Here is a 144,179-nt window from a genome sequence, read left to right on the forward strand (position 1 = left end):
GGTCGTCTCAACATGGTAAAACTGTGCGTCTTTACACGCACTAAAGTAACGTGACGAAAACTGACGCCTTAACACGACCAGAATGAGCGTGTCTACACGTTCAAAAGAAACACGTAAAAAATTGCCGCGTTAACGCGAACAAACAGCGCGTGTTGACGCGGTCAAATTTCACGCGTTTCGTAAATAGACTATTGGCCCCGTTCGCGTTCCATAAGCTTTCGCCGTGTAAACCCCCTCGAAACCTCCCACCTCCCCGGCACGCTTGCCTGTTTCCCCCGAGCTCGGGATTAGTGCGGTCCGTTTAACGGACTACCGTCCGGTCCCTCGAGCTCCCCGGCATTGGATGATGACATCACCGCTGCATCGGAGAGCGTAAAAGCGGCGTCGGATGCGGATAATTCGCCTGGGTCGCCACCTTCGGGTCTCCGCCCAGTAAGAGCCTGACGCACGGAGGTCCGCTATGCTTCCACGGGCTTAATTGGTTCCGCGGGCATGTGCGCTGCTCACAGAACGGTCCCAGACCGCTCCCCCCTGCACGCCATGGCCCCCTCCTGCAAGTCCACCGGGCCAAGGCATTCCAAAATCTGCACTTGGGTAGTCCTGTTCTTGACGTGCTGCAGGAACTGCACTCAAATAGGTGATGGCCACCCCGTGGTCCAGAAACGCATCGCATGGACAGGACCTGGTAGCAATACAGAAGGCAGACAAAGCACGCTTTCTCAAAACGCCCCCGTCTCCCAGCTCCGTCCATTCGGCGACACCACTTGACGACTCCAAAACAGCAGTCCTCAGTGGTGAAGAAACAGACGGAGACTATTTCACACATCTTGCCCTGCCGCAAACCTGCCACCGGGGCCACGCCCTGTCTGCTCACCGAGGGCGTCCTCCTGCGGCTTTCAAGAAAGAAAGAAAGTGGTGCTCTGCCTCAACTAACGAAGAGAGTGGGCCCAGCTCTCAGCCCCAGCGTCGAGCTCCCTGCAGAAGTTGGACGCCCCTCGTCTCACGGACCCCCTCGAGGACCCGGAAGGCTCCCAGGCGCTCCTGAGATGACCAACCCAGAGACCGAGACGGTAGCTCCGGAGCTGGTAAGACCACACCGTTCCCCGGTGGAGGGCCGGGAGGAGAATTTTTTTCATTCTATGGAGCTATTTCCTTTTTGTCTCTGGGTCACCTGGCCCACAAATGCTGTTCTCACGGCACTCTGCTTTCAGGCCTCAACAGTCCCGGTTTCCTGGACGCGGTCGTCCCCCCCGGCCGGCCGGTTCAGACGAGCTCAGAGGACGCCAACAACAGGGTTTCCTCCTCAGTCACGAACCCGTCCCCTGTCGGGTGCGCGGAGCAAGGTAAATGCTTTGAGTCTATTCTCAGTACCAGAGCCTCGGGCCGCTTCACTGCCTCCCGACGCAGCATTACCTGTTCCGCACTGCTGTGAAGCCCCGCCGGGTACGTCCAAAATACTCGTCCCCTTGGTGCCCCTAGCACGGAGTTTAGAGGCGTGGCTTTCACTGCCCAGCCCGTCACGCTGGCTGTACCGGACCATTCGACTTGGTTACGCAATTCAGATTGCCAGGTCTCCGCCCCCCTTCGTGGGCCTTAATTTTTCCGCAGCACACGGCGAACATGCCCAGTCCCTGCGCGAAGAAATCGCCTCCCTTCTAATCAAGGATGCGATAGAGCCTGTCCCTCCAACCAAAAAGAAGAAGGGTTTCTACAGCCCTTACTTCATTGTACCCAAGAAAGGCGGCGGCTTACCGATCTTGGACCTGCGAGTTTTCAATCGGACCCTGTCCAAACTCTCGTCCAAATGCCTCACCCAGAAACAAGAGAGTTTACAACGAGTTACTATGCGCGCACAGAGACCGGGTGCTCAGGTACCTCAGCCGTTGGGGCTTCAGGTCAACTGGGAAAAGAGCAAGCTCACCCCGGTTCAGAGCATCTCTTTTCTCGGTTTGGAGTTAGACTCAGTCTCTATGACAGCACGTTAACGAGCGTGCTCAGTCAGTGCTGAAATGCCTCGCTTCCTTCAAGCCAGGTACGGTGGTCCCTCTAAAATGATTCCAACAGCTCCTGGGGCATATGGCATCCTCCGCGGCGGCCGCGCCGCTGGGGTTGATGCACACGAGACCACTTCAGCACTGGCTCCAGAGTCGAGTCCCGAGACGAGCATGGCGTCGCGGCACGCACAATGTGCAAGTTACCACCGCCTGCCAAACCCTGGAGAGACCTCTGCTTTTTACGGGCAGGGTTACCCTTGCAGCAGGTGTCAAGATGCGTTCTGGTCACAACCGACGCCTCCAAATTGGGTTGGGGCACCGTGTGCAACGGGCACGCAGCCGCAGGCCGTTGGAACCGGGCCCTGCTGCGTTGGCACATCAACTGCCTAGAGCTGCTGACTGTTTTCTTTGCCCTGAGGAAGTTTCTCCCGTTAATTTGAGTATGCTCCCACCACGTCACAGCTCGCCCGTCGTCTCCTCCTTTGGGGCCAGCAGCGACTCAACTCACTGCGCACCACTCACATCCCCGGCAACCTCAATGTGATAGCGGACGCGCTGTCAAGACAAAGCTTGCCCGGCGGAGAGTAGAGGCTCCACCCCAGTCGGTCCAGCTGATCTGGGACCGGTTCGGCAAGGCCCAGGTAGACCTGTTTTCCTCCCACGAAACCTCCCACTGCCCACTCTGGTATGCCTGGACAGAGGCTCCCCTCGGGACAGATGCTTTGGCACACATCTGGCCCGCGGGGCTGCGCAAGTACGCATTTCCCCCAGTGAGCCTTCTTGCACAGGTGCTGTGCAAGGTCAGGGAGGACGAAGAGCAAGTCACTCTGGTGGCCCCCTACTGGCCCACCCGGACTTGGTTCTCGCACCTCACCCTCCTCACGACAGCCCCTCCCTGGCAAATTCCCCTGAGGTAGGACCTTCTTTCTCTGGCACCCGCACCCAGACCTCTGGAACCCCCACGTCTGGCCCCTGGATGGGATGCGGAAGATCTAGCCGGCCTACCACCGACCGTCTTAGATACTATCAACCAAGCCAGAGCCCCCTCGACCATCTTTACGCCCTAAAATTATTATTTTTTTTTCTTAAATAGGTAAAAAAAAAAAAAATCAAAAAAAAAATTTAGGTTTCTGGTTCGGTTTTCGGCCAAGTGCATCCTGGATTTTCGGTTTCGGCCCAGAATTATAATTTCGGTGCATCCCTAATGTTAAGATGAGCGGAAGAAGAAATAGTTCTATCAAGTTCTCAATTCTAGTCCTATCGCAGACTTGAGTGAAATTTAAGATGACATTTATTTGATGAATCTTTGATGAAACGCTCTTTGGCGTAAGCCCCATCTGGCGGTCCGAAGAATTTGTACTCGGAACCGCCATATCCTGCCGGAGATAGGAGACAGGGGCAAGGAGCGTATGGAGTAATTGGACTTCTAATAACAGGAGCAACATGAGATGACAAACATTAAACAAAGTTTAATATAATGGTCTGTATGTGTCCATCAAACAAAATAGATGTTGTCAAGGCATTACAAATTTAGGAAGAATCTTGAGAATGATGGACCCCACACCATTATAGAATATTCACATCAGGTTAGTGCAATCTTGTAGATTCTGTTTATGTTGGTGAATAAAACAATATAGCTGTGTATTCATTAGTTATTGTCATGTCTCACACATGACAAAAAATATCTTAACTTGACATAACCATAAAGCTCTACTGTATAATTTCACATGTTGTCAGAGATCTGTCATATTGATTAATCAGAAATGTTGCCTGTGCAAAACATTGGAAGTCCAGATCTGGGCCACTAGAGGGCCGTAATTCACTGCTGTATGTGGGCTGAGGGAAAACAGTTTATGTGGAACGGAGCTGGGCCAGACAATAATTGCTATGTGGGCACTGAACACAGCCCTTTTACAGTTTACAAACGTCTTATAAAATGACTGCATCTTGAGACTTTTGTAGTTCATCAACATCTGTAAATCTGCTCCGTTTGTTCATATGTATGAAGCAGTCACAAAAGACCTTCAACACATCTACTTTCCAATATAGTATGCCAGTATTTTAATATGGATTAAAGTTATAATCAATTAACGTGCCAAATTTGTGGCAGTAAACTTGCACAAATAACAACTTCCCAGATGATACAACACACGTCTGCAACAAGGAGATATATCCAATAAAGCTGTATGTAAAAGTTTAAATGATCAATGTGCTGCAATTATAAAAGTGAGAATTGAATGCTTCTCGACTCCTTATCAACATTTTTACAGCGTTTTAAAACTGATATATATAGATTCCCAAATTTCTGGAATCGAACAGCCCTAGTAATTGGGAAAGAAACAAACTACAACTAATAACATTAACAATATGTGGATTAGGGGTATGAAACAAATTTTAGTCAGATCATTATTATTTTGTTAAACCTTGTGTACCCATAGAGAGTGCATGCAGAGTAAAGTACATAAGTCCTAAATCAACTTATTGCTTTAATAACCACTATTGGGGTAAAATCAGTGGCATAGCCAGGTCACTGGCCCCATCTGAAAGTTTATTGGCCCCTGGTGTGCAACCCCCACTCCCACGCCCCTCGCCTGTCTCTCACCAATTTAAAACATGTGCAGTTTATTGCCATTTGATTATTTTCATAACATTTCCCTGGAAATTCATAAGAACTGGGGTGGAGAGTATTACAAATCAAACTCAATTTACCTTTTTACTTTTGCAAACTGGACTTTCATGCAGTGCAAAAAAATAATTTGGTAGGTAAGTTTGTCTGTTATCTATTATGTTTTTTATTGTTAGTTGACAAGTTGTTGCTAGACTTTGGTATACTGTCTTTCAATCTGTGGCTAGCAGTTAGATGGTGATGTTATTGGAGGCCGCAGAAGCAAATTTTGGGCTGCCGAATCAAATTGAATGATATTTATCTCATGTTTGGTACTGTATAATTACTAAATATTCCTCTGGTCTTAAATGCAAATCTGCATGGTGTGATTTAAACCTAGTTTCAAATAAATTTTCGCACTGCTCAATCCAATCCCTGGAAACACAAATGAGTGTCAACCAGGCTTCCCGCGATATGAATACAACAGAGCATAAAATAAATGATCCCATGTTAATTCTACTGCCAATTTTATTCTTTAAAGTGCTAGGAAGTTAATCAAACATCTCAAACAGCATTGACATACTGAACAGCCCTGATGAGGGAAAGAGGAAAAAGTACTACTCTGCAAGGCACAAACATCAATTACATGCCTTTTAAAATTACACATCACCACCCTTAATAAAATGTATCATGGTAAATTATTGCCAAAATGTTATAGTTTCATATTAAATAATCTCTCAGGGAGAATGTGTTAGACTTTATTTTACTCATTACCATGTTAATGAGGAGCCATCCATGGCCTTGTCAAAGCACTAGATTGTGTAAACAGTAAACAAAAATGTGGTCGCGGTCCACTGACAGAAGACTTTGACATACTTTCTACCTGTGAATAATTTTGCCTGTCAATCATTTTTCCTGTATAGTATATTTTAAATACCGAATATAGAAATAAAGGTACTAAAATAGATAAAGCATGAGCATTATGTAAGCTAGAAACCTGTACTATGAGAAGTGCATATATGCTGTCACACAACCATATATAGAGTGGAAACAGACATTCATAAGGCAGAATATAGCCTTTAGGCAGGATGTCCACTATGTTAACCCAATAAACAAGATGCTAATCATATTAATCTAGTTACTTAGGATGTATACTTCCTAAAAAGATGGGATCAAAATGTTCTTTTTAAATGGGTTTCTAGGTTTTCACCATTAGAAAGAAGTCAGATGGCCTAAGGAAATAATGATGACAAGCTGAGACAGATGGGGAAGCAAGCCCATTGGTTAGAGATAATGGGAAATGAACAATTTATGGCTCTAGATGAGATAACAGTAGTGTATAAAGACCAGAAGTCTGAGACTGAGAAGGCAGAACAAACAGCTGGCCTTCTAAGGTTTATTGGTTTGCTCAATAAACTTTTACCTTTGACATCTTGAACCCCTGACTTTGAGAGATTTCTTGCAAAGAGGGAACAAATCATCTACATTTTCCACAACACATATTCTTGGCGAGACCAGGAGGGGGAAATCACAGCTGGTTCGTCAGCACATACAGCACAAAATCACTGGCACCAAATCTGAGGTAAGCTATTTGCCTAAAAATAGTGTTTTTGTGTGGTCTTAGGTATGACCTAAGTTGTGGTGAATCTAAGGCCTCACCAGTCCAAATCTAATTTAACTGATAATTGGCTAAAATAGAAAATTGTGTTCCAGATTTCAGGGACTGCGCATGCAAATAAAAATCCTGCAGATACCGCTCTCAGTGGTTCCCCAGTGATGAAGAGGGAGCCTGCACTAAGACAGTGGCGTTGAGCTGGCTGAGAGACAGTGAGCCCACATTTAGAGGGTTGGCACTGCATTTCAAATTTTCACTCCTGAGGGGTCTGGTGTTGGCAGGTCATGCTAGAGGTAGCATGTTCCCCTAGAAGTAGGGTTCAATAAATCATGCTATTGGTAGCATGTTCCCCCTAGAGCAGAGTTGGGCAACTATTTTGGTAAAGGGGCCACATCGGGCTTTAAGTAGTGCATGGGGAGCCACCTTTTATTCCTTTTGAGATCAAGTGTATGTTTGGTTGGTCATATCCCTCTGTTGGTCTGGAGTCAGACCATCTTCCTGTAGGGCCAGTGCTGGATGTGATTCAGTTGCGTCCGTATCCCCCACCGTCCCAATGTGTCTCACCTCTACCTCCACCACATCTGCTGCCACACTGTTGAGGACAAGCTCTTGTTCCCCTTGAATATCAGTCATAGCTACTTCAGTCACTTGAGCCAATGGCTGTCGCTGGGGGACCTCCACAGGGTACGGGTTAGGGTTGCACAGCCGCAATGGGACTCTTCCATCTAGCAGTACTGCCAGTGTGCGGCCCACACACCACTCTGGGTCACTATCAGGGAGGGGTTCTATGATCACATTACATGCCTGTTTAGGGGCACCTTCAGATACCTGTGTCCACACCAGCATCTCTGTCTGGGGTGGAATAACCACTGGTTGCTGGCGTGGTAATTTGGCCATGCCTTGATAGGGGGGAGCGACCCTCTAGTAGAGATGTGATGACACTCTGTAAACGCTCAAACCCAAGCCTGGCCTTGGACCAGTGGTATGGTCGTCTTAAAAGCAGCCAATCCTAGGTGGTTCCCTTGAGTAAGAGCAAGCCAGACAGAATTAATAATATTCATACCAAGTATGCCCTTATCTGGCCCCAAGCATTCATCTTTCACAATTATTACCCCCTTTGCAAGCACATGGATGCTTCCTACTCTGCAGTCAACCAGCGCATAGCCAACATATGGGATCTTCAAACCATTGGCTGCACGTAGGGTCAAGCAGGGGGTCTCCTCAATATTGGTCAAACAGGTACTTCCTAGGTATTTTTTAAACAAACTTTGGCTCAGAAGGGTAACCTGTGACCACGTATCCAGCACAAATAGCACCGAAATTTCATTCATCTTTATAACAACATCAGGACACTCACCAATCAAAGCAGATCTCTTTTGCGACATGGGCCCATCATCCTGGCCAACAGCCCCCACTACTTGGCCCTCAGCTGTAGGGGGAATCAAATATCCCGCTGCCTAGATGGTCTATGCGGGCACCGATGCTTTACATGTCCAGCTTCTCCACAGCCTAAGCAAATGGGCCGGCCCTCTGCATCCCACTGGTAAGCGGACATGGGCGCTTGTCGTCGCCTGAGGCACATGTGTTCGGGCTGGCAGAGCTTCTCTCATTGCTAGTTGCGCCCTGACCTCTTCCATTAAGCTGGCCGAAAGGGTCTTCATCTGCTCTCGCATCTCCCCCATTAGGCCCAGCTGCAGTTCCTCTCTTAACTGGCTTTTCAGTTGTTCTAGATGGGCTTTATCATTTCCTGGTGGTGGGGCTGCGACCCTCTGGGAGATGGCCACCTCCTCCCCCTCCTGTAGCTCCTGCTCCAAAGCCTGCACTTCTTTGCAGGCTGCGCTGAAATGGGCCCTGCGCATAGGCCAACCATTAGTTGGTCCAGCAGTAGGTCCTCTCCCTCCTCAGTTCCACCTGCATCTCGCTCCTGCCATCTGGAAAAGAATTCTCTCAGCCTTAGTATATAAGCACTCACAGCTTCTCCTACACGCTGTCTACAATTGAAAAAACTTGCTCTCAAACGTGCCTTAGTAGTTGGTTTAGCATACAGTGTTTGTAACTGTGGCAATACTTTTGCTCCGGTGTTCTTGCTTGCAGGTTGTACGAGATACAGCTCACGCTTGGCATCGCCTTCCAGAGCCCCCAGCAAAAAATCTGCTTGCTGTTATTCGTTCAGTCCCTGGGCCCTCAGCATGGCCTCCACCTGAACCCTCCATTCTCCAAATTTAGCTCTATTGCCATCAAATTTCGGGATCCATGCAGCCCCCATGAACCATGGCATAACAAACTGAGCCATAATGGCTGGATTATTGCTACCCCCTACTGAAGAATTTCCACTATTGCCTGAAGTCGAGTTCATTACCTATCAGTGGAGTTGGTACCCTGACGGACTACGCCAAATAATGTCACACCGGAATGTGAGGTTCTTAATTATACCAGCATTTAATTTATCCACTGACAGGAAAAGGACAACGACCACTTCTAGAATTTATCCAATTTATTTAATAACAATTTGCTCACAATGGTAAAATTTGCAACATGATAAAAAGAAAGGCAACTCACTGGTCAGTTAATGCAACAGCCCAATTCATCAGCTTAGATTCAAAATCCAAATCCTATCCTATACCAGCATATAAAATCAACCAAGCATAAAAATCAAATGCACTGACAGAAAAGTTCGGCAGTCTTAAGTCACATAACAAACCAGATTCTAGGTCCATTGACCTTATATGGAAGTCCGGTAGGCAAGCGGGCCACGGAAGGGGATGCCGGTTCAGATGAGGCAGCCTTGGTAGTTCGGCCCTTCACGCAGCTCCGTGATCCAATATCTACAGCGGCAGCACTGAGAAGGAGTACAAGAAAACCTTAGTCTCACGCAAAACACTAGCCCAGCTCTCACGCACACACATAAGTTGATAGGCAGGACAACTTTCCTTTACTTAGCTCAAATCAGGTGTTGAATCCACTGCACGAACATCTACGTTCCTCTTCTGTTCCGCTTGACTTATCTCCATTGATGGATTATAATCAGATCCGTGCCCACTGCTCGTCCGGCTGTAGCTTTCTATCATCAAGTTTACACAGCGATCAATGTTCCTGTCCGTAAAGGTTCGGTTCGCGGTGTGCGCGCGTTCCCCTGCACACCTTCCTTCCTCACACTCGCGCTTGTCGCTTCTTATCAAGCAACTACCGCACCTGTCCTTAATCAACCATCCATTAGTTCAAACAGCGCTACCAATGTCAGAGAGGGAGGGTGGGGTCTGTCAATCTGTGGTATTTTGTCAAGTATTTAGACACGAGCCGAGAGACATGTAATTCACTACATTAAACTTTATTCTTCTTCTTCTCACTCGCCGCCTCTCTCCTCACTAGCGCCCTCAGTGTTCACAAACAGTTATTAACAGGACACAACATTTCCCCTTTTCTTAAAGGAATTAGTCACTTAAACAGGGTACCCGCAACCGCTGTAAAATAACCCTTACATTAAGGATCGTACCCGAAAACCTAAATTTAAATTTACCAGGAATTAAGGTTATTCTGCTATTAGCTATATAACTCAGACCTCAAAACAGTATGACATTTTCGCACATAACAGAACAGTATGAGTAAAACAATCTGATTATATATATATTTTTTTTCCAATTTGCACAGTATTCATCTCTCAAAGTCTTTTAACCACCGAGGTGGGTTACGGACTCTGGGAGTGCGTCTAGAACCTGGTTCTTGCCCAACATGCACATTCTCTGTCACGGTGAGACCATCCAGTGTAGTCTCATTGTTCTCATTGGTGCAAGCTAAAGCCTCCTTTGAGAAACGCGCCAGTTTTGAGGCATTCCATTTCCGACCATCGCTGAGAAGATAAGTACCTGGTCCGACCTTCTTTATGACTGTCAGAGTCTCTGTGTATTTGGAAGACCCCTTGTAAACGTGTTCCGGTCTCCTTACTCGCACAACATCATTCACTTGGAAGGTGGGTACTTTTGCTCCTCGCTTTCTGTCTGTATACTCCTTACTGTTTCGTTGATTTTGTTTTACAGTTTCTTTGACTTGCTTGTGTGATGTAATTTTGTGTGAGACAGGAAAGATATTCAGTTTAGTGCGCATCTTCCTATTTCTCAGCAACTCAAATGGAGTCACTCCTGTAGTAGCGTGCGGTGTAGCTCGGTAAATCTGTAAGAATTCTGTCACTGTTTGTTTCCACGGCTTGTGTGCTCTTTCTGCCGTCTGGAGACACTCTTTTAATACCCTATTAAATCTCTCAATCGCCCCATTGGCTCTTGGGTAGTAGACGCTGGAGCGCAGATGCTTTATCTCTCTCCCTCTCAGAAAGTTTGCAAATTCATGGGAAGTGAATTGACATCCATTGTCAGATACTAGGTAGGTCGGATTTCCCTCACGACTGAACACTGTAGCTAAAAAACGGGTAATCACCTCTGTTGTGACCGTAGAGGAGAATGCCACTTCTGGCCATTTGCTGTAGTAGTCTGTGAGAGTGATAGCATAACGACAATCCCAAGTAGCGCGTTCAAAAGGACCGGTTATGTCAATGGCCACCTTTTCCCATGGTCCATCTGGCAATTTGACGGGTGTAAGTGGTGCAGGTGCAGTCTTCACTGTTTTGTCATTGTATTGGCATGACACACATGAAGCTATCTTACTCTGTACATATTTGTCCATTTGTGGCCACCAATACAGTTCTCGTAGTCTCTGTTTAGTGCGTACCACTCCCTGGTGCCCCTCATGTGCCAAGTCTACCACTTTGGATCGCAGTGATGTGGGCACGATCAACCGGTCAGTACCTCTCATGACAAGTACTTTGTCTACAGCCAGTTCGTCTCGTACATTGAAGTATGAAATCAGCTCGTTTCGTACGTTCTTTCTGCATTTTGGCCAGCCTTTCTGTATTTGCTGTCGCAATTGAGTCAGTTCAGGACAAGTGTCACATGCGGCGGTGAACTCCGACACGGATATGGCATGCAAAGACTCCATGAAAACGGTCGCTACTATGTCCGGTTCCACTTCATCTTCTCCTGTGGTGGCCAGTGGAAGCCTGGACAGGCAGTCGGCAGTTACATTCAGTTTCCCAGGGCGGTAAGCAACTTCGTATGTAAAGCAAAGTAGTCTTGCAGACCACCTTGCAATTCGCAATCCAGCACGGCCAGTACCCCTGGATGTGAGCAGGGTAGTAAGTGCTTGATGGTCTGTGCGTAACACAAAGTGATGTCCCCATAGATATGTTCTCCACCTTTCTACTGCCCAAACGCATGCCAGTGCTTCACGTTCCACAGTGGAATATTTTCTTTCCGCCGGAGAAAGTGTTCTGGATGCAAACGCCACGACTCTCTCTGTGTTATCTGAATGAAATTGGCTAAGTACACCCCCTAACCCGTAATCAGAGGCATCTGTAGTTACATATGTAGGCAGTTCAGGGTCATATAGTGCTAGGGCAGGGCTACCAACAATCAGTCTCTTAATGTCTGTGAAACTATGCTCTGCCTCAGCAGTCCAGTTGAACTGCCGTTCTGTTGACTCCCTGAGTGTTTGACGAAGCGGTTCAACAACGGTAGAAAAATCAGGAATAAATTTACTGTACCATGATGCCAGGCCCAGGAATGATCGCAGCGAGGATGTGTCATGTGGGGCAGGTGCATTGGCCACAGCTTTGATCTGATCTTGATCTGGGTGGAGCCCTTCTTTGGATATGGTGTGGCCTAGGAACCGTAAAGAAGTCTGGTTGAGTTTGCACTTCTGCATGTTAAGCTTAAGTCCTGCCTCATTCAAGGCATGCAGCACCCTCTGTAGGTTGGCATCATGCTGCTGTTGAGTGTTTCCGTAGCAAATCACATCATCCAGGTATGCCTGTACTCCTGGTATGCCTGCTAGTATGGTCGTCATCATCTTCTGGAAGGCTGATGGAGCTGAAGCAAGGCCAAATGGGACCCGACAGAAACGGAAAAGACCATCATGTGTGATAAATGCAGTCATATCACGGCTGTCTGGGTGCAGTAACAATTGGTGGTAGGCGGAGGCCAGGTCAATAGTAGAAAAGACTGTGGCTCCTCTAAGTTCAGAGAATAGCTCGTCCATGTGTGGTAACGGGTAACAGTCACTTACAATGGCTTTGTTAGGTTCCCTGAGGTCAACACACATGCGCAGTTTTCCTCCATCTTTTTTCCGCGTCACCACTATTGGAGAGACCCATGGAGATGCATCAATGCGTTCTATGACGCCCTTTTCCTGTAGGTCTTTGAGCTCATCACTCACGGCCTGCCTCACTGCGAAGGGAAGTCTTCTGAGTTTTTGTTGTATTGGCACAGCCTCTGATTTGGGTTGAATTTTGTGCACAAATCCCTTTGCACAGCCGATTTCCTGTACCTGGATCTCAGGTGCCCTCTGTGGTATTGTGATTGGTACAGTAGGTGCCCTCTGTGCAATAGGACCCTCCGCGCTGTCAGCTGTAACAACTTTTGTGCCCTCAATACGCATGTGCAATGCCACAACTAGATCTAGCCCTAATAGAGCAGTGCCTGACTTTACCACTATGAATGAGCCTATAGTAGAATGCCCATCATGATTAACTGTGGCAGTCATACACCCTTTAACGGGTATTTTCTCTTTTGAGTATGTGAACAGATTCACTGTAGGCTCAGAAAGTTCACATGTAGGAAAAAGGGTCTGATGAGTGCTCTCTGGAATAATAGAGACTGATGAACCTGTGTCTACTATTAGCTCAACGTCATGACAATGACCATTTGCATTCACTTGCACAGTACAGAGAATTTTATCTTGCACGGTATCAGTCATATAAAGCACTGTCAGTTCGTTTATCACTATTTCACGCACCTCCTTTTGTCCGAACGACACATTTTGGAAAAATGTCCCAGTTTTCCACACGAATTGCACGTCACTTTAACAGCAGGGCATGAAGGTTTATTTGCTAGGTGGCTGGTAGATCCACAACGGTAGCATGAGCGGCGACTAGTGGTAGGCGCCATTGATGAAGGAGGTGTCTTTTGTTCTTTTGGCGGGCCTTCCTATGCTGTTTATGTACGGCCCTCACCAACGCAGTAGTAACCGCCGTTGAGGTCGCGGCATTAGTAGTACTGTCGGAGAGAACGCCCGCGTTACGTAACCCCGCCTCAATCTGCAGAGCCAGCGAAGTAGCTTTAGCCAGCGTCAGATCCGCTTCTAACAAAAGCCTGTCTCGTACGCGTGTATTGGCAACACGCTCTATCAGTTGATCTCGAAGCATTTGCTCCTCCATATCACCAAACTCACACAGTGCAGCCAGTTCTCGCAATGCGGCTAGATACTGATTTATCGACTCATCTGGTCGCTGTGCCCTCTGACGAAATTTGTGACGTTCCGCAATCACATTTACTTTAGGAACAAAGTGATTTCTAAGTCCCTCCACTGCAGTAGCATATGTGGTACCTGTATCTGGTAGTGCGTAAAACAGTCGTTGTCCCTCGGTGCCAAGTGCATGGAGAAGAACAGCACGCTTTCTTGCCTCTGGCCACTTTTCCCCATTGGCATCGATTACTAACATATAGTTCTCGAACATTTTCAGCCATGTAGGGAAGGGAATAGCAGGTTCGCCTGGGCAAGGCATGAACGGTGTAGGTAAAGGCACATTAATAGCCATCCTCGTCGCCAAAGATGTGGTATTTTGTCAAGTATTTAGACACGAGCCGAGAGACATGTAATTCACTACATTAAACTTTATTCTTCTTCTTCTCACTCGCCGCCTCTCTCCTCACTAGCGCCCTCAGTGTTCACAAACAGTTATTAACAGGACACAACACAATCATAACTGTTCGTGAGTATTTAAGCCCACAATTAAGAAACCAGTGAAACAGCAATCAGTGATCAAATACACAAAGCACAAATCAAAAATAATAAAGTATGTGGGTGAAATAAATAACACACAGGGGGTTCAATACTACAGACAGATATTCCACATTTGACATGTATCTGTGACTAATGGGACTATTCTGCTTTGCCTAAAGTACTGTATTGCTCTACAAAGGCAGATACTTTTCTATCAGGCGTTAAAAAGCCGAATAAAGGCTGAGCTTATACATTTATTTTACCATCTCTACTTCCAAGTTAATGTATTATTCAATTTAACAATCTCTACATTATGGGATGATTTTAATCTCATTATGATTAATGAATGCACACACAATTATGCATGTACTAGATAAATGTTGTATTTTACTAACCACAAACAAATGTCATTTGATTTGAATCTGAGGAATTCGGGATTGAATGATTGTGCAGAAATTTGTACAAATACAGACATATTTGCAAATAAACATGTTCTGTTCTACATTAATAAATCAAAAATTGCTCATGCAAAAATTAATCCGTGCATTTGTGGATCAGAAGACACGCATACATTTATTGATTCCTTGTTCGAGTCGATCCTGTTTGGTTCATTTGGATTTTGAGACTTCCCGCAGTTTACAGCACACACACACACACACACACACACACACACACACACACACACACACACACACACACACACACACACACACACACAACCGGTGTCTGTAGAATTAAGCAGCAATTTGTACAAATAAAGTCATGTTTGTGAGTATAAATGTTCTGCTTTGTATTAAAGTGTGACAATTTCCACGTGCAAAAAGGAATCCGTGCATTTCTGGATCAGGCGACACGCACGCATTTATTGAATCCTTGTTAGAGGTAAACCTTGAGATATTGGGACTTGCTTTCCGCATTTTCAGCATTGAAGATCCACACGCAACTGAAAGGCAAGGCAGGCAGCTACCACTAGATGGCAGTCGCAGAATTACAGAGTTGGCCTGCCCTGGTTTGAGAACGTCTCAGGTTACGAATGTAACCCTAGTTCCCTGAGAAGGGAACGAGACGATGCGTCGATGACGCTTTGGGAACGCCTTTGCGTGATTACTTCTGAAGCACGTATGTCAACTAGTCAATGGAATGAATGAACGCCACAGGCGGGTGACGTCATGACCAGGAAAGGATATAAGCACATCCGGTGCGTTACTTGCATTAGCTTTTAGAGCCGAAGCAAAGTCGATCGCAGGGATGCAGGAAGTATGGCAGGGCGACGCATCGTCTCGTTCCTTCTCAGGGAACTAGGGTTACAGTCGTAACCTGAGACGTTCCCTTACGAGGGAACTCGCGATGCGTCGATGACGCTTTGGGAACGATAATACCCAATCCGCCATAATTACAAAATGCCAGATAATAAAAAACTGTCGGCAAATTAAGTAAAAAGCACCTGGGATCCTGGGGCAGCTTCCAGGTCCAGGCTATAAAACCTCACAAAAGTCAGCGGCGAGGACCAACCTGCCGCACCACAAACCTCCTGGAGGGAAACTCCTGATAAGAGGGCTTTAGAGGCCGCCTTACTTCGAGTAGAGTGAGCTCTGACCACCAAAGGGCATGGCTGGCCAGAGGACTCATATGCAAGAGAAATAGCCTCAACTATCCACTTACTGATTGTCTGTTTAGAAGCAGGAAGACCTTTCTTAGGTGAACCAAAACAGACAAACAACTGATCAGATCTTCTCCACGGGGCAGCCCTGTGGACATAAGTGTCCAGTGCTCGCTTAGGGTATAAGAAAGCCTTAACCATACCCGGTGCAAATTCCAAACAGGTGGGAGACACCGAAAGAGCCTGAAGGTCTCCGACTCTTTTTAGGGATGAAATGGCTAACAGAAATATAGTCTTGAACGTCAGAAATTTTTCTGAAACTAACTCTAGGGGCTCGAAGGGAGCCCCAGACAAGCCTTCCAAAACTATCGCCGAATCCCATGCCGGCACCAGAGTTCGAACCGCAGGCCTCAGCCTCAGGGTGCCACGAAGGAAATGAATAATCAGGGGGTCTCAACCCAAAGATGTACTACCCACAGGGGCGTGGAAAGCCGCAATGGCCGCCACGTAAACCTTTAAGGTAGAAGGACATGAACCTGATGTAAAACGATACTAGAGAAACTCAAGTACTGTGTTGACTGAACAGTTAACTGGATCTCGCTGATGCTGGTGACACCAAGACGTGAGAACTTTCCAATTAAGTGTATATAATTTCCTCGTGGCTGGAGCTCTGGAGCTAAGAATGGTCTCAACGACCTCAGTCGAGAGACCACTCTCTAAAAGTTGGGCCCCCTCAGAGGCCAAACCCATAGGTTCCAAATCTCCGGTTGGGGGTGAAATATTGTGCCCCCTGCCTGAGACAGAAGGTCTCTCCTGACAGGTACCTCGAAAGGAGATGTATTAGGTCCGCAAACCAAATTCGACTCGGCCAGCGTGGAGCTACTAATAATAGACTTACTCCGTCCCGGCGGACTCTCTCCAGAACTCCTGGGAGCAGAGCAACAGGGGGAAATGCGTACAGACGTAGCCTCGGCCACGTGTACCATAGAGTCCAACCCCAAGGGGGCTGGTTGCGTGAGGGAGAACCAAAGTGGACAGTGCGTCGTAAGCTGAGACGCAAACAGATCCACTTCTGCTTGGCCGTAAAATTCCCAAATGAGCTCCACCGCCTCGGGGTGGAGTCTCCATTCCCCTGGCCTCAGCACGTGCCTCGACAGGGTGTCTACTCCTATATTCTGGTACCCTGGGATATACACTGCCCTCAGGGAGAGTATTTTCCCCAGGGACCACAAGAGGATCTGGTGCGCCAGTTTGCAGAGTGGACGCGAGCGCAGACCCCCCTGTTGATTTAAATAAGAGACCACCAATGTGTTGTCTGTACAGACAAGCACATGATGGCCCCTCAGATCTGGGAGGAAATGTCTCAACGCATTGAAGACGCCATCATCTCCAGGCAATTTATGTGCCAAGAGAGATGATGGTTCCTCCACAGACCCTGAGCTGAGCGGCCTTCCATTACCGCTCCCCAGCCGGTGAGAGAAGCGTCTGTCGAGATAGCAACTCGATGGCAAAGAGCTCCCAACACCGGACCCTGGGACAGGAACCAATGTTTCCTCCATATAATCAAGGCGCGGATGCACCGCCGCGTGATCTTGATCATACGAAGTGGGTTCCCCCTCGGGGAGAACCCTCTGGTCCTGAGCCACCACTGCAAAGGTCTCATGTACAGCAGGCCAAAGGGGATCACATTGGATGCTGCTGCCATGAGGCCTAACAGTCTCTCGAACTGTTTCACAGTGCGTGACTGGCCTAGCTTCAACTCTTTTGTGGCTGTGATGATAGCAGCTACACGAACGGGCGATACTATGGCCCGCATCGTGACTGAATCCCATACCACACCAAGTAAAGTGGTTCTCTGTAATGGAGATGGTGTGGTGTTCTTGGCATTGAGTCTCAACCCCAATTTCTTCATATGAGCGAGAACGACATCTCGATGCCGACCCGCTGACTGCTCTGATTCCGCCAGAATCAGCCAGTCATCGATGTAGTTCAGAATGAGTATGCCCTGCAGCCTGAGCGGGGCCAGAGCTGCATCTACGCACTTCGTGAATGTGCGGGGTGAGAGAGCTAGACTGAATGGAAGCACCCGATATTGGTATTCTTTGCCCCCAAAAGAAAACCTCAGGAAATTCCTGTGTTGAGGGAGGATGGAGACATGGAAGTAAGCATCAATATCAAATCTATCGTGACAAACCAGTCCTTGGATCTGATTTGAGTCACTATCTGTTTGAGTGTGAGTATCTTGAATTTCAATTTCATGACTGCACGATTCAGCAAACGGAGATCTAAAATTGGACGCAACCCCCCATCCTTTTTTGGAACAATGAAGTATCGGCTGTAAAACCCCGATTCTCTGTCGGGGGAGTACACCTGTTCTATAGCTCCCTTTGCTGAGAGACTCTACTTCTTGCTCCATTACCAGAGCCTGCTCGGGATGTACTACCGTGAGTAACACCCCGTTGTAACAAGGCGGAGGAGAACCGAATTGGATTCTGTAACCTTTCTCTATTATCTGCAGGACCCAAGGAGATATATTTGTCAGATTCTTCCACTCTGTCAGAAAATCTACTAAGGGTACCAGTCTCTCGAGACTGGCCTCTGGTGTTAAAGGAACAGCCACTTCGGCGACCTGAAGCATATTGGCAGGAAACAACCGAACTGACTGTTTTTGAACCCCCCTCAGAGGGCTCACGTCCGACGCAACGTCGAGTCGACATTGCGCCGAACTTTTGCTGGATACCACTGCGCCCCGAAGCACCAAGGGTGGCGGGGTTGGCAGACCGGTCCCATGAGGACCCCGAAGTGGAGCGGGCACCGTATTCTGAGGTGTACAACGCTCCACCCCCGTTGGGGCTGTCCTCGATGGTCTGACGTGCATAGCGTCAGGACCTTTTCTGAGCCGAAGCCTTCTTAGCCGTAAGTACGGTCCTCAGATCCGGCTTAGACTTGGCCGACATTGGCTGAGAGCGTTGGCTCGGTCCCCAAGATTTATTCGGGGGAGCACGAGACGCAACACTTATTTTCTGTTGCACACGGTGCGAGGAACTTGGCTGGGGATGCTCACGCCCAGCATCCCCAGGGGGATGGACTCGGCGAGGAAGGAATTTTTTAAAAGCCTCAGATTGTTTTTTATTTTCTTGAAACCTTTCAACAACCATATTCACCGAGTCACCGAAAAGACCAGAGGGAGACATAGGGGCATCTAAAAGAAAAGCCCGCTCTTAATCTTTAATCTCTGCAAGATTTAACCAAAGATGTCTCTCAGTAGCTATGAGGGCTGCCATAGACCGCCAAATAGCACGGGCGGTCTCCTTCGTAGCTCTGAGAGAAAGATCTGTAGCCCGACGAAGTTCTCGAATTTCGCTGGGACTAACTCCCTCACTCCTATCGATATCCCCCAGCAGATCTGGCTGATAGGCTTGGAGCACTGCCATCGTGTGCAGCCATCGTGTGACCTGCTGCCGTATAAGCCTTACCCACTAAATTGGAAGTGGTTTTTAGTGGTTCATTCGGCAACACGGGATCCTTCAGGGACGATGCTGACCCAGGAGACAGATAGCTCGCGAGCGTCTGTTCCGCTGGGGGCATCGACCCATAACCAAAATCTTTCAGCCTCTTTATATTTGAATATGTGTGAACATGGGGACTAAAAAGACGTGACGAATATGGTTTATTCCATGATCTACATAGCTCACTATGTAGATCAGGAAAAAATGGAAGGGCCCGTGGTTGAGATGAAACATTAGATGTGAGAAAACGCTCATCTAATTTGCTTTTAGGACGAGTATCTCTTTTTTCTGCTGGCCAGTCAATATTTAATTTATTAACAGCACGAGTTATCACCTCAATAAGCTCCTCATATGCTGGGGAGAGGGATGGCGAATCCTCTCCCCTTATTGTGTTAGTGTTTGTGTCACTCTCATGAATGCTCAGTGACTCTACCTCCTCAGAGCTAGAGCACCGAAGTGTCGGGCTCTCTTCCCGGGCGGAAGAAGCCGCAGCGCGGGCTTCCGACACCGGCAAGAGAGCAATGGATCCCTCGGGTAAAGGAGGAGATAAGGCAGAGCCCGTCTCCAACCCCACCGAGAGATCCATTTGCGAACCCCAAGTGAGCCTTCTCCGAGCTGCCTCGGCAGCCACGGGTCCAGAACCCTGAGGTTCGCGAGCCTGTCCATCATCCTCAAATGCGGACAGACGGGAGCGGAGCATGCGGAGCGGCAGACGCTCACAATGCTGACAGTCAGTCTCCTCGAAGGCTGACATTGCATGCTCCACTCCCAAACAAACTACACAAAGCTCATGTGTATCTCCACCCGTGATATAACGAGGGCAAGGAGAAGCACAGGCTTTAAATAGTTGTTTTGCCATAATATCCAATAAAATGAGAGAAAGACAACAATAAATATGACAGACAGTTTTGACACAGAGCGCTTTGCTGAGGCACAAAAGCTAACGCGAGTAACACACCGGATGTGCTTATATCCTTTCCTGGTCATGACGTCACCCGCCCGTGGCGTTCATTCAATCCATTGACTAGTTGACATACGTGCTTCAGAGGTAATCACGCAAAGGCGTTCCCAAAGCGTCATCGACGCATCGCCAGTTCCCTCGTAAGAGAACAGGTGATAATAGTCATTGTTCGCATTCTCCCGAAGAACCTTTAAAACATGGATAATACCATTTTAAACCAACAAGCTGGTTGGGTAAGTAAAACTAATCTTTTTTTCTTTTTTTGTTTTATTGCATACTGAAAAAAAAAAAAAGTAACATCCTATAGACTAGCAAGTTAAAAACAATGTACTTTTTATATATTTGACATATTAATTACATTTTATAAATATTCATTTGATGAGATATTAACAAAAAAATGTTGGCTCTTCATTATGTATGTTATATTATTGTTTAGAGTGCGAGCTGATCAGTGAGAAGAGAATGTTGGCATGGCTCATCTGATGTTTTCTGTACGTGGGCCAGACAGTAACTGCTTTATAGCAGGATTGTTTAAATGTCTTTAACTACTACTTGAAAGACTTGTAATGTAATTATTTTTGTAATTTGTCTTTTTTAAATGAAGAGTAGAGAGACACTGGCGTGATCTCTGGATGGGAGTCACCAGCGTGTTCTACCAAATCTTGCACACACTAGAGGAACAGGACATGCTGGATTTGAGCAGCACTCTTCACCTGTTATGCTGCCATTATGTATTTTTGCCCCGACTGCAAGCAAACCTCAATGTGTTCCGTGAGGGAACCCATCCAGAGAAAGTAGAAGTATTATATCCAGTGTGACTTGCCACATGCTGTTGGCTGCTATTCTTGAAAATCCTGGTTTGGGAAACTGTTTGTTTGCTGCCCAAATGTAAGTGATGTTATTTCATGTTTTGATTTTTGAATATTTTTGATTTAGTTGACCAGTTTTTTTGTAAATATATTGTTTGTTTATGGATGAGAAGGTGATTTGTTGTATTTCTTTTTCTTGTAGAGGATTTTTTGTGCTGTTATTGTGCTCTTGGATTACTTACCAGAGGACTTATTTCCTTGATTCCCTTTGGAGGCAGTAATGCCATTAGCCAAGGAATGAAAAAAACTTTTCTGTCAGAAGGATATCTATAGGATCTCTTAAGAACTATTGACAAGTCTGGTCTCATCCTGAGGAAATTTACTTTTGACGTCTCGTGTACCTACCATAACTCATTCTCCAGAATCCTCTTACGATCGCCTACGGTTGCTATTTGGGATTGTTTGCTTGGCTGGTGTTATTGTTTGACGTGTTTATGTAAATATTGTCTATATACCAATATATGTGTGGAAAGAGTTTCTGATCTTTTGGCTGTTTTTTTTTCCATTTTTCTTGGTGTGATTCTTGAACTACATTATATCCTTCCCTGGGTATTCTGCAAATATGATCCCCCCTTTATTTTCTGTAACTCATCAGTTCTAAGCAGCTGGGACAGTTATAGAGTGGCACCCAAACAGGGACTTTTTGCAAGTTAAGCATTTCAAGAACATTTTGTACATTTTGTTTGGAAATTATGCAGTAAAATGTCAGTCTCTTCAGATGTTATTGGGGATGAGTGTGAGCCCAATCCGGATTTCACTTCTGGACCGTTTATCACACGAAGAGATCCACAGCCTGTATGAGAGCTCATTACTACTTTTAGTGAACAGTACATCAACTCCGAAGAGGATAATGATTCTGAGGCCCCTCTGGACATTCCACTTCTTGTACTTGATCCTCAATTCTCAGCTCAGTCAATGAATGAGATAACCCGCCGCATTACAACCCTGGAAGAAAGCCTTCACGACTGTGTACAAAAGTGAGTTTATTGGAGGAGAGATTAAACTATAAAATAGAATGAGAGTGTGAGCGAGTCAAAAACATTCTTGAGTTGAGTATTCAAGATTTGGGCATGTCAGTAGTGGATTGTTTGAAGAGGAGAGATATGCAAATTGATGCCAGATTAAAATCTCAAGCTCCCTTCATATCTACTCCAATTGCGCCTCCAATGTTTACTCCTACCTTATCACACCACAAACCTTTCAATGCTCAAACTCAGCCTCCTGTACCTGTCAACCCAGATAGTGGTCATGTTTCTCAATATCGTCCACCTGTTAGAGTTGAATTCCCACAGTTTGAAGAAAATTACCCCATTTAATTTATTGAACATTGTGAAGATTATCTTGCTCTTAGACCTCTTACTGATTCTGAGATTTTAGCTTCTCTCACCTCAGTTTTGAAGGGAACAGCTAAGGATTGGTGGCTAGCAGAACGACGATTCATCTTCACATGGAGCCAGTTCAAGCAAACTTTTCTTCAAGCTTTCTTAAACGACGACTATGAAACAGAAGCTTCTAAACGGTTGTTGGAGAGGAAGCAAGGTCCCAAAGAGTCTATTCGTGATTTTGCCTACATTACAGAGCCCTGTGTCTACGATGGAAAAAGGAGATGACAGAGAAAGAGATTGTCCAGTCCATTTTAAGAAATTGCAACCCTTGCCTCGCCAGTCTCCTGAGAGGAACTGTTGAGGAGGTAGGTGAGTTGGTGAGGATTGGAACTCAAATTGAAAGAGATCTGGAAGAAGCCAAGAAATATTGGAGTCAGGCCAACGCAGATATACAGAAACGGAAAACCCAAACTGACAGAGACATTTACACAAAGTCAAATCCCTCAAACACACGTGTTGTTCAACCTGTTCACAACCCTGATCAGATCAACTTGAAGATGGTGACCCTACCGTGATCCGTGGAAGATATTTCCAGGCCATAATCGACACAGGGAGTTCACTGACTCTAATGCAAGAATCTTGTTGGAATCAATTGAAGTACAGAGAACAGTTGGATTCTAGTTGTGGACAGACATTCCAACAGGTCAATGGACATGTTTTAAGTGCCTTGGGTTTGTGGAGATGTGATTGTGAGTTACAGCAGAGAACGTTTGCGCTGTCCTTGTATATAATGAGGGATGTTGATCTCAGTGTGCCTATAATCTTAGGGATGGATTTTCTTATGTCATCTGGAATTTGTCTGGATTTTCATAAAGTCCAACTGCCTGCCACAAATGGATGCCAAGAAGAAGTATTTTCATTCACCCTTGCCCATTCTTCTAATGCTTTGTTGTCGTTCTATCTAGCCTTACCCATTCCAGAAGAGTCATGTGAAACCCACTCACTTATCCATCAACTAGTGAACAGTGCAGACACATCTTCAGGATTGAAGTTACGACTTGAGCAGCTTATGAAAGACACAGTGTGCACCAATGAAATAGGGCACACCAATATAGTAAAACATTGTATCATAACCACTAATGAAGTACCCATCCGCCGGAAAGCCTATAGAGTATCTCCTGAAAAACAGCTTTTCATCGATCAAGAGATAAATGGGATGCTTGATAAGAAAATTATTTGGCCCTCGACATCTCCCTGGGCTGCTCCAATTGTCCTTGTACCTAAGAAAGGAGGAGGACAAAGATTCTGTGTTGACTTTAGAGGATTGATCTCAAAGACTTTCCTAGATGCATATCCTATGCCACAAATACAGGATATTCTTGAGTCACTCCATGGAGCAGGACCCTAGATCTAAAAAGTGGGTATTGGCAGGTGGAAATGGAACCTGAAAGCATCTCCAAGACTGCTTTCGTCACATCATCAGGCTTATTTGAATTTCTCCATTTACCTTTTGTGCTCAAAAATGCTGCTGCTTCATTTCAACGATTGATGGAGTTAGTGCTTAAGGATTTTCGAGGGAAGAGTTGTTTTGTGTACATCGATGATATTGTGGTGTACTCCAAGATGGAAGAAGAGCATTTGAGCAAAGACTTATTAATAGATTTTCCGAGAAGGCTGCACCACTGCATGCTTTAAAAAGAAAAGGAGCAACATGGTCTTGGACTGAGGAATGTCAGAAATCTTTTGAATTGATCAAACAGGCTCTGACCAATGCCCCTGTCTTGATTGCCCTGGATTTGACAAAGCCTTTCAAAGTGCAGACTGATGCTAGCAACGTGGGTTTAGTAGCCATTCTCACGCAAGAGTTAGAAGGAGCAGAACATGTAATAGCCTACGCGTCACGTCTGCTACAAGGAGCTGAGAAGTCCTATTCAGTTTCAGAGAAGGAGTGTTGTGCCGTCATATGGGCCGTTGAGAAATGGAGGCCCTACCTTGAAGGCAGACCTTTTGAAATAATCACTGATCATGCGGCTCTCACATGGGTGTTCAATCACCCAAAGCCATCTACTAGATTGACCCGATGGACCATCCGACTACAAGAATTTGTCTCTTCACTTCCTCTGTTAGCCCATGTCAAATCACAGGACTCATCTACCATTTTTTCCAGTTTTCCAATAGAATGTCTGACATTGCCAAATCCCAAAATGATGATCCAGAAATTCAAGAACTCACCAACAAAGCCAGGTCACTCACAGATCCTGACCCATTACGTATACATTACCTGTTAAAGAATGGCTTTCTTTTTTGCAGCATGCCAGATGGACAGAAAGGGCCCAAGTTACAGCAAGTCATTCCTGCTTGCCTATGAAAAGACTTCCTCAAATATGCTCACGACAACCCATTAAGTGGCCACCTTGATAAATTTAAGACTCTTCTGAGGTTAGTAGATATCTGTTATTGGCCTACATTATGCTCAGACGTCTGGAAGTATTGTAAAGAATGTCAGGTTTGTCAACAATACAAACCCTCCATTTACAAGTTAGCCGGTCATATGCAGTCGACTCCTGTGGTGGAACCTGGACATATGTTAGGGATCAACCTCATGGGACCGTTTCCTAGGAGTTCTAAACTAAATGAGCATCTCCTTGTGGTAGTAGACTACTGTTCGAAATGGGTAGAGTTGTTCCCTCTGCGTGTGGCCAAAACACCTCAAATCGCTCGTATCTTGGTAGAAAAAATCTTCACCAGGTGGGGGACTCCAATGTACTTGGTATCCGACCGAGGAACCCAGTTCACTTCCCAACTCCTCAGGCTAGTTTGCAAGCAATGGAGTGTCGTTCAAAAATTGACTACCACAGCACATCCTCAAACTAACCTCACTGAAAGAGTCAATCGTACTATCAAGACCATGAGGAACATAGGAACATCCTATGTTTAAGATCACCACCGGCATTGGGACAGATGGTTGGCGGAGTTCCGTTTTGCCATAAACACGGCTTGGCAGGAAGGCACGGGATTTACTCCAGCTGAAGTCGCACTCGGCAGGAAATTGAAAGGACCTCTAGAAAGAGCCACTGAAAGTCCACCAGATCCGGACAGTCCTGCATACCCAGTGTTAGAAAGACAGAAAGACCTGATAAAAACTGTGCAAAGGAACGTGGAGCGAGCTCAGGCAAAACAGAGACGGTATTTCAACCGCCGGAGAAGACCTGTGCATTACCAGGTTCGGGATTTGGTTTGGGTTCGCACTCATCCTTTGTCACGTGCTAGTGATAGCTTTATGGCTAAACTTGCTGTGAAGTGGAAAGGTCCTGCTAGGATTGAGAAACGTCATGGTCCTGTTAATTGTTCTGTGTCATTTTTAGATGATCCCAATCATGTTCATGTACAAAATTTGAAGCCTTTCTATGGGACTGTTGATAATCTTTCTAATTGAGGGAGGGAAGTATGTAACGGTTACAGCCTGTTACAAGGCATACTGTCTTTTCTGGGGGCCTATGTTCATAGCCACTAGGGGTCATGAGTAGCACTCAATGTTTAGTATAAAAAGGGAAAGTAGTAGAAGAATTATTATATCCAGTGTGACTTGCCACATGCTGTTGGCTGCTATTCTTGAAAATCCTGGTTTGGGAAACTGTTTGTTTGCTGCCCAAATGTAAGTGATGTTATTTCATGTTTTGAATTTTTGAATATTTTTGATTTAGTTGACCAGTTTTTTTGTAAATATATTGTTTGTTTATGGATGAGAAGGTGATTTGTTGTATTTCTTTTTCTTGTAGAGGATTTTTTGTGCTGTTATGATTCTCTTGGATTACGTACCAGAGGACTTATTTCCTTGATTCCCTTTGGAGGCAGTAATGCCATTAGCCAAGGAATGAAAAAACCTTTTCTGTCAGAAAGACATCTATAGGATCTCTTAAGAACTATTGACAAGTCTGGTCTCATCCTGAGGAAATGTACTTTTGACGTCTCGTGTACCTACCATAACTCATTCTCCAGAATCCTATTACGATCGCCTACGGTTGCTATTTGGGATTGTTTGCTTGGCTGGTGTTATTGTTTGACATGTGTTTATGTAAATATTGTCTATATACCAATATATGTGTGGAAAGAGTTTCTGATCTTTTGGCTGTTTTTTTTTTCCATTTTTCTTGGTGTGATTCTTGAACTACATTATATCCTTCCCTGAGTATTCTGCAAATATGATCCTCCCTTTATTTTCTGTAACTCATCAGTTCTAAGCAGCTGGGACAGTTATAATATAGTGATGAAAGCCTGGGCTGAGTAGAGTGTAGAAGTCTATGTGTGCTGGGTGTGTTGCGTTATGTTTGAAATTGATTGTATTGTCTGTTTGTATGTGATGTTGGCTTTAACTGTGCTGTGTTTATGTTGGCTGGGTTGTATGCTTTTGCTGATTGTGCTATATTGTGCTGTATATGTAAGCGTACAGTTGAGTGTGCTGTAATATAAAGAAACAGGTGTATTAGGTTCTGTGTTTGATAAATGAAAAATTAATAATGGAAAAATTGTAGTAGAATTTAGAAAAAGCAGTCCAAGAACTAAGAATGTTCCAAGATATTGGCTTTGTTGACTATTTGGGCATCTTAAAAATTGCAGCCGATGTGATCCCAATAAAGAAACACATTTATTAATAAAGAAATAAAAAGCACATGTATCTCTTTCTCTCGCTCAGGCTGAATGTATTGTATGTTGTGACTGAGAGTGGGAGTGAGGGGAGGGGTTAAACAAACAGAGAAATTAATAGTGTGTGTGTGTGTGTGTGTGTGTCTGAGGGGATAATTATGGTTAATTAGATATAGTACAGACAAGAATCTTTTCTCTACAGTGTTTCTCATCTAAGGACAAATGCAGAGACTAACAAAATTTGAGAGAGAAGTAGTTCCCCAAAGACAAGATGAAGCAGAAGGAAAATTAGAAAGAACATTAATAGAAACAAGAGGGATTAGCAATCATTTCTCGAAATAATTTGAATGTGTAGATTGTACAGGAGAAAGAAAGGAATTAACAGAACACAGAGTTATTAAGAAAACTGACTAAGATCATAAACCTGAGGGAAATAGAATTTGAATGGCCTTGGGTGGACTGGCAGGCTCAACTGTAAGATGTCTGTAAGCAGACATCTTACAGTTGAGCCATTGGTAAAGCAGTTGGAGGAGCTTTACATACTGAGCCCTACCCAATTTGGTCAGTTGAGAGTACCCATCAAAAAACAAAAATACCAAACAACTTGGTATATATTCCTTATCTCAAATGTGAAATTACCTATTTCAGAATCTACCCAACAGAGAGACAAGGGAGGAGCAACTGTCTTAAAGAACGTTTTCCTTAATGTCAGTTCAGACATACGACCAGTGCAGTGGGAAAGTAGGGTGTTGTTCAGCAAAAACTGCAATGGAAAAATAGTGCCAGTCTACAAAACACATGGAACAATAGGCAGAGAAACCCAGAACACATATGACATATGTGGGTGGAAATATATGGAGGAAAGTAGAAATAAACAAAATAACATACTTAGCAATCCTCCCTTGTAAATAATAAATGACAATTAGAAATCAACTGCTGTAAATAATGAGTGATTTATGCAAAAACGGAAGAGGTAGGAAGCGAGAAAAAACGGGGAGGCGTATTTTACACAAAGAAGAAAGGGGAGTTCTAATTAACTTCCCTGAGAAACAAATGCCTCATAAAAGTGGGAGTAGATAGAATAAGTGAGATGGAAATAGGGGATGATACACAAGTAAGAAGCAATAAAGAAAGAATGCGGGAGGCCTCAGTCAATGAAAATAGAGGGGAGATAGAAGTAAAAGAACGAAGATGTGAGTGTGCAAAAAAATTGTACACACATCAGGAACAGTTTCAACAGTTAAATGGTGTCAAGACAGATCCTAAAGGGTGCGGTAGAAAGACAAAAAGAAGAATGTGAAGATGTGTCAAGACAGGAAGTTATAAATGAGAGGGATCTGGGAGAAGTGATGCAAGAACTCAAACAGAAAATAGTAGAGGCTGGGGAGCAACTATCAAGAGAAAGAGATGTAGCAATAAGAAAGCTACCATAATTGGAATCTGGAAAAAAAAAACAAGACGTTCAAAAACAAGAACCCACTCAAACAGACCGAAGAGAGAATTTAAACATGTTTCTGGCAAGCTACTTCTTGAAGATGTGCCAGAAGAAAAACTACAATATGACAAGTACTAAAGATAGTATGTACCCAACTAATGAGTGTTCAAGTGATGAATGTTCATCTGAGGAAGAAGATGAAGAACAGGGCTACATGGATCAACCCACAGAAGATCTACCTCTATCTCAAGACATCCAAAACAACTTCCTATCTTAATAAAAGAGATACATGAACAGTATGTGTCATGGGCCAATCAGGACCTCGACGGACTGATATCTTGCCTTCCAGACATACATGAGGGGGCAGGGAAATTTATACGAATGGTGGAGGAAGAAACGATGGGAAAACTCCTAGCTATTGGAGACATCATATCTCTGCTAGCTAAATGTGTGGGGGGAGCTAAGATGAAGGAGATCTTTAGTGCAGTAGGCAGCTCTCCTCTCTAGTAATTTGGGTGCTATTCTTAATAATGATAGTATTTGACTAACTGGGGCCCAGGTCAGGAAGCAGCTAGCTGCCTTGAGATGTCACACAGGTCACATAAACTACAACACATAGAGACAGTATCTCCTAGATATCTCATAGAGACTGTGTCTGTTCCCCGAACTACCAAACACAAAACCCTCACTAAATCATTTAGAAGAAAAATTTATTAAGGTCAAACTTGAACAAAAACAAAAACAAATTAAAGATACACATCATATAAAAAAGGGCTACTTGATTTGATCTCTTTCTACCAAAGCACTAATTGTTAATGAAATGATTACAGATCATAGATTGGATACACTCTGTTTGACTGAAACCTGGCTTAAACCGGATGAATATATTAGTTTAAATGAATCTACTCCCCCAGGTTATTGTTATAAACATGAGACTCGTCTGAAGGGTCGAGGAGGAGGTGTTGCTACAATTTACAGTGAAGTTTTTGGTGTTATTCAGAGGACAGGATATAAATGTAAGTCTTTTGAACTAATCATGCTTAATGTGACACCGTCAGACATAAATAAAAAATCTCTGTCGTCTTTTGTCCTTGCTACAATAGATCACCTTATTCTGATTTCCATGGTGAATTTGCTCATTTTTTATCAGATCTTGTAGTTACTGTAGATAGAGCTTCAACTGTTGGTGACTTCAACATTCACATAGATAACGAAAATAATACATTGCGATTAGCATTTATCGATATTCTCAACTCTCTTGGAGTAAGACAAAAGGTAACAGGACCAACTCATTGCCATAATCATACGCTAGATTTAATTCTGTCATATGGAGTTAATGTTGATAATATAGAAATTCTGCAGCTGAGCGATGACATCTCGGATCATTACCTCGTCACTTGTATGCTGCAATCAGCTAATGTTACTCAATCTACACCACGCCATCGTTCAGCTAGAACTATTCTTTCGACCACTAAAGATAGCTTCACTAATAATCTTACAGATCTATTTCATACACTCAATAAACCCAAAGCCCAGAAGAACTTTATGAAATAACAAAAAATATAAATGCAGTCTTCTCTAGCACTCTTGAAATTTGTCGCCCCACTTCGATTAAAGAAAATTAAAGAAATAAGCACTGCAGCATGGTACAATGATCACACTCAAGAGAGCAGTTCAGAAAATGGAGCGGATGTGTAAAAATACAAAATTAGAAGTATTTCGTGGTGCATGGAAGGATAGTGTCTGTAGCTACAGACAGGCACTAAAAGTTGCCAGGTCAGCATATTTTAGTAAACTCATGGATAATAATCACAATCCTTGGTGTTTATTCAGTACTGTGGCTAAATTGGTTAGGAATAAAGCATCAACAGAACCAGATATTACATTGAAGCACTAGAGTAATGATTTCATTAATTTCTTTACAGATAAAATTGAAATAATCAGAAATATAATTGGAATTATGCAATCATCTGTCATAGCACCTCAGAAAACAGTGTTTAATAATTTTCCTCATGTGCAACTTAATTTGTAAAAACATCAAAAGCCACAACATGTTTGTTAGATCCTACACCAACTAAGCTCTTAAAAGAGGTATCTCCTGTAGTTTCAGAACCTCATCTTAATATTATAAACTCCTCACTATGCTTAGGACATGTTCCAAGAAACTTTAAAATGGCAGTTATCAAATCGCTTATTAAGAAGCCACAACTTGATCCTGGTGAACTGGCTAATTACAGACCGATTTCAAATCTCCCGTTTATGTCAAAAATACTAGAAAAGGTAGTATCCTCACAAATATGTTCATTTCTACAGAGAAATAGTATATACGAAGAATTTCAGTCAGGATTTAAGCCTCATCACAGTACAGAGACTGCACTTATCAGAGTTACAAATGACTTGCTCTTCCGATCGAGGCTGCATTTCTCTTCTAGTGCTTTTAGATCTTAGTGCTGCATTCGACACGATAGATCCCGACATTCTCTTGAATAGGCTAGAGAATTATGTTGGCATTTGTGGAGTTGCATAAGCATGGTTTAAGATCATATTTAGCAGACTGCTACCACTTTGTCTATGTAAATGAGGAATTGTCAAACGAAACAAAAGTAAAATATGGAGTGTCACAGGTATCAGTTTTAGGGGCTCTGCTTTTCTCCATGTATATGCTTCCCCTGGGAGATATTATCAGGAATCGTGGAATAAGTTTCCACTGCAATGCCGAAGATACTCAATTTATATTTCTTCAAAACCTGATGAGATTTCACAATTCTCCAAATTAGCAGTGTGTATCAATGAAATTGATGCTTGCTTCTACCAGATATTTCCTTCAACTCAATCTTATTATCATCTATATCATCTTCAACAGGAAGAACTTAGGTGTTATATTTGATACCAATCTGTCCTTTGAAAATCAAATTACAAATGTTTGTAGAACAGCATTTTTTCACCAAGAAATATTGCTCAATTACGACACATGCTCTCTGTTGCTGATGCCGAAAAACGAATTCATGCATTCATGACCTCAAGATTAGATTATTGTAATGCATTACTGGGAGGATGTCCATCAAGTTCAATAAATAAACTTCAATTGGTTCGAAATGCAGCAGCCAGAATTCTGACGAGAACCAAGAAATATATTAGCCCCATTTTATCATCATTACATTGGCTACCTGTTAAATTTCATATTAATTTTTAAATTCTGTTAACTATGTACAAAGCTTTGAATGGTCTAGCTCCACAGTACTTAAGTGACCTTCTGACATGCTATATTTCATCATGTTCATTACGATCGCATAATTCTAGCCTTTTAATAGTTTATTAGTTAATAGTAATATCAAAATCCACAAAAGGAGGTAGATTCTTTTTATATTTGACACCTAAACTATGGAATAGTCTCCCTAACACTATTTGAGATGCAGACACACTCACTCAGTTTAAGTCTAGAAAAAAGTCTCACCTATTTAGCCAGGTATACACCTCATTTATCCTTCAACTCACAATTAGGCTACTTTACTTAGGTCCGCCGGAACCAAAAACAGTGATCATGATCTATAACTCTGCAATAAATTGAATGGCATCTATGCTAATATTATTTTATTTGTTTCCCTGTCTCAACCTCGGGACTCTATACTGAGGTCAACAGAACTGGCTGGATCCAGCTCTATTCCTGCTTTGTGTTGGACTCCATTGCTATGTGTCAATGTGTGAAAGCAGGGCAGTCTTAAGAGAGAGGGCCCTGAGTCCAACTGATTCTAGCGGCTCAAAGGGAGGTCTCTGGAGGCCCGCGAGGACTACCGAGAGGTCCCAGGAGGGGAACAGGCTTGGCCGGGAGGGATTTAACCTCCGGGCACCTCTTAGGAACCTGATGATTAAGTCGTGCTTACCAAGGGACTTGCTGTCTACTGCGTCATGGTGGGCAGCGATAGCAGCAACATACACCTTCAAGGTGGACGGGGACAGCCTCCCCTCCAACCTCTCCTGCAGAAATAGGAGCACTGACCTAACTGCGCACCTCTGTGGGGACAGTCGTGGGGCTGAAGGCGGACCTGTGAGAACGGCATTTGCGGGCCAGATGACCCAGAGGCAAAGTAAATATTTTATTGAGAATTTGGGTACCGCTGCCCAGGGGAGCAGCAAATGAAATATATTCAAAAGAAAATTCTCCTCCCAGCCCTCCACCGGGGGACGGAGCGGCTTTACCATCTCCGGAGCTAATGTCTTGGGCTCTGGGTCGTCCATCTCAGGAGCGCCTGGGAGCCTTCTGGGTCCTCGAGCGGGTCCGTGAGACGAGTGGGCTGAGAGCTGGGCCCAGGTTGAGGCGGAGCAGCGGAGCAGTTTCCTCGCAGGGGGACGCCTTCGGCGAGCAGACGGGGCATGGCTTGAGGCGGCAGGTTTTTTGTGGCGGGGCAGGATGTGAGAGATCACCTCCGTCTGTTTCTTCACCGCGGAGAACTGCTGGGTAATGTCCTCGACGGTGACGAGAGGTGAAAGGCGCTCTCCACAGCGACGTCAGCTCATCATTCACCTCCGGGAAAAACGGGACTGGGGGGGCCATGGACGTGAGCGGTGCCCAGGCCCGGGAATGCATGTCGGACATCTGAGTGTCAGCCTCAGCCTGGCCGTGCTGGCCCGAAGGCGGCAGCCCAGGGGAGTCATCCGCGTCAGACGCCGCGCTCTCCAAAGCAGCGGCGAGCTCATCTGCTTCGAGCTCTAGAGGATAGGCAGGCTGGCTGTGAGGCGAGCCGCTGTTTTCTCGAGCATGGACAGGAGTCAACGAGCGTGCCGGGGAACGGGTGGTCCGCGGGTCTCTGGTACCTGATGGAGCCGCACCCGCTGCCATCCCCAGATCGCTTCCAGCGCCACTCGCACCCCCGTCCTCAATCCCGTTGGAAGAAGGAGCAATGCGAGGGGCGGCTGGAGTGGCTCGTTCTCGGTTGAAAACGAGCCGCGACCGCAACGTTGTCATGGTCATGTTCTCGCAGTGAGAACATGAGCCATCCACAAACGCAGCCTCGGTGTGATCGCTACCCAGACAGGAACTACACAGCGGCGGAACGGCATCTTTATAAAGACAAGTCCTTAAAAGGACGTTCAACGCTCGCTGTGTATGCTCTTTTAGAGGAAATCACTCTTTTAATAACTTTCTTAAGAGTTTGTTTTCTGTGCTGTCTAAGCACCCAGGGGCAATTGCACTGCTGTGCAGGAAGGAGAAATCACCGCTGTACTGCGCCGTCAATCCAACAGTATGCAGAGTGTCACAGGAATACGGGAACTGGTGTGATCTTCACACGAACAGCATGCACAACCATCGGTTCCGAAGCAAATTTCTGAATGAACTCTAGTATTTGCTTCGCCTTTATACCCATACGTCCGGGGGCGGGGTATGCAAATACTAGCTGCCAACTTCTCATTGGCCTTTTTTCATAGATCAGAGGTATATTCGGTGCTCAAGAGAGACCCCTAGTGTCGCTTCTCTGACACAATGTGGAGAGAGCGATAGAAGGAGAGCCACATACTGTAGCTCTAACATATAGATTTTCTCATTGATTGTTTTGTAGACTCAGCTTGGAATGTCTCTTTGGCACTGTTGAGATGAGTCAGCAGAGTGGTATAGTGGTTAATGCATTGGGATATGGTTCAAAAGTTTATTAAGTTTAAGTTAAGAACAGTTGCTTTCTATTGTTCTTGAGATTTTTATATTGTTCTCAATGAACAGTTGAAGGACTTTTCCCCAATAAAATTTTGATTTTATCTTTTTTTTTTATTACATGAATAAGATTGGTATGTCCCTTTTGTGACTGCCAATGTTGTGGCTATGTGGTGCAGTGGTCTGTGCCCTGTGGAACAGAAAGGTGTATTTTTGAATCCATCCTGAGGTGACTTGTAATGTTGTGTTTTTGAGGTGTATGGCATATGCACTCGATGACACTCTATTTCGATGCTTGCCCTGTAATTGCTGCTTTCAGCTATATTTATTATTATTATTCTGGCTGGGAGTCTATGGGAGCCCTATGAACCATACATAGGAAAATGATCATATCTGGCACAATGAAAGGGGTGGGCATGAATAGCACCCAGACAAAATTTGGGGTCACTAGGACACACAATATAGTGCCACCTTCAGTTCAAAAATTCCCTTTTGATCTTTTGAACCATTTGTCCTAGAAACAAAATTATTTTTGCATCTGATTACTCTTCTCCTGATGATGGACACCTTATATAAAAACTCCACCATTGCAGGGATAAGGTATACTAACTGTTGCAGTGTATGGTGCAAAACTGATTTTCTAACTGTTTTTGTCTATTTATATACTTTACAGAATTCGTTAATACAGAAAATGACTGTAAATGTGAAATGGCCACAATGTTTTGGCACAAACTTGCTTTATGATGTACATTTGAATATCTCTTATGCTCTTTACTGTCAGTTGTTGATAAAAAAAGAAACATTAATATCAATAACATATTGTAAATTGCAGAACCGGCAAAGAAACACACCCTGCAGTCGACCTTTATACCTCGGAGGCTTGATTAGTCTAATACGGGACCAGGTGTGTATGATCACGACCCGGCCCTGCCCTCCGCCCTGCCACACTCGTCTATGGCTTCACATTTCTAAAACTGTCCCTTTCCTTGCTCACTTTCCATAGCATCCTGTCAGCTCCCTCCCAGGATACAAGGAAAAGATGCAAGGAAAGGAAATGATGATGGAGAAATCCAAGTAAAATGTATTTGTTACATTAAATGTCCCACTTATTCAAGCATCATTTCGCCTTTGTGCAGCTGCATTATCTCTGAACGCTTGCTATTATTTTGTTCAAATTTCATTAATTGACATACACAGATGAGACAAGACATTATGATTCAACATTCAAAATTCCACATTTAATGATATTTTGAACATTATAATATGCTGTTGGTCCTCTGCTTGCCGCCGAAACAGCTCCCACCTGCCGAGGCACAGCTCCCACCTACCGAGGCATGGACATTAGCAGCAGATCCTTCAAGTTCTCTTGTTGGTTCAGCACATCCCACACATTCTCAATCAGACTGAGATCTGGGGTATTTGGAGGCCAGGGCAACACCTTGGACTCTGCACTCTTGCACTCTGACTGGTCTGCAGATATGCAGCCCTATTTCCAGCATGGTACGATGCACTGTGTGTTGTGACACATTCCTACCATAACCATCATTACAATTTTCTGTGACTTGTGCCTCAGTAGACCTTCTGTCGGTTTGGACCAGACGGGATATCCTCCGTTACCTTCACGCATCGATGAGCCTTGGGTGCCCAACACCCTGTCGCCGGTTTGTGGTTTGTCCTTCCTCTGACAACTGTCGGTAGGTACTCACCACTGCTGACCAGGAGCACCCCACAAGACTTGCCATTTCAGAGATACTCTGACCCAGTCATCTGGCCATAACAATTTGGCCCTTGTCAAAGTCTTACTCCTGCCCATTTCTCCTGCACTTAACACATTGACTACGACAGGGGTCACCAACACGGTGCCCGCGGGCACCAGGTCGCCCCCAAAGACCACATGAGTCGCCCGCAGGCCTGTTCTAAAAATAGCACAACTCAGCTGCATATAAAATTATATTTTATTCTGTTGCTATTCATTTTTGTTTTAATCACACTTGCATTTATATAGATTTAAAAAATGAAAATATCTTAAAAATATGTTTCTTATACATGAAGTTTAGATAAGTTTAGGTGAACTCTGACGTACTCCAGTTCGGTCAGTATTGTGCGTGTGACAAAACAGTGCTCGTGGAGAGTAGGCTAAGCTAGAGGGTGCAGCGAAGATTGGCGCTGAACGTAGATTCTTACCCCAAAAACATGGCAGAAAAAAGAAAGAAAACGTATCACTTTCACAATGAATGGGAGTCGGGAGTTCTTTTTTACGACTGTGAAAGAAACCTGCGTGTGTCTTATATGCGGAGCGACTGTGGCAACGGCAAAGCGGCACAATGTGGAGAGACACTTTACTACGAATCACAAAAACTACCCACCGGGAAGCGCACTACGGGTAGAAAAAGCCCTTGAGCTAAAGACAGCTTTGGGTAAGCAACAAGCTTTTTTCACAAGGCCGGCGAAAAAGTCACAAAAAGCAACCGAAGCCTCTTTTAGAGCTACGCATTTCCTGATCAAAAAGAAGAAGGCATTTTCAGACGTTGAAGTTGTCAAAGAAGCAATGATGATAATTGCTAACACTGTACTTAAAGACGAGAAATATGGAAGCGATGTAATCGCCACTCTCTCCGACGTCCAACTGGGGGCATCTACGATGGCTAGACGAGTGTCAGCTTTGTCCAGTAACTTGGTCGATCAGCTGGACCGGGATCTGGCGAGGTGCAGGTGGTTTAGCATCCAGTGCGACGAGTCCGTGGACAGCACAGCGCAGCTGATGGTTTTTATCGGGATGGTGTTTGAAGATTTCTCCACAAGAGAAGAACTCCTAACACTACTGCCCATAAAGACAACTACGAGGGGAGTTGACATTTATAACACAGTGAAGGAGTTTTTCGTGCAGAAAAAGGTACCATTGGAAAAGCTGGTAGCGGTGACCACAGATGGGGCTCCTGCTATGATTGGCCGACATGCAGGTTTCATTGCTCACTGTAAAGGTGACCCAGACTTCCCAAAATTTCTGCATTACCACTGCATCATTCACCAGCAGGCATTGTGTGCCAAAGTGATCGGCTCTGGGCACGTGATGACTCCCGTTGTGAAAATCATAAACAATATCCGCTCCAAAGCGCAGGATTTTCAAAGTGCTATTGGAGGAGATGGCAGCTGAATATGGTGACCTGCTACTACACACAGAAATCAGATGGCTCAGCAGAGGACGAGTTTTACTTCGTTTTTTGTCACTTTTGGATGAAATCAAAGAGTTTATGCAGTCCAAAGGCAAAGACGTCTCACTGCTAGAGGACACAGAGTGGACACTTGACATTGCATTTTTGACGGACATAAATGGGAAACTAAACCAATTAAACTGCGAGCTGCAAGGTAAAGGCAAGACTGTTGTTAATATGATAAGTGCTTTAAATGCATTTAAAGCCAAAATGAACATTTTCTCTGTGGATCTACAGAGAAAAAGGTGCTGCACTTTCCCTCTGTGCAGTCAGTGCTGAAAGACAATGCTTCTGCATCTGATACATTTGACAAAGTTGCAGACAAGTACTATGAAGTCATAAACAGACTTGGGCAAGAGTTTGAGAATAGGTTTTGTGACCTAGATCAGCTTGAGCCATGTGTATAATTCATTTCCAATCCTTTCATGAATGTGGACACAACAAGCTTTGCTGAGCAACTAAGTACAACGTTCAACTTGGATGCTGGACAGGTGGAGATTGAAATCATAACATTGCAAAATGACCTCCACCTCAAAGCCTACCAGGCTGCACCAAACTTTTGGTGCCTAGTTGACACAGTGGTGTGTGTGTGTACAGCAGCTATGAAGGTTGCCAGCCTGTTTGGTTCTACCTATCTATGTGAATCAGCATTTTCTGACATGAACTTCATCAAGAACAAACACAGAACACGCCTCACTGATGCACATCAAAAGAGTTACTCACAGATGCAGTGTCAAGTTACACACCAGATTACAATACAATGGTAAACAGCATGCAATGCCAGTCTTCCCACTAACAAAGAAAATTATACCAGATGTCAGTGGCAACATGTCAGTGCTATGGCAAAGTTTAATTAAAATATTGAAGAATTGTTCAATTTAAAATGTGTGTTCATGACATGTAACAGTTATTATTTTATTAAAAATACAGCAGATTTGGTCATTAGTTCAAAATGTGACAAGATTTATTTAAAAATATTTAAGATTTTTCACTACATTACAGACATTACAATGTACATAATTGATAACTTTTTGAAACATGGTTCATGATTTGTTTAAAAGGTTTGTCAGTGGCTAGTGAAAATGGGACATTTTTCCTAAGAAATGTAATGTAAGTGATCATCTGAACATTTTACAATTACTGAGATAAATAGAAATAAAGTGCTGAATATTGATATCTGTTATGATACTCTGATAACGTGATCAGAGTCTTTACATTATTAATAATGTATAAGGCAAACTAAGCAAATTTGTTATTTCAGAAGAGTGTATCAAACTGGTAGCCCTTCGTATGACTCAGTACCCATGAAGTAGCTCTCAGTATCAAAAAGGTTGGTGACCCCTGGGCTACGAGAACTTATTGTTCATTTCCAACCCAGACCTTGACATGTGTCCTTGTTAGGAGATGATCAACGATATTCGCTTCACCTGTGATTGGTCATAATGTTTCATCAGTGTATTAAGAATAAATACTAATAATTCAAGATGCACTGTTGAAGTATGTGACAATTACAATTCATTAAAACAGCAGTGAAACATGATTTAGAACTAATGTGAAGGGGGAGGAGAATTTATGCGTGCGTCAGGTGCTTTGACAAAAATTCTAATCCACCTGTGCATCCTCTCTCTCAAGCCTCCTCATAAAGCTTCCTCTGTCCTAGTTTCAATTGATTTTCATATAAACATGTGCTAGATTAATGTCTTTTTGCAGCGTTTGCTCTGTTTTTAGATGCTGTAAAAGAACTTCAACTGTAAAAAATGCATCTCGAGACTCCTGAGTTCTACCTCATTCACTGCACTGCATCTAGCTTTTTTTAAGTGCAAGAACACATTTGGTCTGAACCAAGGTAAGAAATGAACAAGGACTCAGGGCAAAAATGCCACTGATGGTGACAAAAATTACCCCGAAATTGAAAACATGAGGGCTGAGAATAAAAAGAATAAAAGTGTTATTTTTATTTGTAAAATGTAAAATGCCCCTAAAAAACTCCAGAGGGGCAACTAAGTTACTAAAACTTCATTTCTTAAACTAGACTAAAAAGCTTCTTTTAGATATTCTTTAGCCAATAGTTACATAAATGCTGTACATACTCAAAATAATAATAATAATAATAAAACAATGCTACTCTAAAAGTCATCAGAATTGAATGCTTAAGGTTTATTTATTTTCTTTGCAACAAAAGCCTCCGATACCCTACGATAAGGGTACACTTAATTGCTTTGTCAGATTTCTGTGAGTGGCCTGAGATGAAATCCTACAGGCACCTATGGATGGGGCTATGCCATAATTATGCCAGATTATTATGGAACACATTTTGGTAAAGGAAAATGGGAAATATATATTTTTTAAATATAATAAAATAACAATTAATAAAATATGTTGATTTATGCATGTTAAAAAGCACAAAAATTACATTTGCAATATTTTACGTTACTTTTCACACTTTAAGAAGCCTCCTGTATTATGGAAATAAGCTGCAAAAGCTTGACTGCCCATATTATAAGAGACTTATTGAAAGAACAAGCACAATGTCACTCAAATGTATCTGTTAAACCCAAAGGAGAAATTGAGGGTAAGCTTGTTTTAAAAAGATGCTTTCTCTGCAGGGAACCGTGGTGTGCAACTGATTCTCTGATAAGCCTCTACCAATTAGTTACTGTTCCTAATGTTTTTGAGTACTTGTTATGTTGCCGACAAACATTGAGAGAGAAGCGCTTGGATTAAATAAATTACTTTAAGATCTGAATTAACCATTCAATTATATGTCGTAAAACAGCTGTGGTAACTCCATTATTTAAAGCAGGTGATAGATTACAAGTATGTAATTATAGACCTATCAGTATTCTTCCAATAATTTCAAAAGTATTGGAAAAATGGATTGTTGGGCAACTTGTAGAGCATCTAAAAAAATGCTAATTTATCACATCCAATGCAATTTGGTTTTTGAATGAATTATTCTACAGAAACTGCTTGTACCTTATAGAAAATATTAAGACTAATTTAGATAAAGGCGGGACAGTGGGAGCAGTGTTTTTAGATCTGCGTAAGGCCTTTGATACAGTTAACCATGCCATACTTCTTACTAAATTGTTTAATTATGGATTATCTTCTAGTGTGTTAAATCGTATCTGATGGAACGTACTCAGTGTGTTAAGGTTAACAATACATTATCTCAATTTAAATCATGTAATCTGGGAGTCCCTCAAGGATCAATAATACTGGGGCCATTGTTATTTAGTCTGTATATAAATGATCTTCCATCTGTGTGTGATGATGATGTAGGTATTTTGATGTATGCAGATGATACTGTCATATATGCACATGGTAGTAATGCTGATCAAGTAGCAGCAAAGCTCTCATGTATCATGCAAAAAGTTTTAATTTGGCTTAAATCTTCAGATCTTACATTAAATACTCAAAAAACTGTAACCATATATTTTAATAAGACGAGTAAACCTAGAGCTTTTCTGTATGTTTATGTTGATGGCCAGAAGTTAAACAATGTACAAGAAGTTAAATATTTAGGGGTTATTCTGGATTCAACTCTTTCTTTTAAAAAACATGTAAAAAAAATTACTAATACATTGAAATATAATATAGCGATGTTTAGACACATTAGAAATTCTCTTAATTACGAGGCATCATGGGTTTATTTGAATGCAATTATATTTTCTCATATTAAATACTGTATTTCTTGTTGGTCGCAAGCCAACTATAAAGCCAATTATATCACTTTATAAACAGGCCATAAAAGTATTAGATAGGAGATCTTTGCAGTATCATCATTGCGGTATATTGAATAAATACAGGTTATTAAGCTTTGAAAATGTAATTATTTTTTCAAATATAAGGTTTGTTTTTATAATAGTTAATAACATTGCTCCTCCCCCCCTTTAAAAAGATTTGTACATCTTTGTTCAGAACAGATGACAAGGGTTTCTAGATCTACTGCACGGAGAGATTGCAGAATTCCTAAAAGAATATAATGAGCATTTGCACAATCTGCCTTTTCATACAAGGCAATTAAAAATGGAATAAACTACCTGATGATCTTAAAATTTCTTTAGATTTTTATACATTCTCCAGAAATGTTAAAAATTGGCTTTTGGGAATTCAAACCTGTCATCATTAATTTTGTACAATGTTAGAATTTTATTGTTGATATATACGTATGTGTGTGTTTATGTGCATATTTTTGTTGTGTTTTATGTTTATATTCTTTTATCTACCTGCCCAGGGACTGCAGATGGAAATTAGCTAGTAGCTACATCTGGTGCAAAGCATCTCTTCTCTTGTGAGACAATTTTTTGTGGGCAACCGGAATTGGTGTGTAATAACAACTATTACACAATTACTGTGATAAACCGTTTGGTCCCTGGTTTCAATAAACATTTTTTTAAATAATAACAAATTATTATTACCGGTCACCAGCAAATAAAAATATTGTTTTCACTCCAGAACACTTGAAAGAGCCATTCCATTTTTGTTTCGCTCTGCAAAAAAAATCCTTCTTTTTTTTCATTTTTTCATTCCTTCCTTGAACCGTTTCTAATTCCTTGGTGGAAATAATTATATTCATTTAGAGGAAAGTTTAGTAGAGAATTGTGTTTTATGGAAGTTTAATTTCTGAAAGTCAAAAAAGGTTTACAAAGCCATAAGTGCCAATAACTACAACACCACAAACTTGTCTTAATTAATACAAACCTCTTAATTTCAGACATGTAATCAGTTTTGTTTCATTAAATTTTCTTTCAGTATATTGTTATACTGTATGATGTTTATGTTGTGTATATTCCTGTTTGTTAAGCGCAAGCTCTAACTAAGACTGATGCTTTTAGCAAGAAGCCATACTTCAACGCATTGGACCAAATATTCTATTAAGTGTTTTTGTTCTCAGATAGAGGGGGGAAGTCAAATATAGAACAGAAAACAACACTAGTGAAGGAAGTAGGCAAGTTTCTCAAAATGAGGAAGCTTGCAAATAGTTCCATATAGTTTTAAGGTTTGTGTCAGTGCATTGACAGCAGCACAAAAGTTAAAACATATCGAGTTTTAGTACATCAGCATATGCACAGTTTCAGCACTTAAAAGTGACATTTAGAAGAGTGTTCTAGCTTTTTTCAAACTATCCACTGAGTTTTTGGCCATACCACATCCTGTTCAGCTAGACACCATTTTAACATGGTATGCGGTTGCTGTCTGAAGTGAGGCGAGTTGAACATTTCCTAAAGTAAGAATGTATCTATTTTCTACATTTAATATTTGTTGAAAAGAAGTCAAATGTGTTAATCATTTAAAAAGAAATTCCTGTGATATTCTTTGAAGATATTCACTATGGGATGGGCAGTTAATTGATGACTATATTGATCTTTAAAAAGAAATAAAAAGAAGCAAAATAAAAAATCAATTATTAAATTATATATGAACTGTACAATTATACATGAAATAAACATAATATTAATTATAATCTAATTTATAATATAGATAATTATAATATTATATTTGATACATCTATTAATATGAAACCATGCAAATGTATGAAAAAGTTTATGTGAAATATGTAAAATTATCTGTATAATTTCTCCTAACAGCACTTTGTTGTGGCATTATCTGATTGCTGATTATGTTGTCACTTTGAAGTAAATGTTAAAAAGCTGTTTGAGAAAGCCAGATCTTTCAGATGTTATAGTCTTTTTGTGGACTCATTATTCTTTTTAAAAGGAAAATATTGCGTTTTTTGATTATTTATTAAATGTATTGATATTTTTATTTTATTTTTACATTCAAAATGCATTATGTGCTTTAATAAGCATATAATGTTAATGCATCCTAGACAAAGATTTAGATATATAAAGAGATTTAAGATCTAGATATTTCATGTATGTTCTGCTGCATGTTAGATTTTAAGCAAAGACAAAAATCAGCAGGTGCCACATAGGCATTCATTTCTGCTGTAAATGTGTGTTGTAAAGTATTTATATATTTGTATAAGAAATATATAAATATATATATATATATATTTGTTTCAATATATTTATATATAATATATAATATATATATATATATATATATATATATATATATATATATATATATATATATATATATATATATATATATATATAATATATAATATATATATATTTGTTTCAATATATTTCTTATAACACAACACACATTTACAGCAGAAATCAATGCCTATGTGGCACCTGCTGATTTATAGTCTTTGCTTAAAATCTAACATGCAGCAGAACATACATGAAATATCTAGATCTTAAATCTCTTTATATATCTAAATCTTTGTCTAGGATGCATTAACATTATATGCTTATTAAAGCATGTAATGCATTTTGTAATATCCCACTAAAAATGTCATAGAGCTATCTTGTAGAACTGGTAAAAATCACAAAATACATAATTTCGAATTTACACATCTGACCGGTGGCACACGTCTAGATAGCATTAATGCACATTAAAGTCTGTTTGTTGTAGTTGCTTTGTTTTTAATGATTGATTTTTGATGCTTTTCACATAAAGCAGCAACCACATTTTCCATTACAAACATCACATTTTACTACAAAAACAATGACCTTTTCTTGCTCAACCAATCTGGTCTCTTCTTTATGGAATCTTTTGTGGTCAAATCTGCTTTTGACCATCAAGGCAACTACTATAGACTGCCTCTCATAAATCAACATGAAATCATGAGATTCTCTGTGTGTGTGTGCGCGCGTGTGTGTTTGAGCGTGTATTTATCAATTTGTGGGGACCAAATGTACTCATAAGGATAGTAAAACCCAAACTTTTTGACCGTGTTGGGACAAAAATGTCCCCATGAGGAAAACAGCTTATAAATCATACTAAATTATGTTTTTTGAAAATGTAAAAATGCAGAAAGTTTTCTGTGAGGGTTAGGTTTAGGGGAAGGGTTAGGGGATAGAATATATAGTTTGTAAAGTATAAAAACCATTATGTCTATCGAAAGTCCCCATAAAACATGGAAACACAACGTGTGTGTGTGTGTGTGTGTGTGTGTGTGTGTGCAGGTAAAATGGTCAAATAATGTGTTTTCTGTTTGCTTCATTTCAAGAGCTGTTTCATACTAAATGTATATATTTAAACTATTTAAACTGTGGACAGGTGATCAAATTATTGTATGAAAATATTATGCATGTAGTCAAAAAGTGTGCTTAATAATTTTTTTATTTTATTGTTTTATTTTATAAATGTTGGTTATGACCCTAACACTGTCACATACTAATCTGTGGTTTATGAACCATGAACTCTATCATTGCCAGATTCTGAAGTGACAGTAGTTTATCCTCGACATCATTGTGTGAGTGGATGCATCTGTTTGTATTAGTTAAAGTGCTTGAAATTCCCCTTGAACACATTTTGTGAGTGTGCTTAAGCTGTAGAAGAGTCTGAACCTTATTGCAAAATAGTTGAATACTTCCTCTTTCTGCATATTTCTCAGTGGTGTGTTTTCTTGTTGCCATTTCAAGTGTTTTGCTTCTTTCTAAAAATAAGTTGCTACAACACAATATACATACATTCTTCTAATTTCTTTTGTGTGTGGGAAAAGAAAAAGTGGGAAAAACAAATAATAATATATAACAAGATAATAAATAAATACATTTAAGATTTAGGTTTTAATTTCTCCAAACGCTTAATATAACTGTCAAAAAATGGTCCATTTAAAACAACAATTGGATGTCTTAAGGATATGGATTGAACATTTGCTTGAAAAAGTTATCTTAAAATTAGAAGGAATGAATAGATAGATTAATCTGAGGGAAGCAAGACCACATAGTATTAGCTAAAGTTGGCACAGAGTAACTTTAGACCAGCTGTTAACAGATTACAACATGTTCGCTGCATCACGCAGACAAAAGTGTTTACCAAAAACAAATTCATCAATAAATAATACACAAAGAGAGTTATATTCCTGCAGTATTTCATTGAAATTTATTGTAAAACTACAGATAGAAATAAGGTAAGAAATTTTGTGCTGTATTATGAATATTGTCACAGGAATAAGAGTTCCTCAATGAGTATTCACAATAAAGCATTACCTTGAGTGCCTTATTGCTTTTATAAAAGTTTCTAAGGACATACATTTTCATGTACACATTATTTTATTAAGCAGTGTCATTCAAGAAGTGCCATTCTGTGCAGTGCTGCACAGTGACATCACATAACAGTAGCAGGTGTTTCATGTCATAGTTGTTACAAAAGGCTCATTTGAGATGCCAAACGCCTCGCCTTGAAAGTAGATGAGAGTAGGTGTCTGCAGTCAGGGGAGGAGTGAAATAAGTGCTGTCAAGTCGGACAGATCTAACTTCTTATTGGGGATCAGCCACCTACAGTACAATATTAAAGGCAGATATCACATGTGTTGCGTTCATGTGCTTTGTTGCTAATAAAGTGGATGCATTTTCTGTTGCTTTTACATTAAAATAAATATGAAGAGCAAGTCACCTGGTATTTAAACTTTACCTGTTTAATTAATTCCTGTGTCTTTGTCAGCAAGTCGTTTCCCATCGTAATTGCAGTTTGCGCTGCTGGCTGTAAAACGTCTCGGGTTACATGTGTAACCCTTGTTCCCTGAAAAAAGCGGAACGAGATGCTGAGCTTTTGCTAAGCACTACGGGGAACACATCTCAGTGTGACCAGCTGTGAATATGTATGCAACACGTCAATGAACATTGACTGGAATTTATAGCCTCTGCCGATGTAATCATTGGGCGCACCTGGCGCAGTGGCTATAAATAGATGCGCCACCGGTGCATCATCAGATATTTCGTCTGAAGAGCAGTCCTGGGATGTCCCAGTGCGGCAAAGAAGCGCAGCATCTCGTTCCGCTTTTTTCAGGGAACAAGGGTTACACATGTAACCCGAGACGTTCCCTTTACAAAAAGCTTCACTTTGATGCTGCGCTTTTGCTAAGCGCTACGGGGAATGCAATACCCACACCGCCGCACTGGGGCTGTCCAGACCCCTATGATTGTGGTGTGCTCACAAGAACGCAAGAGGTCTCAGACATGAGCTTGAGATGTCGACTCAAGGGCGTAAGAGCCAGGAGTAGCATAAACATCTAAACCATAAAATCTGATTAATGTGTGCGGAGAGGACCAACCTGCCGCACCACAAACTTGTTCGGTGTCAACTCAAGGGCGTAAGAACCCAGAGTGGCAAGAACATCCAAACTATAAAAGTTTAATGAATGTGCGCGGAGGGGACCAACCTGCCGCACCACAAACTTGCTGCAGAGGGAGACCTCTATCCAAGGCTTTAGAGGAGGAGAGCCCTCTGGTAGAGTGCACCCTAAAACCTACTGGCAAAGCTTGACCGCGCGCCTCGTAGGCCCGGGCAGTAAGGTCCCTCACCCAAAGTGACAACACGGTCACGGCTTCAAAGTGAAGAACTGCTGCCCTGACTTTACGCCACTAGCAAATGCGGTGGACATAATTCTGAAGGGCACAGACTGGACAAAGTCTGAGTAGTCTTTAGCTGCAAACGGCAGGGAACAGAAGGCTTAGAGAATGACTGGCCAAGGGTCGCGAAAGGCACCTTGGGCAGGTAGTCAGGGTGAGGGTGCAAAGAATGCTTTTGGGCCTACCTGGGGCAACTCAAAACAGGCCGGCAAAAGAGACAGAGCCTGTAGGTACCCAAGTCTCCTTAGAGATGTAATTGCCATATAAAAAAAAATCTTGAGAGTCAGAAGTCTACCAAACGCTGACTCTAGAGGTTTTAAAAAGGGGGGTCTTACCCTATGAAGAGGTCCTAGCAAGGATGCCCACCCGCCCACCAAGGCATGGCAAACCGAAGTGGAGGCCACATAGAACCTGGCAGTGGTGAGGCAAGTGCCCGCTGACAGTTCTTTCTACAGAGACTCCAAAACTGAAGCAAACTGGCAGTTAGGTGGTTCTGTAATATGAACTTATTAGAAGGAAACGCATGCAGGCACATTAGTGGGGGGTTATTGACTCAGGGAGAAGTAGAGGAGACATTGCGCTATCAACATAGGCGAAGAGGTCCTCTTCTGCCATGTAAAATCTACCCAGATCAGTTCCAAGTGGAGGGAGCCCTAGCACTTGAAATGGTCTCGATAACCTCAGGAGAAAGCCCTGCAAACCTCAGTTGGTACCCTACAGGGGCCAAGCATGAAAGGTTTCACAATTCGGGCCGGGGATGAATATGTCCCCTGAGCCTGAGAAAGAAGGTCCTCCCTGTTCGGAATCGACCAAGGCGAACCGTAGAGGAGAGATATTAACACCGAGAACCATATCCTGTTCGGCCAGCGCAGCGCCATAAGTAGGAGGCAAGACCCTTGCTGGTGAACATTGGCCAAGACTCCTGGGAGCAGAGAAACCGGGGAAAGAAACGCATTCAGACGCGCTGTGGGTCATGTATGTGACTTAACTTCCAGACCCAAGGGGGGGCTGGGTGACTCAGCGAGAAGTAGAGGAGACATTGCGCTATTCATAGAGGTGAAGAGGTCCTCTTCTGCCCTAAGATCTCACCCAAACTTGTTCCAAGTGGAAAAAGCCCGGCATTTAAAATGGTCTCGATAACCTCAGGAGAAAGCCCCGTGTCCTTCAGTTGGTACCCTTACGGGCCGAACATGAAAGATTCCACAATTCGGGGCATGGATGAAATATTGCCCTGTGCCTGAGATAGAGGATCCTTCCTGTTCAGAATCGCCAAGGCGAGCCATCGAGGGAAGAGATTAGCTCCGAGAACCAGGCCCTGTTCGGCCAGCGCGGTGCTATCAGTAAGAAGCAAAAAACCCTTGCTGGCGAACTCTGGCCAACTACTACCTTAGGGTGGAGTTTTCACTCCCCTGTTGATATTTTCTATGTAGACAGTAAATCTGCTCCCACATCCAGGGATATAACTGCCCTGTGTGACAGGAGCTTACCCTGGCCCCTAAGGAGAATCCGACGCGTCAGAAATACAGCTGACAAGAACGTGGATTTCCCTGATGATTTATGTGAGAGGCTACCGCTGTATTGCCCACCCACACAAAGACATGGCAGCCTCAGGAGGAAGTATTTTAGGGCCAGAAATACAGCCATCAACTCGAGACAGTGACTGTGACAACCGAGCTGATGACCCTCCTATCCCCTTAAGATGGACGACCACTTAAGGCCGCTACCCAGCCCGTCAGGGAGGCGTCTGTCGTTAGCAGCCTGCGACAACAAGACACACCTAGAGTGGGACCCAAGGTAGAAAACCGGGGTCTGAACCACATAGAAAGGGAACGAAGCCCGAGGCGTGTAACCCTTATTAGCCTAGGGGGTTTGGCCCTTGGAAGAAATCCCCTGGCTTTGAACCACAACAAAAACGGTCTTATGCAGAAGGTCCAGAGGGATCACAGAGGACGCAGTCGCCTTGAGACCTAGTAGAACCTTGACCTAGCCTGACTTTGCTCAGGGTATACTGAATGGACTCGATTCTAGTGGGAGACAGTTGTGCCTGCATAGTGATCGAACATCATACCCAATGGACAGTGTTCTGAGTGGGAGAGAGGACGCTTTTCATGGCGTTGAGCCTCTACCCCATAGAAACTAGATGAGCTAAGACGGTATCACTGTGCTGAACTGCCAGTTGCTGGAACTGGGCTAGGATCAGCCAGTTGTCTATGTAATTCAGAATGCGGATGCCCTGGAGTCGCAAAGGAGCTGGCGCTGCATCATGCATTTGTGAATGTGCGGGTTAAGAGGGCTAGGCCGAATGGAAGAACCCGATACTGGAAGGCTTTGCCCCCGAAAGCGAACCTCGGGATCTTCCTGTGTTGCGGCAGAACTTCTAAGTGATGAAGTGCGTCATAAGATCGATGGTGACCAGCCAATGTTGGGCTTGTGACACGATCATCTTGATAGGCAGCATCTTGGACTTGAACACCCAGACTGGGTAGTTCAGGATTTATGAGCTAATGCCAGACGCAACCCCTCACCCTCCATGGGAACCAGGAAGTATATGGTGTAATAACCTGACTCTCTCTCAGGAAGGGGAACACATTCTATGGCCCCTTTAACCAGGAGATTTGCAGTTTTTTTTTTCCTACAGTAGACATGACTAATCCGGTTCCACGTAAGTGGTGACCACGCCATTGAAACACGGAGGATGGCAAGAGAATTTAATTCTGTAGCCTCCTTCTACTGTTCTTAGAGCCCACATAGAAATACCAGGCAGAAGTTTCTACGCTGCCAGGCTTTCTAGGATGGATACTAATCTCAGAACTTCCTGTTGAGGGGATGTCAGTTGTTCCGAGTCCTGAAATAAGGCAGGAACAGCGGTACACCCAACTTTTAGTTAGAAACCTCTGCTTCCTAAAACACCAAAGGCGGCAGGGAAGGAGAGGATTCGTGAGGGTACCGGGAGGGGCGTAGTGAATAGGACACGCGCCCCGTCCCGAGGGGAGCTACCCCCACCGGGTTAAGTGCAAGACACTCAGGGTTTTTTCCTCCTTGAGATAACTGCCCTGAGGTCTTGCTTTGGAGGCTGTCGGGGGCGACGAGCCTGTCCCCAGTCCTGACGAGGGGGAGCACGACTCGCCACGCTCTGTTTTTGAGCCTCTCTTCTAAGAGCACTGGGGTGGGACTGGGTGTCCAATGGCCCCGCCCCCTGAGTGCGGCGAGGGAAGAATTGCCCAAACGCTTCCTCATGGCTTTTTGCCTCCTGGAACCTGGAGATAACCGTAGTCATAGCGTCTCCGAAAAGCCCAGAAGGCGAAATTGGGGCATCAAGGAGAAAAGTTTTATCTTTGTCCTTGATGCCTGATAGGTTGAGCCATAAATGTCTCTCCGTGCTGACCAATGCGGACATAGACCGGCCAATAGCACGGGCTGTCTGCTTGGTCGCACGAAGAGACAGGTCCGTAACTCGACGAAGCTCAGCAAATGCTTTCTCGTCGAGCGCGGAACCTGCACTCAGGTCCTTAAGCAGATCAGCCTGGTATGCCTGCAAGACCGCCATGGTGTGCAGGGCAGCACCAGCCTGACCCGCCGCTTGATACGCCTTCCCCACTAGCGTGGAGGTGGTCCTGCCCGGCTTTGTGGGGAGTGAGGGTCTTTTCATTGATGATGCCGAACCTGGTGAGAGATAACCCGCAAGTGTCGCTTCAACCGGCGGCATCATCGAATACCCCCGTGCCTCAGCACCCACGATAGTCGAATATATCGACGTCGAGGGCACGTGAACACGGGAAGTATAAGGTCTCCTCCATGAACGAGAAAGCTCGTCATTAAAGAAGGGAAGGGACTGATGAGGCGTTCCCTTCCCCCGGCCACCAGACAAAAATCTATCTTCCAATTTGGACTGTTTGGGGATCTCTTGTTGTCGTGGCCAGTCTATTTTAAGCTTGGCCACAGCATGAGTAACCACGTCGAGCAATTCCTCTGTTGATTTATCAAACCCGGAATGCCCGGAGGTGGATAGCTCTATCTCTGCTGAACCAAGTGAGTCACGGTCTTCCTCATGAACTGAAGAGGCGCCGTAGCGCGCTTCAAGATCACGGGAAGGACCAGCTGGATCTGAGGAGAGAGCGAGCGAAAGGGAAAAACCCGTCTCTCGCTCCTCCGCCAGATCCATGCGAGAGCCCCACGAATGAAGTGTGGGCGCTGACTCCCGGAAGTGAGCGAGGCGAGCGTGAAGCATTCTGCCCGAAAGCAGATCACAATGCTCGCACTCGCCCTGCCCCAACGCGAGAGCAGTATGCTCTTCCCCCAAACAAATGAAACAAAACTGATGCGTGTCCGTCTCGGGCATAGAGCGGAGACAGGGAGACAAGGCATCGTTTGCCTTGATTCTCAGTCATTTTTTTTTTTTTTAAATGAACGATATATATATATATTTTCTTTTCTTTTCAAGGAAACAGAAAGGAGAAAAGGTATCAACTGCACACTGCCTAACAGAATCTAACTCCTAACAGAGGAAAGAAAGTTTGATAGATTGTGAAAGCACACATCACAGAATGGCTCTGAAGACAAAATGTGTGATGATGCACCGGTGACGCATCTATTTATAGCCACTGCGCCAGGTGCGCCCAATAATTACATCGGCAGAGGCTATAAATTCCAGTCAATGTTCATTGACGTGTTGCATACATATTCACAGCTGGTCACACTGAGACGTGTTCCCTGTAGCGCTTAGCAAAAGCGCAGCATCAAAGTGAAGCTTTTTGTAAAGGGAACCTGTGGCCATCTCACTGTCGCAAGAATATTTTGACATACGTCGCCATGACATCACATCAGGTCAGACAGATTTCTAACCAGCATGCACCTTCTAGTGATCACCCGTGAATGGTTCTGTGCAGAAATTGCTCATTCCAAATAAGCCTTATATTGCATTTTAGCATGACTGAAACACTGTATTGAACAATCAGCATCCAGGACTGGAAACCAGGATCAGTTTTATAACGTTTACAAGTAACATTTTACAATAAAGTTATGAGTAATAAGTGTACATGTTGTAAATAAAAAGTAAAATGCACATTAGCCCAGAGTTTAGAGTTTATACTTATAGTATAAACAAGTGATAATATAATATTAACACATTATATTAACACAATTTCAGTAAATAGCTGAATTGACAAATTAAAATGAAGTTTTAGCATTTAAAAGAATTTCTTCTGTAGCCAGACAGCATTTCAGTCTACTATGATGGACTTCACAGAGAATGAACTGCTGCCAACTCCAACCATAAAACACGGGATACTTCCAGTGAATCTGGAAACTATACAACTAATCCTATTGTCTATGTTTCACGCCATACCTTTCTTTCAAAATCCTAAAATTTGGTTTATTTCCAGGTTTGAATACAAATTTTAATCCCATATTTTTAAACGTGGTCTCAGGCTTTTGGACCCCACTATAGATACTTGGATGGCTGTGTGGTTAAAGCTGTTAAAACAAAAAAAATACAATGCAACATTTCTTAAAAAAAAAAAAAAATGCTTCTACTTGTTTTCCTTTTTCAGATTATTGGTGAGTGGCTGATCATCTTCTGAAAGTTTCCCAGATATGGCAGACAATGTGCAGGCACTGCCTTACTTCTTCGGCAACATCACGCGAGAGGAGGCAGAGGAGTACCTAAGACATGGTGGGGCAGGAGATGGTCTGTACCTGCTCCGCCAGAGTCGCAGTTCCTTGGGCGGCTATGCCTTGTCAGTGTCCTATGGCCGGCAGTTCTACCACTACACCATTGAGAGAGAGCTGAATGATACATATGCTATAGCAGGGGGCAAGTCACATCGGACCCCAATAGACGTGATCGATTATCACTCACAGGAGTCTGACGGGCTCATCTGCCTGCTGAAGCGACCTTTTAACCGGCCGCGTGGCACAGAGCCTAAAGTCGGACCTTTTGAAGACCTGAAGGAGCAGCTTATTAGGCAGTATGTCAAACAAACTTGGAAGTTGCAGGTTGGTCTCAGTTTAAGACTTTTATTCCACAGAGGTTGTTCAGGTGACTTAAATCAAGGAAAATTCTATAATTTTTTACTCACCCTCATCTCGTACCAAATATATATATATATTCAGATAATTAAAATGCATTACCTGCTTGTGGCAGAAGAGTTAATTATTGATAAGACAATACAAAAAACGGCTTTAGAATACAATGTATTGTTTACAATGAACATAAGCCAATCATTGGCATACAGTTCACAGCAATCCATTTCGCAAGTGAATTTGTCAATCAGTTCAAAATTTATTATGAGAGCTTGTTTAAGGACCCGCCAATTTCAACAAGTGTTAGCCATGCTTGTGTAGCGTCTCAGGTGCATTGCGTGCATTGCAGGTCACTGTGTCAAGTTAAATATAGTTTAATACTTAAAACGCGTCTTGAGATCCCTTAGTTCAAATTTGCACGTGTTTCAAGTGTTTTGAATGCAAGTTTTCTTCACTGTTTTCTTCACGCGTGTTGCCACACAGCTGAAATTTCAATTACTGCCCTCTGGAGTAAACAGGTGGTACTACAAGCTTGCATTTCTCATGCATATTCCTTATTACAATTTATTAATTGTGTAATAACATTTTTTAACGCGTATTTTTATTAAAATTAATCCCACTGAATCCCACTGAATTTCCATGTCCCGCCCCCGGATATACGGGTATAAAGGCGGGGAAATACGTCTGTTTCATTCAGAAATTTTTTTTGGAGCCGATGGTCGTGTATGCAGCGAGCTGCGATTCACACACCCCTGTTCCTCTTACCTCTGGTGATCTGCTGTTGGATCTACAGCACACTTCAGCGGCTTTCTCCTTCTCTGCAAAGCAGTACAGTCTGCCCCTGGGCGCTTCGACAGCGCAAACTAAAAGAGTTTATAAAAGAGTGATTTTCTCTAAAAGAGTATTTTCCTCTAAAAGAGCAATACACAGAGGCATTGAATGTCCTTTTTAGGACACGTCTTTATAAAGATGCCTTTCCGCCCCTGTGTAGTTCCTGGATGGGGTAGAGTGCTCTCCGCTTCAGATGGCCACAGGAGATGTCTCGTGTGTCTGGGCTGCGATCACACTGAGGCAGCCTTTGTGGATGGTTCATGTTCTCACTGCGAGAACATGACCATGGCAACGTTGTGGTCGTGGCTTTCCTTCAACCTAAGGAATGCCAATCCAGCTGCCCCCACGTCGCTCCTTCTTCCCATGGGATGGACGGCGTGGCTGGCAATGGAGGCGATCTGGGGATGGCAGCGAGCTCGGTTTCGCCGGATACACCCCTGCGAACCACCTGCCCCCCGGCACGCTCGTTGACTTCAGTCCGGGCTCGAGGTAACAGCGGCTCGCTTCACAGCCAGCCTGCCTATCCTCTGGAGCCCCGTGAGCTGGATGAGCTCGCCGCAGCATCGGAGAGCGGTCCGGCATCTGACGCAGATGACTCGTCTGGGCTGCCGCCTTCGGGCCAGCACGCCCAGGCTGAGGCTGACGACCAGATGTCCGACATGCTTGCCCGGGCCACCGCCAGTGTAGGGCTGGACTGGAACCCTCCATCCTCCCCACAGCTGTCGCGGCTGTATGATTGGTTCCTTGGGACTGCGCGCCGCACTGCTCCAAGCCACGCGCCCCCCAGGTCCCTTTCTTCCCGGAGGTGCATGATGAGCTGACGACTGCATGGAGAGCACCCCTCTCCACTCATCACAAAGCCCCTCGCTCATCCGCTCTCACTACCCTCGACAGCGGAGCAGCCCCCACCTGGTGGGGTTGCCCTGTGCTCCCCTCCAAGGCCTGTAGGATGACGTCATCATTGGCCGACAAAGCCTACAATGCCACCGGACAGGCCGCTTCCTCCCTGCATGACATGGTCCTCCTGCAAGTCCACAAGGCCAAGGCACTCAAAGATCTGCACGTGGGTAGTCCTGATTCTGACGTGCTGATGTGCACTCAGTGACTGACCTCGCCCTCAGGGCCACGAAGCCCACAGCGCAGTCACTCGGTCAGGCGATGGCCACACTTGTGGTTCAGGAACGTCATCTGTGGCTGAACTTGGTCGAGATGTGCGAGACGGACAAGACACGCTTCCTTGATGCCCCTGTCTCCCAGTTCGGCCTCTTCGGCAACACCGTCGAGGACTTCGCCCAGCAGTTCTCCGCAGTGAAGAAGCAGACGGAGGCCATTTCACACATCCTGCCCCACCGCAAACCTGCCGCCATGGGCCAAGCCCTGTCTGCTCACCGAGGACTTCCTCCTGCGGCTAAGAAACCCTGCCTGCTGCCAAACATTCAAACCCTGGACAGACCTCTGCTTTTTGCGGGCAGGAGTCCCCTTGCAGCAGGTGTCCCAACTGCCTAGAGTTGTTGACTGTATTTTTTGCCCTGCGGAGGTTTCTCCCGCTGGTTCAGGGCAAACACGCCTTGATCAGATCAGACAGCTCCACCATGGTAGCATAGATAAATCGCCAAGGCGTCTTTGGTGGACAGCGGAAAGGGAACGCTATCTCCAAACAGAGGCTCTCCCACTGGGTGTTGGATGCCATTTCATTGGCCTATCGCACCCAGGCCGTGCCCTACCCCTTGCGGGTCCGAGCACACTCAACAAGGAGTGTTGCATCCTCATGGGCACTGGCCAGAGGCACCTCCCTGGCAGACATATGCAGAGCAGCTGGTTGGGCAACACCTAATACCTTCGCGAGGTTTTACAATCTCAGGGTAGAGTCAGTTTCGTCCCGTGTTTTCTCAGGTCCGAGCCAGTAGAACTCGGTAACACGCTGACGGACTGACCGGGTGGATCGCTTGCACCTAGCGCCCTTTCCCTAGGCTGAGGTAAAACCGTGCGCTTTTTCTCCCAGGTGATTCCACTCACTCGGCTCCCTGGATGACTCCTCCCTTGCCCCCTGGGTCCGAAATTCAGCGGAGTAATTTGCCGACCCAATCCACTGCTGGTACTCAGATCTACCCTGTACTGGAATAAGTGCTCTACAGGTCAGAAACATAGAGAGAAAAGAGGCCCGGCTAGACTCGGCCCGTTCCCAGTTTGGCAAGCATCGCCTTGTTCCCCTGTCTAGCGTCGCCTTGTTCCCCTGTCCTCCTGGCCACGTCGCTGAGCCGAGCCACTGTTGTGGCCGGACCATTTCCGGCTCCTCAGAAAAATCCTGAATGAAACAGACGTATTTCCCCGCCTTTATACCCGTATGTCCGGGGGCGGGACATGCAAATTCTGTCTGCCAACTTCTCATTGGCATTTTTTCATAGATCAGAGGTATATTCGGCGCTCAAGAGAGACCCCTAGTGTCGCTTCTTCGACACAACGTCTCGTTCCCTCCATCAGGGAATGGAGGTTACATTCATAACCTAGACGTTAATGAACTTTGAACTAAAATGAACTAACAATGAACAATTGTATTTTTATGAACATTAACAAAGATTAATAAATTATGGAGAATAAAAAGCATTAACTAATATAAACTGATAAAGTGTTACCAATAATTTTTAAAGTGAATTTGAGTAAGGTAAGGATATAGTTTTGAACAATTATTGTTTATGTACTCAATAAATAAAGGCATAAAATCTTATTTAGGGCAGCTTTAATAAACCATTTTATTAGAATAACAGTTATTATTATTATTATTATTAATATTTTCCAAAGTAAAATACATTTAATATAAAAGTACATATGAAAAAAATTGTTTCTGCGACATTGCCAGAGCTCTGTCCAATGCACAATTTATATGTCGAATTCACTCATATAGTTTTCTCCTTACTGATGTAGTGCGCTCACTGCCATTCACTAAATAGCAAATATATGAACATGGACACAGCATTTATGTGTTAGACTAGAGTGCTAGCCTCATATCGTTTTGCGATTAAATAAATTTTAATTAAAGTACCTTATGTCTTTTGAAAATCTAATTTTTAAAGCACCATGTCTATTGATTTTTAAATTTAAGGCGGTTCTTCTGTCAGTGTTACATACAGCCCCTTGAAAATTTTGCATCTTTATCTGAACCGCATGGACGTAACCCCGTTCACAGTAAGAACCGCTAATATTATTGTAGCCGAAATAAGCAAATATGTACAGGAAACATGTTTAAGACTTGTGTGTATGACATCATTTTGTTATCATCGTACAGTACATACTAAGAATCATTCTATTACAATCAGAAATGGGAAAAAATTGGATCTCAATGATTTCAACCATGGCATGATTGTTGGTGCCAGACAGGCTGGTTTGAGTATTTCTGTAACTGCTGATCTCCTGGGATTTTCACGCACAACAGTCTCTAGAATTTATTCAGAATGGTGCCTGTAACGTAGTTCAGTGGGCAAGTAGGAGGCAAGAACCGGCTTGACAATCTAAATAATATTTGAATGATAACTTAAACAAAAGACAAAACACACACGACGGACATGTCCGTAAATGATCTCTCTCTCCCGCACAATCCTCCGCAGTCAGCCTTTATCTATATATATTTCTTTTGTAGAAAATAATGATTTTAATTGTGCGATGATAACAAAACTATGTCATACAAACAAGTCTTAAACATGTTTCCTGCACATATTTGCTGCTTTTGGCTATAATTGTATTGGCTGTTCTAACGTAACAGGGTTGTTCCCATGTGGTTCAAATGGAGATGCAAAACAGTCAGGGGCTATAACAAAGGCAGAAGAGCTGCTTTTCATTTTATTTACATTGTCTCAAAATTTCATGAAGTTTACACAAGATGCTTAATTAAAAATAAGTTCTCACTAAAACTATATGAGGCTTGTGCTCTAGACATAAAGTTCTCACTTGAATGATGATACTGTATATTTTATCCTCCAATATGTTCCAATGGAATTCTATCCTTCATGTACATGGAGTTGGCACATTGGGGGGAGGTGTGTCTTAAAATGTAGGAGAAGTCAATTGTCTACATCCACAAAATCAACTGTCCAATAAAAATGTTTTAACCCGATTGTCAAATAGAGTAAGAAAAGAAAATATCAGACGGTATAAAAAAGCCATTGGCAATTAGATGAAGAAAAGCAATTGGCAAATGAATAAAGAAATGCAACTGCCAAATATTTTTAAAGCAATTTAAAAGGTGCATTTAAAATGAGTAATTAATGTCAGATTAATAAACAACTGTTTTATTTGTCGTTTTAAGCATAAACCTCACAACTTTTAAAACTATTTAATTGTTAAATTGAATTACATTTTAAGCATGAATTAGATAAACAAACTTAAATGTGTCTTTTTATTTGCACATTTATACATTTGTTTATTTATTCATTTTTTAATTTTCTAATTAATAGATATATAATTTATTTCTTCATTCTTTTTCTTTTTTGTCCTGTTTGAATGTCCTGTGAGCATGATTTATATGAAGCTGAGAAACCTTATTAATACATCAATAATAGACCCTATAAACATTTTATGTACAAAATATGGTAGTTGTAAGTGTATCATGACAGGTTTTTTTCCTTTTTGCTTCCATTTATGACATTTTGACACAGACATAATCTTTAAAGGAGCACAGTGTAATTAAATGGCTCCGATAAAGTGAATATTTGCACATCTGATATATCTCTTTTTAGACCCTTCAAATTTTAAACTAAATTTTGGTCACAATTATAACTGGTGGGATTAAATGGGTTAAATTAAAGAGGCTGAAAACTGAATCAGAGCAGCCTTAAACTTTGCGTTGTGAAAGCAATCACCCTGCATCTTGTTGACAACTTTTGAGTATAATCTTCAATGGTGATTCCTGTGTTAATGCATTTATGCCGCCTCTGTGCCACATTGAAAGTCTTTGTAAACTCACCTCTTGGTGGTAGGCTAAATGTAAATTGAATTTGCAAATGCAGCTTACTTTGTTTTGTTAAGCATTCGTTCAAATTGAATTATCTCTTTTAAAATTCTGTAAACTAGGCAATTCAGTATTCAGTGCAGAATTCTAAAATCACCTCTAAAATCACAGAGTCTGCTAAGTCTCCCGTGTCCACGAGTAAAACATGGAAAAATTTGTTTTCCTGAAACAAATGCAGTTTGTTAATTTGTTGAGTGTTGTTTATTGATTAATACATTTATTTATTTACTTATTTGTGTGTGTGTGTGTGTGTGTGTGTGTGTGTGTGTGTTCCAGGGCTCAGCTCTTGATCAGGCTATCATCAGCCAGAGGCCTCAACTGGAGAAACTAATTGCAACAACAGCGCATGAAAAGATGCCGTGGTTCCACGGCAAGATAGACCGTGTGGACTCAGAGCAGCGTTTGATCAGGAACCCAAACATCAATGGCAAATTCCTGTAAGTTTTCTCTGAAAGACCCAGTCACTTCTGTCAGAATGGAGAAGCGAATTTGAAACTGTAGCTTGCGAAATGTAAAGCTATATTTCTTAGAAAAGTAGCTTGTTACCAGAAAATCTAAACTATTTAACAGCTTAACTAACGCCATACTGCTTTAAAAAAAAACTACATACATAAACACACAACACTACATAGATGTTCCCTTTGTTGAGGGTTTATAAAGAGTTAATTAATTATTCATAATTTGTCATTTAAAATATATTATAAATCATTGAGTCATATGATTATAATAACAACATGAATAAAAAGAGTGACTTTCATACAATACTTGTCAAATAGTGAGCATTTGAACATACATGTTATGAAAGCTTAATAAACACTTATTTATTTAAAAACATTAAATGCCTTAATTCATGATTTATGTCACATTACAGCAAAAAAAAAAAAAAGACTATTATAGTGAGATTAATATGAGGGATTATTTCCTTTTGAAAAAAAAAACAGCATAAACTGTATCACATAACCATACTGAACCTTTTTCTACAGGTTTCTAGTGCTGGAAACTCAATAAATAAATGATTGACATCTGTCCACTTTACATTGATACATTTCATAGATTAATTATATTGAAAAGGTGTTAAGCATTAATAACGTGTAAGGTAAATGCCCCTCAAATTGGCAAATATTTACAGTCTTGTTCATATTCATGTTGTTATAACTACATATCAGTTATATATAATGCATTTGTAAATGAGTTATTGGTTATTAATGAACCTGTTTATAAGGGAATAATAATGTTAAGTGTTACCCATTTTTTTAATACTATGCATAAAATGTCCCTACTATCTTACAGATCACTGAAATAGGAGTCTTGAGAAATCAAACCTGTCACCGTGACAGCAAACAGCAAAAACGGCACTCAAAGAAAAAAAAGAAATCAGAAACTATTTCTGCTTATGGATCATTTTGAATGTTCAGATTTGCTGACAATAGGTTGGTTGACATGCCTTTGGAGAATGAGATTTAAAAGAGAGGGTGTGTGATTTGAAGATGGCAAAAAAGTTGGAAGCAAAAATGCAGAAATCACAAACAGCAGTTTTAAATTACTTGCGTTGCTAGTGAAATGTTCGTCTCCCTGAAAATACATCCAAACATTAGATTGTCGCAATCAGTGACATGACAAGATCGGTCACAAGACACGCAAGAGCTAATGGCATTTGAGTGATGAGTTGAATAGACGGCATCAGAGTGACATTTCAGTAGTGTAGGCAAAAAGTCCCTCCAGTGACATTCAGTCATGATAGTGTGTATTCCCCCTTGCTGGTCAGTAGTTAGACAAGACTCTGTATTAAAACACAGTTAGTCACATTAAATATGAAATTATTTATTAAATAGTTATTAAAAATTAAATTAAATTATATGCATTCAGTAGGATACAGTTGAAAGTTAAAGGATATTATACACATTGTATTAAACAAGATTGAGAAGTATAAATATTAAAATACGATTTTGGATTTTATGAACTCCAATGAAACTAAATTAGATGTTTTGGTTTTGCATTAAATGACAGTATTTGAACATGTTTTGCTAGTAAAGCAATATGTTGCTAGAATTATAATAATATTAATAATGTAGTTTTTTCATAAAACTAATAACTGTTCATAACTTCATTATGACTGTTTTCATGTACTGTACATGTTATGAATCATTTTTTGGTATCTTTATTACGATTTTATGTAAAATGTAAAAAATAATTTCCCCCACTAAACTATTGTGGAAATAAAGCAATTATTTCTTTAAATAAATAAGGCACACATGAAATTGACTTGAATTAAAGCTAAACTGCATGCAACATATATCATAGATGTTTTGGACTGTAGCACTTCTAAAGTGAAAGAAAGCAGCTAAAAAACTAAAGACAGGCGTTTGTGGTTTCCACTGAGTGAAACTGTTTCACAGGACTTCCTGAAGTGACCAGAGACTCAGTGTGGAGGCGGAAAAGAAGAGCAGGGTTGGGTGGGGGTAGTGTGTACTGTGTGTCTTTAAATAGAACAACCATCTTAAAAGACGTGTATGAAATGGAGCCTACAGAAAACGGAAAAAGAAGAAAGTTTATTTACAAGACAAATATAGCCTCAACAATTCGACTTTGTTGAGAATTGTCTTTCTCTTTTCTTCTTGCTAGATTTTCAACAGATATTTACTTAGTCATGTAATTATTATAGCTACATTCATTATTATAGTTACACTGGACTTTTCTCAGTTGTGTGGTACAAATACATTGAATATGTTCTCCATAACAATTTACTGTAAATCAACTCACTACAACACAATACATGATAAGAAACAAGGTAGCGCATATATATATATATATATATATATATATATATATATATATATATATATAGTTACTTTCAAACATGTCAGTATAAGCCTTTTGAAAACAAAAAATGAATGCAATCAAGCGTGTCCAAACTTTTTCTGATAGTGTTTACTGAATCTTTTTTTTTTCTTTGAAAATCATCAGCATATTTTTATCCTGCAGCTTCATCTAGTGGTGATCTCCTCATATAGCATAGTTCTCAGAACCTAACATACAGTACATTTTCTCTAACATTCAAACATTTACCATATCATTCTCTCCTCCTCACAGAATAAGACAGAGAGAAACCAATGGCAGAGTGGTGTCCTATGCACTCTGTCTGCTGCATAATAACCAAGTAATGCACTATCGTATTGATAAGGACAAGGCAGGCAAACTCTCCATCCCTGATGGCAAGAAGTTTGACACACTTTGGCAGGTAATTTAAACCAAGATAAATTATTTTAAAGATGATTATAAATTTGACTTTAAAGCAGATGATATGGGTAAATGTTTTTAGAGTCTATAAATAATGACCCAATATAATTAGCAAAGATTACATTTATTTATTTATTTATTGGTTTGTCTGTTCTAAGTGATATCATCCATCATTTTCTTGAAAATGGTAACCAAAAGGACACATACACTGTTTAGATTTAGATTACCTGGTTGGGGGTTGATTGCGTGGCTGTAAATATTGCAGTGCACTGCATCAAATGTTGAGCTTCCGTGATACTTCCACAGCTTGGACATTAACCAAAACTGATAAATATCCTTTCATCTGTAGAAACCTAGGGAACATTAAACATGGGAGAGCACTAGGTAATTTAAATAAGGTTGGTTAATTGATAGAGTATTCTGATATAGAAATTGTTTGAACATTGTTGACTTATATAGGTGATGTGTCACAACCTGTATAGACATCAATATTCTCAGCAGAAGAATTCTTACTCATAAAAAGTTATAGATGATATTACATTGATGATGTAAATGTGACTTTTTGTGCAAGACATCATATTTTGCTTTCACTTTATAGTACATAAACCATAAAATATAAACAATGACAATGCGAACGAACATCAATGTGACATGTGTTGTATACTTTAGCTAGTAGAACACTACTCATACAAGCCGGATGGCCTGCTCAGCGTGCTTACCGAGTCCTGCCCAAGAACATCACATTCAGAGGTAAGTATATTTACTACTATAATCAAAGAAACATGTGAGAGAGTGTTGTAATATTTGTTTGTATGAGCATGCTTTCATGTAAAGATATTAACATGCTCTGATGATATGAAGCACTTACATCTGTCCTTCTCATATCAACACAGAGCATGCAATAGCATGCATGTTTAAATTTTACAATATAATGTTCAATTACAGTTTCACAATGGGCTATTAATATATAAAAATGCACATAGATTAAACACAATTTATTATATAGCAAACCAAACACTGAATGTAGAATGTTTAATAATTTGTGAGTTGCTTTTATTAAAATGTTAAATAAATTAATAAATGTATATGTTAGCACCCAGTAATCTCAGTGTAAAGACTTGTTAGTATGATTAACTACATTTTGTAGGTGTGTCATATCCAGAGTTGCCAGGTCTGTGTGACAAAGACAGCCCAATGATGAATAAAGCAGCCCAATAGCAAAACTTTAAATTATGGCACATATTTTGACTCCCTATTATGAATTTTCAGATTTCCTTTCATTTGTAGGTCAACTATATAATGTCAGTTTGCACAAACTATTACAAAATGTATGTTTAATAAAGGTTAAGTTAACAAACTATTAAATCAAGAATGACAAAGTAAATGTTGTCATTGAGAAGTGTATTTAATTATTTACAAAGTAATGAAATCCAATACATTTTTACAGAAGTGGGACAGGCTTTAGGGTGTCAATATGTCAAACCCTGGAAAACCGCAGACTTGGCAACCCTGCTCATATGTTTACAGTGTGTAAATTGTAGCCATCACTTCATAAATGTTGTATATTGCAAATGTTATGAGGAAATTGGTCAAATCTTTCATTTAACATGAGAGCCAATAGAAATGTCAATGATTCTAAATGTTGATTGACTAAGTAAATCTTAGAGCTATTAATTTTCTTGTTTCTATTTGTTGTTGTTGTAATGTACAGTATTAAGCGATACTAATTGGTCACAGATTTATAGCATTAAACTAGTATAGAATAGGATTAAGCAGAATAACCTTGTGTTTTTTAAAATTGTGGTTTCTAGCAAGGTGCCACAGGTGGATTACTCTCCAGAATCAAATCGTACTCCTTTCCCAAACCTGGCCAAAACAAGGTGCACTAACACGCCCATCTCTTCCTCTTCTATCCCCCACTGAAAGTGCTTGCGTGTGGTTTTTGCTTCTTAATTATGCCTGCGGGATCATCTACACCCTCTCTGATCTCTGCCTCCATTCATTTCTCTGCACATCACATCAAATCACCAGCAACAACTAACGTTTACTGTTTACATTCAAATAATGAATTTACATTAATTAATATGTCTTATAATTTAGAGAGAGTATTTAAAAGAATAGATGTTGGTTGTTGATGTTTGGTTGTCCATCAAGCTTCCTCCTAGAATTATGATTCCATCCAAGTTTTGATGATCTGTAAGGGATATAAGTTGGGCCAGTTAGGCTTTATTCTTTGACCTGGTGTGCATTTCCAGTACAACGATGTAACTCACTGCTGAAACACCATAGTACGATGCATCGTCAGAGAAACTAACTACAAGACTATTTCCCGAAACCCTAGTAACTATGTCGCATATCCATCGTTTGAACCACGTTGGTTCAACAATGTAGTGCTGTCTTTAATGACGTTACTCAGGGGGTGGAGTGATAACTTTAGCAGAGATCGAATGAATATCAAATTGTAACAGCTCATTTACATGGTCAGAAAGTAGTTTATTGTGAGACCACTGCTTAAGACATGAAACAGACATTTACGTTTATATGCACTTTAGTGGCATACTCTTAACTAGAGTATACAAGTGGTTTGGTCAGTAAGCAGCTCCATAGCAACGTTATTTACCCATGCCACTGCTGTTAATAATGAACATGGCATCTGAGGTCTACGCTATTTTCTGTTCTCCGTTGTTTCACTTTATTTTCACATTTCCTCTGTTGCTCGTGTGTTTGTTTTCATTGCGACCTGTCGCATCTTTGACCTGCAATAGTGGGGTTTCCCTCTTACCTCACTTTACCGCATGACAGATACAATGAGAGATATAGAATTAAATATATATGGAGTGAAAGATAGAGACTGGGTCTGGAAAATCGGGCTCTAGTGAAGCTGGGTGGTGTTGCATGGCAACAAACATATGATTTTCAATGTTCTTTTCAGTGACAGAGAAGTTAAAACCCTTCACCATCTGAATTTAAATACAAAATATGATATCTCATTTGATGGCCAAACATACTCTTCATTTTGTAACATGTTTTGAGTTTGTGTTTTTATAATACACATGACATTCATCCAGTAGTTTAAGAAGTGGAAATGAGCACATAAATGTGATACTTGTGACTTAATGCATCACAGTAGCATGTCAGAAATTCTTTGTCGCTGGAGCTTCCAATAGAGAGGTATGTCGCACTCATGTGAGGCGCCCTAGCTCACAAATGGCCAGTGAAATGCAAGTATGTGTTTTCTCCTGTTTTCTTGCTGTACCAAGTGTTGTGCAAGATTCTGCAGCACAAGAAAAACAGGGGTGTTGGTTTCTGAAGTTGGTGGAGCTGTTGAATGCTCCTCTGTGGACGATTCTTTTGAGGAGAGATCTCTTGCAATCTCAAGGCACAATCTGCCATACACAGCCAGAGCTGTGGAAACTCGATGTCTGGCCCTTGAACCTGGCTCGTCAAACACTCAAGGGTTGTCAAGTCAGTGCTCGACACTATACTACAAGCTAGAACTTTCTTGAAATTGTCACCAAAGTACCACAATAACAGTTAACAACTCATATATACACAGCTATCATAGTAGCAGCTGGCTTAAATACAACATTTTACCACCATTTTCAAGTGGAACTTGCCATTTTGTTAAAATCTAATAAAATCTTGCCTTCCCCTTTAAAACACCAATAAATAGGACAGATAAAACATTTGCACAATAAAACCCCAGTAAATATTGAAAAGTGGACTAAAACAAGAAATAAGTTCTTTCAACATTCAAATCGTGTTATGGAAACTGATTCACAGGCTCTCCATCACAACTGCATAGAAGGAATAACCCACTTATTAAATGTTAAAACTAGTGTTTATGATGATCAGTGCTGAAGATACGAGTTAGGAAATGCCAGAATATTTCAGAGCACATTCAGAAATTATTTCAGAAATTTCTGGTAAGAAAGCTGTAGGCTGTCTTGAAATGTTCCTTTAGAACGCATTCTTTAGTCTCGTTTGAATTTCTCCTCCATTCTGCTCGTTTGAGGTTCAGGTTGAAATTGATGATATAGTATGATGGGGATAAGAAAATGTACTGTACCACATAGGAATAACATACTTATTAAACGTTAAACAAAGATAGTGTTTGGAACTATAAAAGTATTTATGCTGATCAGTGCTGGAGATATAAGCCAGAATATTTCAAAGGATATTCCTTGTTCATTCATTTCTAGAGGACCGACTGGTTCAGTTAAGGGGTCTATTCTTTCAGTGAGTCAAACCAGTGATATTCTCCTTTTACAGCCTGCTCTCAAATGCTGTCCACCTTATTTTGCAACATGGAAGTAAGCAGGCAGCTGCATTTACGGTGAGAGTGACAAAATTCCGCTGTCATTAGCCACAATGTAAATAACTAGAAGAATAATAATATCATAATTTAGTGATATGGGCTTATATAACACAACCACAGGATGTACAGCAGAATAATATCCTATTGTCAGACATTGTCATAGTCAGCATTTATACTAAAAAAATAAGTAAATCATTCACTTGTTGCTGTGTGTTGTATTAAAGAGAGGATAATACAAATCTGCTTCTTACTTTACCGAAATCATGACAATGCAGTGTTTCTTGTCTCTATGTAAACCTCCACTCAAATGTACCTGCAAAACCTCCGATGTTGCCTTTATTTATTTATTCCCAAAGGCTATTGATAAGCCATACTGAATGCTTGATCTGCATGTCTGTTTACTACACACCACTAAGAAAGAGATAATCATTTATTACTTTGCCAAGATGCAGTTTTGGTGCAAAGAAAGTTGAAGCACCATTTTCCCAGCAGGTTTCTGCTTTCTCCTTCTCTCTTTTGGTTGTGTAAAATTTGTGCATGGTAGCCATGACTGATCTCTCATTCATTCTGCCTGTGCAACAGTGTGTGATAAAACAATGGCAAAATGCGATAAATGGTAGAATTATATGCGTTCCAAACTAATGCGTTTCTGAAAATATTAATTCATGATAATAAGATGACGACATATATTGCCAGCCTGTAATATAAAGCAGCAAAACTTCTAGGTTACTAGTGTAACCTCCGTTCCTTGATGGAGGGAACGAGACGTTGTGTTGAAGAAGCGACACAAGGGGTCTCTCTTAAGAGCCTGAAACATCTCTGACCTTGAGAAAAGGCCAATGAGAAATTGGCAGACAGAATTAGCATGTCCCGCCCCCGGACATACGGGTATAAAGGGAGGGAAATGCGTCTGTCCATTCAGAATTTTTCTTCGGAGCTAACCAGTTGTGTGATCAGCGAGCTGCATTCACAAGACCGTTCACTTCATCTCTAAAAAGAGCATATGCTGATGGATCTACAGTGCATATCAGCGGCTTTCTCCTTCTCTGCACAGCAGTACAGCTTTGCCCCTGGGCGCTTCAACAGTGCTTTTAAAAAAGAGAATGTTTTCCCTAAAGAGTTTATTTCTCTAAAAGAGTGATACACCACGTCGTTGAACGTCCTTTTCAGGACACGTATTTATAAAGATCCCCTTCCGCCCCTGTAGTTCCTGTATGCAGTGGAGTTCCGGAAATGCGTCTGTCCATTCAGGATTTGCCCTGAGGAGCCGAGATTGAGGCTCGGACATAACAGTGGCTCGGTTCAGCGTCGTGGCTGGGAGGATACAACGTCTCGTTCCCTCCATCAGGGAACGTAGGTTACAATTGTAACCTAGACGTTCCCCGTCCTAGTCTGTCCTGAGGGGAGCCTCCGTTCGGGAGTACCAGAGCTGGCAGTGGAAGGTCTCCTGGGAGACGAAAAGGTCTACCTGTGCCTTGTCGAACCGTTCCCAAATCAGCTGGACCGACTGGGGGTGAAGCCTCTACTCTTCGCTGAGCATACCTTGTCGTGACAGCGCAGGATGTGGAGTTGGCTCCAAAGTAGGAGATGGCGGGCGAGTTGTGACTTGTGACGGGAGCGCAGGCTGCCTTGGCGATTTATGTATCCTAACGTCATGGTGCTGTCTGAACGGATCAAGAAGTGCATGCCCTGAATTAGCGGGAGGAACCTCCGAAGGGCAAGAAGTACAGCCGGCAACTCTAGGCAGTTGATGTGCCAACACAGTGGCTGCCCTTTCCAACCCTGTTTGGAGGTGCCTGTGGTGACCAGAACGCATCGGGACACCTGCTGTAAGGGGACACCTGTCCATAGAAAACAGAGGTCTGTCCAGGGTTTAAAATTCTGGTGGCAGGAGGGGGTGATAAACACATGGTGCTTGCCAATCTTGGGACTCGAGCCTGGAGCCAGTGCTGAAGCGGTCTCATATGCATCAACCCCAGCGGCGCGACCAACTCAGAGGATGCCATATGCCCATTTCCGAGCCTCTGGAAATGTTTTAGATGTGTGCTACCAATGAGACTGAGTCTAACTACATGCCGAGAAAAGAGATGCTCTGAACCGGGGTGAGCTTGCTCTCCTGAGAGAAGACTCGAAGCACTTACCTTGCTCCGCACACCCGGCAGGGGACAGGTTAGTGACTGAGGAGGAGGTCTCATGAAGGCATCCTCTGGACTCGTCAGAACCGGCCGGCCAGGGGGGCAGCAGTCGTGGGTCCGTAGGTCCGTGTCCGGTGTGCCGGGACTGTTCAGGTGTGGCACCGGGATAACGTGAGAATGGCATGTGTGGGCCAGGTGACCCAGAGAAAGAGGAAATTTCTTAGCTCCGTCTGCTTATTAGCTCCAGAGCAAACATCTCGATCTCTGGGTCGTCCGTCTCAGGAACGCTTGGGAGCCTTCCGGGTTCTGGAGGATGTTCGTGAGACGGGAGGCATGCGCTTCCTGCGTGGTGCTCGATGCTGGGGCTGAGAGCTGCAGGTTTCCTGGAAGCCGCAGGAGGACGCCCTCGGCGAGCAGACGGAGCATGGACCGTGCTGATGGCGCGACGGGGCAGGATGTTCTTCACCACTGAGAACTGTTGGGCGAGGTCCTCGACGGTGTCGCTGAAGAGACCGAATTGGGAGACGTTGAGGAAGCGTGCTTTGCCCACGTCCCGTATCTCGCCACAGATGTCGTTTCTGAACCATGAGAGTGGTCATCGTCCGCCCGAGTGTCTGTGCTATGACCTTCGTGGCCTTGAGGGCGAGGTCGGTCACTGAGGACTACCCAAGTGCAGATCTTTAATTGCCTTGGCCTGGTAAACTTGCAGGAGGGCCATGGCATGCAAGGTGGAAGCGGCCTGTCCGGCGGCGCTGTAGGAGGTCAGTGAAGACGTCATCCTACAGGCCTTGGAGGGGAGCACCAGGCGATCCCGCCAGGTGGCGTCGTTCTCGGGACACAGGTGGATTGCAACTACCCTATCCACCCGAAGGACTGCTGAGTACCCATGGGCCGCTCCGCCATCGAGGGTAGTGAGAGCGGATGAAGAGAACTCCACCGCATACAGGAACTACAGGGGCGGAAGGGGATCTTTATAAATACGTGTCCTGAAAGGACGTTCAACGACGCGGTGTATCGCTCTTTTAGAGAAATAAACTCTTTAGGGAAAACATTCTCTTTTTTAAAAGCACTGTTGAAGCGCCCAGGGGCAAAGCTGTACTGCTGTGCAGAGAAGGAGAAAGCCGCTGATATGCACCGTAGATCCATCAGCATACGCTCTTTTTAGAGATGAAGTGAACGGTCTTGTGAATGCAGCTCGCTGATCACACAACTGGTCAGCTCCGAAGAAAAATTCAAAATTCAAATTTAAACATTGTTCGAGATCATGGACGGTATGCTGGGATATCATCCCACTGTTAGTGGAGAGACCACTCGCGACACTATGGCAGTTACAGTCGGTGAGTTGTCAACGCTAACTTTTCTTGCTAGCAAGCTTATCGTTGTTTACAAATGATATACACTCAATATTCTAGATAACTAAATAACACGATACCTCAGCTTGAGCTTCCCTCTTGCTTGTGAAATGGGCAAGGTGTGTGACATTGGCATAATGGAAATGCGGCTGAGAAAGGCATTGTTTTGAAATGGATTTGCTCGTATGGGGGGGAAGCCCAAGAAACAAAGAGCTGGCCACACTTCCTGATCTCTGCTTACATCGTCTTGGTGATAGGATGGACTACACTCTCCTAAAATGTAATACAAAGAAAATTATATAATGCCAACTATAATGCCAAATAAAAAAGGACACTACATCTATGTGCACTTACACAGTCAATTTGGGATGGACATCAAAGAAACTAAATCATTAATCTTGCAATTATATAATTTAGTTTTAAACATTCCCCACCAACATATTCTCAGTTTACTCAGATTACATCAAAACGGTTTATCCTAAGGTTTTTTTTTTCCTCCATTATCTAAAATCGTATAGAATTTTGGGTTCCTTGTCACAGTTGCCTTTCTCTTAGGGAAAGGAGCAATTCGGGTGATGCCCCCAGACCAGTATCAATAGGGATTTTATTCCTGTTACTTCTTAGTTCAAAAAGCACCCTATTTTAGATCTCAGAGTGTTAAACAGAGAGAGCCTAATTGGCGTGCCAGGCATGTATGTGATTTGTGAGTGTCCCCACCTGTTCTGGGGAATTGAATGGTGCCAGGTAGTGAAAAACTTGAAGTTGTAGGAAAAAGCAGTGACTAAGAAGGCGAGCAGACTGGAAAATGTGAGGGCCAGTGAGAGTTGGTGGCTTGCAGGCTAAATAAAACAGCAAACTGACCAGTATTATTTGGCTGTCAGGCCTCATGAGGCCAATCAGGAGATGTGTCCTCCTGCAGAGAGTTAAGTGTGAGCCAAGTGAAAATCCAGTCAAGCTGTGAGTTTATGTGTAGCAGTCATGAGAAGAGAATGTCAACTGAGAAAAAGTAGCTTGTACAGGTTCTATATATATTCAGGTAAGGGTGTGGCCTTACAGCAGCATTGGACATGCACTCCTGTCTGTCAGGCCAGATTTGATGCAATTGGATGCTTTTGCAGAGGTCAGGTATGGGTGTCCCTTGCATAGGTACTGTAGAACTCAAACATGAGATGATGAAAGAGAACTACTTCATTATCAATCTACTCTGCAAAAGATCTCCCCATTTCTTGTTTGTTTTTTTGTTACATATACCTCATGTGATGCCTTTTAAAATCTTTTTGAAGAAGATTCCCTCTCTTCTTCATGGCCACTGACCACAATTTTCATGTGTGTGTGTGTGTGTGTGTGTATATATATGTATATATATACTGTAAATTTGAATGGCCATTCATGTACCGTTGCAGTAGCTCGTTAAATGTACATGTAATTCTGCATTCAAAGCTAAATCAAGGTGCCATGAAGAAGATAGGGACCAGTGTGGTTTGAGCCTGTCCTTCTGTCCTTCTGAAAATCCATGCAGGAATTTCATACAGTGTAACATTAGGCTTGTTCTGTCTGCGTCTGCCTATTCTATGTGGCTCTGTGTATTTTCACAATTATAATTGTTTTGTGCTTGTAGGGTCATCTTCCAAATCCCTATGACTTTGGTTTAAACTGCAGAAGTGATCCTCTTAACCCAGGTAACATCTTTAAGCTTATATACTGGTTTAGAATGGTTAGTTTATTGCTTGAACATCTAAACCCAGCTCTGATGTAACTAACCCTTTGCTAAACTTTGTCAGTTGCTTTTACAGTTGCTTACTCAACTTTACAGAACATTTTATAGAAAAGAAATCTGATTTTCAATAAAATGTTTTTTAAAAAGTGGTTAAAAATCAATGGATTTATTTTTATGCAGATTAGAATGAAGTGTGATATTACATATTACAAATACGTATCATAGTCAACTTAAAAGAGAAAAGCCTCATTTGATAGCAATTACGACATCAAACATTAGTTTAAATGAACAGAACTGTTGCATTTCTAGAACAGTCTCTGGTACAGTGAACTCTTCAGCCATTGCTTTAACCTGAATTTACACATAATTAACATTAAGTAATTAACATTTATTTAAACATAGTTTAATCCACAGTATGCACATTTTAAGACTTATTTAAAGATGTGAAAAAATGTGTCCTCTCTGGGTAGCTTGTGTCACTCTGTGTACCTTGTGGCACTGGGTTTTGTCCTTTTTCTTCAGAGGCTATGCCAATGGACACACAAGTGTATGAGAGTCCATATGCTGATCCCGAAGAGCTTCGGTCAACCACTGTGAATCGAAATGACCTAACTCTGGAGGATGAAGAATTGGGCTCAGGCAACTTTGGCACTGTACGACGAGGCGTCTACCAGATGAAGAAGTAAGTAATGTGAAAACAATTAAAATACTTATTAGAGTATTTTAAAGGGTTCAAATCATGAGTAATACAAAATTGTTAGATTTGTTTTAGACAAAAGAGCTTGATGTTCCTGCTTTGAAGTATACTTCAGTATTCCATGTGCTTGTATGTCTCACGCACAGTGTTTGTAAGGTGAATTTTGTCATCAGCACAGTCTACACATACTGTCCGTGAGCTGCCAGTTTTTTCACACACTAAGACTGTGCGCATTATTGGCACATGCACCATCTGTTGAATAAAATAGAGTGAATCACAAAGCAGTCATAGTGAGCATGCATCGAACGCGTCCGTATGCACTCGCTGTAAAGAATACACTTTGAAAGACTGAGGGTTGACCATGCTTGAGACAGAATGGAACGTGGAAAAACAAATTATACATGAGCCTTCAAAAACCATACTTTATATATCTGAACTCCATGTCAAGCACCAGGTCCTGTCAGACACCTTTGGATCAATTCAAATGTGTTACCTTTTCCTTTTGTGTTCTATGGGTTATGATCCCCAGATCCATAAAGAAATCAGGAAGTAATTAATGAATAGTGCAATTTGGAGGTTGCATTTTGTTGTATTCTTGCATTTATACTTACAGTCCAGCAGATCCAGTAGTGCTTCTTCATGCTGATGCCTTAAAACAAAGTATAGGATTAGAGTGAGAATAGTCTGTACTGCTGCATGTCATGCATTGCTCATACATCTTTAATTTAGTGATGAAATGTTCCTTACCCTATGTAAAGAGATTAAGGGAAAGGAGGAGGCGAGAACCAGCTTGACAATATAAACAACATTTAATTAAATAAAAAGACACACACACGGTGCAGCTGCCCGTAAATGCTCTCTCTCTGTCGCACCACCGTCTGCAGTCGGCCTTCATCCCTCTCGGAGGCTTGATTAGCCTGATAAGGGACCCTAGTGTGTAGAATCAGGACCCGGCCCCGCCCTCCACCCTGTCACACCACACCCTCTTCATTGCTTCCAGCTTACCACGTAACAAATTGGCGACAAGGTACTTACTACAACTAAGAGATGTCTGCCGTTACTTCTTTTTCCACATCATTTGTGCTGTGTCCTGGTGAGCCGCCCATACTCTTCGACATGTGGCTCAAAATGTTTGTCAATTATCTGCTTGTCGTTGCTGTATCTGGAGACGAATGGCCATTTGCATGCAAGTGAGAACTGCTTCTTCATTGTCTGGGGACAGAAGGCCAGATGTTATTTTATACCTTACAAATCCAAGGACAGTAAATGGAGGATGCCATGGTGACCTTGAAAGCACACTTGTTCAAGTACAAGTAGTACATTCAAAGCCCAAATCTGCTTCTGGACAGTACTGCCGTAGACCACCAGACCAAAGGGTCTTCAAAGCCCCCTGCCTCAGCTTCGCCATCTGCATCAGTCCATGCATGTTACTGCTGTGGATCTACAAAACATCTGGCTAATGATCACAATTGCCTTGCTGCATCGGCAAAGTGCAATAACCGCCAAATGATCTTACATTTTTAGGTGACGCTCTGTGCAAACATGCTCAGTACATGAAATTGATTTACCTGAGCTTTAGATCCTGTATTTGCATGATTCATTGTCTGATAAAATACTTTGCACTGCTACTATTATGACTACAACTGCCTCTGTATCTGTGGAGTTAACTGTGGATTCTGGGTCTTCCATTTCAATACTACCAAAATATGTGTACTTGGGGTGTGCAGCAAAGCCATTATCTGTATTTGTATCTGGTCATATGACAAATTATCTGTATCTGTCTCTGTAGATAGAACCGGTGTGGGTGGGGCTTAAACTGGAAGTGCGTCAAAACGTGCCTCATTTTAAATGTTACTCTTACATTTATAGTTTCTATTAAAAATATATGACTTGTATATCCCTTTTCATAATAATAGCTAATACTATATTATTATTAATACTAATACTAATTATTATTATTATACAACTGTTATTTTATTCTTTTTTTCTTACCAGATGAAGCTGAATTTGGAGGCTAACTGTGGTTTCTCCTGTTAATTCTGATATTAATATCTGCATGAAACAGAATTTTCGTTTGTCTGTGCATGTATAACAACATTATTCTGAAGGCAGGAAGAAATTCCAAGCACACATTTTGCTGTGAATAATTAATAAAAATTCAAACATTAAAAGAAATGTATATGGCCTACAATCAGGCAAAAGTCCCATTAATCTATCAGGAATAGACACCATTATTTAGTAAAATAATTATAATAATACATGTATATAGTGCCTTACTAGAGGTAAAACAGTTTAAAGAAGAAAAAGAGAAAAGACAGCATGTTTCACTTTCTTCATTTTTAAGAATATTCCTAATAGATGAATACTCATTTAGCATTTTTACTTTTTTCGTAATAAATTCTTAACCAGATTATTTCCTTAATTGCTGATGTGGACATAAATATGGTCAACTTGAAGAGACAGATAGACGAGCTCTGACATGAAATCATCACTTCAGGTCAGGAAGTTAACATTGTGCTCAGGTTTAGGCTATAAATAAATACATAGCAATCACGTGTGAATCGTGTGATACATTCACATAGACATTTCAAGAATTGGAATGTGTATATGATGTCGTACCTTTGTCATTGTTACACTTGACAAGCTCCAGACGTGCACAAAGAGACCGCACATGGCGTGAAGACCACGCCCATCCGATCTGAAATCACAAAGTGCACATTTTCATTCATAAGGTTTACACTTTAGAAATATTAGCTGCACAGATTCATAAATCAGAGGAACCATAATTTCATCTAAGCAGCCATTGTAACCATGTAGAATTAATATGTAAAAGGTATTAAATAAAAATCTATTTAAAAATAATGAAGGCATATTTCCCACAGTTTTTCACAATGAAAATGTAATAATTTTCATTGATTTGCACATTTCTATACAATCATATATGGAAGCTTAATAAAATCTTATTTGCCTTCATATATTTTTAATTGTAATTTTTTGTGAATGAACAAGGTGTGCAAAACTACTTCATTTAGCCTATTGTTTTGGAAACCAGAGGAATATTGCATAATACTAAATTATTACTGTTGAAAATTACTGTGTTTTTGAGAATCGAAAAAGAACTTGAAAAGATGAGTCTGGAATCGACTCTTAGAATCGATTCCGAAAACAAGGAATCAGATTCGGAATCGATTCCAAATTTTTTGAATCGAACAGCCCTACATATTCTTATTCTCTGATCTGCGTGCTTGACCGCTTACCTGCTGACCTGTCAATAGGCTCGTTTGAGATGAGCAAGTTCTGTGCAGAACTGATCAACAGAGATTAGCGGCAGGTGCATGCCGTTTACATATCTGTCCGACTTGCTGTGATGTTATGACGAAATAGCCTATGTCAAAAATACACCCGCGAGAGCGAAGCGGCAGCAGTCAGGCAGCGCAGTTGCTTTTTTAGTGCTGCGCGAACTGCAAGCACGATGGTAAATGACTTGCTAATCAGAATCAGAAAAAGCTTTATTGCCAAGTAAGTTTTTTATGCATACAAGGAATTTGTTTTGGTGTTGTAGGTGCGTGTCACACAAACTCAAAATATATGAAACAAGAATTAAAATATAATCAGTATAAATATAAATATGTCCATGTAGTATCAATTAAAAGTAAGTATAAAATAAAAGAGAGCAGAGTAGTACAGTGGAATGTAAAGCCAGAGGTGGAGTGTGGAGAGTGTCAGGGTGGGTACCGGGCCCTTGATGAGGGCGCTGATGTTCAGCTCCCACTTGAGGTAATGGGAGATGATAGTTCCCAGGAAGCGGAAAGACTCCACAGTGTCAATTGTGGAGTCGCAGAGGATGATGGGGCAGGTGCAGGTGAGGCTGAGTTCTTCCTGAAGTCCACAACCATCTCCACTGTCTTTAGAGCGTTGCGCTCAAGGTTGCTTTGGTTGCACCACGTCACCAGGTGGTCAACCTCCCACCTGTAAGCGGACTCGTCACCATCAGAGATGAGTCCGATGAGGGAGGTGTCCTCCGCAAACTTCAGAACCTTGACGGACTGGTGACTGGAGGTGCAACTGTTAGTGTACAGGGGGAAGAGCAGAGGAGAATGCCAGTGCTAATGGTCTGTGAGTCGGAGACGTGTTTCCCCAGCCTCACATGCTGCTTCCTGTAAGACAGGAAGTCAATGATCCACCTGCAGGTGGAGTCAGGCACACTTAGCTAGTAGAGCTTCTCCTGGAGCAGAGCCGGGATGATGGTGTTAAAGGCAGAGCTGAAATCCACAAACAGGATCCTGGCGGGGGTTCCTGCGGAGTCCAGGTGCTGGAGGATGTAGTGGAGGGCCAAGTTGACTGCATCGTCTACAGACTTGTTCGCTCTGTATGTAAACTGCAGGGGGTCCAGGAGGGGGTCGGTGATGTCTTTGAGGTGAGAAAGCACAAGGCGCTCAAAGTACTTCATCACCACAGAGGTCAGGGCGACGGGTCTGAAGTCATTAATCCTGTGGTCCTTCACTTCTTGGGAACAGGGATGGTAGTTGAAGACTTGAAGCAGTCTGGCACGTGACATGTCTCCAGTGAGGTGTTGAAAATGTCTGTGAACACTGGAGACAGCTGATCAGCGCAGTGCTTCAAGCTGGATGGGGAGACAGCATCCAGTCCAGCAGCTTTCCGGGGGTTCTGTCTCCTGAAGAGTTTGTTGACGTCCCTCTCATGGATGGAAAGAGTCGTCACTGAGGTGGGTGGGGGTTGGAGGGGGTACCTTTAAGGTGGGCATTGGTGGGGGTGCCCAGGCCCCTGCTGAGGTGGAGGTGATGCACTGTGGCTGGAGCTGTTGGGAGGTGTCGTGGGGGATGGTTTCAGGACTGTCCCTTTGTCTTTCAAAGCGGCAGTAGAACTCATTCAGGTCATTGGATAGGCGTCGGTTGTTGATGGCCTGGGGGGCTTTAGGCTTGTAGTTGGTGATCTGCCTAAGAACATTCCAGACAGATGCAGAGTCGTTGGCTGAGAGCTGGTGTTGGAGATTCTCAGAGTACCGTCGTTTAGCCTCTTTCACTGCCTTGCTAAAATTGTTACACAGCTTAATGACACAGCTTAATGCTCACTGGCTTAAACAACCATGATGTTTTGTTCTCTTCTTAATTTTCTTTTTTTTTTATCGCTAATATCATGTTTTTATGTGTATAAATAATATGTGAATATTCCCAACACTCTGACATTGCAGTCTCTGAAAGGGATATGTGATTGGTATAGGTTAATAAAGACACATATTTTAAATATTACAGAAATCCTAAAAATCCACATTGAGTGTCTTGTTCATCATATTTATTTTCGTTTAAAATGAACAGAATTTAAAATGCCCCCACTTTATTAACAACAACACAGAGATGAACGTGATTCACGCAAAATCTGCCTTTGATCTCATAGGTGTCTAATCCACTATGAGAAGTGAGAATTGTCCGACTTGACTGCGTTTATTTCACTGCTCCCCTGACTGCAGCCGCCTGCTCTCCTCTACTTTCAAGGTGAAGCGTTTGGCATCTCAAACAAGCCTACTGTCACCAAGGATGACGTCACATGCACCACTTCGATCTTCATAGTTGAATCCGGTACTAACCTGCTCAGAATGGATCTGATAAAAGGTTTGCACCTGTGCTTTGAAGGTTGTTTTATTCTGCAAGCACTGAAGTCAGCTCCTGTAATGCACCTTTCAACTTCAACCACTTCAATTGCTCTGGGATGTGCAAAAGGCTTTGTCCACAAAGTAAATATTTCTACAGATGCCACTCCTGTAAACCAAAAACTCCTCCGCAGTGCGGAAATCATCCACCTCCTCGAATTAGGCATAATTGGATGGCTCACCATGGGCCTCTCTGATTGTTGTTGTGCAGAAAAAGTCAGGTGGCATTCGTATATCAAATCAAATCAAATCACTTTATTGTCACACTACCATGTACACAAGTGCAACAGTAGGTGAAATTCTTGTGTGCAGTTCCGAGCAACATAGCAGTCATGACAGTGACGAGACATATACCAATTACAATAAACAACATACTTACACAACACAATTTACATATCAAATGTACACATACTTACACAACACAATAATTATATACAATGCACAGTAAACAATACACACAATATAGAATACACAATACACAATATACAATAAGTGGGAGTATATGAAATATATATAAGTAGTTGAATTGAGGAGAATATGTTGACAGTCCAGTGTGAGATTATAGGTTAATAAAGTGCAGTGCTAATTATTGATCCTGATAGATCAAGTGTTCAACAGTCTGACTGCTTGGGGGAAGAAGCTGTCATGTAGTCGGCTGGTGCGGGTTCTGATGCTGCGATACCGCCTGCCTGGTGGTAGCAGTGAGAACAGACCATGACTCGGGTGGCTGGAGTCTCTGATGATCCTCCGAGCTTTTTTCACACACCGCCTTGTGTATATGTCCTGGAGGGAGGGAAGCTCACCTCCGATGATGTTTCTGGCAGTTCGCACCACCCTTTGCAGGGCTTTGCAGGGGTTTGCAGTTGTGGGCGGTGCTATTGCCGTACCAGGCGGTGATGCAGCCAGTCAGGATTCTCCCTACAGTACTAGTTTAGAACTGTGTGAGGATGTGGTGGTTCATTCCAAACTTCCTCAACCGTCTCAGGAAGAAGAAGCGCTGGTGAGCCTTCTTCACAACAGCCTCAGTGTGGACGGACCATGTGAGTTCCTCAGTAATGTGGACACCGAGGAACTTGAAACTGCTGACTCTCTCCACCGGTGCTCCATTAATGGTGATGGGGCTGTGTACTCTGTCTTTTCTCCTGAAGTCCACTACAAGCTCCTTGGTTTTACTGACGTTGAGGGAGAGGTTGTGCTCCTGACACCAGCGTGTCAGAGTGTGCACCTCCTCTCTGTAGGCTCTTTCATCCTTGTCAGTGATCAGACCTACCACCGTCGTATCGTCAGCAAACTTAATGATGGTATTGGATCTATGAGTTGCCACACAGTCATGCGTGTATAGGGAATACAGGAGAGGGCTAAGAACACAGCCCTGCAGGGCTCCAGTGTTGAGGGTCAGTGATGAGGAGGTGTTGCTGCCCATTCTAACCACCTGACGTCTGCCTGACAGGAAATCCAGGATCCAGCTGCACAGTGAGCTGTTTAAACCCAGAGCCCGGAGTTTCATATCAAGCTTGGAGGGCACTATGGTGTTGAATGCTGAGCTGTAGTCTACAAACAGCATTCTCACATATGTGTTCCTTTTTTCCAGATGGGAGAGAGCAGTGTGTAGTGTAGATGCAATGGCATCATCAGTGGAGCGGTTGTTATGGTAGGCAAACTGCAATGGGTCCAAAGAGGTGGGCAGAACAGAGCAGATGTAATCTCTGATTAACCTCTCAAAGCATTTGCTGATGATGGGGGTCAGAGCAACAGGACGGCAGTCATTTAAGCAAGTGATTGTGGCTTGCTTCGGTACAGGCACAATGGTTGATGTTTTGAAGCATGTGGGGACTACAGACAGGGAGAGGGACAGATTGAAAATGTCCGTAAAAACACCAGCCAGTTGATTCGTAGATTTGAAAGAGCCCAACAAGACTGTTTCCATTGATGAACTGTTTCATGTGTTTCGCGGAACATCTGTCTTTTCTACAATTGATTTGAAGAGTGTGTATTTCCAACTTCCATTACAGGAAGACAGCGCGCGATCTAACCGCCTTTATTTGTAATGAGGGTCTTTTCAGATTCTGTTGGGTACCGTATGGGCTGGCACCATATTTCAGAAGATGGGGGCCCTTTCGCTGCATCTGCCACTTGATGATCACGGGAGTGCATATGTAAACATATTCAGCTGGAGACACTGATGTAAACGGAGATGGTGTGCAACAGCGCAATGCGTTCATGTAACGCATGGTTAGAGTAACAATGTTCCACCTCCGGCACCACGCCTCCCCCGTCCAACAACTGGCTGGGCCCAGCAAAACTGCTATGTGATATGCGATCATTTATTTTTGATCATTTTTTTATATTTCAGTTAGTTTTTCAATAACTGGTGTTAGTTTCATCAAGTTTTTGTTTTTATTTACACATTTTACTATATTTATTTTATAAAAATGTTTTTTAATCAATAGTTTTTGTCTTAGTTTTAGCATACGAAAATAACCCTGCTTCTGACTAGGGGTTGGGTGTTGCCTCATTCAGATTCACGAGGATCATTCAGAGTGCCTCATTGTATTCGCTTCCAAGACACTGACAACTGCTGAATGCAAGTACTCAATGTTTGAAAAGGAAGCCATTGGATGTGTCTGGGCTGTTGAAAAATGGCAAACTTACTTGTGGGGTCGTAAATTCCTTCTGTGTACAGATCACCGAGCTTTAACTGTGCTCCTCACCTCTAAAAGCACTGACCGTGCCGGAAAGTGCATTGCGCGCTGGGCAGTGCGATTGCTGTGCTTTAAATATGATGTGACTAGATCACAAAACAACACTGCCAACTGTCTCTCCTGTTTGCCTCTACCTGCATCTGATGAGTACTGTTCTGATACAGAACCTGAATTCATTGCATTTTGTTTTCTGAAATGTCTGCTCTGTCTCCTGTTGAGTTTGCTTCTCCCACTTCATCCTACTGTGAACTGAATGCATTATGTGCACAAATTGCTAACAGTTGCTTTCCACTTCAGCTGCTGTGGATACAGTTCTGTGTCCGTATTTTTAACTATGTGATGAACTGAGTGTGCAAAAGGACTATTTATTTATAGGTTCCGTTGTTGTTCCTGTCTCGCTGAAGCACTGTAAGTCTGGCACACAAAGGCCATCAAGGAATCATGCGCACAAAACAACACATTCATGAACTGTACCGGTGGCCAGGTATTTATTGTTTATTCAAAGAGCTTAATTATTAACTGTTACATTTGCCTGTCCTCTGACAAGATTGCTCACCCCTCTGCTGCACCACTTCAACCTATACCTTTTCCATATGCATCATGGGAAAATGAAGCTATTGATGTGGTAGGCCCATTTCAAATTGCAGTGTGGGACTGTCCCTGCATGTTGACACTAATTGACTGTCACAGTAAGTGGCCCGAAGTGGCATACTGTCATGAACACCGGTGAAGATCCCTTGATCGGCCACCGGAGGTCGGCCTCTCCCAAGTATTGAACTTCCACCTGGAACTCCATTTCCCATAACCCGAATACTGACTCTCATTACCTGTTCACCTGTTTCTAATCCTGCCAGCTATTTAAGTCTCACACTCACTTTCTGTCATTGCAAAGTCTTGTTTCCCTGGCTACATTTCTGAGCATATATCATTCCCTGCCTTGTTTACCCATGTTTGACTGCCTATATTCCCCCGTTTATGATTGTTTGCTGCCTGCCTAAAATTGTGTTTGCCTGGACTTCTGACATTGCTGTTTGCTGCCTGCCCCAAACCTCTACCTGTCTCACTAGGGTTCTACCCTGCATCGGATATCACTGTTTGCCTGGATCATTCGACCCTTACCTGTCTGTACTCTTGAGTTTGGTGTGTTTAATAAAGGCGCACATGGATCCCACTCAACCTGAGTCCCTGTTACACATACACTGCTTAAATCACAACTCAAAACATGATCAGCTTCTTGTCGTCTGCCTTCAGTCCATTCCGCAACCCATATTATATTGTCCGTGCTTAAAAGACCAGCATTGCTGGACACCAGCTTATGTTGTGTTTTGGGTGCTGGTCCCGCAGCATGGGATGCTGGTGTGCTTTTGTCTCCACCAGGCTTTTAAACTAGCTTAACCAGCTTCATCAGAAAGACCATGCTGGTCAACAAGATTCACCAGCAAGGTTTAGCTGGTGAAAAACATTGCTATGCTGGTCAACCAGCTGGACCAGCACCAAACCAGCACTAACCAGACTAGACCAGCATGGTAATTGCAATCTGGTTAAGCTGGTCTTTTCAGCAGTGGTGTCTGACAATCGATGTCAGTTCAGATCAGCTGAGTTCGCTTAATTTCGCAAAGACAGAAACATTCAGCACATACATACTTCACTGTACCATCTAGCTGCAAACTGGGCCATTGAACAGTTCCATTGCAAGCTCAAAAGCATGCTGGTCTGAATGGAAAGCTTTGGAAACCAACGGTCACTGACTTTCTTCAAGTTTACCGTGCCACACCGCATTCTGCCACACTTTATGACAGAAAGATGCGCACTCATCTTAACATCCTTCCTCCTTCGATAACTTGCAAGGATGAGTCAAAGAGTCAATATCGCAAAGCAAAATTAAAATGTACATGGGCTCTAGATGTAGAGCTTGCACTCCAGACTTCCCCACATGCATGCAACACATGAAAGTGCATCCAAGATTTTCCAAACCTCTTCAAATCACATAAAAACTAGGTCCATACACTTACCTGTTGTCTGATGGGAAGAATTGGCATTCTTCTCACCTCACATGATTTTTTGCATCTGCACCTGTTGTGGATGCTATTGACAACGATCTGGTGAAATTACATATTCAGTTCACTCCTCCTCCTGCCCCTGAATTTCCTTGTACAGTTCCAACCCATGCCAGGTCCCCTCCAAGTTGGCTCCAGGACTATGTTACCGAGTCAAGCTGGCACCACCTTACTCTAAAGAATGAGAGAATTCGGGGTCTGGGTAGCTCAGCAAGTAAAGACGCTGACTACCACACCTGGAGTCAAAAGTTTAAATCCAGGGCTTGCTGAGTGACTCCAGTCAGGCCTCCACACATGCTAGGTCTCTGCGGTAACGCACTCAAAAGGCCACATGATAAGATTGACTGTCTCAGCTTCTGAGGCAACTTAGAATCATCCTCCGCCACCAAGATTGAGGCGAGTCACTACGCCACCAGGAGGACTTAGAGAGAGCATTGGGAATTGGGCATGTGAAATTGGGGAGAAAAGGGGAGAAAATCCCAAAAATAAAAGAAAAAAAAGAATGCGACAATAGAACAATTGTCATATTTCAACAGAACTACAAGAATAAGGCAACAATAACCTTTTTTTAGTCTAAAAAAAACTAAAAAAGGTTATTGTTGCCTTAACTAAAAAAAGGTTATTTCAGCAAAAAAGGTTATTTCAGCGTAGGGCTGAAAGAAAAACAAAAAGGATCACAAATCAGCACTGAAAGATGTTAAACAGGGTAAATAGATGTAAGGTCTTGATAGCTTTCCTGTTTTTAGTGTATAGGATTGTTTTAATGTAGCCTACTGTTTGACTTCGTTTTCAAAGATGGCAAAGGAAGGTTTATGGTTGGAGAACTTAGATTTGTGAATATGTGATTTTGCCAGCAATAACATCAAATTGATGATATAGAAATTATTTGCCTTGATAGAAGGGTATGTAAAAAAAAAATACAATACATTGTCATAGGAAAGTGAGAATTCAAAGTCAATATATTGGGAGATAAATGTTCAGATATCTTGGCAAAAAGTGCAAGAGTAGGGACAAGTCCAAAATAAATGATGCAGGTCTTCTTGAGCCATTTGACAAAATGAGCAGTCCACATCAATGTCCTTCTTATATCTTCATTGAAATATCTTGGAGGGATAATAGCGATGCAGAATTTTAAAAGACACTTCCTTAACCTTATTTAAAATTAGGTATTTGGAAGGTAAGCACCAATTTTCTTCCAGTCCAGATTTGGAGTAATGTTATTCCAATAAGGAACATCATTTGGACCAGAGACCATTTCTTTTTGAAACAGAGAACGTATAGCTCGGTTATTGTTTCTCAAGTTAGAGGAGAAACAGGTCTGGCCAACAGTAGTCGCACAAGGATCCAGTGGCAAAAAAGTTTGTACAGATACTATATAGTTTCTAAGAAGCATTAGAGCACCAGAAGGGATTGCATCAAACACTAAGGCATATTCCTTCGGTGGTATGAATACCATAATTGTCTAGAAGTTCGAAGTATGACATTAATTCACCACTAAAATTGAGGAGCTGTTTAACCAGATAAACTCTATGGACAAACCAGTTTTCCAAGAACAACGATTTTTTTTATATAATATGTCTATATTAAGTTTGTAATATGTCTCTGTTGTTCCAGATGTAGTGCTTGTGAGGAGAAAAGTTATGTTTATAAATTAAGGACCAGGAAAGAAGCAATTGTTTGTGAAAATTTGATAGTTTTAAGGTGATTTTTTTTCCACAATGTAGCTGCAAAGTAAGAGGAACTTAAGACCTCCAAGCTTTGAAAACAGGTAGTTGGGAATCCTTTAAACAAGTCTCATTTAAACGAGACGGCCTTCGTAGGACAAATGGAAATGGAACAGGAGCGCTTCGACGGGAATGTATAAGGTAAAATTTAGGAGAATTATAATGAAGTAGAGAGAAAACTTTGGACGGGAATGTATAAGGTAAAATTTAGGACAATTATAATGATGTAGAGAGAAAACAAAATAGATTTTACAGGTGTACTTTTAGTCTAATACTTTATTTTAATTATATATTAATATAATTATACATTTTATATACTCTGCACCCATCTACTGTGGTACTTCAACTTAAACATCATATTTACGGGCAAATTGGAGTAATTGTTTTTACATTTCCGTTGAAGCAAAGAATTATGGGTTGTGAGTGCCCACGAAGAATACACCGCACGCATCCTCCGAATTCCTGTGAAAGGTCGCATTCGAAGTGTCTTACTCGGTTTGTTTATATTTTTATTGCTTTAATCAATATAACATAACAATCAAACCAACTGAAAGCATCAGAAATAAAAAGTAAAATAAAAACAACCTAACAAAAAGGTATATTGACAATATACAGAATTCAAAAGGCTATAAATTATACAACATACGATGCATATAATATTAAGATTCTAAAGGGAATATTCAAGGCTTTATAAATGTTTACATTTTTTAGTGCTTTACGGTTTTTTACTCCAGTTAATATAGTAAAGTAATATTTTACTTCTATTTTGAAGTGTGTGAAGTTTGGTTTCTGTGACGACCATTTACATTTATGAATAAAACATTTTCAATAAATCAACAATACATTTATAATATACCATGCTTTGTTTCACAAAGACTCCATGAAAAAAATGTCAAGAGGAGTTACCCTGCCCGGAGGAAGCCCGGGGCCCCCGTCTGGAGCCAGGCCCAGATGGAGGGCTCGTCTGTGAGCTCCTGGTGGCTGGGTTTGTCACGGAGCCCGGCCGGGCACAGCCCGAAGAAGCGACGTGACACCCCCCTCTACATTCCTTGGGCCCACCACCCATTGGAGAAACCGCAGGAGTCATGTGCGCTGCCATATAGGTGGCAGTGAAGGCCGTGGGCCTCGACGGACCAAACCCGGGCAGCAAAGACTAGCTCTAGGGACGTGGAACATCACCTCACTGGGGGGGGAAGGAGCCGGAACTGGTGAGGGAGGTGGAGCGTTACCAGTTGGATTTGGTGGGGCTTACTTCGACGCACAGTTTTGGCTCTAGATCCATACTCCTGGATAGGGGATGGACTCTATTCTTCTCTGGAGTTTCCCAGGGTGTGAGGCGACAGGCGGGTGTGGGGATACACACGAGCCCCCGGCTGAGCACCGCTACACTGGAGTTTACCCCGGTGGACGAGAGGGTCTCCCTCCGCCTACGGGTTGTGGGGGGGAAAACTCTGACTGTTGTCTGTGCATATGCACCGAACAGCAGTTCAGAGTATTCTGCCTTCTTGGAGACCCTGAATGGAGTCCTGAATAGGGCCCCAGTAGGGGACTCCATAGTGATGCTGGGTGACTTCAACGCGCACGTGAGAAATGACAGGGACACCTGGAAAGGCATGATTGGGAGGAACGGCCTCCCTGATCTGAACTCGAGTGGATGTTTGTTATTAGACTTCAGTGCTAGTCATGGATTATCTATAACAAACACCATGTTCAAACATAAGGATGCTCATAAGTGTACGTGGTACCAGAGCACCCTAGGCAGAAGGTCAATGATCGATTTTGTAATCGTGTCGTCAGATCTGAGATCTATTTTGGACACTCAGGTGAAGAGAGGGGCAGAGCTGTCAACCAGATGGGGAAAGACTCTGGACAGACCTGGGAAGCCCAAGCGAGTAGTGCGGGTGAACTGGGAATGTTTGGAGGAGGTCCCTGTCCACGAGATCTTCAACTCACACCTCCGGCGGAGCTTTTCAGGCATCCCTGCGGAGGTTGGGGACATTGAACCGGATTAGGCATTGTTCAAAGCTTTCATTGCCGAAGCCGCGGTGGAGAGCTGCAGCCTCAAGGTTTTAGGTGCCACAACGGTGGTAACCCTCCAACACCGTGGTGGACACTGGTGGTCAGGGAAGCCTTCCGACTGAAGAAAGAGGCCTTCCGGGATTTGTTGTCCCGGAGGTCTCCGGAGGCAGTTGCAAGGTACCGACAGGCCCGAAGGGCTGCGGCCTCGGCCGTGAAGGAGGCAAAGCAGTGGGTATGGGAAAAGTTCGGAGAAGCCATGAAGATTTAATATAATATTTATGTTTAACCCAGACATTAAAGAAAATTCATGGAGACATTCAAGAGCCAATATTAATTATTGTGGTAATTACTCGCTTTTCTGAAACAGACAGCTTCGATGACATATGCGGCCAACAAATGCGACCTCTGGAGGACGCATCCTTCCAAACTAGACACAGCCTTTGACAGTGGTGAATGGGAGATCACTGGCAATGTTATTTTCACTTTCTCCAAGACCAAAAGAAAAAATCTGCTCTTATGTTTGAATGACTTTCCAGAACCCTCTCGAAGCTGTTGTAATTTATTTTTTTAATTCTTTTTTCTAATTCCAAGGTAATATAACACAAAGCATAATGTTATAAATTGACACTCAATATTTAACACAAACACACACATATATATATATATATATATATTTATAAAATGCGAGATTTACGCTTCTAAATAAGGCGGAAACGCATCATCACAGTCTGAATTTCTTATCCAAATTTAATTTAGTAATTAAATGTTCCTTATCCTACAAGCGACTCTTCATTGCTTCCAGCTTAACACATAAGACAGTACTATTGGTGTTTCTTCAAATCTCTTATCAAAAAATGCCTCACAGCCCCAGTGGACATGACCCCTTTAAAGGTGCACTCAGTCAGTTTTTCCTGATTAAAAAAGTTTTACTCCAAAATAAATTTATATTAATTTTGAAACATATGTATAAAATCATGACCAGTCACGTGAGATAAAGAATCCAGTCATATTAGTAACCTTATAAAAGCTGTTTTATTCTATAAAGTGAGAATATAATCTCATGTGGGCTGCCATGATAGGATCTCTAGACCAGCAGAATACTACTCGAGAGTTCCCTTAATCTCAGTAGCCATCCTCTTACTGGACACTTTCATGGCTGACTGTGAATAGTAAATGTCCACAGTGGCATCTATAACTGAAAATTATTATGTTGAATGATGCTGCTTCCATGCTGCTAGGTGTCTGCTATATAAATCCAAGATGACAAATTAAAAAATATATATAATTACTGAGTGCACATTTAATTATCATCTGTAAATGCTGGCCAAAGTAAGAATTCATTCTCAAGCCTATATTTGATATCCTGTCTGTTTTCTTTTCCCTAAAAATTGCCACCAAAAGAATACATTTTCACAAAAAATACTTTGTGTTTATGTTTATGTTTCAGGACACAAAAAGTGGTGGCTGTCAAGATCCTGAAGAATGATGATAATAATGCAGCGGTAAAGGACGAGATGTTGCGTGAAGCCAATGTCATGCAGCAGCTGGATAATCCATACATCGTTCGCATGATTGGTATCTGTGAAGCTGAAAATCTCATGCTGGTCATGGAGCTCGCTGAGCTGGGCCCACTGCACAAGTTCCTACAGAAGAACAAGTATAAACGCAATTACAAAACAAACATTGTGCAAGGAATTTTCTTCCAATTTATTTCCCTTGAAAACTATGTCTTAATTTTAATGGATTTTACTATTGCTGAAATGTAGCTTCTAAATATTATATATTTTATGGCAGTGTTGGATTTATGGTTGTCTTAACCTTGTATGTAATATGAACATACATAGAGGCATAATTATTAAAATATCTTGCTCTTCACCTATGTTTTGCTCTCAGACACATCTCTGTGAAGAACATCACTGAGCTAGTTCATCAGGTCTCTATGGGAATGAAGTATCTAGAAGAACACAACTTTGTTCATAGAGATCTGGCAGCCAGGAATGTCCTGTTAGTTACTCAGCACTATGCCAAGATCAGCGACTTTGGACTCTCAAAAGCCCTGACAGAGGAGGAGAACTATTACAAGGTATAATAACTAGAAGTTAAAACAGTCTGAAGTTTTTGAAGATCTCTATCCATTAGGAAGCTACAATAAACTATACGGAATATGATAAAACTTTGTAAGCAGTTTTTTTTTGTTTTTTTTATTCAGCGAATAAAAATATTATTACTTTCTAATCACCTGAAAGTGTTTTCTAAACACCTCAAGTTTAACCAGCCACTAAATACACTGAAATATACGGAGCCCCCGAAGTGACCTGTGCAAAAAAAAAAAAATCGTGTGCGCACGAGATATTATTATCGCGTGCGCACGCGTTACAGTTTCCGGTGTGTGTATAGCTCTTTTCCGATTGCGTCATTGCCATCATTCATTTACTCAAAGATACTGAGAGCATGGATGCGCATGAATGCGCATGAATTTATAGAGATATATTTTAAACTTGGCCTTCAATACAAAGACATTACTGTCTATGACATTTGTAATACTGTCATGACTGAGACACGCTTTGATCTTCCAAAGGACACTAATCAAGCAATAGACTTGTACTTGCATTTAACACGAGAACTACCGGAATTCTATAACTACTAGAATGGCCATAGCGGTCATTCTGACCGTTCATACTAGACTGTACCAAATGTCATGTCATATTTACATTCGAAACTTCTATTGAGGTTTTAGAATGAAGCTTCTAATGTCTGTCGTCATATTTTATGGTGTCATCACCCTAAAAATGTATTGAATAAAATAGAATAATATGGATCAAATGGAGCGCCAAGCGAACGCAGATAGTCCTACATAATACGATCTTTTTTTGTACTATATAATAGTGCTAGACTATACAAATACATAGGCCTATATGTAGCGGACGGGACCTACGTCCGCTTAGTAGGGGTTAATCATTCTTCCCTGAATGGCTGGAAATCAGAGGATCTAAGTCTCTAACCCCCAGGCCTATTAATCTCGTGGCTACTCTGCCCGCTCAGTAAAGCACAATAACTTAGGCTTTAGGATTTGGACATGTCACGGTGGAGACCTAAAGTGCAGAATACCAGTAGCCTAACTGTCAGTGTGTGTGACGTAACTGGTATTCCCCCTACCTACTATACTTTACAGACAGAGGATGAGACACCCCTACTTCAGGGAAGATGGAAAAACTTTGCAGTAAAAGCAATAGTATAAAAGTTTAGAAATGAGTGGTTATTTATTATACTAAGTAACAGTATTCTAATAATGAGTAAAATAGTTACAAAGAAAAAAAAATAGATTTTTACAAATCAAATGTAAAACGTATAGGAATGGCTTCCCTATCAACCTGTAACCATCTTAAAATGTCTAAACCCTTGTATTAACCCCCACTTCACCAGAGTGGCTCAACAACACTTTGAAAGTTTTACTTAGCCTACATGCTGATGTTTGTTATCTAAATACACTGCAGATAAACCTCATATGCAAATAACAGCAGTATATACTTGTGAATGTAATTCACACAACAGTAATTTTCAGGACAATGGTAAACTCAGAAACAGTTTCGTACCATACACTTAACAACACTCTATGACCAACCTCAGTTCAATGTTCCTTTTGGTTCGGATTGTCCACGTTACGTATGTGCCGACCGTACACCAATTAATAGAACATATCCATCACGAGGGCGTTGCTATCGCGTGACAATGATGGAGTCATGTGTGGCAGGGTAGCCAATACTCATCAACCGCACCGTGTAACAATGGCGTGAGCGATGGAGGGAGAGGGAGAGGGAGAGGGAGAGGGCAAGAGAGTTAAGTCACATACACGTCCCGGGCTGTAGCAGTGAACTGGCTGGTTGTCTTCCAACGTTGGCGACGAGCTAGAATATCTAAATAATCAACACTTACCTAGCGAGAACGTTTGCCTCGCACTATGCGAACTATACTTGTTGATGATATGACGACGGATGAATCTTCAGTACAGATGGCGTGGAGTCTTCCGCTCTTACACACGCCACTCACCCCGTAACTGTTCCGTAGCTCAGATCAAAACATGTAGCACACGCAATAACTAAGAGCTAAACTGTTATTTCCTGAATTATCATACCGAAATCTCCGTCAGAATCGGACCTCTTCGGACGCCACCATCCTATCCGTTCCCCCGTACACCCGCCTCCAAGTCATTGATTGGCCGAGTCTATATCCAAGTTCCTGTGTGCGATTGGTTGAGAATATTCTGGGGAATTTCTTCATGTTATCGTAGGGGCTAAATGTCAAGAAATATGTGCACACTCTGTGTGTACACTGTACACCTACATATATATATTATATATTAGCTGCTAGACTGCCCCAGAAGGTGCGTGACTGCCTCGCTTCGTGTACAGCAATTTTTTTTATCACAGTGAAAATGGTTTTGAAAGTCTAAATGCCAACAAACATGGATTGAGGCGGAATATTTCGTTAGATAAAAACATGTTGTGAATTTTGGAAATTATTACATCTATCCTTTTTCAAAACATGTTGACTTTTGGACTTTACAACGCTCTGGATTTATTGGAAATTGAAAACAATCCTATGCAGCCACCACTGGAATCAAAATCCATGAATAAATGAATCTGTTATATTAATAATAAACACCAGGACACGAAATTTTAATTCTAATGAATGTGAAAATGTATTTGTTCATCGACAACCACAGAACTTGCTATTGTAGCTAATTACAGATAGGGGCTACTAATGTTATTATTTATATAAAATTATTCTCTTTGTAAAATAAAAACAAATCAATACAATAGCTTATAAAAACATCACCAATGTGTATTTCAATGCATAGTTGTCGATGAACTAATACATTTTCACATTCATTAGAATTAAAATTTCGTGTCCTGGTATTTATTATTAATATAACAGATTCATTTACTCATGGATTTTCAGTGGTGGCTGCATAGGATTGTTTCCAATTTCCAATAAATCCAGAGCGTTGTAAAGTCCAGAAGTCAACATGTTTTGAAAAAGGATAGATGTAATAATTTCCAAAATTCACAACATGTTTTTATCTAACGAAATATTCCATGTTTGTTGGCATTTAGACTTTTAAAACCATTTTCACTGTGGTGAAAAAAATTGCTGTACACGAAGCGAGGCACGCAGCTTCTGGGGCAGTCTAGCAGCTAATATACTATAATATATATAGGCCTATGTATTTGTATAGTCTAGCACTATTATATATTACAAAAAAAAAAAGATCGTATTATGTAGGACTATCTGCGTTCGCTTGGCGTTCCATTTGATCCATATTATTCTATTTTATTCAATACATTTTTAGGGTGATGACGCCATAAAATATGACGACAGACATTAGAAGCTTCATTCTAAAACCCTCAATAGAAGTTTCGAATGTAAATATGACATTTGGTACAGTCTAGTATGAACGGTCAGAATGACCGCTATGGCCATTCTAGTAGTTATAGAATTCCGGTAGTACTCGTGTTAAATGCAAGTACAAGTCTTGATTAGTGTCCTTTGGAAGATCAAAGCGTGTCTCAGCCATGACAGTATTACAAATGTCATAGACAGTAATGTCTTTGTATTGAAGGCCACGTTTAAACTATATCTCTATAAATTCATGCGCATCCATGCTCTCAGTATCTTTTTTTTAATTTTTTTTTATTGAGTTTTAAGAATTACAATTTCAGTCAGGGGTACAATGAATAAACTAAATAAACAAACATAAAAAGACAAACAAAGCAGTGACAAACTTAAAAGTTAAACAAAAATGTGAAAATGCTTACATATAGATACGCACTTTGCAGCTTTCTTATTTTTCAAACCCAGTATTGTTTGAAGGTATTGTTGAATTTCTGCTCTCAAAATTAAAAACAAAGGCTTGTTTCCTCCACATTTACATTTATGAATACTAAATTTAGCTAACAGAAGAAGCAGATTAATTAAGTAGTATTCCTTATGACAAGATTGGTCATAAAGGAAAAAACCAAATAACACATTTTTAAAGCAGAGTTGAAAGCTGGGCATGATATGAGCCTTAATAAAGGAGCAGAAATCTGACCAAAAACAAACTGAATGAGGACAACTCCAAAATAAATGATAAGATGTTTCATCATGTAAATCACAAAATGTACAAGATGTATCAATATCACAATTAAATCTGTTCACAAGATAATGATTACATGGGTAATATTTATGAATTAGTTTAAGGGAAATTTCTTTGATTTTGTTTGTGACTAAATATTTATGAGGAAGTTTCCAGATTTTATTCCATATCAGATTATCAGCACAAGCATTCCAAAATGATATAACAGCAGGTCTGGAGACAATATCCCTTTGAAACAAAGCCCGTACACAACGATTCTTATTTTTAATATAGGAAGGAGAAAAACAGATACGGCCAACTTCAGTATTAGCAGGATCCAATGAGTATGGAGATAGCAAAGGGCAGGTATTTTTAAGAAGCATTTTTAGACCAGAGGGAACAGCATCCATAACCACAGCAAAATCTTTAGGAGTAACTGGAATATTATATTTAGAAAGAAATTCAGAATAGGTCAACATAAGACCTTCATGGTTATACAGTTGGCTAACACCATGCTCTCAGTATCTTTGAGTAAATGAATGATGGCAATGACGCAATTGGAAAAGAGCTATACACACACCGGAAACTGTAACGCGTGCACACGCGATAGTTTCTCGTGCGCACGCGAAAGTCTCTTAGATTTTTTTTTTTTTTTTGAACAGGTCACTTCGGGGGCTCCGTAGAAATATCACTGTACTGTAAGTATTTAAATTAAGATACTAGCTGAGTTTGGTATGGCATACTACTTTATAGAACTATGGCCGAAATAGTAAGAGTATTGAGAGTGCCATTCCGAAGTCAGATATTGTTATTCATGCAGTCGCTATTTAATTGAGTGCTAAAACAACACAGACACTGTTTTCAAATGAATGGTGCAATCAACGGGTGTTCTTAGTTAACTCCTCTTTTATTATTTTTTATATTTTTTTTTATCAGATGTTTTTATCTTTTTTCACATACTGTATAGTTTTTTACTTTGTTATATGCTCTCTCTAATCCAAATGCAGAATGTTGTGTTATAACACAAATTATGAAGATGAATATGGAGATATTTAATAATCTTCTTTTGATCATTTTAATTTCTAAAAAATGTCAGTCTTCAAACACAATTTGTGTTTGTTTGTTCTCTAGGCCAAAGGTCATGGTAAATGGCCAGTGAAATGGTATGCCCCAGAGTGCATGAATTACTTCAAGTTCTCATCTAAGAGTGACGTGTGGAGCTTTGGTGTCCTGATGTGGGAGGCGTATTCATTAGGGCAGAAACCATATAAGGTCAGAAATCTCTGTATTATTTTGACCTATGCTCATCCTCTTCTGCAGCAGTTATGGCAAATATAACCAACATTGGTAATAGGGATGGTCAATAAATGTAATTATGTTAGCAATGATTTTTACAGTGATATAATATTGAGCAATACAATAAATATGAACCTATTAAGTTTCCTGAAGATCTTGTCATTAGAGTAGTTTTGTGATCCCTCCTCATAAGCATGAGAGTGTTAACACAGAGAAGTTTCAAAGCTTCATTCAATGGCACATGCTGATTTAGCGCAGGATTTCCCAAAAGTATAGAGTTCATACACTTCCTTTTTGAGGAAATTAACCAACAAATGGCTTGCTTATAGTTGTCTCTGCAAAATTACCTAGGATTGAAGAAAATATTTTAACACTGAAAAAGTTACACACTTCAGCTTTAATAGTGACTCTGGTTTAAACACTTTAAAGGTGAAATGTGTAATGTTTTTGATGTTAAATATATTCTCATATACCAGCTTAATAGGCAACTACATGTATTTGTATATTGATTTGCCCAAACATTGTGGCTGTTCAAAATGTTCTTTGTTTGAGCATCCCCACCAGCCGGAAATTGGCTAAACTAATGAAGTGAGAATGAGGTGGCACTATAGCCATCTGCGGTGATCCAATCTAAGTGGTCAGGTGGGACACATAACCATTTACCACTGGTTGCTCAAATGCGTCTCTTGGACCACAATTGTGTCTCTTGGGCCAAGCCTTTTTGGGGGCCCTAAGCAAAAATATGTGTGAAGGGTCCCAGTTCGTAACCCCCAAATCGATCCCCCCACCCCTTTAGCCTTTCTCGTAGAGCAGTATAGCTGTAAAGAAACATATGAGTTAATGTATTAATTTTTGTACTGACAATAGGCCAATGGTATATAAGGTGCCAAAGTTTAACTTTCATGACAATAGTTTTTGCATTTTTTTACTTTTTTAATAAGTCAAGTTATTTATTTGTATGGCATGTTAAAAACAACTAAAAGTCTGGCAAGTTGAAAGTACAGTTGAAACAACTAATATATATATATATATATATATATATATATATATATATATATATATATATATATATATATATATATATGTATATATACAGATATATATACATATCACATTTTATGTTTCAGCCTTATGCTAAAATGCTATAAATTATGTTCTTTTCCCACATCAATCTACACTCCATACCCCATAATGACAAAGCAAAAACCAGATTTTTGATAACTTTGCAAATTTATTAAAAAGAAAAAACTTAAATATCATATTGACATAAGTATTCAGACTACTATGACACTTAAAAATTCAATTGATTGGACATGATTTGGAAAGTCACACCTGTCTATATAAGGTCTCACAGCTGAAAATGCATATCTGACCAAAAACCAAGCCATGAGGTCAAAGAAACTGCTTGCAGAGCTCAGAAACAGGATTGTGTCAAGGCACAGATCTGGGAAAGTCTGCAAATTTTTTTTAGACTGCATTGAAGGTTCCCAAGAGCACAGTGGCCTCCATAATTCTTTAGGAAGAGACCTGGTTGTTCCAAACTTCCATTAAAGCTGTCCGCCCGGCCAAACTAAGCAATCGGGGGAGAAGGGCCATGGTAAGAGAGGTGACCAAGAACCCTATGTTCACTCTGGTGGAGCTCCAGAGATCATGTGTGGAGATGGGAGAAACTTGCAGAAGGGCAACCATCATAGCAACACTCCACCGATTTGGGCTTTATGGCAGAGTGGCCAAATGGAAGCCTCTCCTTAGTGCAAGACACATAAAAATGCACCTAAATAACTCTCAGACAGTGAGAAACAAAATTCTCTAGCCTGATGAAACTTTTGAACTTTTTGGCCTTGATTCCATGCGTCATGTCTGGAGGACACCAGGCACCGCTCATCACATGCGCAACAGTGAAGCATGGTGGTGGTAGCATCATGCTGTGGGAGTGTTTTTCAGCGGTAGGGACTGGGGACCTGGTCAGGATTAAAGGAAAGCTGAATGCAGCAAAATGAAGAGATGACCTTAATGACATCCTGGTCCAGAGCGTTCAGGACCTCAGACTGGGCCGACAGTTCACCTTCCAACAGCACAATGACCCTAAGCACACAGCCAAGACAATACAAGAGTGGTTTGAGGACAACTCTGTGAAGGTCCTTTAGTGGCCTAGCCAGAACCCAGACTGTATACCCAATCGAACATCTCTGGAGAGACTTGAAAATGGCTGTCCACCCGCATCCAACCTGAGAGGACCTGCAGAGAAGAATGGCAGAAAATCCCCAAATCCAGGTGTGCATAGCTTGTCGCATCATACCCAAAAAGACTTGAGGGTGTAATCGCTGCCAAAGGTGCTTCAATTAAGTACTGAGTTAAGGGTTGGAATACTTAATGTCAATGTGATATTTCAGATTTTTCTTTTTAATACTTTTGCAAAGATGGGGTCTGTAAAGGTCTTCAATGGAAAGGAGGCGGCGAGAACCGGCTTGACGATATAAATAATAGTTTTAATGATAAACTTAAAAGACAACATAAGCACACATGACGGACATGTCCGCTAACGATCTCTCTCCCGCACGAAACTCTACAGTCGACCTTTAAACCTCAGCGGCTTGATTAGCCCAATATGGGACCGGGTGTGTATGATCACGACCCGGCCCCGCCCTCCGCCCTGCCACATTCCTCCCTCGTTCTCTCAGGCTGGGGACCCCCGGCCTGATGTACATCCCCCCCTCTTTCCCTGGGGGAGGGCGCGCCTTCTGCGCTGTCTGCCGGCAGGTCATCCCCATCTACCTGGACGAGGGAGGGGACAAGGGGAGGGAAACAGAAATAATTAAAATGGGGGGTACTTCCTGTAACAGTGTAGTACCCCCCAAAAAACTGTAAAATTTAAAACAGGGAAAAGGCCAACGCAGAGCAACAGTGAGAGAGAGAGAGAGGAGAGATGAAGAAAAAAAAACTCGCCAGTTCTCCGATACGCCGCAGCTTGTTCCTCGACCACTCCTCCTCCCGCTATCGGACAACAGCCGTGCCTCTCCGGGCGGATCCGAGGCAGTCCTCCAGCCCCTGGCGGATGGAACACCCCGCCGCCTTCTCGGGGAACAGAAGGGGTCTCCCCCGCCCCTGGCAGCTTTTCTCTCGCTCCAGGCAGTCGGCAGTGAGCCCCTCCCCGCTCGCGGTCGGCGGTCTTAAACCCCGCCGTGTTTCAGCGGCCAGTAGGCGACTCCTCCGCCCCTGGCAGCGGCCCTGACCGCTCCAGGCGGTCTGCTAGGAGTCCCTTCTCCCCTCGCAGTCAGCGGCCATCGTCCTCGTTCAGGCGGCTGGGCTCCTCGTCCCCCTGCAGATGGACGCGGCTGCTCCATTGGGGTGGACGGTAGTGGCGAGAACTCTACTACGGCGTATCCCTCCTCCTTCCCGGGCTTCGGCACCAGTGTAAAGGTCTTCAATGGAAAGGAGGAGGCGAGAACCGGCTTGCCGATATAAATAATAGTTTTAATGATAAACTTAAAAGACAAGTCCGCTAACGATCTCTCTCTCCCGCACGATACTCTGCAGTCGACCTTTAAACCTCAGCGGCTTGATTAGCCCAATACGGGACCGGGTGTGTATGATCACGACCCGGCCCCGCCATCTGCCCTGCGACAGGGTCTAAATACTTTCTGAATGCACTTAACATTAAAACCACCTGCCTAATATTATGTAGGTCCCCCTTGTGCCACCAAAACAGCACCAACCATTCTGAGATGCTCTTCTCACCACAATTGTACAGAACGGTTATCTGGTTATCATAGACTTTGTCAGTTCGAACCATTTTGGCCATTCTCTGTTGACCTCTCATCAACAAGGTGTTTCCATCCATAGAACTGCTGCTCACTGGATGTTTGTTGTTTTTGGCACCATTCTGAATAAATTCTACAGATTGTTGTGTGTGAAAATCCCAGGAGATCAGCAGTTACAGAAATACTCAAACCAGCCCATCTGGCACCAACAATCATGCCACGGTCCAAATCACTGAGATAATTTTTTTTCCCCATTCTGATGGTTGATGTGAACATTAACTGAAGCTCCTGACCCATACGATAGATAAATAGATAGATAATTATACAATAAGTATAATTGTTTTTCTGTTATGCTTATGTTTGTTGACAAGAAATACTAGTTGGCTACTTATAATGTGTGTGGGGTCCCATGGCGGATTAGAGCCCTACGCTCCTTAACGTGCATTCAGACCAGAGGCGGCGAGAGAATAAAAATTCACTCTGGCTGCCCTGCCAACAACGCTATCGAAAATTCGTGGAGGCTCTGATGTATTTGAAATAGGCGGCAACGTTCGTTGAGAATGCTTGTTTTGTGAACTATATTTAAAGGGACCACAAAACATCCAGACATGTCGACCGGTATCGTTTTGACAACATATCACAAGTAGCGTATATCCTCATTAAATATTTTAATATATTATTATATAATATTATATTAACCATAATATCCACTTCATCAACTCACCTGGCACACCAACAATTTCAGACACATTTGTCCATGCATCGTTTTTTAATTTTATTTATATCCCAGTAAGCAAACAGGGACAGATCAAATATTATGGGAAAACCCACCACGGCATTAATACGTTTCTCCTCCATTTTGTCTTCGGAACTAATGTTTGGGGGGAACCAAAGTTTAAACTGTTGTGCTCTCTAGACTTCGCTAGAGCGGAGCACTTCTATATTCCAATAGTTTGCCGCCGAACTGCGTCAAAGCTCATTACCATAATGTTGGCTGCACTTGAACTTTCCTCTAACGCCCACACCACCCAAGACTCGCTGCGCCACTTCTCGCTGCCGAGAGACGCTGGCTGTCATAGAAAATGAATGACTTCCGGTCGATTGACGCTCTCGACACCTCTGGTCTGAACGCACCATTAGTCTGAGTATAGGGAGAAACGGTACAGGGAGGGTCTGTGATTTCATGACTGCATACATCACTCACTCATCATTGTGTTACTGCATAATGATAAAGCACCAAAATTGTCAACAAAGACAAAGAAAGCATGAAAATATCTGTGCTCGGTTAACATAACAAACATTGGTGGCAATACAATATATTCAATATCTCTCATTTCATTGAGAACTTAGAACACACACACACACATACACATGCGCGTACACACACACACACACACACACACACACACACACACACACACACACACACACACACACACACACACACACACAGTTCTGCCTACTCAGTAAACTTCTCCCAATCTGCACTAGTGGGTTTGGACTTCCTCAGTGTTAATGGCTCAGGTTCAGACACTATTGCCTTCATATATGAAGTAAAATATTCTGTCTGGTGTCTCAGGCCACACAAATGCATTCTTTCCAGCTCCACTTTAATGCATGCTCTTAATCTGTAATTCCTCACCTTCAGAACCTGCCCAACAAAGGGCTTGTCATCATAGAGGACCACAACAAATCTGCTGTTTAAGACTTCAGCAGGTTCCAAGGTCACAGAATCTTCTGTATTTGTTCCACTGATCTCTTGGAGGGTTTGGAAGATCTTTAGGGTCCTGGATATCTCCTCCCTTTCGTAGGACTGGTGACTCTCAGATGTGTATGCTACACTTGTGTGTATGGTGGTCTGCTTTCGGTTGCCACCAAAGTGAAATGCCTGCACTTCAGTGACCAATTTGCAAGCATAGTTTTCTGCAAAGTCCATGCGGAGTACAACCTCTTCCTCAGAAGGGTCTCCTTTAGACACTGTTCTGCTTGGTGGAGCCACTTATACTGGTGTCTTGCTAGAGAGTAAAGCTTACTATTGAAGACTTTCAAAAGATTATTCCAGGTCCCAGTTTTTATCTTCACAATGTTGGTGTGGAGTGGGTTCTGCAGGAGAGGTTCTTTCAAGAGGAATCGGGTGTAAGATCCAGAACTGCCCTAATAGGTTTTGCTTCTGCCCTGTGTTTTCTTTGATTTTCCTGCCATCGCATCTTCTCAGCTTCAGCATCATTGCCGGATGATCAGGATTTCCACCCAAGTCTGCTTGCTTTCTTCTCTGATAGCTGAAATGCAGATTTCAGAATTATGACATGAATATAAAATTACTGACATGGATATAAACTCAGTGTTATTAAATATGAATACTTTCTGTTTGGCAACATAAATTACATGTTATCAGGATGGGGATTTTGGGTGGGGAATCCCTTCAGTGGCCTCTCTTGAACTTGACTTAGGGAGGGGGGAATCTCTGTCCAGAAATAGTGGTAAGCTATTATTCTGACAATTGCAATTCTCGTCTCCTTGCTAAGAGTGCTGCCCTAGTTACTGGGTCTGTAATTACTTTCTGGCAGTACCTAGCATCTCGCTCTTTGTTCGTGGAAACTCAATAATACTAAAATAAATCAATAATATTAATTATCTTTATTAAAAATACAAAAATACAAAAATGTATTAAAATATTAATATTTATAACGTTTAACACATATTTGTCAGTGCTAAACATCCCTCATTTATCTGAAATATAAATAAAATGCTAAAATTGTTATCTAAACAGTGATACTGTCATTCAGTGTAATGGATGACACTGTGGTGTAACAGAGAATTTGCATTACACCGAATGACGAAACTACTTCAGCTTATATTGCAGGCAATCAACTGGCTACCTATATCAAATAGTGAGCTTGTCCAGTAAAGTTAATCACAATTACAATTACACAGATTGGAGCATTATTTCACCCATATTTTGTCAATTTATCGCTGCAAAAATTATTTGAAACTTTAAAGTAGACACTTGCATTTAATAGGTTTTCTATGTACTATATAAAATATTTGTAAATTTAATTTGTTGTGGACACAAAAGGGGGACGTCTCGTCTTTGACTCAAATATATAGACTACATGTGTGGCACTCTTCAAATGTGGTCCCTTGTGAATGTGTGGAGACAGTGTTGTGCTGACACCAGCATGAAAAATGCCATTGGGACATCCCTTTTTATTAAATAAATTACACCTCACAGATGTTACATTTGAAACTTTTATTATGAAGTGTTTTATATTGCTAATTTTCATCAAAGGTGGCCATATGTATCCACAGTGGTTTGGGCTAAGCCTTGAATATTATCCACTGACCATAGAAACCCCCCTGGACCTGACTAATGCAGTGTAATGGGTTGAGGGATAAATTAGCTAGTTATATGCTTTGCTAAAGTGATGAGTCATTAGTCTAGACTGAGAGAATGTTTTAAAACTCTTGTTTTAGCCCAGTGGAATATTGACAGGTGACTGGGTGGTGCTTTGCTGCTGTCCATAAGCCGACATAAGCATCATCAAAAAAGTAAGCATTATCACAAAACCAAGTTGAATTTGCATATATTGCATTATTGGTATTGAAGATCGGATTTATGTTTTTTGCAAAGATACATGTAAGTGTCCCAGTGTAAATATAATCTGCAATCTGATCAGTAAAAACGCATGAAGTGACCAAGTTTAAATACCCACAATCTGTTAGGGGAAACCTGTTTGAAAACTTATTTTGTGCAGTCTCATTTGGTGAGACTAGCGGTGTGACATACTTCACCTTTAAAGTTCATTGGCAAAAATTGTGTTAAGGCCGATTTATACTTCTGAGTCAAACCTACGCCATAGTCTCATGTGTACCACTCCAAAAATGTAATCATGCAGATCTGTAGACAGAACTGCCTTGTTGATGAGAGAGATCAACGCAGAATGGCCTGACAGGTTCGAGCTGACAGAAAGGACAGAAATCATGCCATGGTCGAAATCACTGAGATACATTTTTTTCCCCATTCTGATGGTTGAATCAAATACTTTCTAGAACGAAATCGCACCCTCCCCCTATATCTGTTCAGCACTCATTACTGTGTGCTCACCTGTGGTGATCATGCCTTCGTAGAGTACTTCAAAGGGAGCACAATCTGTGTTATTCGATTGTTATAAACAGAATTCCCAATAAGAATTACTTAAAAAGTGAGTTCTTAATGATGTTATCACTTTTCTGCCCTCTAAAGCTTTCATAGGGGACAGTAATTGTCTTCAAAGGGAATAGGACATAGGGTTCAACACTTATGAAGAGAATAGCCAATGCGGATGCTGGATTCAAGGAAAGTTGCTGGAGTTTATTCATACACAATAGTGTAGGAACGATCTGAAAACTCATCAGCCTCTTCACAGTATGACAGTTTTAAAGAATTTTGTAGATTATGTTTTTAAGAATGTGCGATATATCAACTGAACTTTTAAGAAGTATTAAGCATTTTTTCTGATAGAACTTTAATAATTAAAACAAAAATTTAGAAAACAAATTATGAATTAAAATTTGATTTTTTTTTCTTCTAAAATAGATATGCTACACACGTCACCATTAATCTAAATTCAATGTTATAGCCAACATAAAAAGTTATTGAACAATATATTGTTTAGAAGTATACTATGATGTTTGTTTAAGATTATTGTTGTCACACACATGACTCTATGAAATAAATCCTGAATGTCTGTCCCCTGAGTGGTTTGGCTGGTGGTTATGAGACATTATTGGTCATTCAGTGTTTCAGTGAAACGTGAAATTAAACTAGCCAACAGTGTGTTCGTCACAAATCCATACACTGAATAGTTATGGAATTTAAAAACAGTCATTTGCTTTCGGAGTTTGTGCGATTCGTCAAAATTTAAAAACTACCAATAGCAGCTGCGTGACAAATGCGTCTAATTATAGCAGACGCGATAACAATGACTGTGATTCCTGACATATGCTATTCATGTCATATTCTTTATGTTGGCTACACTTCCAAAACACACTTAGAACAGTTCAGCCGAATTACTTTATTGCTATTTTGTACAAATCAAATTCACATTGGCCTACTTATTAACATGACAAAACAAAACTGTTCGAACAACGCGACAAATTCTCCCTTTCACAACACACATCGTTTCAAAGCAGCTTTACAGAAGATCAGGCATTAACAGACGATAAAACTGTAATGTCTATAATGTCGATGAATCATCATTGTGTAATTAGATAAAATACGATTGTTAATCGCTTTATTATTTAAGTAATTAAATAATACATGTATTAATAACCCCAGTGAGCAAGCTGAAGGCGACTGTGGCAAGGAACACAAAACTCCATAAGATGTTGAAAAATAACCTTGGGAGAAACCAGACTCACTGTGAGGGCCAGTTCCCCTCTGGCTAACATCATAAATATAATGTAAATATGACTTATGTATAGTTAAAGTCATGGTTTAAAATTATTAAACTGTAAGTGTTAAGGGTTAGTGTTTAAATATCGATTTTGTATGAACTGTAAGATTAATGACTAATTCTTTGAAGTTCATCCTGGATTAACTGCAGAAGTTCACATAGATGCAATTGTCCTTGTTAATTGGCTGATGAAGGCTTTTGTTGGCAATTGTTAGTCTATGCATTCCATTTCAAGATCGTAGTCCGTCAATAGACCGAGGTGATGTAGGCAAAGATCAGGGATGTGAAACGCAGTTCAACCTGGCCGGTAATTTCGGTGAGGTTCGGTTGGGTCCATTCTAAATCGAAGGTTCAGACAATGGCATATGAAGTATCCCATGTCTTATGGTTGGAGTTTGCATCAGTTAATCCTCTTAAGTCCATCATAATAGACTGAAGTGATGTTTGGCTGGTACCGGCTGTATTTAGTCATCATCATTCAGCAAGACGTAGCAGTTGAGTCCAACATGAAGCAGGAATTGCGCTGGATCCAGCCGGTTCTGGTGACCTCAGGATAGCAGTCCTGAGACAGGGAAACAAATAAAATAATATAAGCATAGATGCCATTCAATTTATTGCACAGTTATAAATCATGATCAATGTTTCTGGTTCCGGCCAACACATTCTCACACCCCAACTCGTCACATACGGACGCTAGGGCAGGACCCCTTGGCGTCGCTTATTGACGCGCCGGGTGTACCTTTGGCGTCATTTTACGATGCGTCCGGTTTTGAAACATAAAAAACCAGTTGGAGGGCCATTGTAGCCTATTCCTTTTGATTTGTATTGATTGCGGTCTCGACTCTCGACCCATTCGCGGCGTGAGCATTTCAACGCTACACGCTCCGGTTCGGACATATGTAGAACGGCGTCATTTTACGACGTGTCCGGGGTTTTAAACATCAAAAAACAGTTGGAGGGCCATTGTAACCTATTCCTTTTGATTGTTATTTATCGCGGTCTCGACTCTCCACCCGTTCGCGGCGTGAGCTTACACGAGACGTCACATTTCAACGCTACACGCTCCGGTTCGCGGAGATACATACAAGTCTATGGGACTGCCCTGCACGTCGAAAAATGACGCCAAAGGTATACCCGGCGCGTCAATATGTGACGAAACTGCCTGAAGCGTACGTACGTGACGAGTCGGGGTGAGAATGTGTTGATAAATTAGGTGTATGCCTGGCTAAATAGATGAGTCTTTAGTCTAGACTTAAACTGAGGGAGTGTGTCTGCATCTAGAACAGTGTTAGGGAGACTATTCCATTGACTATTCCAAATATGAAAAGGATCTACCTCCTTTTGTGGATTTTGATATTCTAGGAACTATTAACAGGCCAGAATTTTGCTATCGTAATGAACGTGATGGAATATAGCGTGGTAGATGGTCACTTAAGTACTGCAGAGCTAGACCATTCAAAGCTTTGTACGTAGTTAACAGAATTGTAAAATTAATACGGAATTTAACAGATAGCCAATGTAACGTTGATTAAATGGGGCTAATATGATCATACTTCTTGGTTCTCGTTAGCACTCTGGCTGCTGCATTTTAACCATTTTACATTTTTATGCATTTGGCAGACGCGTTTATCCAAAGCGACTTACAGTGCAATTATTACAGGGACAATCCCCCCAGAACAACCTGGAGTTAAGTGCCTTGCTCAAGGACACAATGGTGGTGGCCGTGGGGTTAGAACCTGCGACCTTCTGATTAACAGCCCTGTGCTTTAGCCACTACGCCACCACCACTCCATATTGAAGATTATCTATTGATCTTGCTGGACATCCTCCGAGCATTACAATAATCTAGTCTTGAGGTTCTGAATGCATGAATTAGTTTTCGCATCAGCAAAAGAGATGTGACGTAATTTAGCAATATTTCTTAGGTGGAAGAATACTGTTCTACAAACATTGGTAATTTGATTTTCAAAGGACAGATTGGTATCAAATATAGCACCTAAGTTCTTCGCTGTTGAAGATGATGTAACCGTACATGCATCGAGAGTCAAATTATATTGTAGTGGCTTATTTTTAGAGTGTTTTTGTCCAATAATTAGTACCTCTGTTTTGTCAGAATTGAGTTGATGGAAATTTCTGGCCATCCAATCATTTATTTCATTGATACACTCTGCTAATTTGGAGAATTGTGAAATCTCATAAGGTTTTGAAGAAATATTAACTTGTGTATCGTCGGCATAGCAGTGGAAAATTATTCCAGGATTCCTGATAATATCTCCCAGGGGAAGCATATAATAGGCCCTAAAACTGATCCCTGTGGCACTCCATATTTTACTTTTGTTTGGTTTGACAATTCCTCATTTATATAGACAAAGTGGTAGCGGTCTGCTAAATATGACCTAAACCATGCTAATGCAACTCCACAAATGCCAACATAATTCTCTAGCCTTTTCAAGAGAATGTCATGATCTATCGTGTCGAATGCAGCACTAAGATCTAAAAGCACTAGAAGAGAAATGCAGCCGCGATCAGTTGATCAGCAAGTCATTTGTAACTCTGATAAGTGCAGTCTCTGTACTGTGGTGAGGCCTAAATCCTGACTGAAATTCTTCGTATGTACTATTTCTCTGTAGAAATGAACATATTTGTGAGGATACTACCTTTATTTATCTAGTATTTATGACATAAATGGGAGATTTGAGATTGGTCTATAATTAGCCAGTTCTCAAGTTTCTTGGGACATGTCCTAAGCATAGCGAGGAGTTAATAATATTAAGAAGAGGTTCTGAAATTACAGGAGATACCTCTTTTAAGAGCTTAGTTGGTATAGGATCTAACAAACATGCTGCGACTTTTGATATTTCGATAAATTTTGTTAGCTCTTCATGGCCTATGACAGTGTAGGTTTGAAGTTGCACATGACGAAAATTATTAGACACTGTTTTCTGAGGTACTATGACAGATGATTGCATAATTCCAATTTTATTTCTGATTATTTCAATTTTATCTATAAAGTCATTACTCTTGTGCTGCGACGTAATATCTGGTTCTGTTGAGGCTTTATTCCTAACCAATTTAGCTACAGTACTGAATAAACACCTAGGATTGTTGTGGTGATTTTCTAAGAGTTTACTAAAATATGCTGACCTGGCAGCTTTTAGTGCCTGTGTGTAGCTTCAGACACTATCCTTCCATGCATCACGAAATACTTCAAATTTTTCATTTTTCCACATGCGCTCCATTTTCTGAGCTGTTCTCTTGAGAGCATGAGTGTGATCATTGTACCATGGTGCACGCGTATTTCTTTAAATTTCTTTAATCGAAGTGGTGCGACAATAGAAAATCTACGTTTAGCATTAGCCAGCACTTGTACATTTTATTTGATGTAAGATGCTCTGGCACCCGAAATACAATTAACAATAGTGGCTGGAGTCTCTATTTCCACGTTCCTTACAATACAATCGCCAATAACAAGGGCTTTTTCAACTTGTTTCTCAGTGGGAGCATCACTGAGTGCGGAGAATCGATTGGAAACCCTAACAGGAATGGGAGAGTGGTGTCTCTTTGCTGAGCGAGTATGCTGCCAAGACGTCACCCAAATGCCCTGCTGTAGGGGCTCTACAGCCAGTACCAAAGTGTGTATGTTGCTCGCTGTACTACTACTCGCATCCGAAATGGTATCTACAGGCTTCTCTTTCTCACTGACCTCCACTAGCGTTCAGATGCGAGTCTCTAACTCATTAAACTTCTCCGTCAGCCTGACTAATTTCTTACATTTATCACATGTGAATACCTCACTGCTGACAGAGGAGGCTATTATAAACATGTGACCTGCAATGCTGGAAGAAATAACATGAGTGGATGCCATGACTTACCACAAATTGTTTGTTGTTGTTGTTGGTTGTTCCTGAGCGGTGAGGGTTTGAGATTGATGTGAATCCCTCACACAATTGTTTGTTGTTGTTAGTTGTTCTTGATGAACGGTGCTTTGAGATCGATGCAATAATCTGTGTAATGCGGAGGATAAAAATGGGTGCATGCTGAAAAAATGCAGCCAGTTTTATCGCAATATAAATGGTACGCGGGTGCAGTTGAATCGCAATAGGAGAATAATACGAGGGACAACTCGATGCGTGCTTAATGGCAGATGTTAAGGATTAAAGGCTGAAAACATATATATATATAAGCGATGCTAAAAAACTAGCAGGCTACAAACCCAGACTCTAGCTAGGTGCCATCAGCAACAGGTAAAATACACGCAGATGAAAAAGATGAAAAACCTGAAACGCGGTAAAATGACAAAGGATATATATAATGATGAACGTTTGAGAATAAGAATAAGCAATGCTAAGCAGCTTAAGCAGGCTACAAACAAACACTTGTGCAGCGTGCCGTCAGCAACAGGAAGTCCAGTGATGTCAGTGGTGTTCAGCACTCTTACGAATGCTCTCATTAAAAACAAAGCGGTCTAATCAGCATAATCAGTTATTTACACCACGTCTGTGCGGGAGCGTTTTAGTTTTGTAGTGTTGCTCATTTGCAGTGTATTTAACATCTATGCTCAAAGCGAGCTGTGCAATATGCAATGAATCCAAAATAATTACAAAGTGCTTTTCGCTCTTGTTCTACAGCTTATTTGTGTGAGTGTCAGGTGATGTTTCTTCAGTATTAATTTTCCTGTGCCACCACGAACAGAGGTGGAACATAAAGCAAGCATCCGGGCATTCAGGCAGTTTAAAAAACAAAAACAGCTTAAAAAAAGGTCTGAAAAGCATCTGCACTCTGCCTCATTACTTCAGGTGGATTTTTCACAAGCGACAACATTGGCGAAAAAGTTATTGATATTTAGTTAAAAATGTACATAGCATTGCTAGTTAAGCTTTATTTAGCATGTTTCACAGAAACTGCCCAAAAAAATTATATAAAAAGCAGAGGCTCGCTGATGACGGTCACGTTTTTCCAGGAAGAAAATAGCTAGCAGCGCAACTACAAATAAATGCTTCGTAACTAAGAAAGTTTGACTATATTCCACAAGCCACAAAATTGGACAAAAAATTATTGATATACAGCTAAATGTGTACATAGTATTGCTATCTAATGTTTATTTAGCAAGTTTCACAGAAATTTGCTTAAATATAGAGGCTAGCTGCCTGTCTGATGAACAAAGACGGTCATGTCATTTTTTCCAGAATTAACTAGTTACTCCTACAAATAAATGCTTCGTAACTAAAACGTTTTGACTTTCAATAGACAATATTGACAACACATGTTAAATAACGTTCTTACCTTGAAAGATCGCCTCAGTTTTCAATTTGAAAAGCAGTAAGTCCAACACTGGCGTAAATCTCCCGTGATATCCCCTCTGTCTCCACCCAGGCAAATGAAGGATGACGATGATGATACATTTATTATTCACGCCCAGTAACCCCTTAACCAATCATATGTGCCTTTAGCTTATATTGTCATGAGTATCTGGCAGATTTCAGAAATAAAATCAGTGATTGGACGGTGAAGAATCTGAGAGAGGAACCATAGGAATAATTGTTCCCAAAATGTAACGCCCCGGCTTGAAAGGGTTAAAGGTTCTAATCCGTGGGGAGTGGGGACACATTGTTTGCATTTTTATTATGGGATTCAACTGCAAAAGACCTCAACCAACTCATGAACTCAGTCCCCACCCATTCTGTACTCAGAAATGGAAGTGGAGCGTAGTTCTAGCGTGAAGACCAGCAGAAGGTGTACATCATCACATCATTAGCTGGGTAACTCCTGGCCAATCGCACGTAAGCCAATGCTTTATAAGTCCGCTCACAATCTATCACATTGCTGTTTCGGTGTGCTAACACGGAAACTAGACGCGCTTCAACTTCTCCAGGCCACATGATAACAGTGCACAGCACATCTCTGGAAGCCCGCCTTCCCTTTCCAATGACGTCGTCACTTCATCTCAACTTCTGCCAACATCAAACCCATGGGGAGTAAACAACCAGCAAACCCGGATCTTCTCCCATATCTCATTCACTCAGGAGATCTCTCTCAATCGCATTGTACAACCTGGCGCGAAAAGAGCGCGCACCCTGCGAATATTGCAAAATCATCGGCTCAGGCAGCAGCCGGCTTCCATCAGAAATAAGCTAAGTCATTTTCATATCCATCAAATGTATTCAGATCTAGTCATGGGTCTTGACCTTCCGTTGCCATGCTACCTGTTCATCACAAAGTTGCAACGCTGCCTGTTCATCATAACGCATTCCCATCAACATCAAAAGCCAGTATTTCATGTCTACAGCGCATTCACTCTCATAGTATGGCAGGCAATCACGTAATCTCATGAGGGCAACTCGGTCAAGGTTCATTCACTTGTCATTCACAGTCTGCATGCCCGAGCGTTCCCCATCGGGGAATTAAGATAAGTATTCAGGCATATCATCATGTACAGTCAACGCTCATCATACGGGCTCTCATTACTTCATTCAGTAAGATTCCCCCATTTTGCGGCCGCCTTCGCCCAAATCACGTAACGGGTGCGTTCCAATCCAATTTATCATCCCTATGCCCTACTCACTAGGAAGACCGAGCCCATGATGTGAGCATTCCAAGGGAACATGACATCACCTGTTGATGTGCGCCCCCCCCCCCTCATTCTCATTCTGTTTAGAAGACTTCACATATAAGATAATACACAGTTTTACAACAGGAATGCTGCTTAGATTGCATAGTTCTTCGAAGAACGACGATGAAGTGTAATTCTTCCAGGCGAGATATCATGTAAACATGGAGAACATATCAAGATTTATAATTACGTACAAAAGTGCTACTGGACGTTATAGAATGAACTCTGTCACGGAAAATTGACCAAGCAGGCTGAACTGGATTCATCTGGCGATCACTATTTCATAATAAGGTTTGAAGTCCCGTTTTTGATATTGCATGTTGTCATCCGCACTTCCGGCACAAATAAACAAATTGCTGTTTCTGGAGGAATGCTATCATGCAACAGAGATCGGATATCAACGTCGAACACTTAGACCTTCGAAAAGACATATAATCTGTTAACATTAATCGCATATCCATGCATGCATATATCAGAATGCAAATATATTAAACGCAAGCAGAGTGACGTCACTCCCGAGTGCAAACAAATACATATCAATGGTTTAATATAGCCTTCACCAAGCCTTGTGAAAGAATTGACTTCGTTCGGTACAACATTCGATGAGGTTCCCAGAGCGCCTCCAAGGGCGCATTTACGCAATCCATAAAACGCAGCATTTTCTTAGAGAACATGGAAGTACGTATGGAGTAAGAAAATGTTGCAGCGCGCCTCTGACACCTAGCGGTAGGCTCCGCACCACTTCCCCTATTCATCAGATTATCTACCACCAGTGTAAGGCATTTCGCTATGATCGGGTCTTACAGCGAGTAATTCCCCTCTCATGGCATACTTCCATTTTATTATCATTCAGGCATCATCAAAGAGCAGAAATTCGTTGGCATGTCTTCACAAATCATTCACTCATCGTGGTCAGACCACTACAGCAACAACTAATCAGAACCAATATGATCGACAGCGTAAATGCCGGAATTCAGCCATACATGTTTAGGCGTGCGTGTATCTGGTCTCCGGTATATGTCAGAGACAATGGTAACTTGGCACATCAGCCGTCGAATCAGCTATCAAGCACATTCGGAAGGAGATTTGCAAATATTCACAAAATATAAAGTGCAATACTGCATCTTCAGGTCGTAAAGGTGGGACATGAACAGCCGGAACTGATCCATGCTCGAGAATCACATTCTTGAAGATCCTGATTCATATCAACACACATTCACAAAGCAGTCTCGTGCAAGATGATTTGAACAAACATGCACACATTTTTGTATATTTTGGGGCACACCTCCTTCAAAAACTAAACTGTCCACTGCATCTTTAGGGCTCTATGGCTCGGGAGTACATGAGGACTCTCATGTTCCTTTTACAGCCAACAACTAAACTCTCATGAAGCTGAGACATTATTCTTCTCACCGTATTTGCTCCAAGGGAATAAGATGGAGGAGAGAGAGCGAGCGAGAGAGAGAGAGAGAGAGAGAGAGAGAGAGAGAGAGAGAAAAACCCACAACGAGCCACGTCTCTAGAATTCTAGACATCACACATTCTCTAACCATGCAAGCTTCCCCCCTAAAGAAACATGACAGGATCAGGTCTATTTTCACGTCGTTCCCTGGTCAGTTTGGGTCTCCTAACGCAATCTCCAGCCCCATCAGGCCCCTCAATTTTGCCATGCTTATCATTCCTCAAGGCCACTCCACCGTTTTTTCCGCCTCCTCACACTAGCTCATTCCATAGACAGCCTCTCCTACCCACCAATCGATGATGGATGGCGAGAATCTCCGGATGACACGCCACTATTTCTCGGACATGGCTCCATAGGATTCAGGGGTTGCCGTCTAGGACCATGGTTCACAGGGGAATGGCCAGAAATATACTTTCTTCAATATAGCTTCCTACGCTCCAGACGCTCTCTTCGTAAGTAATCCCATTACTAGATATTTCATAATTGAATGTATTTAACAAATGTTCTCGAACTACAATCGTAGTCTCGATGCGGCTCAGCGGAGGGAAGAAAGAAATGACACCGAGACCCAAGCTTCAAATCCTTCCTCGCCATTCGTACAGCACTTCATCATATGGTCCAGCAAACAACTTTCCCCTCTACCCTCCAATGAAATGGTTCTTTACCCTATATGGGGTAAAATATATGTTTGAGTTCAGAAATAGGAAATACATTCTCAGAACCACTGCAGCCTATTTCCGTGATGACACAGCATGCTACATCTACAAAAAAAGTTTAAAATAGGCCTTTCTTATTCCACACCCATCATCACGGCCAGCGTCATATGGGTTCCCTCCAGAAATTGAAACGCATCGTAGTCATGCGACAATTTGTTACTACAATCAATAAAGTCTGGCCCTCCTCGAACCATCATGTCCCCTATGAGACGTCTGACATGGCAGAGCATTTCCTGTAACTTCATCATCCCAGCCAGACACATTCCCGGGTTTTTCAACTTCCCTCCCTTGCTTTGCAGGAGTTCCACAGACCAGCTCGACGGGCACCCTTCGAGGTATACTGGAATCTACTATGAAGATGCTCAGCCGCTGCTCTCCCCAATCGTATCTGAAATGGTCAACTTGACCCAAATCATCAAACAAGCTCAACTCTCTATCAGCCATAAGTTCTCATGCATATCTGGTGGTGGTCGGTGGCTCTTCCCCAGCTCATCCTTACCTACACAATGATTCAAGCAAGCTCACCGTTCGCAAGGACAGCACATAACTATGTCCCCCCTCCCCTTGCCGGGCTTCCATAATCTCAAGCACAGTTCCATCGCATAGGGATTGCTCAAACCAGCCGCCCTCGCCGGAAACTCGCACCATAACGAGATGGCTTTCAACAAGGTATGGTACGACAACATCGCCATTATCGTATGGCGTTATGTATGCTGTTCACTCTGGCAAAGATAACCATCAAACAACTTTCCCTCGTCAGAGGGTTTTCATATCAAATGTTTTCTTTCAACAAAGGGATTGCACGCAATGTCGCCATAACCATATGGCTTTACGCATGTTGCTCACCTTTCGGCAAAGATACCTCAAACAACTTTTCCCTCGTCGGAGGGTTTTCATATCAAAGTTGTTTTCTTTCAACGAAGGGACTGCACGCAACGTCGCCAATATCGTATGGCTCTACACACGTTGTCCCCTTCGGCAAAGATACCTCAGACTACTTTCCCTCGCCAGAGGGTTTTCATATCACACGTTTTCTTTCAACAAAGGGATTGCCCGCAACGTCGCCATAATCATATGGCTTTACGCACGTTGCTCACCTTTCGGCAAAGATACCTCAAACAACTTTTCCCTCGTCGGAGGGTTTTCATATCAATGTTGTTTTCTTTCAATGAAGGGATTGCCCGCAACGTCACCTTTATCGTATGGCTCTACACACGTTGTCCCCTTCGGTAAAGATACCTCAAACAACTTTTCCCTCGCCAGAGGGTTTTCATACCACATGTCTTTCAACGAAGGGACTGCACGCAACGTCGCCATTATCATATGGCTCTACACACGTTGTCCCCTTCGGCAAAGATACCTCAAACAACTTTCCCTCGCCGGAGGGTTTTCATATCAAATGTCGTTTATCTTTCAACAAAGACACTGCACAGCAATGCCGGCCTAAAGCAAAGATTCTGCTCAACCAGGGGCTCTCGATGGAGTGCCCAAAATCACACTCTAGGACAAAGAGGAAATGCACAGGGATGAAATCAAACTTGAAAAAAAATAAAAAACTGCTTTCCCATCGCAAAGGCTTCACACAACCACGCCAGAGGTATTGCAAATTTCACGTCAAATTCTGACGCTCGCATCTCTTAATTCCTCCTCCGGAATGAACGCCCAACAAAAGACCTGGTTCGTACCAAACTGGATCATCTCTTTTGGGGTAGTATACTACTTTCTCTCTTTTTGGGGGTAGGCTCCTCGCCCCTGCCTCCTATCTCCGGCAGGACATGACGGTTCCAGGTACAACTCCCTCAGACTGCCGAACGGGGCCTACGCCAAAGAGAGAGAGACATCACCTCCCGTTTTACATCTATCAAATAAATGGCATCTCAAACTTCACTCAAGCCTGCATGTCTTCCCGATAGAACTGTTGGGAATCATTCAATGGAGCTTGGATACCCTCTATTGGACATTTCTTGTAATTGCCAGTCAGATAATTAACAGACAGTGGATTAGACATGGAACATGGGTTATCTTGTATTTTTTTTAAATATTTGTACTATATTTTATTAATATAAAATGTAATAAATATGTTTATTAACATAAAACTTTAAAATTAAATGATGCCAAATACCTCAAAACAAGTGAATATGCACAAAAAGGATGATGACATTTAATGAATTGCCATTGCAACAGTATTTATGATATCAAGAAACCCTTCAGAATTTAAAATGTGCAATGCCTTGACATTAATCTGTTTTTTTAAGCAATTCAAGCTAACATTATATTTTTCAACGTCTGTTATAAGTGACACATTTCCTTCTGCCAGTTGGTGGCGCTACGACCGTGACTCACAATAGTCACATCAAAGTGATCAGCCCTCAAGGAGAAACTTTTGGCTCAATTTTGACGTTTTAAATTTTCTGCATGCAGAAGATATGAGACTTTTCCTTATTCCATTTGTTTACGTTGTTTTGTTGCTTTGCCATGGCAACACCGTTCGATATATAAAAAATATCATCGCAATTTACACTTGTCAATATCTTGGCATGATGTCGCCCACATTTTGTACCTGTACCATTAAATCGCTGGGAGGAGTATTTCAAATTCCATTTTTCAAACAATCCAAAATGCCAACTTCCTTTTGGACGGAGCCTATGACTGACAGCGCAAAAGTTGTCTGGCTTGATGAGATCTATATGTATACAAAGTTTGGTGACTGTACCTCAAAAGGGATGTGCTAGATAGCCCCCGATCATGTAAATCTGCCATGCCCTAATGGCCAGCGACTATGATGTGTGTGAAAGAGTTTTCACGCATGTTATGTACCCGAAAAGTACTGAAAACCTTGAAAAGAAGCGTAATAATAATAAGAATCCTTAGAAGAAGAATAGGGCTTCGCACTTGGGTTGCTTGGGCCCTAACATATACAATTTATTTTGAATTCTTGTTTTTCAATTGCTTAAACATATTGATAATTTGCATGTTGATATGTTGATTATTGATTATGTTCATCCGAAATCTGAATGATGTTGGCTAATGTTATGTTTTTTTGTGTAGGGGATGAAGGGAAATGATGTCATTCAGATGATTGAAAGTGGAGATAGGATGCCCCCCCCACCCGAATGCCCAATGGAGATGTACGACCTTATGAAGAAATGCTGGACATACAAGTAAGTGAACACACACTATTGTATGCATATTCATAAAGCATGTTCAGTTGAAAAATATATATGATGAAAAAGCAGCATACTGTAGCAGCATTTGTTTATTTTTAGGGGTAATGTGTAGTCAGACAGTCATTATCACACAGTAAACCATCTTGATGCAAAGTGGAGTGTTCTTGTATCCCCTTGACCGGGTTTTATTTGTGATAATGAACGTCTGCCTGGACATTCTCCCACTTATTACATTGCTGCTTACCAAATAAACAAATGCATCAAAATAAAAGACTGATTTGAGTAGAAATTATTTTTATTTTATCGCTTATTTATTATCAAAAGAAGTGAAATACAGTAAGTCACGAAATGAATAGTTAGAAATCAGTTTTGTGGCTTAACCAAACACAATCATATATTCCAGAGAGCTGTGAAGTAATGTAATAATGATAAAAAAAAAGTCTGTCAATTCAGTACATTGGAAAATTATTAATTGTTCAATGTACTTTCTTTACAGGGCAGTCGAGAGACCTGGATTTTCTGTAGTTGAACCCAGATTGCGACATTACTATTATGACATATCTCAATGATGTCCTTTGCCAAAGAACAAGCAAAATTATGCAGTATACAGTATTTAAAAGGTAAATACTGTAAAATAGCCATTTAAAAGAATAGTGTACCCAAAACTGAAAACTCTGCCATCATCAACTCAAACTCATGTTGTTCCAAACCTGTATGACTTGTAATGATCACAAAATAAGACGTTAGGCAGAATGTTAACCTGAGACATGATTCACTTATTGAATAACAATAATGGTGAATGTGACTAAAGCTGTCAGTCGCTGACATTCTGCCTAACATCTACTTTTGTGCTCTAAAGAAAAAAATAAGTCATATCATAAGTTGAATAAATTCTGATTTAATTAAAACGGGGTGAACTGTACCATCAATGTACAGATATTAGTATAAGCATAATTTATTAAATTGACTTTTTTCATGATAGGCAGTAATAATTTGAGAAAATGAATGCACATTTTTTCCACCCTAATTTTTTTTGGTGTAAATTCCAATAATTAGATCATGGACATCATTTCATGTTTAATCGATTACAGCAATAATTTGTATATTTGTAATACAAAGCTTTATTTTTTTATTTCAAGCTGAACTTGAGTAAATAGAATGCATGATATTCAAGGAGAATAAAAGTGCTACTAAATGGCTGGATTTTTTTTACTAAAGGCAAGTTAAGAAAGAATATTAATATTTGAAGCCATGTTAGTATTTTTTATTATTTCACAGCAATGCCATTAACAGTAACAGAAGCATAACCACAAGAGTCCAGCATTAACGTTGTGCCACACCTGCTAATTGCAAGTGAAATTAGAAACATTTCCATAAATATTTCTAACCAGCTATGAAATTATTATTATTATTGTTGTTGTTTATATACAAAACTAGACTTAAAAAATGTCTTTAGGCATCCTAAATGGCAACTTCTGATAGTAAATGTTCAAATTTTCCACTGAGTTAAAAGTTGTTAGAAGTGAGTGTAACAGAAGTTTTCTGCATTTGATGGTTTGTGTGTCTTTGATTTAAATTGCTTGCATCACTAACATCAGCGAAGGTCAGATTATTATTCTTACAATTAAATAAAGAATATGGATTATGCTGCAGTTTCTTATTAAGTTAACATCTATATGTAAATGTGTTTTATTTACTTGTCAAAACCAATTGTAACTAACATTTTTGGACCCAGTTGACCACAGTGACATGCAAGTTAGATAGGTCTACATTACTCCCATTCTTATGATATTTGTAGCCTACTCATTTCCTGGATTTTTGTAACATCTAAGTGTCACTGCTAATACTAAAACATCTAAACATCTTGTTTAGTGTTAAAAAAAGGCTGTTTTAAGACCACATTTATATTGTTTTATGGTCATAGCATTTACCTCACACCATTAAGATACAATAGAAACATACATTGTGTTATGTCATGTCTGAAAGAAAGATCCATTCAAGCTCTTCATCTAAAATGTGGCACCAGTAATCATGTACTATTGGGTTTTTACATGTTTCTTTTGTTCAATGGAAATCCATTGCCTTCATTGTGATAAAACAGATTTATTCAGCTGCTCCAGGCTGGTCAAGCTGTAATTAAACTGCATAGCATGAACAATCATAATCCAGCTCTTCCTCTGTTGAATGATATTGAAAAGTAATGTTGTACAGATGGAACTTATATGATGTATGAATGTATTATAACTGCCCAATGATGCTTTAAAAATTAACGAATGAACCAATTTCAACAGAAATGGAATATCTTTTTTAAGGTACAGATAGAATTCTATTTAAATGCATTTGTATAGCAATTTTAACTATACACATGGTTCTAAAGCAACTTTAAAGAAAATCGTGTCTTAATACCCCCAGTTGTGAACTAGTCAATGGAGACATGATGGCAAAGACACATACTGAGTTTCGTAACGATAAGCCAAGTCGTTTGTAAAATACAGCATTTTATGACTAAATTCAAAATGGCAGAAGTTAAAAATGGCCGACATAGGAATTTTTCATATCGTTGGACTCTCTATATCCCATTGAATCTAATGAGACTAATTTGATGATTTTATGACAAACTGTTTAGAAGTTTTAAGCAAAAATTCACTTTTTTCATATCTCGTGACCATTAAGGGGAAGTGCGCCAACATTTTCATCCCAATCCCTCAAAGCGGTGCGGAGATACAGCCTCAAGTTACATTTTGTGTGTTCTTCAAAAGTGCAGTCAAAAACAGTATGGTTTATCAAAATTCTGTGAATACATTTTTGTTGTGAGTGCCTCCTAGATGATGCAGGCCAATTTTCATCCAAATCCGACAAATGGACTAGGACGACTTCGAAAAGGTAGGGTTTTTCAGAAAATGTATAATAGCAGAAAAAGTTTCATGACAGGAAAATGACATCATAGGGTGCAATCGAATTGTCTTGAGCCAAGGAATCAGGAAAAAATTATTTCTAGGACTCATGGTTCAAAAGTTATTAACATAAATGTGAGTGCACATTGGATTGTGCTAGAGGGTTTGAGGTAGAGACCCCAAATTTGATGTGGTAACAGATCAGACTGTCCTCTATCTGTGTGCCAAATTTCATAATTTTCCCGGAAGCAGTTCTATGGACTGCCATAGACTCAAGAGCAGAATAATAATAATAATAGGAACACTAACGAAAACAATCGAATAATATTAGCATAGATGCCATTTACTTTAAAGCAGGATTATAGAATACAAGAAGTGTTTCTGGTTCCGGCAGATCTGACTAATGCAGCATAACAAGAGTTGTTTGATAAATTAGGTGCATGCCTGGCTGATAATGAGTTTTAGACACACACTCTCAATCAAAGTCTAGACTGAGTCCCAAACTATGTTAGAAAGATTATTCCATATTTTAGGAGCCAAATAGGAAAATAATCTACCTCCTTTAGTGGAAGTTGAGATTCTAGGTATTTTTAAAAGGCCAGAATTTTGTGATCATAGTGAACGCTCTGTGGAGCTAGACCATTCAAACTTCGTAAGAATTTAACAGAATTTTAAAATTAATAAATTTAACATGTAGCCAATGTGGTGATGATAAAATTGGGAAGATATACTATTTTTCTTGGTTCTAGCCAGCTCTGTAGCTGCTGAATTTTGAACCATCTGAAGGTTCTTTATTGAACCTGCAGGACATCCTCACAGTAATGCAAGGGCGAGTCTAGCCCCTTTTTAGGGGTGCTTCAGCACCCATACAAAGGAGCTCAGCACCCCTAAAACTTGGAGTAAGAAATGTTATTCTAAAATTTTTGTTCGTCTTTGACAAGGTTAAATAATGTACAAAACATACTCCGTAGTTTGTGGTTTAAAATGTATGTGTTAAGGATGAAAATGAAAACATCCCCGCTTAGCAAACGGTGTCATCCTCTTCTCTTCTTCTACTTCTCTGTACCTGCACCGCTCAGCACCACCGTCATCCAGCGCGAAACACACGCAGAGTGAGAACCCGTTATGTAGCGTTGTGAATCATCTAAGTTGCTCCAAAGCTGTCTCACACTTCTTTCCTTTTACCTAGAGTTGTTCCGATTCTGTAGTCAGTATCCTGAATCAACATGGTACACCTATAATAAGTGTTTATTTTCGGACTATTTTAATCCAGCGGGTCGCCGCCGCTGTGGAGTAGCACAGGACCTGGGTGACTCGTCCATAGTCATAAACGGAGAGAAGTAGTGCCGGTTACAATGTTCTTCCGCAAGACGCGTGCAGTTCTATTTATTAACTGCTAGAGCGTGAAACAAAAACAGCAGCGCGACAAATAAACTGCGTACCTGTGTAGTGCGTACGTGTGTCTCTGTTGTTAAAGTTTATCGTTCATTTGATACTCATTTTAACAATCGGGAGTCATGTAAACATGACATCACGTGCGTCTTTTCTGGTCAGTCGTCATGGAAACATGAAGCCCTGGCGTTTGGACCAGAGTAAAACAAACATATCACTGTATACCACCAGTATGTGTGAAAACACTCACTGTGGCTTTTTAAATGAATTGTTAATCATTCCTAGATTTATATCTGTTATTTTTGAGATGTGGCTGACTATCAAACTAGACAATAAAAGAAAGTTTAATGTTTTTCTTTTGCTGTATTTATTCATTCCTCACACACAGAGGATTTAACCTGAACCAGGCTTAACTCCTGAACTCCTAGCATTACTCTCTCTCTCTCTCTCTCTCTCTCTCTCTCTCTCTCTCTCTCTCTCTCTCTCTCTCTCTCTCTCTCTCTCTCTCTCTCTCTCTCTCTCTCTCTCTCTCTCTCTCTCTATGTGTGCGTGTGTGTGTGTGTGGCCTGCCAGTCAGCGATCTGTTGTTGTATCAAATTACTTATCTAGGCAATGGTCCCCTGCTTTTATTTTTTTTATTTATTTCAAACCCACAATGGAGAATACAGCTTCTCTTGTCAAAGGAATTTGTGATTTAAAAAAGTTTCTAAGCCCAATAATAATAATAATAACAATAAAGACATTTAAAATGACACGCCTCTGTGTGCCTTTTGATCATATCCTTAGAATCTGTAAATGGTCTCCATAACATTTTTGTGACATGACAAACTGACCTCAACTCTCCTGCCTACAATATATTTGTGTATGATTGTCAGTGCCAAGGGAAAGAGAGGGAGATGGAGAAGGAGAAAGTGAAAGGGAGAGCATGCAGGAAGAACCAGGCGAGGAAACAACAACAATAAATTGACATATAGTGAATAGTGGCAAGCAAAACAGTAACTACTCATACTCCTATACTAACTTATTGGCATTAAGTAGCCTATATTACATTTACTTTTTGTAACATTATTTTACACCACATTTTTTCATAATAAAGGAGGAGGAAAACAACAGGGAGAGTCCATAAGGGATGAGAGGGAATTGACTAGTGAAAGAAATGAAGAGACAGAGGGAGTGCAACATAGAGACCACTAAGCCAAAGCAGCAGAGACAGAAGAGAGCTGTTCAGACTTAGGGGATAAGGACACTGGTCCTAAACAGTTAAAGCTGTCTCAATACCCTCATACTCAGTTTGGCACACAAAAAAGAGCCTTTCAAGAACCATTTTTTGTAAATAATTTACAGAAGATGAATTACATTTTGTTGTCCAAGTACCTGTTACTTTGTTCAATGACAATAAAGTTGAATCTAATCTAACCAATCTGATGACTGTTGATACAAAAGGAGGCACATGGAGTTAATGGTCAGGAAAACCAGCTGACTGAAGAAGGTTTTGTGTTTGTTACAGGGGGCTGTCTGTGTGAACTCTCACAATTAAGCTGGTGCTCTGAAAAGGTCTAAAAAAAAAAAAAAAGAAAAAAAAAATCTGGATTTTGGAGTTAGTTGAACCAATGTTAAAATGATAAAGTTATTTTTCAATAGACATATTTTTTTGTTTTTGTGTGAAAAGAGGGTGGGTGGTGGCAGTGGGGTTCATTGGGTGCTCAGCACGCCTAAAGCTCTGACCCTAGAATCGCCCCTGCAGTAATGCATTAAAATAATCTAGTCTTGAGGTCATGAACACATTAATTCATTTTTCGGCATCAGAAAAAGTGAGCATGTGTTTGAGATTGATGTGAATCCCTCACAATATTGTTTGTTGTTGGTGGTGATTGTTGTTGTTCTTGATAAGCGGTGCTTTGAGATCGATGCAACAGAGATTGCTAAGACATGTGACCAACTGTGTGGCAACGTCATCAGAACGCAAAGAATTATGGGTATGTTTGGCACGTCTACATTGGCTGGCATCGCATAGCAGGCTAGTGGCATGAAAATAATAAAAAAATTAGCGTGAAAAACAGAATATAATCCTACAAAATGCAGCGGGCTAAAGAAAACATTGTCGGACCATACCGCCTAAAACTACATCCTAATGCAAAGACGAGATATGACGAGAAAATAAAGGGAATCAAAGGACTGGATTCTTACAAGCATAGTGACTGGTCAGGGGAGGTCAACCTGAAAAGGCTGTGTTGTGGTGCTTTTGCAGACAGCCTGAATGTTTGCAGACATGGTTGCTTGCGATAATCAGAACTGTCCTATACAGTGGTTCCATTTAGGTTGCGTGGGATTCAGCAGCGCACCAGCCAGAGAAGAGTTATGGCAATGCGATGCACATGTCTGTGACTTATCACCCACAACCTACCTCATACATTTCCAGTTATCTTTTCTATGGACTCTTTATAAATGTCTTCATCTAAATGTATTTACATGTTAAATATGTAAAGAAACTGAAATTAAGTTGGTTGTTACTACCATTTAAGTTATGTAATTGTGTATTGCAATCCAAACTGATTTTGCACAATTTTTCCTTAACAGATAAAGGAGGCAGAATTTCATTCAGTCTTTGTGTATTTTATTTACAGAAATGGCTAAAAATCATTACATGTGAGAAGTGACATTACAAAATCTTTTGAAAAAAAAAAAAAAACAACAATACTTGGACACATATTGGTCAAAGCACAGCACACAACCACAATTTTATCCAGCAAAGTCTTATCCTCCCCCTCACAAGGCACCACATATCCCAGGCCCAGTCAGGATCACACTCCAACATTTCATAGGCAGGTTTGCCTGCAAACGGTCACCAAATAAATTGCTATGTAGCCTAGATGTACAACATTTAAAACTGATTAACATTACGCTTCAGTACATAGTAAACTTAAGCTCATTTTCTAGCCATTTCATGCTAGTTAACAGTTAACACTGGCCTAACGTCAAATCTAATGGTCTGGTTAAATCAAACACAACACGCTGGTTATTTGCCCACAACATAACATTTACAATTACTCTCTGTAATTTAACTTTGTGAAAATGCTTTGAACACACCATCATGTGTGGTGGAGTGTTATCGAAGGTAATCTTGGGTCTCCTTACTGCTGCTATCCATGCCATTCGTCGCCTTTTTGTCACCTCTGAAACATGGCTTGTACTATTATTTTTCCACGCTGGAAAACGATAAAAGGTTTTTCCGTTCTTAAGCTTTATGCCACTTCTATCGTGAGAATGACTATTGCAATTTATACCACAGCAGGTAGACGGCACCTTGAACACTGCGTACATCCCTCCATGCAATCAAGTCTGGCGCCTTCTGTTTGTGCCGCGGATTCCCAAAATGCTTTGCGTTCACCACTGGTAATACGTCACGATGACGTCACATTAGCAATCTCTATAATTTGTGTACCGCAGAGGAGAAAAAACGGGTGTGCGCTGAAAAATTGCACGCAGTTTAATCACGATAAAAATAGAACGCGGTTGCAAGTGGAATATGCACGCAGTTGAATCGCGATAAGAGAACAATATGAGGGAAACCCGATGCGCGCTTAAAAATGGCAGATGTTAAGGATTAAAGGCTGAAAACGTCTCGGGTTACATGTGTAACCCTTGTTCCCTGAAAAAGGCGGAACGAGATGTTGCACTGCTAAGCGCTACGGGGAACAGCTTTCGCTGTGAGCCGAGCTGAATAATGTGTGGAACACGTCAATGGACATTGACCGGAATTTATAGCCTCAGCTGATGTAATCATTAGATGCACCTGAGGCCAGGCTATAAATGGATACGTCACCAGGTGTCGTCAGATACTTCTTTTTGAAGAGCAGTCCTGGGACGTCCCAGTGCGGCAAAGCAGCGCAACATCTCATTCCGCCTTTTTCAGGGAACAAGGGTTACACATGTAACCCGAGACGTTCCCTTTACAAAAGGCTTCACTACGATGTTACGCTGCTAAGCGCTACGGGAACGCAATACCCACACCGCCGCGACTTGGGGCTGTCCGGACCCCTACGGTTGTGCAGTGTACTCACAAAAACGCGAGAGGTCTCAGACATGAGCTTGAGATGTCGACTCAAGGGCATAAGAGCCCGGAGTAGCATAAACATCTAAACCATTAATTTTTTGATGAATGTGTGCGGAGAGGACAGTCTGCCGCATCACAAACTTGTTCAGGCATGGGCTGAGATGTCGACTCAAGGGCATAAGAGCCCAGAGTAGCAAAGCATCTAACCCAAAAGTTCGATGAATGTGTGCTAAGAGAACCCTATCGCAGCACAAACTTGTCATAAAAACTGATGAATGTGAGCGGAGAGGACCAGCCTGCCGCATCACAAACTTGTTCAGGCATGAGTTGAGATGTCGACTCAAGGGCATAAGAGCCCAGAGTAGCAAAGCATCTAACCCATAAAGTTCGATGAATGTGTGCGAAGAGAACCCTATCGCAACACAAACTTGTCATAAAAACTGATGAATGTGAGCGGAGAGGACCAGCCTGCCGCATCACAAACTTGTTCAGGCATGAGCTGAGATGTCGACTCAAGGGCATAAGAGCCCAGAGTAGCAAAGCATCTAACCCACAAAGTTCGATGAATGTGTGCGAAGAGAACCCTATCGCAACACAAACTTGTCATAAAAACTGATGAATGTGAGCGGAGAGGACCAGCCTGCCGCATCACAAACTTGTTCAGGCATGAGCTGAGATGTCGACTCAAGGGCATAAGAGCCCAGAGTAGCAAAGCATCTAACCCATAAAGTTCGATGAATGTGTGCGAAGAGAACCCTATCGCAACACAAACTTGTCATAAAAACTGATGAATGTGAGCGGAGAGGACCAGCCTGCCGCATCACAAACTTGTTTAGGCATGGGCTGAGATGTCGACTCAAGGACATAAGAGTCCGGAGTAACAAAGCATCTAAACCATAAAATGTGATTAGTGTGTGCGGAGAGTGCCAACCTGCCGCACCACAAACTTGTTCGGTGTCAACTCAAGGGCGTAAGAGCCAAGAGTGGCAAGAACATCCAAACTATAAAAGTTTAATGAATGTGCGCAGAGAGGACCAACCTGCCGCACCACAAACTTGCTGCAGAGGGAGACCTCTAGCCAAGGCTTTAGAGGAGGAGAGCCCTCTGGAAGAGTGCGCCCTAAAACCTACTGGCGAAGCTTGAACGTGCGCCTCGTAGGCCCGGGCAGTAAGGTCCCTCACCCAAAGTGACAACCCGGTCACGGCTTCAAAGTGAAGAACTGCTGCCCTGACTTTACGCCACTAGCAAATGCGGTGGACATAATTCTGAAGGGCACAGAAAGGACAAAGTCTGAGTAGTCTTTAGCTGTTCCGGCATTACAAACGGCAGGGAGCAGAAGGCTTAGAGAATGACTGGCCAAGGGTCGAGAAAGGCACCTTGGGCAGGTAGTCAGGGTGAGGGTGCAAAGAATGCTCTTGGTCCTACCTGGGGCAACTCAAAACAGGTCGGCAAAAGAGACAGAGCCTGTAGGTACCCAAGTCTCCTTAGATACGTAATTGCCATATGAAAAACCATCTTGAGAGTCAGAATTCTACCAAACGCTGACTCGAGAGGTTTTAAAAAGGGGGGGGTCTTACCCTATGAAGAGGTCCTAGCAAGGATGCCTCTTAGAGGGCACCCCGCCCACCAAGGCGTGGCAAACCGAAGTGGAAGCCACATAGAACCTGGCAGTGGCGAGGCAAGTGCCCGCTGACAGTTATTTCCACAGAAAATCCAGAACTGAATCAAACTGGCAGTTAGCTGGTTCTGTAATTTGAACTTATTAGAAGGAAACGCATGCAGGCGCATTTGTGCCATGTATGTGCCACCACGATCAGCACCCCCGAGGGGGGGGGACTGGGTGACTCGGGGAGAAGTAGAGGAGACATTGCGCTATCAACAGAGGCGAAGAGGTCCTCTTCTGCCCTGTAAAATCTACCCAGATCAGTTCCAAGGGAGGGAGCCCTAGCGATTGCAATGGTCTCGATAGCTTCAGGAGAAAGCCCTGTGAACCTCAGTTGGTACCCTACAGGGGCCAAGCATGAAAGGTTTCACAATTCGGGCCGGGGATGAATATGCCCCCTGAGCAAGACCCTTGGTCTTGCTCAGACCCCCAAAGGCAAGACCCTTGGTGGTGAACATTGCCAAGACTCCCGGGAGCAGAGAAACCGGGGATAGAAATGCATACAGACGCATTCTGGGTCATGTATGTGTTTTAACGTCCAGACCCAAGGGGGCTGGGTGATTTCAGGGAGAAGTAGAGGAGACATTGCGCTATTCATAGAGGCGAAGAGGTCCTCTTCTGCCCTAAGATCTCACCCAAACTTGTTCCAAGTGGAAAAAGCCCGGCATTTAAAAGGTCTCGATAACCTCAGGAGAGAGCCCCGTGTCCCTCAGTTGGCCCCTTAGGGGCCAAACATGAAAGATTCCACAATTTGGGGCAGGGATGAAATATTGCCCTGTGCCTGAGACAGAAGATCCTTCCTGTTCGGCATCGCCAAAGGCGAGCCGTCGAGGGAAGAGATTAGCTCCGAGAACCAAGTCCTGTTCGGCCAGCGCGGTGCTATCAGTAAGAGGCAAAAATCCTTGCTGGCGAACTCTGGGCAACTACTACCTTAGGGTGGAGTTCTTAACTCCCCTGTTGGTATGGACCGTAAATCTGCTCCCATATATGGGCATCCAGGGATATAACTGACCTGAGTGACAGGAGCTTGCCCTGGGCCCTACGGAGAACCCAACATGTCAGAAATACAGCTGACAAGAACGTGGGTCTCCTTGATGATTTATGTAAGAGGCTACCGCTGCATTGTCCACCCGCACCAAGACATGGCAGCCTCAGGAGGAGGTATTTCAGGGCCAGAAATACAGCCATCAACCCGAGACAGAGACTGTGACAACCGAGCTGATGACCCTCCTATCCCCTTAAGCTGGACGACCACTTAAGGCCGCTACCCCGCCCATCAGGGAGGCGTCTGTCGTTAGCAGCCTGCGACAACAAGACGCACCTAGAGTGGGACCCAAGGCAGAAAACCGGGGTCTGAACCACATAGAAAGGGAACGAAGCCTGAGGCGCGTAACCCTATTTAGCCTAGGGGTTTTGGCCCTTGGAAGAAATCCCCTGGCTTTGGCCACAACAAAAACGGTCTCATGAGCAGAAGGTCCAGAGGGATCACTGTGGACGCATTCGCCCTGAGACCTGGAAATCATTGATACTGATAACAGTGCAAACTTGACCTAGCCTGAATTTGCTCAGGGTGATCTAAATGGACTCAATCCTAGCGGGAGACAGTTGTGCCCACATTGAGATTGAACTCCATACGATGCCCCGATAGACAGTGTTCTGAGTGGGAGAGAGGACGCTTTTCTTGGCGTTGAGCCTCAACCCCAGAGAAACAGATGAGCTAAGACGATGTCCCTGTGCTGAACTGCCAGTTCCTGGAACTGAGCTAGGATCAGCCAGTCGTCTACATAATTCAGAATGCAGATGCCCCAGAGTCGCAAGGAGCCAGCGCTACATCATGCATTGTGAATGTGCGGGTAAAAAGGGCTAGGCTGAGTGAAAGAACCTGACCCTGGAAGACTTCGCCCCCGGAAGTGAACCTCAGGAAATTTCCATGTTGTGGCAGAACTTCTAAATGAAGTATAGAAGTGCGTCATAAAATCGATGGTGACCAGCCAAACGAGTTGTAGGGCTTGAGACACGACCGTCTTGACAGGCATCATCTTGGACTTGAACACCCACGGGTAGTTCAAGCTTTAAGATCTAAGCCAGACGCCACCCCTCACCCAAACTTGCAAGTTTGCAGCAAATTTGCCATGAACTTTTGATTTTCGTAAGGGCTGGTCAACTATATTCGCCTAGAGCTGCACTGTTTTAAAGGGGTGTGTTTCACACACGCGCTGCCTCGCTCGGCTTCTCACTTCTGTTCCAGTTACTGGATCACAAATGAACGTGTAACCAGTGCTCCAAGTGGGATGAAACCTACATCTATAAAAGACCTAGAGAGTACCTTCCATTAGCATCCCCATTAATTTCAATGGCATCTGCTCAGATTTAGTTGATTAAAATTCACATTTTGCATCTATGTTAGGCACACATTGACCTGATATTCACAGTAACTTATCAATCAGCAGCAATAAAATACAGTGAAAAAGACAGATAAATGGCAATGTATTTTGATGCTTCATTGATTTGTGTGAAATATTTATTTATAAAATTATAAATTGCATCAAAAGTATTTTTAAAGATATTAGACATGAGATATTACAAGGATTATTTGCAAAGAAAATTTACAGAACATACAAAAGGTGAGAGAATCAAAATATAAGTGTGTACAGTATAGTGAATAATTTAAAAACATTTAACCAAACCTAGAAAATCTAAAAAATGTTGTATTACTATTATATGAATCGAATAATAATAATAATATAAAAAATAATATAAAATGAAAACAATAAATATGAATAAATTATTGACATGATAATCACTAGAATTAAAAGACTGAATTGGTTCCAGATTGAATTAGCATGAATCACAATGTACAAATTATTTTACTATGTTTTTTATCACTTTATAATCACAGCTATAATCAACATTATTGAATTAATAATATAGAGTTACTCCGTCGTTTGGTCCATTCAAAGGAGTTCTTGCACATTCAGGCTCATGCATGATCTGTCGTCATTAACTGAAGATGGGAAAAAAGAATTGAGTTTCACCCTATTAGGAGCCCTCCTTAAAAAAATCAGTCTCTGGGAAAAGATGTACTATAATGTTACGAAATTCTTGCGATTTCAATGTTTCTTGGTGGTGTAGTTCCAGCATCTACCAGCAGGGGATAACAGGGACCTGCTAACCATCCAATTCCGGACCCCCTGGAAGAAACGTGTGGTTGCAGTGGGGGTGGTGGTGGGATGCTGCATTCCATTTAAAGTTAGATGTGGGATGTTCCTACCTGATATCGGCGATCTCCGACCATATAGGCATTCATTGCCAGATGCTCGGAAAATTATGTATCAGGAAACAAAACTTCAATGCTCCTGTCAGGTCATCTGTCACCAGAGATGTCTCATAGCAACCAAATTGATAAACAAAGCTGCAATGCTAGCATCTGTGCTTCTTTGCAAACATTCGTTAAAAAAGTTTTAATATAATTTCATGTAGGAACCCCTTACGAAAATTGAGATTTCATGTCAAATTTGCCACAAACTTGCCGTAAATTCGCTACTGATAATTTTCACATACAAATGAGCTTTGTGGCAAACTTGACGCAAATTTTCCATTGTTGCCAAAGGTTTGCCGGAAGTTCACCACTACCGGTTATCACGAGTTTCCAAGTTGGACTTCAAGTGGTGTTCCATTGCACTTTTCCTAATAGGAAGTTAGAAATCCTGACTTTCCGAGTTGAAAGGAATGCAGCATAACCCCTGACTATACAGTATGTCTGGCTGAACAGCCTTCAGTCTTGAATAAAGAGTGGGTGTCTGATTCCTAAACATTGCTAAATTAACCATTTGGACAAAACATCAGTCTGCAGCTTCAGGAAAAAATACAGCCATGGCCAAAAGTATATATAAAATATATAACACTTTGTGGTGGCGTAGTGGGCTAAATCACATAACTGTTAATCAGAAGGTCGCTGGTTCTATCCTCATGGCCACCACCATTGTGTCCTTGAGCAAGGCACTAAACTCCAGGTTGCTCCAGGGGGATTGTCCCTGTAATAAGTGCACTGTAAGTTGCTTTGGATAAAAGCATCTGCCAAATACATAAATGTAAAATGTAAATGTGATATGATTGACCCAAAATACATTAATTTCAGTCTCCTTTGTTGCCACAATCTGTACTCTGTGTAAAATGTAAAATAATTAAAACAAAACTGACAAAATTTATGATTTTCACCTGTAAATCAACAAAAAAGATAAACATATGTTTAGATTGATTTGTTATTATCCAATTCTAAGTTTTTGAAAACTTTTTAAAATGTAGTGAAATAACTCTCAGAGCTCAAGCTCAGTCCCATGATCGAGCTCCTCCGTTAAGGACTGCACGTAATTTCCATTTTACCTTAATGCACTCCAGGAAAATGTGAGCTTGTGAAATAAAGCTAAATTAAATAATTGTATAATTATACCACTACTCTGTTCTCTGTTGTGCTCTGTGTACTCAATTCTGTTGGGTTCAGACAAAATATGACAGGACCAACTCATTGCCATAATCATGCACTAGATTTAATTCTGTCTTAAGTTAATGTTGATATTATAGAAATTCTGTCACAGAGCGATGACATCTCAGATCATTACCTTGTCTCTTGCATGTTTCACTTAGATAAGGTCACTTCCATTAAAACTTGATGTATTAACATAAAATATGGATAAATACTTGGCTAGCACTCTAGATAATGTCTCCCCCCTCTGATTGCAGAAAGTTCAAGAGAAAAGGCCCTCACCATAGTACAATGATTATACTCATGCTCTTAAAAGAGCAGCTTGGAATATGGAATGCAAGTGGAAGAGTACAAAATTTGAGGTGTTTTGTGGAGCACGGAAAGATAGTGTCTCTAGCTACAAACAGGCTCCAAAAGCTGCAAGATCTGCATATTTTGACAAACTCATAGAAAATAAGCACAAAAATGAAACACAATCCTAGGTATTTATTCAGTACTGTGGCTAAATTGACAAGGAAAAAGCTTTGAATAAACCAGATATTCCCTCACAGCACAGTAGTAATTAATTTCTTTACTAATATACCAGTTTAATATATTAAAGACCATCATAAAGAAAATTGTAATCATTCAAACACCTGGCACAGCACTTCAGAACAGAGGGGTTACCAGGATATCATGTTTGGGGGGGCAACATAAACGATTGAAAAAATCGGCACAGAATTAAGCTATACTACACACAATCTGTTTTAGTGCATATCTTTTTCTAAGCCAGGAACCCAGAGATAGGCACAGGGCCCCTATTAGACTATAGGGCTATCACATAAAAGTTAGTTAAACCAGGTCAACATTAATAATATGATGATGATATTATTATTATTTATTATTATTATTGACAGATTCATATATCAGATCACGGTGATTGACTGGTGATGAGTGACAGGTGTTTGCTTGTGAGAAGACGTGCTACACGAGTAGGCAACCGAGACAAGAGAGTTTTTTAAATTAATCTGAAGTCACGTTTGTATAGACAAGAGGTAAATTAATTTTTTTCTTCTTCTAAGCTGTTCCAGACTTAGGTGCTACTTTTAGGGCTAAAATGCTTCGTGAATTACTCTTAGTAAAACACATTAGGAGTCTAAAGTTATGAAGCTACTTGTAGCCTCTTATAAGATTCTTTGTGAATGCGGCCCCAGGTAAAAAGATTTGATATGCTCATTTGAACGGTATGAGAACAGTATTTTAATGTTATTCTCTGGTTGTAAGTGGCTTTGGATAAAAGTGTCTGCTAAATGAATAAATGTAAATGTAAACAGTAGGCCTATATAAAAGAAAACATAACATATTAGGCTACAGGGGGTCAGGAGACCTAGAGAGTTGAAATAAAAGCTATTTTTGTGAAACTATTAGAATTTAAATTATGATATGATTAGCAGAGGCAACATAAACATTTTGTTTTATTTTTATTATTATTTTACCCTTTTTGTGAACTATTGTAGTACTATCCAGTGTATCCTATCTACAGGACCAGTCTGTGGCTAGTCTTGGCAAATTCAGAAACAAACTGATTCATGTCCAGACCTTTTGTGATTTTCTTTTCATGTGTCAAAATGACCAAATCTCTCTTCCTTGAATGCAGCATTGATCTTCGGAGAGGGGTGAGAATGCGGCTCAAGGTAGAAAAATAACTTTCACATGCAGCGGAGGACACACCAATGATGAGTGCTGTGACATACAGCTTATGTAAAATGGAGAAGGCCTCTTTGTACTGCTGAATGCACTTGCATACTTCAGAGAGGTTAGCATCAGTGGACAGTTTATTGAGCAATATTGCTTTTGCCACAGCTATTTCATTTTGCAAGGTCATACTATTTTGCTCTGTGCCTGCAAGCACTTGAAGTGGCTTCAGGAGAGAAAGGTCAAGGAAAGACGCTGATTTTGGTAGGAGAAATTATGTTGCCCTCATTAAATCAACATTTCTTTGAGAGAATCTGGTCTCCATCACCACAATAGCCCTATCAAGAATGTTGAACATAGCCCTTTTAAAAGTCTGATTAGGAGCAGTTTGGTCATCAGAGTCACCACCATGCCCTATTGTAGACAAGATAACACTACTGACAAGTTATGAATTAACTATCCGTCTCCTTTTAGGTGGGTTGGTAGGCCTTCTTCCACAGTGAGAGAAATGCTCCTCCCAGAATGAATCGCATCGCATCTCCTTCAGTGTGACCAGGGAAGCTGTCACCACTTCCCCTGCAGTGCACAAATCCACTGTTTGTGACTGCAGAATTGAATTGGCTGGCTTCAGCGCACCAAGCACATGCAGAAGAAACTTGCGGGACATACGGGTATTTAAGCGGCGCAAATACGGGAGTTCATTAAGGATTTTTCTGAGGAGCCGGAAATGGTCTGGCCACAACAGTGGCTCGGCTCAGCGACGTGGCAGGGGAGACACAACGTCTCGTTCCCTCCATCAGGGAATGGAGGTTACATACGTAACCTAGACGTTCCCCTTCTGTCGCTCTCTCCACGTTGTGTCAGAGAAGCGACACTAGGGGTCCACTTATAAAAGTGCCATGCGCTGAGCCGTGTACGTGAACTGCTGATACAGGAGCGAGCAGGTATTCTTACGTGCAGGACGACCAACTGTATCAGGCTGCACGTACCCTTCCCCAATGCCCCATTTAAGCCATCAGGATTCCTTATCGTTACCCTGGAGGGGAACAAGGTGCTGGCCGCCAACCTGGGAACGGGCCAAGCCTGGCCGGGCCTCTTTTCTCTCTATGTTTCTCGCATAGAGCAACTAAGGCCGGGGCCCTTACACGCATTGAGGGAAGGGGGTCTTAGCCCTTATTCAGGGTGGAGAAGACCCTGCGGAGGCCACGCCTACCCGAGAGGGGAGGCAAGTTTAAGTGGCAAAACCATGTGGAAAAGTCGGTGCGGTGGTGGATCCAGCCTCATCGAGGGGGGAACATACAGCACGGCAACCGAGGCAGCCATGACTGCCTAAGGGAAACACGGGAGTCAGCTCGCCAGAGGGGACAGAACCGTGGTGTTACACACACGGGGAGTCCGAAGGAGGCCTTACCTGTGGAGCGCCTATACCAGTACAGGGTAGCTTGCGGTACCCGCAGTGGCTTGGGTCAGCGAGTACCTCCGCTGAACTGCGACCCACGAGGGCTAGGGAGGAATCACCCAGTGTCCCAAACCTGAGATCTTCTGGGAATGAAGGTGCACTGTTTCCCCTGGTTAGGGGGAAGGGCGCTAGGTGCAAGCGATTCACCCGGTCAGATCGTGGGCATGCCACCGAGTTCTACGGGCTCGGTACCTGAGAAAACACGGGACGATACTGACTCAACTCGGAGATTGTAGAATCTCGCAAAAGTGTTAGGTGTTGCCCAGCCCACTGCTCTACAAATGTCTGCTAGGGCAGTGCCCCTAGCCAGTGCCCATGAGGACGCAACACTCCTGGTGGAGTGAGCTCGGACCCGCAAGGGGGGGGCACGGCCTGGGTGTGATAAGCCAGGGAAATGGCGTCGACAACCCAGTGGGCGAGTCTCTGCTTGGAGACAGCTTTCCCTTTCTGCTGTCCCCCAAAGCAGACGAAGAGCTGCTCAGAGCGTCTGGTGCTCTGTGTGCGGTCCAGATAAATACATAAAGCACGTACTGGACACAGCAGTGAAAGGGCTGGGTCTGCCTCCTCCCGGGGCAGCGCTTGCAGGTTCACCACCTGATCCCTGAAGGGCGTGGTAAGAACCTTGGGCACATAGCCCGGTCGCGGTCTTAGGATCACGAAAGTATCTGCTGGACCAAACTCCAGGCAAGTGGCGCTAACAGAGAACGCATGCAGGTCCCCAACCCTCTTGATGGAAGCGAGCGCGATCAGCAGGGCAGTATTGAGAGAGAGGGCCCTGAGTCCAGCTGAGTCAAGCGGCTCGAAGGGGGTCTCTTGAGTCCCGTAAGGACGACCGAGAGATCCCAGGAGGGGAACAGTTTAGGCTGGGAGGGAGTTATCCTTTTACGGAACCTGACGATTAAGTCGTGCTTACCAAGAGACTTGCCGTCTACCGTGTCATGGTGGGCCACGATAGCGGCGACATACACCTTGAGGGTGGAGGGGGACAGCCTCCTCTCCAGCCTCTCCTGAAGAAACACGAGCACTGAACTAACTGCGCACTTCTGCAGGTCTTCGGCTCGGGAAGAACACCAGTCCGCGAACAGACGCCACTTTAGAGCGTAGAGATGCCTGGTAGAGGGGGTTCTGGCTTGATTGATTGTATCTATGACGGTCGGTGGTAGGCCGGCTAGATCTTCCGCATCCCATCCAAGGGCCAGACGTGGAGGTTCCAGAGGTCTGAGTGCGGGTGCCAGAGCATGCCCGTCCCTGAGAAAGAAGGTCCTTCCTCAGGGGAATTCGCCAGGGAGGGGCTGTCGTGAGGAGCGTGAGGTCCGAAAACCAAGTCCGGGTAGGCCAGTAAGGGGCTACCAGAATGACTTGCTCCTCGTCCTCCCTGACCTTGCATAGCACCTGTGCAAGAAGGCTCACTGGGGGGAATGCGTACTTGCGCAGCCCCGCGAGGCCAGCTGTGTGCCAACGCGCCTGCCCCGAGGGGAGCCTCTGTCCGGGCATACCAGAGCGGGCAGTGGGAGGTTTCTTGGGAGGCAAACAGGTCTACCTGAGCCTTGCCGAACCGGTCCCAAATCAGCTGGACCGACTGGGGGTGGAGCCTCCACTCTCCGCCGGGCAAGCTTTGTCTTGACAGCGTGTCCGCTATCACATTGAGGTTGCCGGGGATGTGAGTGGCGCGCAGTGACTTGAGTCGCTGCTGACTCCAAAGGAGGAGACGACGGGCGAGCTGCGACATGTGGAGGGAGCGTACTCCGCCATGGCGGTTTATGTAGGCTACGACCGTGGTGCTGTCTGTCCTTACTAGGACATGTTTGTTCCGAATTAACGGGAGAAACTTCTGCAGGGCCAGAAAAACAGCCAGCAGCTCCAGGCAGTTGATGTGCCAGCGCAGCGGGCCTCGGTTCCACCGGCCTGCGGCTGTGCGCCCGTTGCATACGGCGCCTCAACTCAATTTGGAGGCGTTGGTTGTGACCAGAATGCAACGGGACACCTGCTGCAAGGGTACTCCTGCCCTTAGGAAGCAGAGGTCTGTCCAGGGTTTGAAGGTTTGGCAGTAGGCAGAGGTAACTTTTATGTTGTGCGTGCCGCGGCGCCATGCTCGTTTCGAGACTCGAGTCCGGAGCCAGTGCTGAAGTGGTCTCATATGCATCAACCCCAGCAGCGCGGCCGCCGCGGAGGATGCCATATGCCCCAGGAGCTGTTGGAAACGTTTTAGGGGGACCATGGCACCTGGCTTGAAGGAAGCGAGGCATTTCAGCACTGACTGAGCATGCTCGTTGGAGAGACGTGCTGTCATTGGGACTGAGTCTAACTCCAGACCGAGAAAAGAGATGCTCTGGACCGGGGAGAGCTTGCTCTTTTCCCAGTTGATCTGAAACCCCAAACGGCTGAGGTGGCTGAGCACCTGGTCTCTGTGTGCGCATAGTAACTCTCGGGAGTGGGCCAGTATGAGCCAGTCGTCGAGGTAATTGAGTATGCGTATGCCGGCTTCTCGGAGCGGGGCAAGAGCTGCCTCTGTGACTTTCGTGAAGACGCGAGGGGACAGAGACAGGCCGAAGGGGAGGACTTTGTACTGATATGCCTGGCCGTCGAACGCGAACCTTAAGAAGGGGCGATGTCGAGGGCGAATTGAGACGTGGACGTACGCGTCCTTCAGGTATACCGCTGCGAACCAATCTAGATGCCGGACGCCAGATAGAATTTGTTTCTGGGTGAGCATTTTGAACGGGAGTTTGGACAAGGTCCGATTGAAAACTTGCATGTCCAAGATCGGTCGTAAGCCGCCGCCTTTCTTGGGTACAACGAAGTAAGGGCTGTAGAAACCCTTCTTCGTTTCGGTTGGAGGGACAGGCTCTATCGCGTCCTTTAATAGAAGGGAGGCGATTTCTTCGCGCAGGGAGTGGGCATGTTGGCCGTGTACTGCGGAAAAATGTACGCCCACGAAGGGGGGCGGAGACCTGGCAAACTGAATTGCGTAACCGAGTCAAATGGTCCGGTGCAGCCAGCGTGACGGGTTGGGCAGTGAAAGCCACACCTCTAAACTCCATGCTAGGGGCACCAAGGGGACGGCTTTTTTGGACGTACCCGGCGGGGCTTCGCAGCGGTGCGGAACAGGTAACGCGGCGTCGGGAGGCAACGTGGCGTCCCGAGGCTCTGGTCGTCCTCTGGACTCGTCTGAACCGGCCGGCCGGGGAACAGTCGTGGCGCTGAAGGCGGGGACACCGCGTCCGTGGAGCCGGGACTGTTGAGGCCTGAAAGCAGAGTGCCGTGAGAATGGCATTTGCGGGCCAGGTGACCCCAGAGACAACAAGGAAATAGCTCTATAGAGTGTAAAGAATTTAACAAAATATTCTCCTCCCGGCCCTCCACCGGGGAACGGAGTGGTCTTACCAGCACCGGAGCTAACGTCTCGGTCTCTGGGTCTGTCATCTCAGGAGCGCCTGGGAGCCTTCTGGGTCCTCAAGGGGGTCCGTGAGACGATGGGCGTCCAACTTCTGCGGGGAGCTCAACGCTGGGGCTGAGAGCTGGGCCCACTCACTTGTTAGTTGAGTCGGAGCACCACTTTCTTTCTTTCTTGAAAGCTGCAGGAGGACGCCCTCGGCAAGCAGACAGGGCATGGCCCCTGGCGGCAGGTTTGCGGCAGGGCAGGATGCTATTTTTTGCTTGAAAATAGCCTTCGTCTGTTTCTTCACCACTGAGGACTGCTGGGTGAAGTCGTCAAGTGGTGTCGCCGAATGGACGGAGCTGGGAGACGGGGGCGTTTGAGAAAGCGTGCTTTGTCTGCCTCCCGTACTGCCTGTCCATCGTTGCGTTTGAGTGCAGTTCCTGCAGCACGTCAAGAACAGGACCACCCAAGTGCAGATTTGAAGTGCCCTGGCCTGGTGGACTTGCAGGAGGGGGCCATGGCGTGCAGGGGGGAGTGGTCTGGGACCGCTCTACCACCGAGGGTAGCGAGAGCGGAGGAGCGAGGAAGCTGGGCTTTCTCAGCTCGTCATGCACATCCGGGAAGGAATCCGGGCGGCTGTGAGCGGCACACATGCCCGCGGAACCAATTAAGCCTCTACAGTTACACTCTCCGATGCAGCGGTGATGTCATCATCCAATGCCGGGGAGCTCGAGGGACCGGACGGTAGGCTGTTAAGCGGACCGCACTAATCCTGAGCTCGGGGGAAGCAGGCAAGCGTGCCGGGGAGGCGGGAGGTTTGAGGGGATTTACCCGGCGAAAGCGTCCCGTTATTCTCCCCAGATCATTCTCCATCGCCCGCGGCGCCTGCCTCAATCCCGTAGGAAGGAGGCGAGGCGCGGGGGGTGGCTGAAATGGCTCTCTCGCACTACAAGAGAAAGCAGAGATCGCAACGCTGCCGCGGTTATGTTCTCACACTGAAAACATAACCCACTGGAGAGAATGCTCATCCCGAGCTCGGACGGAAACAAGCAAGCGTGCCGGGGAGGCGGGGGGTTTCGAGGGGGTTCACCCGGCGAAACGAAGCCCGTCACAGTCCCCAGATCGTTTTCATCACCTGCGGCGCCTGCCTCAATCCCGTAGGAAGGAGGCGAGGCACGGGGGGGCGGCTGAATCGGCTTTTTCTCACTACAAGAAAAAGACTACGACCGCAATTCTGTCATGGCTATGTTCTCGTACTGAAAACATAGACCATTCATAAAAATGCTGCCTGCGTGTGATCGCAACCCAGGAATGCAAGGCAGTTTTTATGGCCGTCAGAGGTGGGGAGAATCAACGCATCCAGAAACTACACAGAGGCAGAAAATCGTCTTTAAAAAGACGCGTCCTGAGAAGGACGTTCAACGCCGCTGTGTTTTGCTCTTTTAGAGCGAAATTCACTCTTTTAGAATAACTCTTTCGAGTTGTCTGCACTGTCGTAGCGCCCAGGGGCAAGAATGCACAGACGTGCACGAATGAGAAAGCCGCTGTTGTGTGCCGTCAGATCCAACAGCATGCAGAGCATCAGAGGATTAAACAGGAACTTGGTGTGTAACTGCATGCACGACCATTGGCTCCGAAGAAATTTTCTGAATGAACTCCCGTATTTGCGCCGCTTAAATACCCGTATGTCCGGGGGCGGGACATGCAAATACTGGTTGCCAACTCTCATTGGCCTTTTTTCATAGTCCAGAGGTGAATATCGGCACTCAAGAGAGACCCCTAGTGTCGCTTCTCTGACACAACGTGGAGAGAGCGACAGAAGGGGAACCTCACTTACAGTCTAGCAATATGCTCCTCAAGAACTAGAACTGAATGTTGTGTGGAGAAATAAGAACCAATTAACAAAACAATACACTTGGGTTAAAATTTTAGATTCTATTGTGACGGGAGCATGACTGGACAGAGTATATGTAAATAAATCAGATAATAATAGAGTCATGAATGTTGGTATATCTCCTTGTGGGTTTTCTGATCATCATATAGTGACTATTGATTTTAATACTAAAAGTTTGTCACATCCAAAATCTTATTGGCATTTTAATGTCAAACTGGTACAGGATAAGCTATTTTGTGAAAAATGTAAATGGTTTTGGGAGAGTTGGAAACTAGAAAAAGAACATTTTGATAATGTAATTCAATGGTGGGAGGTTGGAAAAGGCCGAATCAAGATTTTTTTGTCAGCAGTTCTCTTATAATAACACTGTGATTGTAAAGAGAAATATTGAAAGTTTGGAGAAAGATATTAATGAAATGGAAAATGTAATTGATTTTAGTATTTCGGGTATGACTATGGATTTAAAGAAAAAGAGATTGGAGTTGAAAACACTGTTAGGCTGTAAAGCAATTGTCCACAGGACGTGCCCCGGGAGTAGATGGTCTGCCTGCTGAATTTTATAAATTATTTTGGAGCATTTTAGGAGAGGACTTTTATAATGTAATTGGTGAATGTTTTGAAACGGGTATTTTACCCAGCAGTTGTCAAAGAGCAGTACTATCATTTCTGCCTAAAACTGGTGATTTAGGGCTGTTGAAAAATTGGCGCCCTGTCTCTTTAATGTGCCAAGATTATAAAATTGTGTCTAAATGTTTAGCAAATAGATTAAAAACGTTTTTGAGTATTATTGTGAGAAATGAGCAAACATACTGTGTTCCAGGACGTACAGTAATGGATAATTTATTTCTAATAAGAGATGTAATGGACCTTTCTTTGAAAGATGATTTTAATATTGGTTTCTTATCGATTGATCAAGAAAAAGCATTTGATCTTGTGGGTCATGAATACCTTTTAAATGTTTTGAAAGCATTTGGGTTTGGGGAAAATTGTATTTCTTGGATCCAGTTACTGTATAGAGGTGCCTCAGTAATGCTTAAGGTTGGAGGGGGATTGAGTTGTCCCAATACCTGTTAAGAGGGGAATTAGGCAGGGTTGTCCAATTTCTGGACAACTCTACAGCTTAGTTATTGAGCCTTTGCTAATTAAGCTGAGAAATAATTTGAAAGGTTTTCATATACCAGGGGATTTTAATGGGTCAAGTGTCTCTGTTTCAGCTTACGCTGATGATGTAACTTTGTTTATTACTGGACAAGGGGATATTCAGATGTTGTCTAGAAGTTTAGCTTTATATGAGAGAGCCTCTTCATCAAAAGTAAATTGGGCAAAGATGTGGGTCCTTGGAAAAATGGTGGGCCACCTAAGCTTCCAGGGGGGTTACAATGGAATACAGAGGGAATCAAAATTCTTAGAGTATTTCTGGGTAAAGAAAATTATAGACAAAACAACTGGGAGGGTATGCTGGAGAAGGTGTCAGCCAAGTTGTCTAAATGGAAATGGCTATTACCTGAGCTATCCTATAGGGGTAGAGTCTTGGTTACAAATAACCTGGCCGCCTCCATGCTATGGCACAGACTAAATGTGCTGGATCCTCCAAATGAACTGATCAAAGTAATACAGAAGAAATTTGTCAGTTTTTTTTTGGTCGGGGCAACACTGGGTTCCTGGATCTGCATTATATCTGCCTTTACAAGGAGGAGGACAAGCTCTAATTGATATAAGAAGCAGGATTATGACTTTTAGATTGCACGCTGCACAAAGAATATTATATGAAGAGGATCTGGGATGGATTCGGGTTGCTTGTGCTATTTTAAGGACAGCATCTGGTCTTGGGTATGAGAAACAATTGTTTTTACTGAGACTTAAAGAACAGGACTTAAGTGATTTATCCCTGTTTTATCAGTCGATGCTGAAAGCTTGGCTTGATAACTTCAATGTCAACAGAGATCTTTCAAAACCAAAGGAGTGGATTATGGGAGAGCCATTGTTTTATAATCCACTGATACAAACGAGAACTCTGTCATCAGGAATCTTGATGAACTGCCTGGCGGGAGCTGGACTCAAGAGGATAGGAGATCTGAGAGACCTTAACGGTTGGAAAACGGCTGCAGCACTGCAGTGTGAAATGGGGATTCGATCTCTGCGTCTTCTTCAGCAGGTGTTGGGGGAGGTGCAGAGAGCATTGCCTGGAACCTGTAGGGAGGCACTGGAAACTCAACCAACTCAAGATTGGAGGAGAAACTATAATTTCCCATCTATCAGTGTATCTGCAGCTGCAAAGGAAAACCATGAAGATGCTGACACATTATTAACTTTTAAGACCCCGGAGATGGGACAGTTTCATGAAACTAGTAAAAAAGCAATCTACTTTGCTTGTGTTAAAGTTGCCCATCAGACTGTTTTAAAATGAGTACGAGCAGGGAGGTGGACAGAAGTGTTTGGACCAGACTTTAAAGGATCCTGGAGGTCTCCGTACAAACCTCCCATTGAGAAGCGTACAGCAGACCTTCAGTGGAGACTTATTCATGGTGCTATAGCTACAAACAGACACGTGGCACACCTGAATCCGTGGGACACCTGAACCCATGAGACATTTGACCACTTATTTATTTATTGTGTGAGGTTAGGCAGTCTTTTTATTGTTTTAAAAAGTTTGTTTGAAGGTTTTGGTGAAGATTTTTCTAATCAGTATTTTATAAATGGTCCCAAATATAAATTTCATGAGAGAAGAAAAATATGGCCAAAATGGCAATTTGGAAGACTCGAAAAAATAAGATATTGAGTATAGGTACAGTAGATGCAGAAAATGCTTTTAAAGGCATGGCGACTGCTAGAATTAAAATTGAATACAAATATTTTCAATTGATTAATGATATTCAAAGGTTATCGCCGAAATATGGTCTGTGAAAGGAGTTTTGTGTGAGGTTTTGGATGACATGTTGTTTTCAATTTTTAAAGATGTTTGAAGTATAAATGTTATATGTGTATATTTTTTATTGTATTTATTGAATTTTTGGACTATATGATTATATGAGAAATCTGGTATTTGGAAAAAGTTAATATTATAATAAAGTTGTGTTAAGCCTCTCTCTCTCTCTCTCACTCTCTCACTCTCTCTCTGTGTGTGTGTGTGTGTGTGTGTGTGTGTGTTTCAACATGGTTTTAAATTAAAACTTGCACTTTAACATTTAGTTCTTGCTATTGTTGATGCATATGTAGAAACTGCCTTTCTTTTGGCCTTAAGTTCGAAGCTGAGCCAGTATTTTGATAACCTTGATGGTTTTAATATCCAACTTGCACTAAAACACTTTGGCCCCATTTACACTGCATGGTTCAAGTGACCCAAATTTTTTCCTCTCATGTGGCACAGATCATATATGACCGGTGAACATGTAAGCAGGAAAAAAACGGATGGATTCCGATTTTCTCAGCTCGCATTCAGGCCTCACTCATATGTGGTAATACATCGGTTATGAATCGGATACGTGCATTTGCGTGTGTCATGTAAGCAGACAAATCGGATATTCTCCAGTAAATGCGAGTCGTACGTCATTAAAGTGACGTCAACTCAGGTGGACACCACCAACTGAGATCACGTGACTTATTATAGGCGCGATGGAGGACGAAGGAAACGCACAGTGGAGCAATGCGTAGGTTTCATGTCTTTTGAGTGTTTGGGGCAAAGAGACAGTGCAGGCAAAAATGCAGGGCTGTTATCGAAATAAATCAATTTATGAAGACATTTCACGAGATATGGGGAGGCACGGTTTTAAGCGCTCGTGGCTACAGTGCCAGCGTAAAGTAAAAATCTTAAAAAACAAATACAAAGTGATAAAAGACCACAACAATAAGAGTGGAAATAGCCGTGCAACATTCCCATTCTCATTTTGGGTGACAGGCCAAGCTGCCGACCACCCGAATTACTAGATAGCTTCAGAGAAGATGATGTCGCTTCATCAGTGGACTGTGAAGAGCCGGAGTGTGAGAACATTAACGTTACAGGTAAGGTCAAACTAAAGTTTTTTTTTAGATAGTCTAGCATTTTAAAGTTGTTTCATTAATCGACAGATTAGAAAAATATGTTAGCAGTATTACATACAAGGGATGTGACCAGCTGCCATCACTCATTACAAAGTATGATAGCTAACATGACTTTCTAATTTGATGAATGCTTCAATATTATATAATATGCAATAGGCTATTACTTCCTCTTTTTTGTCCGCCTGCTCCGTTCTCCCAATGGGCAGTCCGCCCCTGATCGGCCCCAAAGTGCGTCGGCCCACCAGGAAAATGCCCGGTATGCTAGATTACCAGTCCGGCCATGATAGTAATGACTCTGTAGTTCTGAGGAGAGTCTGTTTACAGTTAACAAGATGTCAAATAAATGTCATATAAAATATACTTCCTTTGTGTTGATTAATTTAATTAGGTGATTTTATGTTTAGATATTGATGATTACAAGCTTGGGGAATAATGCGATTAATTGCAATTAATCACAGCAAATTGTGCGATATATTAGTTAATTTCTTTTTATCGATTCCCAGCTCTAATATATACAGTATATAGCTTTAAGCAGTGATGACCGGCCCAAGCACTATGTTGCCTAGGAAAACAAAGTATGGTGGGCGCATGCATTTGAGAGGGTAAATATAAGAGAACTATTTCAGTCACACAAAGTGTCAGACTTCCTGTTGTCAGTTGGTGGCGCTATGACCGTGACCCACAATAGCCACATCAATACGATTAGCCGACATGACCAAATACACTGCTCAAGTTTAATCTAAAACTGTCAATGCTCACAGAAGATATGAGACACACTTCCTATTTCCCTTTTTTGCCATGAACAGTGTAGCCATAGCTAGGCAATACATTTAAGATATCAAAAATCAGTACACAATTTAGCATCTGTATTGGCATCATGTTGACCAAATTTGGTGAGAGTTGTTTGAATCATTAGGAGGAGTACTTAAAAGTTCAGGGCCTGCAATTTTCTAAAAATACACATTCAATCCAAAATGGCCGACTTCCTGTGTGGCGGAGCTAATGACTGTAATTTTGAAAGTTGTCTGTCTTAATGGGAACAATATATCTAGCAGGTTTAGTGACCGTGGAAGAAACTGACCCGACCACTTTTGTAAAAAAATGGCCAACATCTCTGATGTGTATGCAAAATATCATGAAAATTCAAGCATGCAAGTACCTCAAAAACGTGTGTGGAGCGGAGGGGGGGCGGGGCCGGTCGGAATATCGCGCGCCCGGTCCCCAATCAGCCTGATGAGGCGCGCGAGGGATAAAGGCGGCCGGTGACGATTGTTCGAGAGAGAGAGAATTACGGACATGTCCGTCATGTGTGTTTATGTTTGTGCTTTGAGTTTTATTAAATATGATTTATGTTGACTAGCCGGTTCTCGCCTCCTCCTTGCCCATCCTTCAACTGTTTTACAACGTGTATATAAATAAAAAGGAATAATGACATTAAATGTTTTGCGATGGCAGCAGTATTTAAGATATCAAGTATTCCTTCAGAAGTTTAAATCTGCACTGTTGACATTCTAAAAAAATTAATCAATTCAGGTAAACATAAGTGATATTTCAAAATCTGTTAAAAGTGCCACACTTCCTTCTGCCAGTTGGTGGCACTATGACCGTGACCAACAGTAGCCACATCAATGTGATCAGCCCGCAAGGCCAAACATTTGACAACATTTTGAGGTAAATCACACAATGCACACGGAAGATATGAGACACTTCCTTTTTTTAAATTTTTTTATTTTATTTTGTGTCACCTTGGCAACACCGTTCGATATATCAAAAAACTGTTAGCAATTTAGCATCGTCGCCCACATTTGGTATCTGTAACATGAAATTCCCAGGAGGAGTATTTCAAAATCCAGAGCATGCATTTTTCAAACAATCAAAAATGGCAGAGCTTATGACAGAGCTTATCAGTGTGAAAGTTGTCCGGGTTGATGAGATTTATATGTGTACAAAGTTTGGTGATGGTAGCTCAAATGGGATGTGCTACAGAGCTCTCCAAACATTCCCATCTTCTAGGTGGCACCCACTATAATTAAATATAATTATTTATCGAAAAAAATATGTAGATCTAAAGATTATATTGTAATGATTTAATTTACCATTTTCATTTATCCTTAAAATAGCTTTAAATTAAAGTGACGTGTAATTTAAAGCAAATATGAGCACAGAAGTCATTTAGGCTTGAAATTTCATTGTAATTCTGTAGCAATAGGTTTAAAATTCTTTTACTGTTGCATTTTTCTCTGTCAAAATGATTGAAGAACATTAACTGGTAATCTGGTAATCTGGTAATCAGAAGGATGCTGGTTCGAGCCCCACAGCCGCCACCATTGTGTCCTTGAGCAAGGCACTTAACTCCAGGTTGCTCCAGGGGGATTGTCCCTGTAATAAGGGCTCTGTAAGTCGCTTTGGATAAAAGCGTCTGCCAAATGCATAAATGTAAATGTAAACTTTGAGTCTGCATTCGTTATTCATATGCACAACTGTTTAAATAGCCTCTAAATTAATGTTGGGCAAATGAGGACATAAATTA

General features: G+C 42.2%; 1 protein-coding gene across 2 annotated transcripts; it reads left to right on the forward strand.

The window, feature by feature from the left end:
- The first annotated feature begins 42,248 nt into the window (after positions 1–42,248).
- On the forward strand, positions 42,249–117,887 carry LOC127636548 (tyrosine-protein kinase SYK-like). 2 transcript variants are annotated; one of them, XM_052117144.1, is made up of 13 exons: positions 42,249–42,470; positions 52,227–52,671; positions 58,808–58,968; positions 61,622–61,769; positions 62,438–62,518; positions 63,580–63,648; positions 71,192–71,252; positions 71,813–71,972; positions 87,605–87,814; positions 88,051–88,240; positions 93,404–93,544; positions 114,601–114,713; positions 115,216–117,887. In XM_052117144.1, the coding sequence occupies exons 2-13, from the start codon at positions 52,270–52,272 to the stop codon at positions 115,286–115,288; spliced, it is 1,809 nt and encodes a 602-aa protein (XP_051973104.1). In that variant the 5' UTR covers positions 42,249–42,470; positions 52,227–52,269; the 3' UTR covers positions 115,289–117,887. The 2 variants fall into 2 exon arrangements, with proteins under 2 accessions (XP_051973104.1, XP_051973105.1); XM_052117145.1 differs by lacking the exon at positions 63,580–63,648 and having other exon boundaries at positions 115,216–117,886.
- The last annotated feature ends 26,292 nt before the right edge of the window (positions 117,888–144,179 follow it).

This window comes from Xyrauchen texanus, chromosome 44, assembly GCF_025860055.1.
Source record: "Xyrauchen texanus isolate HMW12.3.18 chromosome 44, RBS_HiC_50CHRs, whole genome shotgun sequence".
In the NCBI taxonomy this organism is placed as follows: domain Eukaryota; kingdom Metazoa; phylum Chordata; class Actinopteri; order Cypriniformes; family Catostomidae; genus Xyrauchen; species Xyrauchen texanus.

Bases quoted from the DNA above. Each gene is read 5' to 3' on its own strand.
- LOC127636548 (XM_052117144.1), top strand. From the start codon at position 52,270: ATGGCAGACAATGTGCAGGCACTGCCTTACTTCTTCGGCAACATCACG. The intron at 71,253-71,812 runs GTAACATCTTTA...CTTTTTCTTCAG, and splicing joins AAGTGATCCTCTTAACCCAG to AGGCTATGCCAATGGACACA. The intron at 93,545-114,600 runs GTCAGAAATCTC...TTTTTTGTGTAG, and splicing joins TAGGGCAGAAACCATATAAG to GGGATGAAGGGAAATGATGT.